Here is a 121,896-nt window from a genome sequence, read left to right on the forward strand (position 1 = left end):
TTATTTAGCACTTTATTTATTTACAGCGTGTCACATGACGACTGTTTGGTAATGTTCGCGTAACTGACCAAGATCGGTTTGAGAAAGAAGCGCGGACGGAAGGTCGATTGTAGAGATGGACCATTTCACATAGCATGCATAGTAGCATGTGAAAAATCATGTGGAAAGCCTTTCATATGTTCAAATTCAAATTCAAAATGTTTTTATTCAATTAGACTTTTACAAGTTCTTTCCAATCGTCAAAAGCATCTACCACTGGTTCGGAATGCCTTTCCTACCGAGAAGAACCAGCAAGAAACTCGGCGGTTGCTCTTTTCTATGTAGAACTATTTTCACAGGCTTACTCATAGTAGCCTGTCAAAATTGCGAAACAACAATGTTTGAAAATTATGACATTGTGAACCCGCTCTAATGTCCCCCGGGCGCACGGTCTTTGACCAGAGCTAAGACGCTAACGAGCGTGCGAACTAGAACATTCGTATCACTGTGTGTAAAAATATCTAGTTATTTATTTGGTACGTTTCACGGAAAGTGTATTTTCACACAAATCACAAGGGCGAAAATTCACTTACTTCCTTGGAAAATTTCCTGTGAAAATATATCAGTGATTTTGCTCTTGATCATAATTCCTACCTTACTAAACCAATGTAGGTACCAAGGCTATAGTAAGTGAAAAAATTGAAGAATCACTTTCTATGAAAAATCGCCTGTGAAAAAAAAATTCACCAAATGAAAATGATTTAAACGTAGCAATAATGCCCATCTCTAGTTGTTTGCCAATAACAAGTTTTTCTGCATTAAGTACCTATTTCATTCAGGTCGATGATATTTATCGAATTTCCGACATGTTTTAAATCTCTGCAATATAATTAAGAGATAATTTTTGATGCTCTCCCCGGCGCAGTGGTGAACGCTGTGGACTTATAAGTCGGAGGTTCCGGATTCGATTCCCGGCGTAGGTAATTTCGGAATTTATACTTAATTTCTAAATTGTCTCTGGTCTGGTTTAGTGGGGCTTCGGCCGTGGCTAGTTAAACCCAGACCAACAAAGTGGTCCCAACAAGCGATTTAGCGTTCCAGTACGATGCCGTAGATGTAGAAACTGATAAGGAGTAAGTATGAGTTTAATAAAAACCGATTCGTACTTGACCGGTTTTATTTAGTAAAGCCATTTCTACAACCTTACACACAGGTTTTGTGACATAGGTGCAGCACGTAGCTGTATTCTGCAACTTTTCGATAACGGGTCTGAATCTACATAAATCGACTGGGTATTAGCCTAGATTTTCTCCAGTAATTCTAAACTTACAATAAAACTAGAGGATACCCGCGACTTCGCCCGCGTGGATTTAGGTTTTTAAAGATCCTGTGGAAACTGTTTGATTTTCCGGGATAAAACGCCTATGCCAATCACAGGGACGCAAGCTACCTTGGTACCAAACATACAAATCGGTTAAGCAGATGGGATTTTAGGAATCCCGTGGGAACTTTTTGATTTTCTGGGATAAAAAGTTGCCTATATTCGTCCCCGGGATATAAGCTAACCCTGTACCAAATTTCGTCAGAATCGGCTAAACTGATGGGCCGTGAAAAGGTAGCAGACAGACAGACAGACAGACAGACAGAGACACTTTCGCGTTTATAATATTAGTATGGTTTGTAACTGGACGATTCCTGTTCATTAAATAAATTTCTTAAAATATAATACTTACTAGCAAAAAAAAATCTTGGAGACCCCCACTTTTTTGGATGTAACCTCCGTCAGGTGAATTTTTTTCGTAAAAAATGTGGACTATGTCGCCTGGACTATAATAACGAATCGGTGGAAACCTCATTCATTAAAATCGGCTCAGTAGTTTAGGCGCTACGGTGAAACACAAATACAAACCTACATATATCATAACCATTCCTTTTGGCTTTGCCGTAGTACCCGACTACGGCAAAAATGACAGCTTCTCTAATTTCATATAGAACATTTATTTAAAAAAATGCTTCAACTTACCTGTACGACCCCATTGACTTTTTTTTAGGGTTCCGTACCTCAAAAGGAAAAACGGAACTCTTATAGGATCACTTTGTTGTCTGTCTGTCCGTCGTATCTGTAACCAATAGGGTACTTCCCGTTGACCTAGAATCATGAAATTTGGTAGGTAGGTAGGTCTTATAGCACAAGTACAGGAATAAATCTGAAAACTGCGAATTTGTGGTGACATCATTTAAAAAAACAAGTTAACTATACCAAGTGGGGTATCATAATACGAAAGGGCTTTACCTGTACATCCTAAAACAGATTTTTATTTATTTTTATGTATAATAGTTTTTGATTTATCGTGCAAAATGTTGGAAAAAATACCCGAGTACGGAACCCTCAGTGCGCGAGTTTGACTCGCACTTGGCCGGTTTTTTGTGTTATCGGGTGGCAGGTTGCATTGCTGCAAGAAAAACAATTGTATACCTACATTATCTATCGCTACCTATCGGCAGTTCGCGGGTTAGTCGGGTTTTAGTGCTGTTTAACTTTGACTTGTTTATATTTCTGGTCAGGCTTTACTGCGTCAAAATAATGAAACAACATAAACGGTGCTTATAGTAGCTATTTTATCTATCACGATACAGATAAAAATAATATAACAAGAGGGAATCACTCGTGGCGCTCCGGCCGCGTACTCTTCGGCAGAATGATGCAAAGCAGGCCGCTCGCTGAAACAAACAGGCTTCTTTTAAAACTAGTGGTAGAATTATGCAAAACAGCTGCTCGATTGCGGTAGAATGACAGCTACAATTTCACAATTGCAATCACCTCTGATTGGTTGATGGTCGCTGACTATTGGCCACAATGCATTGTTGCAACAAGAATAGCATAAAAGCCAATAACACGTATGGCCTAGTTGTGACAACGCATATCAATCGATTGTGATTGCAACAATGACACAAGTCGGTAACCGGATGGGTGACCGACTTCATAGGTCCGAATTTCCTTTTCGTTTCTGTGCCTCGGAGAGCACGTTAAGCCGTCGGTCCTGGTTATCATCACTAACATCTGATAAAAACTGTAAATTAACCTTATAGTCGAAATTTCGTTCTCTTAGTCGAGTTGTATACGGAAGGATCTGGGAACCGACCGTATTATTATACCAAGAAAACTCCTACCATTATAGGATCAATGGAAAGGGGTCCCGACCTTCAGTAATGACGAATACTACTATAGAGAGAGCCAATAACAACTGCAATTGTAATAATGATTGATGCCTTGCGGTAAAATGACAGCTCAGGATAGTGTCGTACGCAGTGGCGTGCATAGGATTTAAAGCCAGGGTAAGCATTAAGGTATAAACTTATTTTCTGGCAGGTCATAATGGAAAAATATAAGCATTGATCTGTTACAACTAGGGTAGGCAGTACGTTTATACCTCTATGAGCTGCACGCCACTGCTCGTACGATATCCAATTGATATATAATACAATCCAATAATACGACGTATAATCCAATTAGATCCATAAGTACTCAATGGATCCATCCGACAAACAAACATGTTTTCAAAAAACATTCGAAATTCAATTCGAAAACATAGTTTCGGTTGTGATTAGCTGGTAAGTCAAAATGGTTAACGTGCCTTTGTCTCTGTCGTGGGATTACGTAACAGAGAGAGCCCAATACTAACTTCTCTCCGTGGTTAGGGTACAGGGATACTTACTTATGAGCAGGGATCCGAACATGTATATAGGGATGATGCAATGCTCGTCCACCAGCGCGCCGAATACCACGTTCCCGACGATGGCGCCGATTCGACCGCTCATCACCGTCACCGCCATAGCTGTTGCCCTGTGGTGGAAAGTTAAACAACTTGAAAAAACGAAAACAGCGTTATCACTTTCTCTACTTTTCACACCTCGCGAGATAGTAAGCCTTTCTGTCACCAGATGAAGCTATTAATCGCGGTGAAATGTCTCGTAAATTTTTTTAGCACTAAGACTCCATAGCCCCAGGGTCTCCACGGCAAACGGAACAAAAATGTAACCCTTAATACTTGCACTCGACCGACTCGAACTTGGCCGGTTTTTTATTTAGTCAATAAAATTATTATTGTTGTATGTATGTCATTAGACAAAGTTTTATATTATAACAGATCACTACCGCATTGTGCTGCACGCTGATTTGATGTTACTAAAAGTAAACGAAGAACGAAGAAGTCTGTACTTACGCAACTTTAGTAGGGAAGATCTCGCATATGACACAGAACAGCACCGCCTCCGTGCAACTGACGATGGCTTCAAAGACGCATGACAGCACCAGATTCTGCAGTGACGACTCCACCAGGTTCAGACCCAACGCTGCTAAGCCGGAGATTATCAACATGCCCACTGCAAAGAGTTTACTGATCAGCAACCAAGAATATATTGATAAACAGGTCAAAAGATCTGATGGTATGATTAGTAATTCCTTGCTTGGTTGGAAAAGATTTTTTAAGTCTACAAGTTTTATAAAAAACAAATAGAATCTACTCTAGTTTAAGATTTTAAGTAGGTATTCCAATTGGATTTAGGTTTCTAGGGGTTTTTTTACCACAAGTTCACAGCATTCGGATTTTTTCCTTTACTTGTGCTATAAGACCTATGTACCTGGCTTTTATGATTCTAGGTCAACGGGAAGTACCCTATAGGTTTTCTTGACAGACACGACCGACGGACAGACAACAAAGTGAGGGTTCTTTTCCTATAAGGATTATTTTTTTCCTTTTGTGGTACTGAACCTAAAAAAACGATAGACGTTGGGGTCCCAAGGTTCTACAACACGACCTCGCTCGGGAAAGTGCAGTGTAGAAAGACCCCTCCACTTTGTAGACAGACGACATCAAACGAGTCACAGGGAGCCGTTGACCGTGGCGTGTGATAGTCCCTACAAGAGACTTATGCAGCAGTGCATGTCTCTCGGTTGATAATGATGATGTGAGGACATGGGACATGGCCCTCAGCAATGAGGAACACGATGCAGAAAAGAGCGAGATGCAATACTCAATCAATCAGCCTGTTTGTGTCCATTGCTGGACATAGGCGACAAGAGCGCACCACCACACACAATCCTCCACCTTATTCTTTCACCCACTTCCCGCTTAAGGTCGTCAGTCCAGCGGGTTGGAGATCATCCCACACTGCGCTTGCTGATACGCGGATTTTTTTATGCAATACTCACCAAGCATAATCTTCTTCCCAATCTTATTGATAGTGAGACCAACCATTAAGGCGGTGGGCACACAGCTCAGCGCTACCACCAGAGTGTGGATAAACACCCTGTCATCGATCACTTGCGGACACTCTTGTTTACCCTGGAACAAAGGGTTTGTTCAATTATTGCAGTCAAAAATCAATAATTTTATTTATTTTAAAATCTTTGTCGCACACAAAAGGAAGGAACAGCATGCATAATAGCGATCTCTCCCAAACAACCTTTGTATTTAAAGACTATTTCATGTAATTTTTTTTGATATTTTAAATTATTAATTATTATTAACAAGTAAGTAATTTGGCAAGAGAGAATAAAATTCTTTGATAAGTCTAACGAATCTACGAAAATTTTCTTTCCTTTCCATAAATGGAAAGGAAAGAAAATTTATTTAATGGCATTTTTTTCTTGGTCGCATTAAATCTTTCCTTGGTCTTCCCTTAAAATTATGCCTGCTCCGAGTACAACAAAAGTCCAAAGTTATCTTACCAACTGAAAGAATACATCGTGATTCTTCACGCCTGCCATGCCGGAAACCGGCATGCCTGAGAATTCTTGATGTTCACAAAGGTGTATAAAGTCTGCCAATCGGCATTCAAGTTGCTTGGTGGACTATGGGCCCTTTTCATTGTGACAGGAGACTTGTGCTCAGTAGCGGACCGGATGGGTCGAGATGGTGCACTTACCAACAGTTCGCTCCTCGTGACGTTGGCAGACACCTCGCAGACGCCTGCTGAGACGCCGGGGAAGAGTGACGAGAACTGACTGAACCGTTCGAAGAGATCCGGGAACCACATCATGAGGGTGTAGTAACTGGAAGCATGAGATCAGAATTATTATTAACAGTAATTTTAAAAGGTGCCATTTAAATGCTAGTTCACTCCCTAGCTGTGACTTATTTCGTCTTCCCACCCCTCTTTTTCCATAAACTGGAATATACTATTCTCTAGGGACCAGGACTGAGATAAACAACTTGTAGGGAGACATGAAGGCAACCCCTGGGAAACTCGGCCAAAGTAAGTACCGGGGGGCTCTTCCGGAGGTCCTGAGGCTACAGGAGGTGGAGAGTTGTCACACTTTAAACATTGAATTTTGTTCTCTTACCTGAACATCAGCCCGAAATCGACGAAGCAGCAAAGCACGAGTAAACCAATGTACGGTGGGGTGACCAGCATTTTCTTTCTGAACCAGAAGGCGTTCCACCGCTGGTTCCAGGTGAGTGGCAACTTGGTCTCATTGCCGTTGTTGTCTGCTGGAACTATTTCTTCTTCTTCGCCGTCTGTCGCGCTGATCATTGATTCTACCTGTAAGTTTCACCAACTATTAGTCTTATCATGTCACGTTTAACAATGTTTCAGCGGAAGTAGATTTTTGGGACAGTAGTAGGGGGAAATCTAAAAGAAAAGGCATAATCTCGGCAAAGTTTCTTTTTGGTCTAGCGTGGATTGGACTTCAAGAGACCACAAAAAATTTCATCTTATTTGGGAATATTTTTCAAATAGCCTGGATCTATGATTATTTTGTAGTACCAATCTGTTTCCTGTACCTCTGCAAAACATTCAGAGCTCATGCATGCAAAAAGTTTCTAGAACTCTCTATTTGGACACTAACAAAAACAGTAGACTGGGGATATTACGGGCTACAGTCAAATGCACAGCATGCAAATGCGCAGCAGCATGCTGCAGCACAGATCACGTATATGGTATTATCTTGTCCTTCTATATTTAAAAAACAACTTACTGGAAAATCTTTCTCAGACAGCCTGGTGTTGACAACGAATATCCTCTGCAGGACATGCAGGGCTTGTTCAGTCTTGTCTGCATGCAGCAAGTATCTCGGACTCTCAGGAAAGGGTAGCAGCAGTAACACCACCAGTAAACTGGGGATTCCGCAGGCGAAGACGAACACCCGCCAGGATGTGTACTGGAAATCCGCGCCTGGGTTTGTGAGATTGAAGCGTGGGTCTTGGATGATGAGCCAAGCGATACCTGAAAGAGACAGGCGGAATAAATTTTGATGCCAGGAAATATAGAAGATAGATTAGCAATAAATTCATGCACTGACTGTAGAAATCTGAAGGTAGTCTGGTGAAATCATTTATTTATTGTATGTTACAGTTGAAACGCTTTTTTGCGGTTTTTGTGCCGACAATGACTTGCAAAATTGCAGCTTGAAACTATCCTATTTCAGTAATAGTACATAGACATCCCTTATTATTCTCGTCTTTTCTCATTTTGAGAGGAGATTCATGCTCAATGCCGGCGATAGGTTGAGAATTTGAAATGATGATGACAAACATAGAGATCGTTAATTTCAGTAAAAAGACTATTAATAGTTAGATATCAAAAAAAAAGTAATTGTAGATTGTAATCGCGTGCATTGTAGGTATATAAGTTATACTGCGTAAATCTATTTAGATTCAAATAGGTAAATTGTACCAGTGAAAAATAATCGGTTCACGTATTTTTTTCAGTGATGACAATGATGCCAAGATTGTAATAGAAAACGACGCTATATCTTAAGATAGAGCTAATTTGGTATACCCAGGATAGCAATTCTGTAACATTTTTTAATAGTAATTTGTTACCTGGTAGTAAAATAGTTCCGAACGTCCAGAACACTTCTAGCCTGCACAGCATGACGTCTCGATGCCGTAAGGAGAGGAAATCACCGAAGTAGGGGAATACGAGACCAGTAGCTCCTATTATACCAAAGCCCGAGAAGAACCTGTAACCAGATTATTAACTAAAATTAATGATATACTCATTACACCCAATATAAAAGAAAGAAAAAGAAAAGTATCAAATGAAACAGACGTTAATATTAGAAAAGCAAACAGAATTCAGTGATCTATAAAGACCGTAAAGTTTAAATAAAATAGAAGAATTATTGAACTTGGAACTTAGATGATTATTAACACTAATATCAGTTACTAGCTTATGCCCACGACTTCATCCGCGTGGACTGCACAAACTAACCCCTATTTTGCCCCCTTAAGGGTTGAATATTCAAAGATCCTTTCTTAGCGCATTTTTTTTTCGTCATAATAGCTATCTGCAAGCCTAGCCTGATGCGTCCAGTAGTTTGAGCTGTGCGTTGGTAGACCAGTCAATGAGTCAGTCAGTCAGCTTTTCCTTTTTACCCGACTGCGGCAAAGCCAAAAGTAAGGGTTATGATTTTATATATATTTAGATTTCAGTAATATTTAACATAAACATGTAGGTAACTTTAAAATGGAAATTTATCTATGCCAGAGCTATTCATTAATTTTCTAGTAGGTTGTAGAGATCAGGTGATAAAACTGCAACCTAGCAAATTAATTTATTGAATACTAGCGACCCGCCCCGGCTTCGCACGGGTGGACATTTATTTTTTCTATTTTCCGGGATAAAATATAGCCTATACGGATTCGGAAGAATCCCTCTAAGTAATGGTAAAAGAAATTTTGAAATCGGTCCAGTAGTTTTTGAGCCTATTCAATACAAACATACAAAAATACAAAGGTTTCCTCTTTATAATATTAGTATAGATAATAAAGAATCAGACCTTGATAAAATAACCGACCTATTTAATGAAGAAGAAATAGAAAAGGAAGCCAGGTTCGCAGAAAAGAAGAAAAAAGGAGCAAATGAAAACAATCCTATAAGCTAGGAACGAGGGCAAAAATAAAAAGAAGTAGAAGATGGTAACAAACCTGCAAGCCAGGAACGCGGGAAAAGATTGCATAAGACTAGACAAAAAGGCGGCAAGAGCGTCCAGCAACAGAGCACCGATGATGGCCTTCCTGCGCCCGCGCGCGTCCGCTAGGTTACCCCAGAAGTACGAGCCCACGCACATTCCTGGAAAATTTAAAAAATAGGTTTATTAGTCAAAGTCAAAGTCAAATAATTTATTCAAAGGAGGTGCAATTATACACTTTTTGATTATCGATTTTTGGATTTGTAAGATTATGTAAAGGTAACAAACTTAAAAGTAAAGCTTCGAGTTTAAGTTTACTTTAAAGTTTTAGATGGTAGATTTTTGGTAAACAACGTAAAAATAAGGTGATGGTAGACGCAAGATCAAGGCAACCTTTGGGTGAGTTAAAGTAGCGGGTTTTGTTATAACAAGTTAATATAATAAAGTTAATAGTAAACTAAGTAATTCAACATAGGTAGCCCTATTTTCACGCCAAAAGTTTTAGGGCGCAAACAAAGAGGTTATGTGCAAGCGATTGTTGATGGTTCCGATACACATTATTATTGTCAAAAAGATAAGCCTCGATAGCTCAACGGTTGAGGAGCGGACTGGATTCCGAATGGTCGGCGGTTCAAACCTCACCCGTTGCACTATTGTCGTACCCACCCTGACACAATCTTTACGCTTATTTGGAGGGGAAAGGGGAAATTAGTCATGATTAGCATGGCTAATATTCTTTTTTTTTAAGATTATATTATGTGTGATTTCCATTGCAGAAAATTTGCCCCAGCTGCTATCGATATACCAATACACGATACGAGAACTTACCAATTCAGATTTCTAACCTCTTTAGTCGATGTGTGTAATTTTGGTTTTTTATAATTTTGGCACACCTAATACGGTTTCCCTTGTTTCAGATTTCAAAGGCAACATATTATGTTAAACAACTTTGAGTTTGTGGGTGGATTGGTTGGAGACGTGATATGAGTAAAAAATATCCTTACCAATAAGTGGGGTAGCAGTAAGCCTTCCCTTATCACTAGAGCTGAGATTGAAGTCGCACTCCGCGGCCGGCAGCACGAAGCTGAGAGTGGTGGTGCTCAGAGCACACACCGCGTACACCGCCCCGCAGGACATGAGCAGCAGCCATTGGAAACACCCATAACCTGGAAAAAATAAAAAATATTCACATTAATAAAATTTTCTGAAGAAGATAGTGGGGAGCGGGTGGATGAGGAAGGCGGAGGACCGTGTTTGGTGGCGCGCTCTTGGCAAGGCCTATGCCCAGCAGCGAACGCTTACAGGCTGATGGAATGGAAAAGGCTCTTGGCAGAGCGGTCGTGGTCATCACGAAGTGACGTTTTTGGAGATAGTTTTCGGGCTGATAGTCTGGTACACTCCAGCGTACTTAATTTGATCGGTCCATTGCGTAGGCGACCTCCCTCGCCTTCTGGTACCCTCCACCTGGCCCTGCACCACAAGACGCTCAATAGAGTCACTCTCACGCTGGGAGACATGTTCAAAGAACTTTAGTATGCGAATCATGCTTATGGACAGGGCACATAGTTCGATAAACCGATAGACGTTGGAGTCCCAAGGTGCGGGGAGGTTTTCCAGCGTTGCGTTTTCCGGTGCAGTCCGACCTCGCATTGGAAGCGTTAGAAGAAACCCCCATCAAACGAGTCGCAGAACGATTCACTTGGCGATTCGAAAGTTAATTTGAATAAAAACCTTTTCTGACAAACGAAAATACTACAAACAAATGATACAGGAGCAATATGTCTGTGGATAATGAATTTGATGTCGAATGAAAGAATACACTACGTAGATTCCCAAAATTATTAGGTAAAAGTGCATATATCAATATGAACCGTTCACCCCCGTTGGTATTTTTAAAAGGCGTAGTCCAGTTCGAACTAGAAAATGTATTTATTCGACCATGTGTAGCAATCAATAGACACCACACAGACGTCACTTCCTATTTTACATTGCCAATATATTATTATGCACATTTATTTGCGAATGATCATGAAACGAACTGAGAGCACTTGATGTTAACGAGGCTCAATGGATGCACTTTGTATGTTCGCGATTACCTTCAGAGTAATGTAGCAAATAAAGTTGTCAATGGAAATTCAAGTGATAAGGTTAGTATCTGTACAGCGACCTTGCGTGATGATAATTGAAATACATTAAACCGAATTTTATCATCATCATCATCAGCCGATAGACGTCCACTGGTGGACATAGGACTCTTGGAGCGACTTCCGCACGCCATGGTCTAGAACCAACTAGGCGCAACCTAGAAACTGAAAACTGTATCATATTTTGGTCTAAATTGTTTTAATTAATTCTAAACTAATGTGTCACAGCCTTGAAATTATGCTGGCATGCAAATTACATACATACAGAAGCACTAATTTTCATGTTTTAAAGAAAATATAAAATAGAGTGATTTTGTGTTATTAGGGTTCCGTACAAGAGTGCCAAAAGGACCCTATTACTAAGACTCCGCTGTCCGTCCGTCCGTCTGTGTTTGTCAGCCGGTTGTGTCTTATGAAGAGTTATAGGTAGAGGATTAAAATTATTACCGACTATATGTATTTCTATTGCCGCTATAGCAACAAATACTAAAAATTTCAAAAAAAATTGGTTGTCTGTAAAGTCGGTTTACTGACGATAGTTGAACGTGACAACAAAGGCCGATTGTGCTTCTTTGTCGCTCGTTCCGCGCTCTCGCTTGCACTTCAAGCCTTACATGGAACGACTCATGCGGCGTTACCTCAGAGCGAGGGAACGCCGCATGAGTCATGTTTTTTCGTGCGTGCAGCCGGCTCTATCGAATTATAAGACGTTGTCACGTCAACAAATTAAAAGCGTTGTTTATACTTACTTGTTTATATTATAGCTATGTTGTATATAGTACGATGGTACGGAACCCTTCGTGTGTGGGTTACACTCGCACTTGACCATTTTTTTAAATAAATTATGCTTTCAGTAGGTAAATGTTAATAAATACATGTTAATTAATTTTTATTAAACTGTAGGTAAATGCTGCACATGAGTAATTTAACATCACGATTAATTAACATTATTTCCAAGTGAGCGCTCATGGAAGGTTTGTCTCGCCATCAACCCGTATCAAGGAGTCAAGGACAACCCCCAAAGCATTTATAAAACTCCATTTTGTGGTGAGGAGGAATTAAATCCAAACTTTTATAAGTCCTAATCCATACTAATAAAATATTATATATATAAAAGTGTGTCTGCCTGTCTGATAGCTTTTCACGGCCCGACAGTTTAATCGATTTAGATAAAATTTGGTATCGAGCTAGCTTACATCCCGGGGATGGACATAGGCTACTTTTTATCCCGGAAAATCAGTGAGTTCCCACGGGATTCTTAAATCCGTTTTACCGATTTATATGAAACTAGATGATGCCCGCGACTTCATCCGCGTGGATTTAGGTTTTTAAAAATCCCATAGGAACTCTTTGTTTTTCCGGGATAAGAAGTTGTCTATGTCAGTTCCTGTGATGCAAGCTACCTCTGTACCAAATTACATATAAATTATGGGTCTTTAAGAATCCCGTGGAAACTTTTGATTTTCCGGGATAAAAAGCTTAGCCTAGCCTAGATAAATAGCCTATGTTCTTCCCCGGGATGTAAGCTAACAACAAAAAGCTAACAAGCTAAAAAAAGCTAACGTGACAATTTTCACCAAAATCGGTTAAACTGTTGGATCGTGAAAAGCTAGCAGACAGACAGACACACTTTCGGACGCATTTATAATATTAGTAGGTATGGATTAAGTATGGATTTGGTACAGCGGTAGCTTGCGTTGCGGAAATCGACATAGGCAACTTTTTATCTCAGAAAATCAAAGAGGGATTTTTCAAAAACCATTTTTCCATGCGGTATCGTCTAGTACTACCATATAAGCGGTGATGGCTTAGTGGTTGAATGTATAGGTTCCTATTCAGATATTTAATTTAATTACGATTTTAAAAACCTCCTGCATACGATAAAAAGTTGTGTACACTCATGTATAAAAAGGTACTTATAATGTATTGCGACCCCCAGGCGCCCAATTAATTGGATCAGACGGTGTCGTCACCAAATCCTGTTAGTTTCAGCTCTAAACCTCTAAACCCTACCTAAAACCAGACCGCTGTGGATTACCCGGGTAACGTTACACCATTAGATACCTAACTTAGTGTTATATTACCCCGTAATCACGTTGTCAGATCATGTTTTAACTTGTTTTCCAATTAATTGTCATTTATTGCCTAGGAAAGGGCGTAAAGGTGACGGATCCTGCGCCTGATCTGTCTCCGGTCGCTTCGCATTTCCGTACCATCAGGCTATGAGAGTGAGGGAATAGAGATTGCACCTGTGTTTGCGCACACACTTGAGGCTAATATCTATGGAGATTGGCCACCATGGCCGAAATTCGGTCGGGAGGACCGTGCTTGTTTATGGTTAAGAACTCCAGGGGTTTCTCTCTTCGCAGATTTCTCAATGGTCAAATAACTTTCATCGAAGGAATTTTGACGTTTTGACAGATTTCCCACAGAAAAAATGTCAAACCTCAAATTTATTCTTCAGATAAAAGCATGACAAAAGTTATTTGACGATTAATCACTTGTATACATAGTCATTGTACCTACACCACGCTGACCGAGTGGGGATTGGCAGACAACAGAAACATCAGTTTTTCAAAATTGACATATTTTTGGTATAACTCAAAAGCTACTTTTTAGGGTTAGCCACTTTTCAGCAAAAATACAAAAAAATCTTCATGTGCTCGGAATGCCAGGCGTCTGGTAATCGTCAGAAAGTAACGGCTATATGTGACTAATGGTAGAAACAAATTGGAGCACGTGATTCTATTGTTTTTTTCCGCCACGGGGCTAAAATTAGCAGCGATGTGCTTTCTGTCAGCTGTCTTTGTATTTACAAACAGCGCGCCTCAACACGTATGATACGTTGTGGTACAAGTCAAAAGCGATTCTGACTCGAAGCGGTCGAGTTAAGCTTCCGATTTTAGGGTTCCGTACCTTTATAGAAAAAACAGAACCCTATAAGTGTTTCGTTGTTGTCACTTTGATGATGTGATCACTTTGTTGCCTGTCTGTCCTTCCGTCTGTCCGTCTATCGTGTCTGTCAAGAAAACCTATGGGTACTTCCCATTGACCTAGAATCATGAAATTTGGCAGGTAGGTAAGTCTTATAGCACGAGTAGGAATAAATTCGATTAATTTCTCTGCTACGTCTACAAATGACAGAGACAAAAATCTCAATGGACATTAACCATTTTGAGACACCAGCCAATCTCAAACGAAACTATGTTTCGAAAGATTTTTGAAAATATTTTCGAATTGCTTTCGATTGTTTATGAAAACATGTTTGTGATGATAACCTAAAAAGTTTAATGCCTGCTGGGATTTACGTCTCTGTAACTTGTATGAGATTATGAGACAGAGAGAGCGCTATACTGACTGACTTCTTTCCGTGGATAGAGTATAGTTAGGGATTTGCTCGCTCCGCTCATGCCTCGCGCCGCACGTTGACGGTTTGCCAAAAATCGGCCGCCATCGTCACAAGCGACCTAGCGCGTACCGCACGAGTCTCCAATGTACGTACCGCGCGACACCTCGCTAGATGAACGATAAATACTCGCTACAAGGTTTCCGTGCTATTTATACGCTGAGTTACACGGACAATGTCCTAAATCGCGACGCTGAAAACATTCTGATGTAAATTTACGCGCGAAAACGCTGAAAATCGTGTTTCGTCATCGATCGATAGACATCTGGACATAAATCTCTTGTAAGGACTTCTAGCTTCCACACGCCACGGTCTTGCGTTGCCTGAAGCCAGCGGCTCCCTGCTATTCGTTTCATATTGTCTGCCCATCTAGTGGAGATCTGCCAACACTGTAAGGTCACTGTCTTAGCACCATGGTCCTTGGTATCCCAACATCATTGGTTCTTCGACCTATGTGACCCGCCCATTGCCATTTCAGCTTCGCAATTAATAAGTATTGGGCTATGTCGATTATTCAGGTCTACGGGTCTCCTGATTTCTAGAGTTTGGACTCTGGACCACCATGTCCTGAATCCGTATCACGGGTAACACGCACTGTTCGAAGACGTTAGTACTGATTAGTTCCAAAGATCTAATCGGTTCTAATAAAATCGATTTTAATGCAAATCATTGGTAAATTCACTTGGGACATACCTACTGGTTTATTTTGTTGATTATATATTTCAGCACGATATAAAGCGGCTAGCGGGAAGTGGCTGGATGAGGAAGGCTGAGGACCGGGTGTGGTGGCGCTCTTTAGGGAAGGCCTATGTCCAACAGTGGACGGCCACCGGCTGATGATGATGATATTTCAGCATTCAGCATAGCAATTTTTGTTAGTTTTTTTTTTTAAGAATGTTAGCCATGCTAATCATGACTACTACTCCACTTTCCCCTCCAATTAAGCGTAAAGCTTGTGCTAGGAGTGGGTACGACAATAGTGCAACGAGTGGAGTTTGAACCGCCGACCATCCGGAATTCAGTCCGCTCCTCAACCCTTGAGCTATCGAGGCTTTAAAAGTACACTTCCGCAAGATATCATATCTATATCTTGTTTATATCTTGCAGATCATTAAAACCAGTTAACAGGGCTCTCTCCGTCACTCGTTTCATACAATCGTAGTTCCAATTTCATTTGAATATTAAGCAACCAAAGTCCATGAAATTTTGCAGACATATTCTAGAAACTAATATCTGTGTCTGTGGTTTTCCAGATTTCTGTTAAAATATTACGTTTCAAAGTTACGCGGTCTTAAAAATTCACATACAAATCTTTGAGCCCCTGTAATTTTAAAACTACATATTTTTAGAAAAATCTAAAAAACCACAGACACAGATATTAGTTTCTAGACTGTGTCTGCAAAGTTTCATGGACTTTGGTTGCTTAATATTCAAATGAAATTGGAACTACGATTGTATGAAACGAGTGACGGAGAGAGCCCTGTTAACGAGCCATTAAAACGTTACTGCCACCATCTGATCTGATGGAGTCATCTTTGACGTTCGGAAGAGGAATATTCCGAAGGGGCAAATAAATATAATATTATGATTTATGAGATTCACATATTTAGGTTGGGATGTGGTATAGTTATGTAAGAGCGGTGAACGCCTTGTGGTTAAGATGCGGGAGGTCGGGGGTTCGATCCCAGGCACGCACCTCTAACTTTTATGTGGTATAATATCACTTGTTTTGCCGGTGAAGGAAAACATTGTGAGGAAACCTGCATGCCTGAGAGTTCTCCATAATATTTTTAAAGGTGTGAAGTATGCCACACCGCACTTGGTGGACCATGGCCTAAACCATTCTCATTTTGGGAGATGACTAAAACCTTGAGGAGTTTAAGTTATACCTAGAGAAAATTTAAACTGTATATTTTATATGTTGATATATGTCCTGACTAGCTGATACCCGCGACTTCGTTCGCGTGGATGTAGGTTTTTTAAAATTCCCGTGGGAACTCTTTGATTTTCCGGGATAAAAAGTAGCCTAGGGTATAATCTATCTCCATTCTAAATGTCAGCCCAATCCGTCCAGTAGTTTTTGCGTGAAGGAGTAACAAACATACACACACACACACACACACACACACACACACACACATACAAACTTTCTCCTTTATAATATTAGTGTGATTATTATGTTGATACTAGCCGATGCCCGCGACTTCGCCCGCGTGGATTTAGGTTTTTTGAAATCCCGTGGGAACTCTCTGATTTTCCGGGATTAAAAGTGGCCTATGTGTTAATCTAGGATATTATCTATCTCCATTCTAAATTTCAGCCAAATCCGTCCAGTAATTTCCTTTTGCGTGAAGGAGTAACAAACATACACACACACACACACACACACACACACACACACACATACATACAAACTTTCGCCTTTATAATATTAGTATGAAGTATGATGATATGTTGATATATGTTCAGATTATGTCCAGCAGTGGAAGTCTATCGGTTGCCAAAATCGAACCCTTGACCACCCGAATAGAAAGCTGACTTTTTAACCGCTAAGCTATCACCGTTTATAGCAATACCTATAAGTTGACGTAACTACATCTTCAACTTGGAACAGGACACCTGACCTTGAAATTCACACGAGCGAAGCTGAAGACAAGCTATTGTAATCCTAAAGCGGTATCATCCCCAAGCTATTACCTCCCATCATTAAACTACACATGCCCTTGGGAGCCAACCTTGTGACGTCACGGCGCCGCCCTTCATTAGCTAAAAGCTGGCATTGACTTTCCCACCGCCCGCCCTAAACTAGGAACTGAATTAGTGTCATGGGGTAACTTGATAAAGGTAATCTATTGTTAGCAGGTAAATACGAAATTACTTAAATTGATGCCCCTGATTTTGGTACACACTTTTATAGCTACACTAGCTGACGCCCGCGACTTCATCCGCGTGGATAAAGGTTTTTCGAAATCCCGTGGGAACTGTTTGGTTTTCCAGGATAAAAAGTAGCCTATGTGCTAATCCAGGATATTATCTATCTCCATTCCGAATTTCAGCCAAATCCGTCCAGTAGTTTTTGCGTGAAGGAGTAACAAACATACACACACACACACAAACACACGCACACACACATACAAACTTAGTGTGATTCAATTTATCGTACGTACATACTTACGTATCCCTTACCTCCATACCTACCATCCGTTTTTAGATTAGGTAATTGGGGAGTATCGAAGGAGCATTATGGAACGAACCTATAAAAACTCAACAAACTACCCCATACCGCTCAACTCCAGTGTGAATTACGATTAGCTGTATTCATTTCTATAAATAAAACCAACAGGGTTTCCATGGTGTATCGGCAGTTAATGGGAAATATAAAGGGGTTGTTATTGAACGATGTGGTTTTCCCTGCAAGGGGAAGTCCCACCATAAGCAGTGTCGTGCATACTTTTCGATATTGGCTGGAAATATTTACACTAACAATAAAAGGAGGTAAAGTTTGTAAGTTTGATGTATGGTATAATCTTCGGAACTACCCATTCGATTTCTAAAATTCTTTCACTAATAGTTAGCTACGTTATCCCGGAATGCTTTAGGTTATTAATTAATTTATCACGCGGACAAAGTCATAGGCAAAAGCCAGTATTTAAAAAACCTGTTTTCTTTCAACTAAGTGAAGATTATAAGGGAAGGAGCACTGTACTACAATAGTGACATAGTTAATAAGACGTACTTTCAAGAACTTTGAACAGACAAGTTTTAGGATTTTTTTTTAATTTAATTAATTATTTAATTAGAACGGACCTTTTAAGTCCAATTAATAATAATAATAAATAATATAGCCTTTATTTACTGAAATTCCATACAATTATTTACTTAAACTTTACATCTTATATATTTAATATTATAATTAAACAGACTTATCCTATTAAATTATTACAATTCAATCCATTCAATTATTACAATTTAATACAATTATTTACTTAACATTTTATATATTTAATATTATAATTAAACAGACTTATCCTATTAGAAATATTTGTTCACATTTATATTTATTTATATATCAGACTTAATATTCTATATCACCACTAGTTTATAATTAATAATTTTCCTTATCTTGTATTTACATAGTATTATTTTTTAGATATAATGTACATGTTACTATCTCACATTACTACTAATTTTCTTATTTTAATAGGTAAGTATATACATTCTCCTTCTACATTTGTTTTCAGTACGCCCTTTGGACGAAGGCCTCCTCCAGTCTTTTCCACATTTCTCTGTCTTGGGTCAATCGTTGCCATGTTGCTCCCATAATTTTCACAAAATCATCACTCCATCTAATTCTTTGTCTCCCTCTTGCTTTTTTTCCATCTCTGGGATACCATTCCGTTACTCTTTTTGCCCACCTATCTTGATTTTGTCTGCAAACATCATGCCCAGCCCATTTCCATTTTAATTTTCTAATTTTTCCTAGTACATCTACTATGTTAGTTTCTTTCCTTAATGTTTTATTTGCTATTCTATCTTTTCTTCTTACATGTAACATACTACGTTCCATTGCACGTTGGCAGATTGCTAGTTTTTGCTCTAGTTTTTGTGTCAGGGCCCAGGTTTGGCTACCATAGGTTAATATAGGCAGTACGCAGCTATCAAATACTTTTTGTTTGCATTTCATCGGCATTTCTTTTGATTTCATTACTTCTTTTAACATCCAGTATCTGTTCCACGCGTTTGATGTTCTTCGTTCTACTTTCTTTTCCATCGAATCTTTCGTTGAGACAATTTCTCCGAGATAAATGTATTCATCGACATATTCTATTTCTATATTGTTTGCTTTAATGCATTTCTTGGTTCCGTTTGTCATTGCTTTTGTCTTTTGTATATTCATGTCAAGGCCAACCTTATTGCTTTCAGTTAACAATTCATTTAGCATTTTCTCTAATGCGACAGGGTTCTCGGCGAATAATACTAGATCATCTGCGAATCTCAAATTATTCAGATACATGCCATCTATTTTTATTCCTTGTTCGTTCCAGTTACAAGTCCAATTACACTAATTAAATTAAATTACACAATCAAAATAAATTCAGAAAAAAATAAATAAAGTCAATAATCAAATATGTCAACTACAAATTCTCACAAAAGTGCAGGATCTGACCTATGAGGTCAGCCCATTTGTCATTTTGGACGCTCTTTGTGATAATAAATGTAAATATACTTTTAACTGTTTATTTTGACCGTCGTGGTCAGCCATAACCCTAGATAAAAGAAAGAAAACCTATCTATGGCTACAACTGAGTCAATATAAGGGTTCGCATTGACTATAGAGAATGTGGAACGCTCAACTCTAAAATCAGAATAATTGATGAGTTCTAAGTAGTAAGATCGAGATTATTTTTATAAAACTGTTAATAATACTTTCCAATTATTAGGTAAGCAGTGCTAATTTGCCTGCATAGACTTCACCCCAGCTGTGAGAAACAAACAAAGAAATTAAATGTTCCGAAACATTTCCCAGGTATGAACACGCTATTTTCCAAAAATAAATAGGTTCAATGGCCGATCCCGATCAACCTACACTGATTACAGTGTCAACATTTTTTTCAATAATTTTTCATGAGAACGAAACTATTAGCCCTAAAACGCACGGGCGTTGCGGTGAAAATACAAAGTGCGCGTTAAAAAAGTGTTTTACGTGTGAACAGATACTTAGGAATGCATTTGTTCTATTTGAAGGCCTTATTCGCACGAGAGCTTTTTTAACGTCCGTTAAAAAGCTCTCGTGCGAATGAGGCCTTATAGCAGAAGCGTTATGTATCACACGGTTCAAAAGAGATAGAGACTTCAATGTCGTGAACTGCGTGAATAGCGTACACTAAAATGGTTTTCAGCGGTCAAGGTGGGGGGGCCATGCCCGCTGATTCATGTTTATATGCTAATTAGCTGATCCTGTAGGAACTCATTGATTTTCCGGGATAAAAAGTAGCCTATGTGTTAATCCAGGGTATAATCTATATCCGTTTCAAATTTCAGCCAAATCCGTCTAGTAGTTTTTGCGTAAAAGAGTTACAAAGATACACACAAACTTTCGCCTGTGTAATATTATTAGTGGGATAGTGTGATGCTACTCGTCACAACTTCAGAGCGAACTAGAAGTTAAAAGTTTGGCGTCACCTGTAACGTGCTACAAAGTAGAACAGACGTCAAGCCCAAAAATAACTTTCTTTAATGCTTTGTTACAATTTTTATTTCGGTCTGTGCTGAAAGTGTTCCTTTGTTTTACGATTTATAAGAACACTGATTGTGCAAGAAAAACTTGTCGGATTTGAAGCACGTTGTACCGCTCATACATCAGTACAGTCAGCAACAAAGCTAGGTTTGCAAGTACAAGCGACCATGAACGGGTGCAAACCTATAGCTTTGTTATTTACTGTATAACTAGCTGAACCATCCCGGAATCACCCAGGTTGAATTTCTGAAACACCTTTCTTTTTGGGATCTACATTGTGGAGAAAATCTACACATGGAATCTCCTGTTTCAGGATCCAGTGTTTTTTTTATTCCATTACAACCCTTGAGTGCTATCTCACCTGGGTGGTAAATCATGATGCAGTCTAAAATAGTAGTGGGCTAACTTGGAAGGGGTATCATCATCATCAGCCTGTGGACGCCCACTTTTAGACATAGGCCTTCCCTAAAGAGCCCCAATACACCCGGTCCTCAGCCTTCCTCGTCCAGCCACTTCTCGCAAGCCTATTTATGTCGTCGGTCCATTGTGCTGGAAAGCATCCCACACTACGCTTGCTTATACGCATCGTTTGGTGGCACGGCTTTGCCGACAGAGTGGTAACCAGCCACGGCCGTAGCCTTCCACCAGACCAGATTAGAGACAATTTAAAAATTATAAAGAAGACTTATCTTCAGGTATTGTGGCATTATGGATGTACATATTGTATCTGAATTCTTAATCTAGATCGACTCATTTTAGTACTTAGACGATTACATTCAGTGTATGAGAAAAATAAATGTAAAACATCTATTTTGGGACTTGAAAAGGGTAAACAATATGCACTGGGTATCGTCTCCCGACTAATTTCAGCGTGTTGTTGATAATAAAAACATTTGCTACTGAAAAACAATTCGCTTTGTTAACGAATGTTGAATTACAATAGTTCGGGTTTCGAAAATCGGGCCTGGCGAATATCTGTAGGTATATAAGCCAGTCAGCCTTTTATACATATACCTATAGTATATAATATGTATAAAAGGCAGTCCGTCAGTCCATCAGTCAGTCAGCTTTTGCTTTTATATATGTATAATATAAGAGATTATTTACTAAAATAAGTGCATAATATGTTTTTAACCCCCGACCCAAAAAGAGGGGTGTTATAAGTTTGACGCGTGTATCTGTGTCTCTGTCTGTGGCATCGTAGCTCCTAAACTAATTAACCGATTTTAATTTAGTTTTTTTTTGTTTGAAAGGTGGCTTGATCGAGTGTTCTTAGCTATAATCCAAGAAAATTGGTTCAGCCGTTTGAAAGTTGTCAGCTATTTTCTAGATACTGTAACCTTCACTTGTCGGGGGTGTTATAAATTTTTAATTTACACTTGTTCTCCTATTTATTTATGTCATCAAGCCAACATGGCCGTCACCGTGGTCCATAAAGATAGCCGTGGTCTGACCACAGGTCTGACCGTGTTCTAATTACAATTTTCCCGCCAAAACAACGTCACAGCGATCAAAAAACGCGAGCTTATTTTTGCACTTGAATTTTTATTGTTTCTTTTGATGCAAAATGAAATGCTGCCATCATTTATTGTTCTAGTAGATTTATAAGATGTTTATAATTCTCATAGGTACGTTAGATCTAAGAGTTTTCGTTTTAGTTTTTGTCTTTGTGGTTTTAGCTAGGAAAGAGTGTTATAAATTATTGTGAACTAGCTGATGCCCGCAGCTTCGCCCGCGTGGATTGGTCAGATCCCCTGCAGCATCAGGATTGAGGAGTTGGACTCCAAATTTTTTATGAAACAATGTCGCAAAGTTCCTCTATCGATTAAAAAAGAAATGACGCAAATCGGTTCAGAAATCTCGGAGATTTCGGTGTACATAGGTAGAAAAACACAACTCCCTTTTTGAAAGTCGGTTAAAAAAGTAGCCTATGTTACTTCCTGGTCAATTCTCTACTTGTCTGTGAAAATCCCGTCAAAATCGGTTCAGCCGTTCCCAAGATTAGCCTTTTCAAACAGACAGACAGACAGACAAAAATTTTAAAAACGTGTGATTCAGTTATAGTATCGTTCAAATAACCATATGACCTTAATATGCGGTAGTTATTTCGAAATTACAGACAGACACTCCAAATTTATTTATTATATATAGTATAGATTAATAGTTGTTGCAATGTTTTTTTGCATCTTTGTAGAACCCACACGTTACTACACACTTTATAATCATCTGTAATAATAATTAATTATTTATTATAGTAAGCTCAAGTTCGGTCATGTGTGGAGTACTGCAGCTATTTATAGGATGGCTCTGCTAAGTTCCAGCTTGGTGCATCGGATTCGATGGATTGTCGTGCTAGAAGACTCATTGATGATGAAATGCTGGTCATTCTATTCTATTCTATTCTACAGGAATTTCGGAGAGTGTGCTTAAGAGCTTTTTGACCTGGTTCCTCCTTCACCTATCTACTATCGAACCGCAAGACATAGTCAAATTCTGCATCTGTACATAGGTAGTCGAAATTCGCGACACGTATTGGAAGCGATTTGCTTTCTCGTTTGTAATTAAAATCGCTAGAATTATGGAGCACTCTTCCGCCATTAGTTTTCCCCTTCACCTCTTACCTAGAGTGGGTATACCATCGGACAGTGAAAAATTGAATATGTTGTATTTTGGTTAATAAATAATAATTTTTCATTTCTCATTTTAGTATTCCATCAAGTTCAGAGTGAATAGGAGTCTTCTAGGTAAGCGCATCTCCATCTTAGACACTGATATTTGTTTCTAGAACCTGTTTATAAAAATTTATTAAGTTTGTTTGGTTAATATTCAAATGAGAAACAAACTACGTTTGTACGGAAAATGCGTTAGAGTTGACTTAGAACTTTCGCGAAAATTAATTTTCATTAGATCCATTTTTAGATGCACTGAAAATTTCATATTATACTATACGTCTCATAACAAAAAAATAATGAAAACAAGTGTAGTAGAAATAATTAACTTTCCTCCCCAATGCCAAAGACATAAAGTCCGCGTTCGATGTCGTAGTCGTTACAAACTTTATGAGCAACAATTAAGTCCTAGGTCATAACTTTGATATAGGTACCAATTCTGTTGTGTATGTTACCGGCAGTGTGTGAAATTCAGTAATTCTATAGGATACCTAGCCATTCCATGAAATACCGGGTTTGTTTTGGCAAAGTATAAAATATTATGTTATCTATCGTTTACCATTTCATTCATTTTCTACGCGTTGTATACAATTCTTAGGCATTCTGATGGTGATAGTTATTAAATATAAAGTTTTTTCAAATGGGCTACGCCGAAAGACGCTTCCGGCTTCACGCTTTACAAAAACACTAGGGGTAAGACCATAGATATGTAGGTAAGACAGGAAGACAGACTGCGTGGAGTCGGGTTGCTCAGAATTCGTTCTGGGTCACATTTGACTTTTACAATTTTTGAAGACCCTAACTTTTTTGGATTTAACATCCGTAGGTCAATTGATTTCGTATAAAATGTAGCCCATATTACCTGGATCATAATTGACACCTTATTCATCAAAATCGAGTTTAGGAGCTACGGTGGAACACACAAAAATACAAACCTATATACATAGACTGCTAAGATCATAACCCTTCCTTTTGGCTTTGTCGTAGTCGCTAAGTTCAAAGGCAACTCACCGGCATGATGCAGCGCGGTCTCGAAGGGCGCCCGCTGCAGCCGCTCCTTGCTCTCTGCCAACAAAACACAAATAGATCAGACCACTGCCAAATACCGGTTCGGTACATCGCAAATATTCAATTCAGACGAGGTGATATACACGCTGATTTGAAGTCGATCAATTCCGATGACGATTACAAAATCTATAAGTACACATATAACATTTATACAAGTCAAATCTTCCCGATTTATTAAACACTAGCTTAGGCCCACGACTTCAAAAATACAAACATATAAAAAAATTTAAACCCCTATTTTACCCCCTTAATTAAGGGTTAAATTTTAACCCCCGACCCAAAAAGAGGCGTGTTATTTTGACGCGTGTATCTGTGTATCTGTCTGTGGCATCGTAGCTCTTAAATGAATGAACCGATTTTAATTTATTATTATTTTTTGTTTGAAAGGTTGCTTGATCGAGAATGTTCTTAGTTATAATCCAAGAAAATCAGTTCAGCCGTTTGAAAGTTATCAGCTCTTTTCTAGTTGCTGTAACCTTCACTTGTCGGAGGTGTTACAAATTTTTAATTTACACTTTATCTAAAATCCTTTCTTTGCGGATGTCTTCGCTATAATATGCCTTTCAGCCCGATCCGTATAGTTTGAGCCACACGAGTAGGAGCTGTGCGTTGACAGATCAGTCAGTCAGTCATCTTTCCTCATCATGATCAACCAATCGCCGGCTCACTACAGAGCACGGGTCTCCTCTCAGAGTGAGAATGGTTTTGGCCCTAGTCTACCACGCTGTCCAAATGCGGATTGGCAGACTTCACACCTTTGAGAACATTATGTAGAACTCTCAGGCATGCAGGTTTCCTCACAATGTTTTTCCTTCCCCATTAAGAGGGGTCTCTCCGTCACTCGCTTCATACAAACGTAGTTCCAATTTCATTTGAATATTAAGCAACCAAATCCATGAAATTTTGCAGACATATTCTAGAAACTAATATCTATGTCTGTGGTTTTCCAGATGATTCTGTTAAAATATTCGGTTTCAAAGTTACGCGGTCTTAAAAATTTACATACAAATCTTTGAGCCTCTGTAATTTCAAAACTACATATTTTTAGAAAAATCTTAAACACCACAGACACAGATATTAGTTTCTAGAATATGTCTGCAAAATTTCATGGACTTTGGTTGCTTAACAGGGCTCTCTCCGTCACTCGTTTCCACTCGTTTCATACAATCGTAGTTCCAATATCATTTGAATATTAAGCAACCAAAGTCTATGAAATTTTGCAGACATATTCTAGAAACTAATATCTGTGTCTGTGGTGTTTTAGATTTTTCTAAAAATATTTAGTTATAAAATTACAGGGGCTCAAAGATTTGTATGAAAATTTTTAAGACCGCGTAACTTTGAAACCGAATATTTTAACAGAAATCTGGAAAACCACAGACATAGATATTAGTTTCTAGAATATGTCTGCAAAATTTCATGGACTTTGGTTGCTTAGTATTCAAATGAAATCGGAACTACGATTGTATGAAATGAGTGGAAACGAGTGACGGAGAGAGCCCTCTTAATATTCAAATGAAATTGGAACTACGATTGTATGAAGCGAGTGACGGAGAGAGCCCTGTTAAAGCAAGTGATATTTGACTAACCAAAAATTATCTATTACTTATTTACTTATACCTACTTATTCAGATAGGTGGAGGTTTTTCATTTCACAATTATTTATTGTTTCATAATTACCATATTTAAAAAAACGTTTACAAAAATAAAATAACAGAAACAAAATAAAAGACATAGGTTATTAATTATTATTTTACTGTGCAATATTATGAAAAAAAAAAACAATTTGAAAAGAAAAAATTCGTAAAACGATTAGCAAGGTGGTGTCACATACCTATTATTATGAATCACCTATCTTCTCCATCTAATTAATACCTTTATGTACATCTGCTGATAAAAGGATTAACTCTAAATAATATCCAAATTCATTAGTAATCCTAATTGTTCTAAGTTAATTAACACGTACTATTTTTACAAAACATTCTATTTTTATCGATGATAGGTTTTGCGTAGTTACTACAATCTTAATTACGGGAAAAGTATGTCAATTTTTTACACATCTGCCCAAAAAATTAGTACCTACAATCTACATGTTGTCAGGGTTCACGTAGATATTTTGTGAATTTCTTTATTTCGCTACAACTTCTAAAGGCCTGAACAGATTTGGATCGTATAAAAATCCTTAGATCATCCCGAGTGACACTGGGAGCGTCTTCATCAATCAGAATGATTGATGAGGAAAATACCTACCACCTGGTAAAATCACAGTTAAGGGTTAGCTCATCGAATCTAAAAAATCAGGCAAGTGCGAGTCAGACTCGCACACGAAAGGTTCTGTGCCTTTGTACAAGAAATAACTCTTGTTTTTTATGGTGGCCATTTTGAATTTTTTATTGTTTGTTCTTATCACGGCAATAGAAATACACATTCTGTGAAAATATCAACTCTCTAGCTATTACGGTTTACGAGATACAAACAAACGGACAGACGGTCAGAAAAATGGACAGCGGAGGCTTAGTAGTAGGGTTCTGTTGACACCCTTCGTGTACGGAACCCTAAAAAGAGGAAAACAGTTTGTAGTTCAGTGAACTGTCGGCAGGTGTACAGATTGAGTCGGACTCATTGACAGAGTCAGAAATAGCTCGCCCTAGAACTAACTTCAGCTGAAGTCGCCTTCGACGCGACCAGCGACGGATGTTTACGTCAGGCTTACGTGAACAATTATTATTCAATTTAGGTCTTTTTAGATCCATAACATGTTATAATAACAGTTATTTACATCCTCAATCTATGACAAAGTCTAAAAATTTCAACTGAAAAGTGATAACAAACTGAACTAAACTACATTAGGTACAAATCCGTAGCCGACTGCAAGCATCAGTATAATATGAAGTTCATATTATATGAAGCTTCAGAATCAATCACACATAGAAATAATGCCAAAGTAGACAGGTATATTGGATATGGGAAGATGGGCAGAGGGCAATTTTTTTAAAAGAGCATCAGCTGCTGAGATTCTTGCTTGTTCTTTTCGATAGGCAGGGATTTCTAAACCAGTGAGTAAGTAACCTTGATAGCTCAAAGGTTGAGGGGCGGACTGAATTCCGACAGGTCAGCGGTTCAAACCCCACCCGTTGCACTATTGTCGTACCCACTCCTGGCACCAGCTTTACGCTTAATTGGAGGGGAAACGGGAGTATTAGTCATGATTAGCATGGATAATATTCTTTTTTGAACACGAATGAAAATCATTTAACATCTATTTCGTGTAGTGTCTTGACACACGACGAAGCGACAGTATGAACGGGGTTCCAATTTTGTCCAATAAAATGTAGGGACCCCTAAAAAATATAATCAGAATATCTGTTTTATAAACACAAGTTGAGTTCCCAAACCTTTTCGTGTATTTCCAAATGCAACAATCCGAAAACTCGGACAAATTTATTCACCGAATGGATTTTTTTATCAAAACATGCGTAGGCGCATCGACGCGTTAATGCGCCAAAAGCTCGCAACGTGTAAACAGATCTAGCGTTTTGCAACAAAACAAAACAAACTGAAAGTCAATTAATTTACGCTTGCAATAAAAGATAGGTGGGTCATGACGTCTGTGTGCGGACTGGAGAGGTAAAACTGAACATATTTATTAGACTAGACTTTTTTCTAACAGTTTTTCACGTGCTATCTCGCTTATAAAATACAGGAAAATTTATTTTTGTGATGTAACCCCAAATTCCCAGTTTTCGGATTTTTCCCTTTACTTATGCTATAAGACCTACCTTTCTGCCAAGTTTCATGATTCTAGGTCAACGGAAAGTACCTACTCTATTTCAGATAGTAGATAGAGGTATAGGTTGACAGACGATCAGACGGACAGACGGACAGACAGACAACAAAGTGATCCTATAAGGATTCCGTTTTTCCTTTTGAGATACGGAACTCTAAGAATATACCTACCTAAAATTATCTAACTCGCTGTAGTAAATGTACAAAATATAGGACGTAGCTAGGTACAAACTTGTTGAAACATGAAATCAATGTCTCACAACACTCGGAACAATGAGGAGTCCATTAGCTGTAGACATAACAATGGCGGTTACCAACATTATTTGCGATACATCTATGTTTGCGATATCTTGCCAATACCTATACGATTATGTAGAGCTACCTCAGTTTTATTAGGAGACTCGGTACTTCGCCTTGTTCCACATCCACTTACCCCTGGTTGTTAAAAGTTGTATTTCATACTAGCCGATGCCCGGGGATGTAGTTTTTTAAAAATCCCGTGGGAACTCTTTGATTTTCCGGGATAAAAAGTAGCCTATGTGCTAATCCAGAGTATAATCTATCTCCATTCTAAATTTCAGCTCAATCCGTCCAGTAGTTTTTGCGTGAAGGAGTAACAAACATACATACATACACACACACACACACACACACACACACACACACACACACACATACAAACTTTCGCCTTTATAATATTAGTGTAGACAAGCTCCCTTTGACGTTTGATAAAAAGTCGCTAATTTGACTAGTAATCATGCTAGTAATCATCATTCCCATTACATACGTCATAGTCCGTTTAGCAACGAAGCCAGCAGCTATCCTGATCAGTAACCATTTTGTGCTCCAAACGTCATCACATCACTGACATTTTGTCTTTAAGAGGGCTCTCTCCGTCACTCGTTTCATACAATCGTAGTTCCAATTTCATTCGAATATTAAGCAACCAAAGTCCATTAAATTTTGCAGACATATTCTAGAAACTATGTCTGTGGTTTTCCAGATTTCTGTTAAAATATTCGGTTTCAAAGTTACGCGGTCTTAAAAATTTTCATACAAATCTTTGAGACCCTGTAATTTTAAAACTACATATTTTTAGAAAAATCTAAAACACCACAGACACAGATATTAGTTTCTAGAATATGTCTGCAAAATTTCATGGACTTTGGTTGCTTAATATTCAAATGAAATTGGAACTACGATTGTATGAAATGCGTGGAAACGAGTGACGGAGAGAGCCCTGTTAAGTACCTATCTTTTACATCAATTAATAAAGACTTCAAGTATCATAAATATTGCCACGAGATGTTTACAACATGCTGGGAAAGTAACCGGCCACATTCAGTTAAATCTGGTTCAAAACCAAAATCATCCGGTAATTACTCTCCCCGATTAGCCGGAGCTTGATGAGTGTTGATTGGTGTTGATGGTCAAAGATTATGGGAGACAGATAATACCACTCACGTCACTAAATTCCAGGACCTTAATTGTTTTGAGTGTGACTGACACCCACACGCAAGCTCTTTTCGAAGCCTTGGGTTAACTGAGCTTAAATGGTTCTAAAATTTACTAAGTTCATTGTTCATATTCACAACTAACAGCATTTCGAATTCCGACCAAGCGGCGGGGTATTTTGACGGTTCAAAAATACTTGTTAAACTTTATTTGAATAAAAATAAATTCTGTTCTATTCTATTCTACTAGCAGAATTAGTTTTGCATTGCAAGCCATACTTGGTAATACACGGCTTCCAATATTATTGTAGCACCGTGTATTTTTTGCAATAAATAAATGAATTATAGTTTTAATTCCAATACTTTGTAACTCTCTAAAGGTATGTTTTCCCGCCGGGTATCCGCCATCACACTTCACACTAATATTATAAAGGCGAAAGTTTGTGTGTATGAGTGTGTGTGTGTGTATGTTTGTTACTCCTTCACGCAAAAACTACTAGACGGATTTGGCTGCAATTTGGAATGGAGATAGATAACATCCTGGATTAGCACATAGGCTACTTTTTATCCCGGAAAATTAAAGAGTTCCTACGGGATTTCGAAAAATCCACGCGGATGAAGTCGCGGGCGTCAGCTAGTAATAATATATCGACAACACAAGCTAGGAGTCTAGGACGAAGACTAATGACATCATAATAAATTTTCTAGGCACCACAGCACAATTTAGGTTAGAGCGTGGTTATGGAAATGCGCCGCCGCACGCCGCCGACGTCACTCTCACCCCCTGGAGAGGCGTCTGGGGAGTAATGGTCTAGTTTATGTCATAAAGTTCCACAATCAATACTGTCTGAATCCTTCATATTATAGCCTCAAATATTCTTCTTTCTTTCTTTCTTCTTTCTGGGCTGGTTTCCGCACTTAAACGTTTCCGTCTGCTGTGCGTGCGTTCCCCTCCTCTCCGAAGAGCCTGTAGCCTGTATACCAGTAGTTCAACAGATTAGAAGGTGCAAGCAGGCTGAAATCTGAAAGGGACAATACTTTGTTCGTCTTAGTTTTTCCGGAGAGCCGTCCCCACGGCGACTTTTTGCAGTGATACAATCGCAGAAAGATTGCGATACAGTAGTGATGTATCGCCCAACACAAATTGACATTACTTTTTATTCTTTTAATTTCTAAGTTTCATTTTCAATAACTAGGCTATAGACATTGCTGCTCCAGGTATCTGGAATGGTGACCTTCCGAAAGCGCCTACGTCGACAGACTCTCCAACTCATTAGGTGGAAAAACGATACCAAAAGAGTCGCAAGGAGACGTTGGATCCAGGTAAATGGCGCAAGACCACGGCGTGAAGTCCTTAAAAGAACCTATGTTCTGCAATGGATGTCTATCGGTTCGGTATGGCCAAAAACTACTCAACACCATGATCAACCCATCGCAAACCCGCTACTGTGCACGGATCTCCTCTCAGAATGAGAAATGTTTAGGCCATGGCCGTAGGCCATAGGTTTGTTTGTTAGAAGCTCGTGATAGCCTAGTGGTTAGATCGTCCGCCTCCTAATCTGAGGTCGGGGGTTCGATCCCGGGCACGCACCGCTAACTTTTCAGTTATGTGCGTTTTAAGCAGTTATATATCTCTTGCTTTAACAATGAAGGAAAATATCGTGAGGAAACCTGCATGCCTGAGAGCTCTCAAAGGTATGTGAAGTCTGCCAATCCGCATTAGGCGAGCGTGGCGGACTATGGCCTAAACCCTTCTCATTCTGAGAGGAGACCTGTACTCAGTAGTGGGGCGGAAATGGGTTGATCAGGTATGGTTCGCCACGTTGAGTCAGAGCGGACTTTCAAACTTCACACAACTTTGAGAACATTTGGAGAACTCTCAAGCATGCAATAATGCAAAAACTAGTGCCAATAGATAACATAATATGGCCTGATTTTTCAGCTGATAACAAAATCAGTACAGTTAATACTCAAGATTATAATAAAATGTAAAAAGCTTCACTACTTACATTATAGACAAGGTCTGTTCGATATAAAGTTAGATAAGGTTAGTAAAACCGGCCAAGTGCGAGTCGAACTCGCAGTGGAAGGGTTTCGTACTATGTACCTATCTACAAGATAGTATAACATTTTGTACCTACCTTTTAACTTGCCTGGAGGCCATTTTGAAATTTTTATTATTTTTTGTCATAGCAGCAATAGAATTAAAAACTCTGTGATAATTTCAACTCTCTACCTATTTAGGGTCCATGTGATACAATAGAAGAGCGATAAAATTATTGTAGGGAGTCAAGAAGGGAAAGAAAATGCCAAGAGAAAGTACCGAATGGGCGCCTATGCGGGTCATATAACTAAGAGCAAGAAACAGTATAAATTATTATGCTATAATCCGCCAACAGTTGGTGTTGGTCTGTTGGCGGATTATAGCAAAATAATTTTAACTGTTTCTTGCTAAACATGAACTTCCGCAAAGTAACGCCTGATTCTATCCAATATATAACTAAGAAGTGGTGGGGCCATAGAACATGGAAGGTTATTCCTGGTTCATGAGATACAGCCCATTGACAGACATACGGATGGACGGACGATCAGCTGAGGCTTAGTAATAGGGTCCCGTTGGCACCCTTGGGTACGGAACCCTAAAAATACTTCTACACCTAATTAACTTATCGATAATCGATGATTCGGCTATTACGTCACTAATCCAAGGTGAATGCCACTGTACGCGAACGATATCAGAGTGGCTATATCTTGTATGAAAGCTTTTATCAATTTAATAAGCAATCCTACTGTCGAATAACATGGAATTTATGGCATGTGCTTCAGTTCAAAGAGGTACCTAGCCTTCTAAACTAAGTAGGTGATATTCCAGTGGTTAGAAATCCAGATAAGGTTGCACCTTAAGGTCTATTCCGTTTTGAGGATTACGTACCTCAAAAGGAAAAAGGAACCCTTATAGGATCACTTTGTTGTCTGTCGTGTCTGTCAACAAAACCAATAGGGTACTTCTCGTTGGCCTAGAATCATGAAAGGCAGGGAGGTAGGTCTTATAGCACAAGTAACGGGAAAAATCTGAAATCCGTGAGTTTGTGGTTAAATCACAAAAAAAATGTGTTCATGAACAAATTATAAATTAGTATTTTCAATTTTCAAAGTAACATTAATATACTAAACAGGGTTTCATAATATGAAAGGGCTTTACTTGTACATTCTAAAGTAGATTAATTATTGTATTTTGCATAGTAGATTTTTATTTGTCGGGTAAAATTTGTCGAAAAAATACGACTTTATTACGGAACCACCCTAAATTAGCAACCCTAGGGTGGATACTCAAAAACGAACTTGAAAAATGTACAATTCTTTTTAGTATTTAATTATTTGTTGACATCAACATAAGAGTTTTTTTTTAATAAAATAAACTTACATCTGCCGAAATTAAAACTAACAAGTGTAAATTAAAAATTTATAACACCCCCGACAAGTGAAGGTTACAGTAACTAGAAAAGAACTGATAACTTTCAAACGGCTGAACCGATTTTCTTGGATTATAGCATAGCTAAGAACACTCTCGATCAAGCCACCTTTCAAAGAAAAAAAATTAAATTAAAATCGGTTCATTAGTTTAGGCGCTACGGTGCCACAGACAGATGCACATATACACAGATACACAGATACACACGTCAAACTTATAACACCCCTCTTTTTGGGTCGGGGGTTAAAAACAAATATTAATAATGAACCTCATCGAGGCCACCGCAGCGAGGCGTTATACCCAAGATGCTGGCAGCATACATACCCCTTTGGATGGCCAAACTAATTCTTTGCCCAAGGTAGCTGCCAGCTCTCGGGTCCGCGGGTTTTCGAAATTTCCTCAAAAAGAGTTCGAGCCCCCGGACCCCACGGCCCCAAGGTCTCCAAAATTATTATACAAAATTTAAATTTTATAATATCTTTGTAAAAGAAACCTCGGGCCGGCACTGGTGATAACCAGATATATCCAGACATGTATCACGCACAAAAGCTTTTATCTACTTAATAAAGCCGCCCCATTGATGGCTCCATGCCGTATATTGAATTTGTACTGCGCTTAGGTTATTTTCGGCTTTATATCTGGATATGACAATCTAATCCACGAATTAATATTTGAAGAGCTCTCTGATAGAGTACCCATATGTAAATTTCCTTTACTTTTCGAGAGAACCACTTCAAATATGCATAAATTGAGTTACCACAGTAAAAGAGGCTTGCAATTAGTTATGAAAAGCCGGTTACCCGCAAAGCCCCCGAGCTAACCCGCTGCGGATGAGTACGGGTAAGGTGCGGGTGTGCGGGGCGTCCCTCCGCCTCATACCCTGATTGCCATCTCAACCTGTCGCATACTATAATAGGAACCAGAATTTTTTTGAAAAAAAATTGAAAAATTGAGTTTTGGTATCGCTGGTGTTGAAGTTGCTAGCTGCCACATTTATCAGAATTAAAAGTTAAAAAGTCCACTTTTTTTAAAGAATATTCGTCATACTCAATCATAACTAATATTCTCCCTCCAACTAAGCGTAAAACTTGTGCTAGGACTAGGTCCGACAACAGTGCAACACGTGGGGTTTGAATCGCCGACCTTACGGAATTCAGTCTGCTCCTCAACAGTTGAGCTATTGAGGCTCTAAAGACGTTTCAAGAACTACCCTGTGTGAGAATAAATATTTAACATTATAATGAAAGTCTGTCCGTATGTCTGCCTACCTATCTGTCTCTTACTGTGAATAAAAATAGCTTGCAACAATACACATCTGAAAATTATCTAAAATATTCCAAAATTTCAACAACAAGGCTGGCCACACTAAATGGAATAAACAAACATACAGTTCCATATTTAAATCATTGCTACAAGCAAATTCCACTAACTAGGTAATTTTTTCACACATCCATATAAGGTGCGGGACGAACTTAGAAGGACAAACTGCATAATATTATAATACCAAAGGTACTAATAAGTATTCTGTGATAATAATTAAATATAATGCGTTAACTTATTTTCAATTACATAATTATAAGTTGTTAAGTAAACTAGTACCTGCTCACCTCAAGAAAAAAACCGGCCAAGTGAGAGTTAGATTCGCGCACCGAGGGTTCCGTTTCGTACTCGCGTATGTTTTCGACATTATGCACGATAAATCAAAAACTATTGTTATACATAAAAATAAATAAAAATCTGTTTTAGAATGTACAGGTAAAGCCCTTTCATACGATACCCCACTTGGTATACTTACTTCAAAAATTGAAAATATTATTTGTTCATGAACACAATATCTTAAATTTTTTTTTGTGATGTAACCACAAATTCACGGTTTTCGGATTTTTTTCCTTTACTTGTGCTATAAGACCTACCTACCTGCCGAATTTCATGATTCTATGTCAACGGGAAGTAGTATATGGGTTTTCTTGACAGATACGACAGACGGACAGACTGACAACAAACTGATCCTTAGATAAGGGTTCCATTTTCCTTTTGTTGTACGGAACCCTAAAAATAAAAAATGACGTTTGGCTCCTTGTATCTGAATCTGAATAAAACTTGTATCTGATTTTTTTTTTTTTGTAAACTACTGGTACCTACGTCCAATATTGAAATATTCTTCGTAATATTGAAGCTGTCACGCTAACACTATCTAGGGCCAGAAATGATTGATTTACAGTTTATCGATAAATGGTGATAAACACAGGCCACTATGTTCCGTTATAAGTGAATCATTAATTGCGTTTTGGTACATTCACCTTTTTATTTCCAAAAACCGCGTGGACGACCGAAAACAAGTCGTCATTTAATTTGAAAAACACTATTGGATTGCCAAAAATTCGAATAAAAAGTAAAAAATTCACATTTTCAAATGGTGTCACACAACCGATTTTTTTTTTTTAATTTATAGTAACTCGGGATGACGTTAAAATTCTAACTAAGTACCTATATCTCATACACGCAAATCTGTTCTGGCATTTAGTAATAAGTACATTTTGGTGACCTCATAGACATACAATTTTCGCTTCGTAAGTCTTTGGGTGACCTATAACCGCAAAAAAATACATGACTACATGGTAGGTAGGAATATAATGTAAAACCCAGAATCTACTTTACTAATCAAGCCATATTTTCCTTGAATTTTCTAGAAATTTCTGGAAAAATTACGAATAGTTTTACAATATAAAATGCAACCTTGACGCAATTTGAAAAATTACAGTTAGTATAATAATAAAAATTTGAGTTTCGGGCCTTTGAGCTTTGATAAACGAATAAAGTTATGTACGTAATTTACTTTTTTAAGGTACTTAATAATTAATCAATAAAATTGGGTCAATCAACTTTCTCAGACGTAAATATGCCATTATCGGTATAGGTATAATTACAATTATGTCAAGTCGAACAGTAATATAAATATTAGGGCCGGCGCACATATTATGGCGGAGCGCAGCGCAAAGCAAGCCCGCGAAGTTACTCGAAGGACTCGCGAAGTTAGTTAGAAGCTAATCGCGTGACACATTACGCGAATTTCTACCAGAGACGCGAATTTCTACGCGAGTATCCGCACGGATGCATAATTGATTTTAGATATTATTTCAATGAGGACAGTGTTGATAATATTTTGACAGTGAAAAATGCTCTGCGCTGCGCTCCGCCATATGTGCGCCGACTCTTATAATGTATTTTGTCCAAACGTTGACTCGCCTTAGGTCACATTCGGGCTTATCGCCAAGAATTGCAGCGAACAAATATTTTTTTCAATGAAAGTTGCTACAACGACGTATACGGCATAACTCCTAAATGTTATCTTTAATTTCTAGAATTTTCGTTATCTTATGTTATACGAAATCCCAAAAATGCCTGACCGACTTAGTCCTACTTAAAAGCCTTTGATTTCCAATCTTATCTTACATCCGCTTTAGGCCTAGGGATGATAGACTTTGAGGATCAAAGTCTATCATCCCTAGGCCTAAAGCGGATGTAAGTTAAGTAAATTTATTTAAGATTTAAGCGTTAAGAAATTTCTCCCTTGTGCTATTATTTTATCATTTTTTTAGCTAATTTTCAAGTTATTTTAAAGTTTTGTACATCATTAGATAGCTGAGAATGTGTAAAAGCTTTGCAAATAATTTGCAGGCCAAAAATTTCTGTAACTTTAAAAAAAAATAGTATTTTTGGCAAAGTAACCCAATAGAAATTATGAAACTGGTACAGTCTTGGATCCCTAACCGGGGAACCTACATAGATTATTTTTATTTTAGTGTTCACAATTATTAATTGAGATATCTAGTACTTAGAAATTAAATAAAAAGTCGGCAATATGCCTTACTTTTTTTTAAAAAGAAACAAATACGTATTTTTCAGAAAACTATCAATAACTCAAAAACGGGCGGTTTTCGCCCATAAGTGTTTAGAGGTCATTTGTAGCATTTGACCTCCTCTACAACTTCTCAAAGAGAAAGTAGCGTTTTTCTGGACTTCGTGTATAAATATCGCACATATGGATAAAAAATACTAAAAATTATTTCCCCGCTTCAAAACGTTTCTGATTTTAAATAATGTATAAAAAACAAGAATTTAAAAAAAAAATCATCAAAATCGGAGCTGTTTCTGAGGACTTCCGACGAAAATGCTTCGTTTACTCGACTAAATGGCTTCTAATCTAATAGATCTATGGTCTAACTACACTACTGCGCTTTCAACTCGCGTTTACTACGCTGACAACTACCCAGACGTATGCCTGTGCGCATATCTTAAATGGACCATTATGGGATAGCCTAATCCGTAGGTATAACTAGTAATGTGTGGCACAGCTTTGAAAAAAAAGAAAAAAAAAAGTTTTTCTGTCTTTCTTTCAAAAAAAATTCTTCATAAAAAAAAAATAGAACGTGAAGCAAGTAGCAACGATGGGTAATTAAAAATGTGTAAAAATGTAGACTACGAGTATATTTTCTCCTAGTCTTTTGGGAGTACCCTTCCGGCTTCCGTTTTTCCCACGTATAATCGAAAAATCTTCAAGTTAAGAGTGAATAGTACATCGTAAAACTGTGCTAGACCTCATCAATACTTTTATTAGACATGATTATCTTCAAACGCAAGCCTATCTTGTAAAAAACATAGGTACTAATTATTTAAAATCGTAGAATTGTCTACAAACCAAATATCAAAATTAAATTTTCAAGAAACCTGAAAGCAACGGCTGAGGTATACTCAAATTAAGTAAAAAATATAGATTAAAAAACAGATTAATTAAAGATAAATAGGGCATGTCTAGATAAGACGGTTAATCCGTGGCACATGGCAGCATGTAATGATGAATGTCGCCTTCAAAGATCCACCAGTTTATCGAAATTCTTTAATAAATTACTAGGTAATAATATACTTCGGACTGTCTATTCAAATCAGCTCTTATCATTTTGGTATTGCCTAATCGTCATAAAATTCAATTGTTTCAAAGATTTGCAATAGGCTCTAATACCTTCTTTTATTATCTATACTTATATTAAAAAGAGGTTTTGTAAGTTTATTTGTTTATTTGTGTATTTAGGAAGTAATCTCTGAAACTACTGAACCGATTTTGAAATTTCTTTCACCAGCAAAAGCTACATTATTCCTGAGTGACATATGCTATATTTTATTTTCAAAAAATTTGATATCCCTACAAAAAATTGTAATATGCAATCCGTGCAAAGCCGGAGCGGGTCGCTAGTACCTTCATATAAGAACACTTGTCATGAGTTCATGACTGACTGACTGGCTGGTCTATCAACATACAGCGTGAACCGCTAGGGTTAAAAACAGACAGGTTGCTTAATATACAAATGAGACAGAAACTACGTTTATATGGAACGAGTGACGGAGACTCCTCTAAATGGATTTATACAACCGCCATAATTGGCCTTAAAAGTTGAACGCACACTTATCTGAGCGTTCACCTTAACACAGATTTATTGAGACAAATCCATGAGACAAGTCCCATGGGAGCGGCGGCACTCCCAGTTCTATTGAAAGTTCATATGTCACAGCTATTAGCGTGGGTCTGTTGGAAGATTGTATGGGTCCTATTAATGGACTAGCCGATGCCCGCGACTTCGCCCGCGTGTATTTAGGTTTTTCGAAATCCCGTGGGAACTCTTTGATTTTCCGGGATATAAAGTAGCCTATGTGCTAATCCAGGATATTATCTATCTTCATTCCAAATTTCAGCCAAATCCGTCCAGTAGTTTTTGCGTGAAGGAGTAACAAACATACACACACACACACACACACACACACACACACACACATACAAACTTTCGCCTTTATAATATTAAGTGTGATTAATAATGGGTAGATTGAAATAAATGCGACCATCTTTCTTTTTTTTTTTTCTTCTCGTCTGGCTTTACATAGATTAGCCCATCTTTCTTAGATAATGGATTATGTAGCCGGTGAGTCGCATATTCCAATAAGAATGTCATGTATTTCATGAAATTGGCGCAAAGTCATTAATTACAACTCGAACAAGAGGATTCATAAATATAACACCGCGAAATAAATTTTACAAGTACCTACTTAGCCATCTATACTAATATTATAAGGAGGTAAAGTTTGTAAGTTTGTTTGTGGGAAAAAATCTCTGGAACTACTGAACTGATTTTGAAAATTCTTTCACATGTAGAAAGCTACATTATTCCTGAGTAACATAGGATTTTTTTTTATTTTCAAAAAAATTACAGACCCCCACGTGAATTGTAATAAGCTACCCGTGCGAACCGAAGATAGCACTAGATAAGAAAGAGACAAAGATATTTTATTTTATGATACAATAGACCTTTGCCTAGTTAAGGAAATGGAAAGAGTATCAAGAGATGTCAGTTTTTATTGTAAACTTTATTGAACATCAATATGCGATATTAATAGCAGCACTACTTACATGGTCGTAAAGACGACTCGCGACTAAGAAATCAATCAAACAGATGTAGGGTTGCCACGTCTGAGAAAACTTAGAAATTGACGTCTGAAAAACGACTTAGGTCAGTTACAGTGCTACAGACTGCATTTGGACTGCAGTTAGCATGCAGTTCTATCTAAGTGCGGGTGTTCAATGTATGTATGTCAATCAGTCAATAGTTACGATGCAGCTGTGTTAACTGAAATGCAACTGCAATTTTGCAGTCGGCTTACAGAACTGAAAAGATAATTTGAGTGACGAATTCATGATTTAATGATTGGCTTCGTGGTTTACGACTGAGTAATTAATGTAAATGGCGGGTGCGTAGATCGATACTTCGACTCAGCTACACGAATCGTGGTCACGACGGGACTGCAGTGCTGCGGCCTGAGATAGGTGAAGTAATAGTTTTTTTTTAAATCTTTTATTTACAGGCTTTTCATTGCCAGTCTTATTGTAACCGAAGTTGTAGTTATCACGGGCAGTATCAATTTACGCGTCTTTTCTCTGGAATTTCTAATGAAATGTTCTAGAATGGCATCCTCGCATTGGAAAATGTAATGCTGGAAGAGCCCCCATTAGCTGGGCATACGAATCGCAGGGAACCGCTGAATTCAGGAGGCGCAAGACCCTACAAATCCTGCGGCTGTAGAAGTCCCTACAAATGCTAAAATACCTGCCTGAGTTTGCTTTGGGCTCTTCTCAGACCTGGGCGCGTTTAAAACCCTCGTAGCTTTAGTGTTAAGTTCACTTAATTAACAATCACCACTATATCATCTTACAAAATTCTAACAAACTACTATCAAAAGGAGTACACTACTATGAATAATTTTTTTGAGTTTTGAGTTTTAAAAGGCCTATGTCCCGCAGTATACGTTTATCGCTGATAATAATGAATGATGATGATGAAGAAAAAATTAATAAAAATCTGTTTTTGAATGTACAGGTTATTCCCTTTAACAATATGATACTTCACTTGGTATAGTTACCTATCTTACTTTGAAAATTGAAAATAAAAAATAAACATGATTGACAACCCTAGCCGCCACATTGTCTTTTATTGGACACACAGCTGCAGCGACCATTACACTGAGTTTGCGATAACTTGCAACTCTAATGATGATTTATTGAAATATAAAACAAGCATTATTTTTATAATTATTGCTTTGTTGCACGAGGATTCTGCGTCTTGATAAATATATATAATATATATTATTAATTATTATTATTGCATATTATACATTATGGTTTTTAGGGTTTCGTACCTTCACTTTGTTGTCTGTCTGTCGTGTCTGTCAAGAAAACCTATAGGATACTTCCCGTTGACCTAGATAGAATCATGAAATTTGACAGGTAGGTTATATAGGTCTTATAAAAAATTCGGAAACCGTGAATTTGTGGTTACATCATTATTAAAGAAAATTAAACTGTGTTCTTGAACAAATTAGCATTTTCAATTTTCAAAGTAAGAAAACTATACCAATTATATCATATGAAAGGCCTTTTAGTTTTTCATTTATCGTGTAAAATGTCGGAAGAAATATTCGAGTACGGAACTCTCGGTGCGCGAGTCGAACTCGCACTTGGCTGGTTTATTTTTTAGATGTAACATCCGTCATATTGATTTTGTTCGTCTAAAATGTAGCCTATTCCAGTCTTTAAAATCGGAAAAAAAAATACTATACAACTTCCGTTAATCCACCCCATCCGAGGATAATACTCTCTGCTCTTTTACTATGGATAAACGCAATAAACCGATTTTTGCCATTTGTAAACCCTAAAATTATGGAAACTCAATAAAAACCTAATATAATAAGCAAAATAATATCAGGGTCAACTTTGATTATTTACCTATTCAACGTAAAAAAACTTTTTCCGTCCAAGGTGTGCAAAAACTATAACTGACTGTACGATAATGAGCTTATTATCGTACAATGTACAGTCAGCCTCAATAGAGGCACGTACCGATCAATAGCGGAAATTTCATCCACGCGTGACTAATGTTCCTGTAGTAGCCTCACTAAAAATTCAGGATTTATGTAAAGTGACCAGTCATTTTTCATTAGAAAAATCTTAAGGATATTTAGCGTTAATTATCCCAAGAAAACTTCTGCCATTATGTGATTAACCGTCTTATACCCGCGTGAAAGCTTATAAATTGAACTCAATATTTTACTCTATTAAGTACATGATAAAGGATCTGAATACCACCGCATTAGTATCCCAAAAAAATTGATGGAAATAATAATTACTATACTATAGACACTTTAATTTTAAGGCCTATGTCCAGCAGTGGAAGCTTACAGGCTGATGGATGGATGGATGATATTTTAATACGGTCTTGAACTGTAGTAATAAAACTGTAGTTTATGGGGCTAGAATTCATTATTAAGTGGAATTCTAAAAAATTTAGATTTATCGAATTTTTTCACATAGTTAATTATTTTCCGGCAAAAATAACTCTATTGTGTAGTACTGGATTTCAAGGAAAATATTTTGCATAAGTACCTACAGTTCGCGACAGGTCAACATGGCAATCGAGGTGGAGACGCTCCGCATACCCGCACGTCTCACCTCATACCTCATACCCCATCGCGAACTAAGCAAGTATAAAATTACAATTTTACAGGAAAACTAATTGAATAATAGCTTATTGACCTACCGCACGGCTTACAAGTTACCACCTAAGTAGTTACGACAAGCACTACACGCGACGAAGACGAAATCCGATAAAATTGCTATCAATCAAACATTATCTACTATCCACTCTCGTTAGAATAAAGTATACAGTTTCAATAAATTCAAACTAAATCGGATGGAAAACTAATAAACACTTTTTAAAAATATAAACATGTAATATTTAACTAGTTTAAAATTCAGACAAACAGACAGACAATAGGTATCTACCTACGCAAAAACCATTATTCATGATATTTCATTTCATTAAAACTTGTCCTAAATCGGATTAAAAACCGGAAATGCTAATTTTATTATTCGCCTGAAAAGATAAAAAGTATTGAACGTAAATACAAATTCAATAAAAAAATGATAAACCATGAAAAAAATAGAAAGATTAAAGAGAAAAAAAATCACTAACAAATGATTTTTTTCCTTGAAAACCCCGGAAATCAGCACCGATTTATTATGTTATCTTAAATGACTTAAATTTACTGGAAAAAACAAAAACAGGGCCGTATAAAACAAAAAAAACTTTCAAAACGAAAATACCGTAGATTTTTATAAATAGATTTTTTTTTATTTGTTTGACACATTGACACATTACATTATGGATGTATTGAACTAATTACTATATGAGATGAGTAGAATGAGATGAAGGTGTTTCAAAAAATATCTCTAATTTTATCGTAAATAGGTTTTTTTTAAATTAAATTAAATGAAATATTTTTGTCAACTAAAGTGGTTTATAAAAACATGAATGCAATGAACCAGATATTATTTAAATCGGCATAATAATTGACAATTATTTATTATTCGGAATTGTAATGAATTTAGGTTACTTACATTATACGTCATACCTACCTACCTTATGCGTCGACTTTTTTAACTTAGTTTTAACTTAGATTCATCAATTACTAGCTTACGTTGCAATGCCTTTTTGCCCAATAAATATATTTTTTACTGATTACAAGTTAGCCCTTGGCTGCGATAGCACGTGATGGTGAGTGATGATGCAATCTAAGATGAAAGCGAGCTTACTTGGCAGGGGTTTGGAAGTTTTTCATTAATCCCATCCCCCTTATCGGCTTCTACACGGCAATGTACCGGAACGCTAAATAACTTTGCTTAGGAATTTGAATGAAATACTTACCTAAGTATATCTAGATAATAATTTAGCAACCGAATGTTTTTTTTCGCAATGACGTCATCCAATACTCAATAAATGTTCCTGAAACAACCTCCCTGAAAACTTTTACTAGGCAACGAAACGGACGGAGAATCGGAGATAAACCTGTTGATATGAGCGGCCGATACGGTATCTATCGCGATATCGCCTGAAGCTTTTCTTATAATACCTACTTAAGTTTAAGTTTTTTTCTCATATAAGTACTTACTTAAATACATATTATCAAAATGCAACTGTTTTCATTAATTTCAAGTTATTAAAATGCAAAAGAGGCATTTAAAAGGCACATTTAAACATATTGAAAATTTACTTTTACGATCTTATCACTTTTAACTTACGAACTTATCGTTTAACTTGAAAATTAATAGCACAATATTTAGGTCGACTTACATCAACTTTTTAAATACAATGTATCAATTTTATTAAGTTAATTTTCGGTCACTGTGTCAACCCTGAAATAAACTTGTCGAAACATGACAAAAATTAAACCAGACTTGCAGATTGTTGCAACATGGTTGCAATCTTAATTCTAAGAAGGTTGGGAATATTTAATGTACTTAAATAAATTATTAAAAAGTGGTACATACCTGCGTGCTCTTCCATAATAATAAATAGTCTACTTCAATTTACACTAAACACAAAAGTCAAAAGCACTAACTTAGACTAACTTACGAGCTAGTATCACACGAGAAATTTAATTTAAATTATTAATTTGATAATCACAATTGAATTCACTTGGGAAATGTCTCACTTTACACAGAAGTTTGTTACTTTTTATCCCATTTGTTGGTAGTTTTCGCTATGAAGTCTTTACTTCAGCTTAACTCGTGTACGGAAGGTAGGCGGCATTGGGCGAACGCGCGAGTCTATCAACGTTCAAACAAGGACTGGGTGCTAGGGACGCGACTCGACTCGAGCGTCGTTATCGATACTAATTATATCGACGGACGGACGGGCGTCGGGCAATTAATTTCGCTACTCGGCTGAGTTTTCAGCGTCTGAACTCTGAAAGAAAATTTTCGTAGCACCGTTTTGGTTTTGTTAACGTAATCTCGATATGAGATAGTGTTTTTTACGATTTGCTGTCCTTGCTTACGCATTCATCATCATCATCATCATCAACATCAACCCATCGCCAGCCCTCTACTGAGCATGTGTCTTCTCTCAGAATGAGAAGGTTTTTGGCCATAGACCACCGCTCTGGCCATATGCGGATTGGCAGACTTCACACTTGAGAACATTATGGAGAACTCTCAAGCATACAAGTTTCTGCACGATGTTTTCCTTCACAGTTAAAGCGAGTGATAGATATATTTTAATTGCTTAAAACGCACATAACTTCGTACCCTCGACTACTAGGCCAACGTCTCAACCACTACAATTTTCCGGGATAAAGAGTGGCCTATGTCACTCTCCAGATCTTTAACTACCTATCCTTGCTTCCTCGCGACATGATTGAAGGACAACAAACAAACAAACTCTTTCGCATTCATAATATGGATAGTGGTGCCATATCCTTCCAACGCAACTGTCTAAATCAACGTAGAGAGCTAGGCTCGGAATATCTCATAATCAAATCAGAAATGAGGAGATCCGTAGAAGAATCAGAGTAACCGACAGATCAACGGATTGCAAAACTAAATGGCAATGGGCGGGGCCTATAGATTCATAAACTTTTCCTTGCACAAAATCTATACTAATAAATAAAATTGGAGTGTCTGTCTGTAATTTCGAAATAACTACCGCATATTAAGGTCATATGGTTATTTGAACGATACTATAACCGAATCACACGTTTTTAAAATTTTTGTCTGTCTGTCTGTCTGTCTGTCTGTCTGTCTGTCTGTCTGTTTGAAAAGGCTAATCTTGGGAACGGCTGAACCGATTTTGATGGGATTTTCACAGACAAGTAGAGAATTGACCAGGGAGTAACATAGGCTACTTTTTTAACCGACTTTCAAAAAGGGAGTTGTGTTTTTCTACCTATGTACACCGAAATCTCCGAGATTTCTGAACCGATTTGCGTCATTTCTTTTTTAATCGATAGAGGAACTTTGCGACATTGTTTCATAAAAAATTTTGATTCCAACTCCTCAATCCTGATGCTGCAGGGGATCTGACCAATCCACGCTGGCGAAGCTGCGGGCATCAGCTATAATATAATATGAACCTCACATAAACTTCTATACTTAGTTTCCAGAGGATGGTTATTTGTGTATATTTAATGTAAATAATTGGATGTTTGTGAACAATAAAGAAAAAAAGTTCAATCCATAATCCCTTACAGAGAACCAACAATTGTTTGAAGAAACTATTTGAATAAGTGACTTTGACTTTGACTTTGATAGACATTGTGGTCCCAAGGCAAATACAGCAGTATTAGCGACCTCGCACCAGAAAGCACAGAGTAGGCAGACCGGTGAATTAAATATCAAGCAAAGATCAACCAAATAATTATTTGGGTGCTATTATTTACCTTTTCAAATAATAGACTAGTTACATAATACATACTTGCCTAATATGTTGACCTTGAATTATCAGATTGGCAGGCCGAATTCTAGCATCTTATATTTCCGTAATTACCAAAGACATTCTATAGCATATAATTTCATGGAAATTTAACGGATAATCAAACGTTGGAATGAAAATTGGTTGTCACGCTTACATTTTGAGATTACGAATGAAAAAAAAAATGTTTAATTAGTTCTTCTTAGATAGGATAGGATAGGAACTAAAGGATAGGATATTTAGGAAGGATTCTGAAATATGTATATTGTATAAATATCAGGGTATTTTCTGGAAGAATAAACCTGCACCTACCTTTTTCTTTGGTTTAACCATGGTTACAGCTGAGGTTTGACAGACTGTTATAAAACTATTTTTGCTATTAGTTTAAAAAAATAGAAAAAGGCACCTAGGTTACATAGTTTTTTTTAAATTATTGTAAATACTATCCCTATAATTATTATTATTTCTTATTTTAATATTATAACACGGCTTATCTATCTGTCTGTCGCTCAACCGATTTTGACGATAGTAAAAGATAGTTTGCATCCTGACAACAAATATAGGATACTTTTTATCCCTAAAGAATCAGAGTTCGGGATTTTCAAAAACTTACAAGAAGTCACGGGCTTTAGCTAGTTAAATATAGTGTTATTTCAGTAAAATCATAATATCAAATTGTACCTATATGTGAAAAACAAAAGTTAAAAACCAGATAACCTAGTTTTTGAATGACAATGGACCTGTTACGTTAATTTATTTTCAAGTTTAAATAGGTACTTATCAATAAACTAATTAGCATTTCGAATTTTACATCGATTTTTTTTTAAATTATCTTGTTGTCTTTTTAAAGTGAAAACTTCTTTAGGCGATTACGCGGTTTTGGGATCTAGTAAAAATATCAAGGTCGCATCACCAACATGCTAATTTTAATAGCTTATTTGTTACTATAAGTACGTGTTGCACGTATGATTGTGCGCGTTCAAGAATATCATATAATAAATATAATATTATGATATTCCCGATGAGAAAAATAGGTATTCTCTTATGAAACGGTTTTTTATTTTTTGATTAATCGTGCAAAATGTCGGAAAAATATCCGAGTACGGAACCCTCGGTGCGCGAGACTGACTCGCACTTGGCTGGTTTTTCTATACTAGATAATGCCCACGAATTCGTGCGCGTGGATTTAGTTTTTGCTAAAATCCCGTGTGAACTGTTTGATGTCCTGGGAGTAAAAGTAGCTAATATCCATCTCAAGGATGTAAGCTATCTCTGAAACAAACAGATAACGTCAGCGATTTCTTCGATGTGAATTAAGGATTTTTTAAATCCCGTGGAAACTCTTTGATTTTCCGGGACAAAAATTAGCCTTCTGTATACTAAATCTCATCAACATTAGTTAACAGATGGCTCGTGAAAAGCTAGCAAACAGACAGATACATACATTTTGCATATTTATTATATTAGTCCTAAGGGATATGGATATAAGGAAAATCACAAAAATAGATAGTATGTTGTATTGATTCTCTTCAAAAACATGTTTTGTATGCATTCAAATTTCAGACACTCGTTTTCAGAAATATTTTCTGTTACCTACATAATGTATGTATGAAGTCGAGCGAGCATAATAAAAGAAACTAGAAATCCAAGTGTGAAGCTCGCCCGACTTCATACATACATTACACGTGTAGAAACAAAAATTGTTGTTTACTTTTTAGTGTTTGTGGTTTTTGAAGTCGGTTTTATTTTTTCTTTTGATTTTTTTTTATTTCCCAATTTTTAGATGCCCATTTAAAACCCTACTGTTTACTAAGCTATTACAGTGATCGCGAGCAATTTACTCTTATCCATTGAGGAGTTCTGTTCTCCATCTCCGAAGATATTCATCAGATCTTCACCAAATTTATTGGAACAAAAAAATCCAAATCGGTCCAGGTGTCAAATATAACATCGATCTTTTAATATTTACATTTCAGACTATGTATTTTAGAACAGTTAAGAGTCATAAGCTGATTATAATCGGGACCAGACTAGATCGATAAAACGCAAGTCTAAATTCGATGCGGGACATAAAATCGGTTACAGATTGGCGTTTTTTCTTTTGCGTGCATATAAGCTCGTCTATTTTCGTAAGCGCATATCTTCTTCTTTGTCTGTTCAATCTTGACAGCAGTCGTGGTCATCACTTCAGTGCTGTGGCTTGCTTAACAATGCGTCTTCATTCTTCACTGACGGCTGCTTTGCTTGTGCATTCATGTAAGTCTGTAAGGGTTCAATTCATGCATACGCACGCCTTTTGTCGTATAAGCACGAGCGGCACAATACGTCAATCCATCTCGCTACTGACTGATCGACCCTAATAATAATATTCGGTATATTGATGCGCGAAAAAGAAAAACGCGCAAATGCCAAAACGAGCGTAAAACGCGTAAAAAACGATAGTCTGTAACCACCCTAAGGCGCCCTACACCTCAACACAATTTAAGGTCGATCGATTTATATTCACTCTTCCCAGTCAAGGTAAACTTACAAGGGCAATTGACATTTCGCAATTCCAGGCAATTTCGTCAATTTTTCGTCATTACCCAGCAATACCTGAAAATTTCAGGAATGTTAAGCGAAACAATTGCTCCAGATTACTCCATTTCTTGCTCAAGGTCGATCCATACCTGTTCAAAAGCAACAATTGCTTAAAAAATTGTCCGTGTAAGCGCACCATAGTAGACTGAGCTGTACATCACTGGATAGAGTGAGTGTATGTGAGTGTATGGGTTACTGCGTACTGATATCGAGCACTTATGAGGCACTTCAATTCAATCACGGTGACAGGGTAGTGACAGGTAATCGTACGATAATGAGGGTAGGTTTATATTTGCATGGGCTCATATCGAGAGCATCAAACTGAAATGTCGGATCTTCAAAAGGTGGTGGGACTCACCACTTAATTTTATTCCAACATTTAGTGGTGGAGTAGGTATGTAAATGATCCTCGAATTGCGGCAGTGGGTCTATACCATGAAGCGGTACCGGGTACACAAAACCGGCAATCGAATTCTATGTACGCTTCTACTACCACGGGATTATTAAAAAACTAATGGACGAAGTCACGGGCACAATCTGCTTAGTCAGTCAGCTAATGACGTTTGGGTCGCGTCAAAAAAGCGCGTGCTCGTATTTACCCCACCTTGCTCGTGTTTACCCCACTTTGCTCGTATATACCCTGCCCACCTGCGACCCATTCTCGTGGCCATACTTATTCAAGGATATAGATAATAGACTATGTCCAAATTATCGAGACACATAGCAACTATTACAATTGACTAGATACTTAATGCTCGCCAGTTAGTTTGCATGGATTTAGGTTTTTAAAAATCTCACGAAAACTCAAAGTAGATTATGTCTCACTTCAGAATCCGTTCTGGCGTGATTGAAGTGTAAACCAACAAACAAAGACACTTTTGCATTTATAATATTAGTTGTGATACTCTGATAGACCATACATATGCCCAATGGTACCTAAGCAGGTGTATCGTAAAGCAAAGGTCAGCTAATGACGTCTGGGTCGTGTCAAAAAAGCGCGTGCTCGTATTTACCCCACCTTGCTCGTGTTTACCCCACTTTGCTCGTATATACCCTGCCCACCTGCGACCCATTCTCGTGGCCATACTTATTCAAGGATATAGATAATAGACTATGTCCAAATTATCGAGACACATAGCAACTATTACAATTGACTAGATACTTAATGCTCGCCAGTTAGTTTGCATGGATTTAGGTTTTTAAAAATCTCACGAAAACTCAAAGTAGATTATGTCTCACTTCAGAATCCGTTCTGGCGTGATTGAAGTGTAAACCAACAAACAAAGACACTTTTGCATTTATAATATTAGTTGTGATACTCTGATAGACCATACATATGCCCAATGGTACCTAAGCAGGTGTATCGTAAAGCAAAGGTCAGCTAATGACGTCTGGGTCGTGTCAAAAAAGCGCGTGCTCGTATTTACCCCACCTTGCTCGTGTTTACCCCACTTTGCTCGTATATACCCTGCCCACCTGCGACCCATTCTCGTGGCCATACTTATTCAAGGATATAGATAATAGACTATGTCCAAATTATCGAGACACATAGCAACTATTACAATTGACTAGATACTTAATGCTCGCCAGTTAGTTTGCATGGATTTAGGTTTTTAAAAATCTCACGAAAACTCAAAGTAGATTATGTCTCACTTCAGAATCCGTTCTGGCGTGATTGAAGTGTAAACCAACAAACAAAGACACTTTTGCATTTATAATATTAGTTGTGATACTCTGATAGACCATACATATGCCCAATGGTACCTAAGCAGGTGTATCGTAAAGCAAAGGTCAGCTAATGACGTCTGGGTCGTGTCAACACGGCGCGTGCTTGTATTTACCCCGCCTTGCCCGTATTTACCCTGCCCACCCGCGACCCATCCCATAGTCGAGCTTGGCCAAGGTCAGGCGTGTGTGTAATTGTTAATTAGGCGAGGATTATTTTGTTGTTAGTAACAATGACCTAACTTCGGAACTGAATGGGTGATTAATGAGTTGACCATAATAGTTCTTTGCCCACATGATGATAATATTGTAAAGGTCAAGCCTCTAATCTAAACTAGACCTAAGCCACTTTAGAAATTAGAAAGTCCCGAATTTCTCCTGCCGGAAATCGAATCGGTTTATAGGACCAGGTCACTACTATGCCAAATAGGTCGTCCTAAGCAGAAGGTATAAAAGAATACTCCTCTAGAAAAATAGAGGATAAATGTTAACTCATAAGGAAGAAGTAATTAAGTATGTAATTCAAAACTTGAGCTGCTCGGATAACAAAGTAGGTAACTTAATAGTGCTTACTTAGACTGTTAGGAAATTTAGCTTTAAGTTTTAAGCAGCTCTAGATATAACCGTTGAACATTTCAGTGAGCTTCGAGTTAAATTATAGAAATTGTTCAGTTTCAATTAGCAATTTAGCTACGGAAACGGATGCGTTTATTAACACTCACACATACAAAAGTAAGTAAATTGCTTATATCTATTTTATCTATAAGGGCTATCTAGGGCTTTTTTAACGTTTTATAACTGAATTTAAAAAAATGTTAGTGAACAAAAACAGAACATAACTTTCACAGAACAAATTAGAAATTGTAGGGATGATGACTACTAGTCAAATCAGTGACATTTTTTCAAACGTCAAAACGCTTGCTTAGTAAAGCTCTGGTTTTCTCCAACAGCGGTGCCGTTTTTAAACGGACGCAATATAATGACCGCTAAAAAACGGCCGTAAACATGTGGAATGTTTGAGACTGCATTGACCGTTTTATGATGGTGAACAGACCACAAAGTATGTGTCAATGGTTGAAAATGGACGAACTTGATTTAGCGTTACTCGTCTATTTGGAAGATGAACAATCATCAGAAGACGAAAATAGTCTAGTCTTTATGTTTTACATTATATAGCACATCATGAACCCGCACAAAATCAATTAAAATTTCATCATCCTCGCTGGTCCAGTTGATGAAACTCATTTTGAACAATAAATATATTAAAATGGCACGCAAATTAATATTACGCTTGAAAATACCTTCACCGCTATGAAAAAAACGTTGACAGACTCTTCGACACCGACAAGACGGCCGTCATGCAAATGGCGGTACCGCTTTTTGACGTTACGGTGTCAATTACCGTTATCTAGGAAACCGCGCCATATTGTTTGCATAGACAACGTTGTAGTGACGTCATTCACCGCTGTATTACGGCCGCTACATGATGGCACCGCTTTTGGAGGAAACCAGAGCTTCAGAAAGGTGGTATGAAATTTACAGAAGTGACGTCATAAAAATAAGACATAATTTGACGTACTTTTTTAGTTAAATCGATAATTTTAAATGGTTAGCAAACTTAAAACTAACAGCGGAGGTGGATTTTACGAATTGTGGAAGACCCTCTATTTAATAATTCCTGAGAAATAATTTATTTTTGACCCCCGACCCAAAAAAAGGGGTGTTATAAGTTTCAAGTAGTAAGTAGTAAGTTTCAAGTAAGTTTGACGTGTGTATTTGTGTATCTGTGTATATGTCTGTGGCATCGTAAGTTTTAAACGAATGAACCGATTTTAATTTAGTTTTTTATTTGAAAGGTGGCTTAATCGAGAGTGTTCTTAGCTATAATCGAAGAAAATCGGTACAGCCGTTTGAAAGTTATCAGCTCTTTTCTAGTTTTCTTATAGAGGTTTTTGTGTCTAGGTTTTTTAAATTTTGAGTTATATTATTGGCATAGCCATCATCCCAATAGAATAAGATTCCTCCGATATTAATGGTAACTAACATTGCGAACACTTTTTTTCCGTAGGTATCGCCTATTTGCCTATAACACTTGAGTATTGAAACTATAACTTTGTAGCTATCAAACAAAACGATTCCATTAACAAAGCAAAGTCCAACAAGTACTTTTCTATTTAAAAATACTCTATCGGACTTTGTATCATCGACATTTATTTACTCGTACACAATTCTGTATGGACCGATCAAAGTCCATGTTGTATTTTAGGGTTGGCAGTTGAAGATAAATACTTGCATTGTATTGATATGAGTGGTTATAGCCCAGTGGTTAAGATGTCGGATTCCTATTTGGGAGGTTTAGGGTTCGATCCCGGGCACGCACCTCTAACTAATCGGATTTATATTCAAATTCAAATTCAAAATATTTTTATTCAATTAGACTTTTACAAGTTCTTTTGAATCGTCAAAAGCATCTACCATATTACCTAACTATCACTAGCTTTAACGGTGAAGGAAAACATCGTGAGGAAACCTGCATTAGGGTCCATAATGATCTCAAAAGTGTTAGGTTCTTAAAAAAACTTCAAGAACCCTTTATTTTTCCGGTATATTAAGTATATCCCACTTGGTATAGTTATCTTACTTTGAAAATTGAAAATACTATTTACTATTTGTTTACGAACACATTTTCTTTTTGTGATGTAATCGTAAATACAGGGATTTCGGTTTTTTTCCTTTACTTGTAATTGACCTACCTACCTGCCAAATTTCATGATTATAGGTCAACGTGTAATAGGTTTTCTTGACTTATAGGTCAATCAACGGGTATTACCCTATAAGTTTTCTTGACAGACACGACAGTCAGACAGACAGACAAGCGAAGTGATCCTATAAAGGTTCCGTTTTTTGAGGTACGGAATCCCAAAAACGTGTTAAAATATCAAATTATGACTGAATCTATTTATTATCATCCAAAACAACATTGCAGTGCCAACCCTGGACAAGAGAGTGAAATCTGTAATGAAGCCCTAGGAATACTGATGAAGTTCTGAAGACAAGACTCACGAGGCTTTCACGTGATCGCTACGCATACCTACACCATCTACATGCCTGTCTACATCACCTACTACGAGCTACGAAGGCTACGTCTGGTCACTTTCGCTACGTGCGCCAGGTACCTATATCGCGTCAAAGTTACTTGCGAGCGGGGTTAACAGGGCTCTCTCCGTCACTCGCTTCATACAATCGTAGTTCCAATTTCATTTGAATATTAAGCAACCAAAGTCCATGAAATTTTGCAGACATATTCTAGAAACTGATATCTGTGTCTGTGGTGTTTTAAATTTTTCTAAAAATATGTAGTTTTAAAATTACAGGGGCTCAAAGATTTGTATGTAAATTTTTCAGACCACGTAACTTTGAAATTGAATATTTTAACAGAAATCTGGAAACCACAAACATAGATATTAGTTTCTAGAATATATCTGCAAAATTTAATGGACTTTGGTTGCTTAATATTCAAACGAAATTGTAACTACGTTTGTATGAAGCGAGTGACGGAGAGACCCCTCTTAAGGTTTAAAACAATGTTAAACACTTGTTTCAAACATATAAACATACTGTTTAATTTTAATGTTTAGGTAAACGTATGTTAAATAAAAAAAATTGGTTTTCTCTATAACATACACGCCATTGAGAAAAGAGTTTCCAAAATTCCACTCGAGCAAAGTCAGGTTTCATAAGGTGTCATTGTGATCACGCTTGTGTTTATAATGAACTAGAGGATGCCTGCGACTTCGTCCGCGTGGATTTAGGTCTTTAAAGATCCCGTGGAAACTGTTTGATTTTCCGGGATAAAAAGTAGCCTAATATTATGTCCGTCCCGGTATATAAGCTAACCCCGTACCAAATTTCGTCAGAATCGGTAAAACTGTTGAGCCTTGAAAAGGTAGCAGACAGACAGACAGACACACTTTCGCATTTATAATATTAGTATGGAAGTATGGATTAAACAAAATCAATGTCGCGTGCCTATACGCAAAAATGCCGATTATATTATTACCGATTATCATGGTGCCCCCGACACAGAGGTGTTTACTGCTCAATTAATTAATTAATAATATCAATTAATTGCATGACAATGCGTGCGTGTTCGGGAGCGTCGTTCGGCGCGCAACAAAGGCACAAGGTCACATTACATTCGCTGGGCAATGCTCTGCTATCTAAGAACAACAGATGTACCGTAAATTCGTTGCAATGTTATGCAGTTTTCAATTGTTACAATAGTTTTATAACTTTATTCTTGTCAGTACGATCAAACAGAGCAGATTGATTAACAAAGTCAAAGTCAAAGCCATTCAAAACAGGTAGATATACAACCATGTTTGACTGTCAATATGAATTTGTAAGATTAGTGTTATGGTGCCAATGAGGTGCCAATATGGAGTCAGTAAAAAATATGAATGAAGTAGACTGTTCGTGTGACTGATTGGCACCGGCTCCGAAAAGTATTAACCTATTTAATTCTCGTGTAATTTATATAACCGTAAATTGTAAATACCGTTAGATTATAATCCAACATAATCAATCTCGTGAGATTGTAAACTGTCAAATATTGTGAACCTCTCTATTTGTGAGATCTACTTATATGTCGCAGCGAAATACATAGCATAAACTGGGCATAATGCATAGTTTATGAAATGCTACGACAGACCGAACTGAGCGACTTTCTCCTTCACGAAAGAAGAAGGGCGCCAAAATGTAAAGTTTGGTTAGGTTAGGTTCTTAATTCGACAGCTAGCATGGATGTACGAAGTAATAATTTTTTGTCAAGTTTGTAGTCGTAAATTCTAGTAGTGAGTTATAGATACGATTTGAATGTCACAGCGAGAGGCGGCCGTGGTCAACACACCGCTATCTGAGAATAACACAAGTCACGCGTTCACGGCCTACGAGCTCAGCGTGTTATGCAGTCTCGAAATATATAATAGACGCAGCTTCGCCCGCGTGGATTGGTCAGATCCCCTGCAGCATCAGGATTGAGGAGTTGGACCCCAAATTTTTTATGAAACAATGTCGCAAAGTTCCTCTATCGATTAAAAAAGAAATGACGCAAATCGGTTCAGAAATCTCGGAGATTTCGGTGTACATAGGTAGAAAAACACAACTCCCTTTTTGAAAGTCGGATAAAAGAGTAACCTATGTTACTCCCTGGTCAACTCTCTACTTGTCTGTGAAAATCCCGTCAAAATCGGTTCAGCCGTTCCCAAGATTAGCCTTTTCAAACAGTCAGACAGACAGACAGACAGACAGACAGACCGACAGACAGACAAAAAATTTAAAAACGTGTGATTCAGTTATAGTATCGTTCAAATAACCAATGACCTTAATATGCGGTAGTTATTTCGAAATTACAGACAGACACTCCAATTTTATTTATTAGTATAGATAGATTTTTATAAGAGTAGGTATGGTAGATAAGAGCAATTCAGAGCCTCGATAGCTCAATGGTTGAGGAGCGGACTCAATTCCGAAGGTCGGCGGTTCAAACCCCACCCGTTGCACTATGGTCGTACCTACTCCTGGCACAAGCTTTACGCTTAATTGGAGGGAAAAGCGGAGTATTAGTCATGATCAGCATGGCTAATATTCTTTATAAAAAAAAATTGCACAGATTGGTTGCCACAACCATCGACATATTGATGGTTAGTTCACAAATGCACTATACTATACTATACTCTATTTGTTTATCTTTTTTTTTAGATACAGTAGCACTGTTATCAATTTTATTATTATTAGTAAGTACCTATGTTCCTATTTGATCCTGCCTAGCTTTAGTTTTAGGTTTACGTAATTAATTGTTATCACCACTATATCAACTTACAAATCTAACAACATTACCTACCTACCTATTTTGAGTATTTTGAATACCTAAATGATTTGAATTTTTATCCGTTATCATAAATGTGCATGATGTAAAAATAGCAAGATGTTATGCAAGTATTAATATGATATATCGTATTTGTGTTTGTTCATCTAATAAGATCACGCACAGTAAATAAATAAGCATTGCTTGTTTCCTTACTTTTGCTATAATAGGGTGTCTGTCTACATTATTGTTATATTCCGGATTTCAGTATGATAACGTTCCAAGTGTACTAGTACTTTTATTAATAAACTATGAATTAAAGCTGTAATAATTAGGAGTCATGTAGACCAGAAGTGGAATTAAGTTGTAGCTAAACTCTTTCAGTCTTACTTATAGATATCTCAGCTAATGGTGAGAATCAGAATACTTAGTTAATAACTAGCCGAAGCTAAAGCCTCTTCCAACAAAATTTTATAGCTAACATATTTTTTTATACTAATTCACTACCCATTATTATAAATGCGAAAGTGCGTTTGTTACCCGACTGCGGCAAAGTCAAAAGGAAGGGTTATGTGATTTTAACAATCTATGTATTATGTATGTATGTATGTATGTGTGTATGTATGTTTGTATCCAGATTCTGTGTGTTTCACCGTAGCGCCTAAACTACCGGGGCCGATTTTGATGAATGAGGTGTCAATCGATTTGTCATAAAAGTCCGGATGACATAGGCTATATTTTTAGGCTCAGGGGATTTTCAAAACAGAAATCCACGCGGATGACGTCATGGGCAGTACCAATATTATGTACGATTTCTGTGAATATTGTCTTGTCTTCCAATAACCATTTTGACGTTGGTCCATATTTACCGTAGATATCAGGTGTGGAAAACTGAACACAATATACTGTTTACATTACATACAACACAGATCCCAAAGCAAACATGGCAGATTGTCTTGTACATTCTATATAACATGGTATCAAAACTATTACCTCATTCCGACTACTGATTGTAAGAATGCCAGTGGTTTATATAATCCAAAGGATTTGCCACATGGACGTTCGGTACAAAATTTTGAGTTTTTTGAAAATTTTCGAAAGTTAAATTATTTAAAATGGTCGTGTCCAAGACTGATGTAGAAGCTCAGAAGCCGAGTGAAGAAATTCCTCACGATCACTTATACAAAGTCACTGGCTTGTCTTCGACGAATTTGGAGAAGTTAGCTCAAGGTATGAATTTAATTGATTTTCTGCGATATTTCATACTTACCTTTATTTAGTTTTTGGAAATATTTGAAAAATGTTTTTACAGATAAATTAATAATTTAACTTCAGCAATAGAGTTCGATGCCCTTTTGAATTGGTTCGAACAAATGTTTTAGTATCCAAGCGTAAAGAGCATTATGTTTCTGAAATCAACCAATAAGATCGCTTCATTTCCTTCAATAAGATTTGAAAAGAGCAACCGCTGAGTTTCTTGCTGGTTCTTCTTGGTAGGAAGACGATTGCAAACCAATGGTAGTTTTAAGTGACGAGTCAAAAGCACTTGCAAAAATTATTTGAATAAAAAATCTTTCTGTTCTATGGAGAGGGATGTTTTCAAGGCTTCAACGCCATAGCTTTTGGATGCCTACATTTTCTCTGGATGGATCGCTATTTACTATTTTCAATCGTATCTTTAGCATTAAAGTATCTTTAAAAATAAAGCAAGCAATCCTGTTGTTGAATTTCACATACATTTCACGCACCATCAGGTGAAATGGCAGCCTAAGAAAAGTTACCTGTTCATCTTCAATGAATTCACTGAAATCAGCTCAAGGCAGGGACTTTATTAATAACTTTGAGGTAGTCTAATAATAATATTTAAGATGCATTTCGGATGAAGGTGAAATTCTTACCTCCAATGTCATCGGTGATCGATTTTATAATGAAAATCGCGAGAATTTCAATATTAAGACACTTACTTTGATTAATTAGTTAATTTTGCCAATGAATTAATATTATGATAGAAAAATAGGTAATATTTTGGTCCACCGTTTGAACGAACAGTTTTTTACTCACTATTATTATAATAAGTAGCTGTTTTAGTTCCTTGAGTATAGGTTTAATTTTTTTCACTATAAACAAATCTCGATTAGGCTAAGGAATTAGAAGGGTTATATTTTATAGTCCAGTCAAATTAAGAACATTTTAAGGGAAATAATTCGTGTAGTTTTAACCTTAACTCACTTGAATGTGGATGTATTTCGTTCCAACAATTCTAAAGTTTCTGAAGTTTCTGAAGTTCAGTGTCTAAACTCCAAATTCAATTGCAGAACTTCAAACTGTGATTCCATAGAGTGGACTTAGATAGATTTACTTTAGACAGCTATGAAAATTAACCAATATCTCCACTACACGGGAGCTTTGTCTTTTGGACAACATAATAAAGACCGGATATTTATAGTATACCTATTCAGAATGCCCACTATTGAATTAATTATGCACTAACATGAAACAAAGCAAAAACGTTTCAATCTGCGCCAACGCATCGAAATCATTCCAATAATAACATTATTGGGCGATCAAAACAAAATACGTCTCAAGTCAGTCTGGTTTTATCCGAAAGTCTGGATTCCAGCCAAGTAACGCCGCGGTCCTCGCGTCAGGCAGTGTCACTGAAGAGTTTATGGATCGTAACCCGCGAGTATTTGTGGAATATCACCTTCGCGGATTCAAGATTTAGAGCCTTGATAGCTCAACGGTTGAGGAGCGGACTGAATTCCGAAAGGTCGGCGGTTCAAACCCCACCCGTTGCACTATTGTCGTACCCACTCCTGGCACCAGCTTTACGCTTAATTGGAGGGGAAAGGGGAGTATTAGTCATGATTAGCATGGCTAATATTCTTTTTTTTAAAAAACCTAGACGTTTGGTTAAAGCACTATTACGATGCTTTTTTGAGGAGAATTTAGCATTTTACGACGTTTTGCGCACAGTTTGTTCTCTTAAGCCATAATCTGAACAAATTACCGGTCTACTACTGAGAACGAGTCTCCAAATGGCAGATTGGCTTTTGAGAACATTATGGAGGACATTCAGGTATGCAGGTTTCCTCACGAGGTTTTTAAAACCCCTGTTTTACACCTTTAGGGTATGAATTTTCAAAAAGCCTTTCATAGCGAATATCTGCGTCATAATCGGTATCTGCATGCCAAATTTCAGCCCGATCAGTCCAGTAGTTTGAGCTGTGCGTTGAAAGACCACTCAGTCGTCAGTCAGTCAGTCAGTCGGTCAGTCAGCTTTTTCTATTATATAAATGGCAAAAACCTTTCCTTCATCATTCTTATACGTTACAAGTTGCAAGATAATAATTTCCAGCTTAGAATATTTCCAGCTATTTTGCTTTTTTCTAGAGCCAGGGTCCGATTTCGAAGCGGCGATTGCCGCGACGGGCTATGGCTGGTTCAACGTCATCCTAATGCTTTGCTCGCTACCCGCTTTCTGGAGTTCTGTGTCTGTGACCAGTGCACCATCGTTCATCTTCACAAGAGCTCAGTGCGACTTGAAACTACGGCTTTTGGATATGGGAACTGTCAACGCCATTACTTATATGGGTAAGTCTATAGTTTCCTTTCAACGGGTTGCGAAGGTGAAGTGGCTGAAATAGGCACATAGTCCGAAAAACCGGCCAAGTGCGAGTTAGACACGCGAACCAAGGGTTTCTTACTCAGGTATTTTTTCCGATATTTTGCACGATAAATTAAAAACTATTATGCATAAAAATAAATAAAAATCTGTTTTAGAATGTACAGGTAAAGCCCTTTCATATGATACCCCAATTGGTATAGTTAATCTTACTTTGAAAATTGAGACACATTTTAATTTTTTTTTTAATGATGTAACCACAAATTCACGGTTTTCGGATTTATTTCTTTACTTGTGCTATAATACCTACCTACCTGCCAAATTTCATGATTCTAGGTCTACGGGAAGTACCCTATAAGTTCTTGACAGACACGACGGACGGACGGACAGACAGACAGACAGACAACAAAGTGAGCCTATAAGGGTTCCGTTTTTCCTTTTGAGGTACAGAACCCTAAAAGTGTACCATACCTATCCAATTTTTGCCGGTAGAGGTCGGGGTCCCAAGATATGTATTTCATAACTGTCCGTCAAACCAAAGCATTCGTGTTCATATTTTTGCTGAAGGTTTATTCAACCGCCTTTGGAATTAAATGGTCATTAGATAGAGGAAAAGATAATTAGAAAATCTATTACAGCATAATTACGCAGTAAAAATACAAATATTTAAGTTAGACGCGAGTTTGTATGGTGTAACAACACAAACACTGTGATACGCTAACAATCAGGCAAATCGGAGACTCTTTGTTTTGTTAAACCAACTTACAGCAAATTATACCAGATATAGAATAATATACCTACAGTATCACCAGATTATATTATGTTCAGGTGACATCGTCGCTAGTGGAGATTTTTTTTTTAAATCTTTTTTTTTGGGACTTTTCACGGACACGCCACGCCAGCCCCATCGTAGCCTAAATTACATTATTGTAACTTTACACAATCTAAATAACATATTGGAATGCAACAGATACAAGTGGAGAGATATAACTGCAGGAGAATTTTATATTGCCTAGAAAAAATTGAATTAAAATTCTTTCAACATACCGAAGATTCATATAGCTAATTATATTGCAATATTATTTAGCAGATACCTGGGATTTCTTCCGCGTGTATTCTGAAGTGGCGGCTGGCGCAGCTCTCGTTCCAATTTTGCCTATCTGAACAGATATGTTGGTGGCACTGTACTTCTTTCTCCTACCTTGTCTTGACGTTTTCCTAAGTTTTTTCTACTAAGTATGTTATAATTCTAATGATCATTTATTATGACTAAGCTTTTGTACCCATTGGATTTTATTTTTCTTGCATTCTGTCCAGAGTTACTTCCTATAATTCCTCCTAACTCCTTTACCGGTTGAGCCTCAATAGCTCAACCGGTAAAGGAGTGGACTGAAAGCCGAAAAGGTCGACGGTTCAAACCCCGCCCGTTGCACTATTGTCGTACCTACTCCTAGCACAAGCCTGACGCTTAGTTGGAGAGGAAAGAGGAATATTAGTCATTTAACATGGTTAATATTCTTAAAAAAAAGTGTTATCTTTTTAGGATTACGTCCCTTATATGATCACTTTGTTGTCTGTCCGTCTGTCTATCCAAATCTGTCCGTCCGTCCGTCGTGTCTGTCAAGAAAACCTATAGGGTACTTCCCGTTGACCTAAAATCATGAAAGGCAGGTAGGTAGATCTTATAGCACAAGTAAAGCAATAATACATCATTAAAAAAATTAAAATGTGTTTCAATTTTCAAAGTAAGATAACTATACCAAGTGGGCTATCATATGAAATAGGAGTTTACACCTGTACATTCTAATACAGATTTATTTTTATTTATATTCATAATAGTTTTTGAAATATCGTGCAAAATGTCGGAAAAATTACCCGGGTACGGAATCCTCGGTGCGCGAGTCTGACTCGCACTTGGCTGGTTTTTTTTTTTTTGTTGAAAAAGAAAATTTTCCTTAAAAAGCCTGCCTTATAAATATCGCTTGATTACAGGTATGATAACATCAGCAATGATTTGGGGGTTTCTGTCCGACACCCTGGGTCGGAAGTGCATTCTTGTGTGGGGGTTCTTCTGCGCCGGGCTGGTGGAGGTCGCTGCCGCTTTCAGCCAGAACTATACTATGCTGCTCATCACACGCTTCTGTAGTGGTTTCTTGTAAGTTTTAGGGTTGATTTCTTCTCACGCTCATCGTCCGCTGGAAAATGACTGGCCAGCGATGTCGAGTAACAGCGCTTAGCTATGACCGGCTGTAGGCACTATGAATACCTTTCCTCAATAATGCTGGTCAGCACTGAGAAGTTAAATGCTGGATCTCCAGCATAAACGATCAGCTTGAGAAGAAATTCTTTTCTCGGAAGAGATTTTTGTTTTAAAATATGTCGGGTCCCAGAATTTGATCCAAGAATCAGATGATGCAAGAGCTGGCGTCTACTGCCTGCCGGGCAATCTAGCGAGGCAATAGCGCCAAAGTGTCTTAGGCACCATGAAAAACTTTTGACTATCATTGGAAGGGGTGTGATGACGTGACGCGAGAGCTCAGTGATTCGTCAACTTGGACAACTATCACCCTCCCGCACCGCTCCACTACCACAGGAGCCTATTCAATTATGCCCTATACCTATAGTTTCAGCATACATAATAGCAGGTACTAACAGAAATAAGCAATTCTAACTTTCCAGATTCAACGGTCCCTTCGCAGTGCTAATCTCGTACCTAGCAGAAATGCACCGAACTGATTTGCGCGCACGTGTTCTGCTGTTAACGTGTCTGTTCTACACCTTCGCAAACACCACGCTGCCACTCCTCGCCTGGGCTATCATCACGAAGGATTTGGACTTTCAATTCTTCGACAATAGTATTGGTAAGAGATGAATGTGGTGAGGTCTTGATATAGAAGACGTTAGGAAATGTCCGTAACATCCGGCAAGAACCGATGTGTAGTTGATGTGAACTGTTTAGAGTTATAATCTTTCTATAATTTTCTACATATTTCCTTTCTGGGTTTCTATTTTTTTTCTTTTTTCAAGAGGTATAAAGGCACCTTAGAGGAAATTATGCACTTCTGACTTCTGCCTTGCTTCTTTTAATTTTCTTTTATATTGCTTAATTTTTTTATATATTTCCAGTTATCCACAGCTGGAATGTTTTCCTCCTGACCACAGCAATGGTGCCTCTCTTGACTGGCGTGGCATTCCTCTTCCTGCCAGAGAGCCCCAAGTTTCTCATGTCCAGAGGACGCAACGACGAAGCTCTGTTGGTCTTCCGATGGATTTACTCTCTAAATACCGGGAAACCACCTGAAAGTTACTCAGTAAGTTTAATATAGCTTTAAAGAATGGGTTTAAACCCATTCTTTAAATCCGATTTAAATCGGAAACCTCAAACATGAACAAACCAATACAAGCTGTTTATCAGCAAATCTTGGACTTCTGACTTTTGTACAAGACTTTTAAAAAATTATCAAAAAACTAATGAATAGGTGGGTGACCCGATATTAAGAGATTGCCTACTGCCATCCAAGAACATTTGCAGCACCAGAGGCCGCTGACCGTAGCCACATTTTGAGGTTTTTTATCCCTTGAATAATTATATATGTATTGTAGTTTTGAGAGACTACACAATTTTCAAGTGCTTGACAAATATACTTGAGTAAGAGATGGCTGAAAGCCGGATATTCAAGGAGGAAAACGTTTGATTTCTTCGACATAACGTGCAATCATATAACAGAAAATATTATACCAGTTCAAATAGCTGCCAGAAAAAAATACTCCTCACTGTAGATGATGTAGAGTCATCATTTCTTCATAATAATTTCTGTTTATTAATAATTCTGTGCAGGTAACAAAATTAGAAGAAGAAAAGACCAAACAACGCGGTCGTGGCTTGGAAGCGTTACGAGGTGGAAGAGCGCAGATGGCGCCACTATTCAAACCACCATACCTAGCTTGGCTGGTGCTCATTTGCCTCACCCATATGGGATGCATGTTTGGGTAAGATCTTGCCTAAGATCACTTCTTCCTCACGGCGAATCATTTCCCTATTCCCTTTACAATATTCCCTTTTGGCAGTTGCCTTTTTGGTCAGTCTGGAGCTCCAGATCGTGCCAATAAAAGTTATTAGGTTTCAGAAATTCTCAGTAGAAGTACAGGAAGTTGGCCAATTGCAGCAGAAACACTCCCGTGCCTCGAAACTTGATCTTACACGTGATTACACGGGCATAGAAAGTGCGCTTGCAGTGCACTAATAGTTCCTGCGTACTTGGTTGGCTGACCGCTGTGGTTGAAATTCAGTTAGGACTCAGGAAAACATTATTATTCCCTTTGGGTGAAGAGATCTCTTTTGATGATATAATTATGACGTATTTCCTTTGTACATTAAAGTTAAATAAGTTAAGGTAATCCATATAGAAACAAAATCGAATACACGTGGTTCCCATCAACGACTACAGATAGGATATCTATTACCTACCTACTCACCTTAGTTAGATTTGTGGTAATCCTTCATTCCAGGTCAAACACCATCCGCCTCTGGTACCCTCAACTCGCAGCCATGATGGGCCCCGAAGGCAACGAGACCCTGTGTTCAGCCATCGCCCCTGGCCCGGTGCCAGTTGAGGAGGTAGCCTGCACACCCATACAGACGGACATGCTGACTTACCTGCAGAGCGCTTTTGTGGGCGCGGGATCGGTGCTTTCTTATGGGATTGGAGGCGCTTTGATAAATAAGTAGGTATCTTATCACCCTCTGCGCATAGTAATTTTCATTGCTGAGGGTCATGAACCCATTCCATTAATCACATAATGTAATCTATCTTTATTTTGGGATAATAAAGTGAGCGACCAGATTCTTATGCATACGTTCGACTCAAAAAAAAGTCTGAGACTTTGATTCTTCCTCTTATGGGTTCAAATTCAGACCTTCAAAGTCGGTCACCTATCCAGTTACCGATCTGGAGCTTTTTGCTACACCAAGTAGACAACTCCAGGAACTTTGTTTCTACGAGTATGATCATTCTGATGATGCAACAGGAAGGTGGAAGGTTATAGGATAGGATGTCAGGGTTATCAAAAAGGTGGCATACTTTGTCTAAGGTTTTTACATTACGAGGCTGTACCTAAGTTAGCAGGAGACGCAAAACCTCGCCAACTTGTAAGTACCTACACAGATTATTATTTGTTCTGTGAGTACCTATCTATACTATTTGAATAATTATACAGGATAAAAACTGTTCTATTCCTTAGATGTGGGAAGAGGATTGTGGCGGGCGTGTGTGGTGTCTTCAGTGCTGCTTTCATCATGGTTCTACCATTCACGGGCACCAAAGCTTTGACACTAGTGGCAATCTTCACCACCGGTCTCGCGCTAACTTCACTCTGTTCCGCCGCGCTGTCCAGCATTGCGGTCGACCTGTTCCCCACTTCACTCCGGTAACTATATGGCTACTATGTATGAATTGGCAGGTAAGGTTTTGACTCTTGTATCTTTATAGCTTTTTCTTTCTTTTTCCCGTACTCGGTAGTGGGCCGGTTATGAGTTGATCAAAAAGCTAAGTTGAAGCACGTAGTTTTGTTACGCTTGATCAAGCAGGTTAATGCGCCCGTCAGGCAGCTTGAACCAACAAACGACACTTTCTTTATTTCTGGAACACTGAAATATAAAATCGCATTGCAATCACCCGCCAAGCACGTATATGCTTGACTCAAACATCAAGCAAACGTTGTAAACGGTCAAAATGCTTGACTCAAGCAAAAATCTACGTGCTTGACCGTCTCGCAAGCTTTAAGTAATTTTCTTATTTGTTTAATCCCCTACTTCATAGGGTAATGGCGTTGGCTACATTCCTGATGAACGGGCGACTGGGCACCATCATGGGAACTGTCATCTTCCCCGCGCTCATGGACTTCGGATGCCTGCCACCTTTTATAACAATTGCAGTAGTTTTAATTAGTAAGTTACTAACATCATAGCTTGTGAGGTCCAATGCTAAACATAGGCTTTCCCAAAGTGCGCCACCACACCCGGCCTTCACTCCTGTATCGTCCTTCCATCTTGCTAGAGGGCACCCCACACCTCTCTTACCCGTGGCCTGACCACTACTATTTTAACTTGTTGATAGTTTGGACTCTTTGGGCTGTTAGTAACCTTGGTTCTGTGGATCTGTACATTTCAAACCTTATCCTTCAGAGAAACCTAGCATTGATTGCACCCTTTGTCATGGTTAATGTTTCAACGCTATAGCACAGTATTGTATAGTATAGGATGGACGTATAAAACTTCTATACAACTTATGTTTTTTCCGTAAATTAATTTTTATTCCAAATTGTTTTTAACTTTTGGTATGAAACTAAAAGAGCGCCATCTATTAGAGTCATAGTAAACTTCTACGTAAACGTACAATTGGATTGCCGTTTTGAAAAATTATTGTTTTGTGAATTACATTCTTTTTTTTGCAAATTACTACGCCCATTTTGTGCTAGATGGCGTCAGATGATGAGCGGGTCTTCTCCGTTTGGTCGGAATGGCCAAGCGGGGGTACGGGCCTCGAGGCATGGCCTCCTTACCCGGGTGAGGCGCAGGGCAACTTTGTACCCTGGTGTCGAACTTTTAGCCGGGATTTCACCGGCTAGGGCCCGCCATCTTGGCTTATGGCCCTAGTGGACTTTTTTTGTATATCCGATGTTAGTCAGTCCGGGGCTGGTCTCCGCACGACGGCGTTGAGTTCGCTGTCGAGCGCGGAGACGGAGTCATGTCCGGTGGATCTCGCGTCGTCGTTATCGTCGTCGCTTGGGTCGGCTGCGTGCCGCGCCGGGGATGGCGATCGCAGGAGCTCACGAGGTAGTTGACGCCCGGTCGGCGGTCGAGGGATGAGTGGAGCGATGCCGTGGAGGTGTTCGTACGGTCCGTTGTCCGCGCGCGCAAACATGCGCCGCGCGAGTGTGCGGACGTACTCCTCCACGGTGGGCGTCTTGAGGTCGCGATGGATGACGTCATTCCTCACGTACCTCGGAGCTTCCACGATTAGGCGCAGGCACTTGTTTTGCTGGACCTGTAGGCGGCGTCTCTGGTACTCCGAACAGAGTGAGTACCAGGCTGGGGCCGCGTACGTCAACCTTGAGCGGACATAGGCTCCGTAGATGCGGAGCTTGGTCTTCAGTGAGAGGCTTGAGGCGAGGACCTGGCGCAGCATCGACGTAGCTGCACATGCCTGGTTGACGGCGTGGTTCACCATGGGAACCATGTGCAGGTTGGCGTCGATGTGACAACCCAAGTAGCGCACCGAAGTCTGCCACTCTATGTCCTGCCCTCGAAGACGGAGTTGACGGTAGGGTTGCCGAGCACCGAACAGGATGGCGGCCGTCTTCCCCACGTTGACGGCCATTCTCCATTTATCCAGCCACTCCGGCAGCAGGTCCAACAAACGTTGGAGTCGGTTGATAGCGACGATCTGGTGGTACGACGACGCAAGATACGCGCTGTCGTCAGCGTAAAGTGATAACAACACGTCTTCCTCCCCCTCGCGCAGATGTTCGGCGAGGGTAGGGATGTCATCCGTGTACACCGCGTATAGACACGGGGACAGGCAGCTGCCCTGCGGTACTCCTGCCCGTATCGGACGCGGCTGGGAGTCCGCGCCTTCCACGGATACTCGGAAGGACCTGCCCTCCAGGAACGATGCTACCAGCCGCACGATCGCGGGTGGTAGGTTGGTCGAGAGGAGCTTCGCCAGGAGGCCGGCATGCCACACGCGGTCGAAGGCCTTCTCGATGTCGAGGAAGACTCCGACGGTGCAGTGTCCTCTGTTCTTCTCACTGGCGATGAAGTTTAGTCCTCTCGCTAGCTGGAGCGTCGTGGAGTGGTTACTGCGAAAGCCGAACTGTTCGGCCCGCGGGCGTAAGTGCGGGGCGAGCCTCCGCAGTAATAGACGCTCAAACAGCTTAGCGATGTGCGGCAGGAGGGTGATTGGTCGATAGCTTCCTGGAAGTCGCCGGTCCTTTCCTGGTTTGGGGATGGTGATCACCTTCCCCAGCTTCCATGAGTCCGGGAAGTGGGCGGTACGGAGTATACCGTTGAAGAGTCTTGTCAGCGCGACAAGGCCTCTCCTAGGCAGCTGCTGTATTGCGGCGATCGGGATCCCGTCGTAGCCTGGCGCCTTCCGTTTGGGGAGTCGGAAGACGGCCTTCCTCAGCTCTAACGGTGAGATAAAATCATCTCCCCGGAGCGGAGGAGTCTGGGCCGACAAGAAGCCCTCTATTTGGTGTTGGATCGCCGCGTGGTGTCTATAGACAGTGTCGTCGTTGGCCGGTGGGTTGGGGGTAAATTGGCCCTCCATATACTCCGCCATGATCTCTGCGCGGTCTTTGGCGGAGTATCTTCGCCTACCCTGACTGTCTAGTAGAGGGTAGACGGGTGAGTCAGATCCGGTTAGTGTCTTGCACAGGTGGTACAACGTGGTTTCAGACTCGGCTGCCGCATCGATGGTCTTCTCCCAGTCGTCATCTTCGCGGGCGCCGAGTGCTTGTGACACTTCCTGTGCAAGGCGGTTGAGGTCACGCTTAACTCTCGGACAGCGAGTGCGCGCCCAAAGCTTGCGAAGGGCGCGCTTCTTCTCGAGCTTATCCCGGAGCGAGCTCGGTAGCAGGTCCCGTCTTCGAGCGTGAGGCCTTATAGTGGTAGCCTCGCTCTTGGCCTTTTGTATGGCTGATATGATAGCAAATGCGGCCCGGTCGACCTCAGCTGGGGTTGAGATGGGTCCCGCGAGCTCCAGCTCCGACAGCGCGATTGCGTACTTCTCCCAGTTCGTTTTTGTACTGGGAGGCCGCGGGATAGTGAAGTCGCGCTGGAGGTTTAGCGTGACCAGTATGGGCAGGTGTTCAGTGTTGAGGTCGTACAGAGGCTCAACACTGATAGGATGGTCAAGTCGGTGATGCAGTACGATGTCCAACACATCTGGCTGGTAGAGGTGGCTTGTCGGTATATTGGTCGGCGCGCCCGGCCCCAATACACCGTAATTGTGGCACTCGCTGTCCTCGAGTAGCATCCTTCCGGCCGCGGAGTTGACACGCGAGCCCCAGGCTTGGTGCTTCGCGTTTAAGTCCCCCACGACTAGTGTAGGAACCTGCGACTCGAGGAGGGTGTGGACATCCGTACTGCAGAAAGTCTCGTTCGGTGGTCGGTAGGCGGCATAGATCTTGAGCTCCTTTTCGCCAGCTTGAACACGCACTCCCTGTGTGCGCAGAGATCTGTAAGGTGCGTGTTCTAGTTCTTCGTGTACTAGGTCCCTCCGCACCAGAGCTGCAGTTCCTCTGTATGCGAAACCCCGGGGAGAGATCTCGTCGCGCCGGTACACGAAGAAATTCGGTATTCGGAGCTCCACATTATCCGCGAGTTTCGTTTCGCCCAGGAGGATAACGTGTACATCCTGCGACTGGGCGAGTGTTGTAAGCTCGCGAATGTGCCCTCTGATGCCGCCTGGGTTCCAATATAAAATCCTTAATAGGAATGGAGTCGAGCGAGTACAGCCATTCCTGCTGTTATTGCCGGAATGACGCCTTGCCCCTGCAGATAGGCTGTTAGCCCGGTCATGAGCGCCTCCACTACAACCCGGACTATGGCCAGGAAGTCCGGGTTGGTCTGCACTTCCCCCTGGTTTCGTTGCGCAGCAGAGGGGGTATCAAACGGAGCTTGAGCGGGCTGACGTGCCGAGTGCTTGGCGGTGGTTGGTTGAGTAGCTAACTGTGTGTGTCCTGGAGCAGTGCATTGAGCATGTATTTGCTCCAAAATTTCCACAGGTCTCTCGTCCCGGGCATAGGCTGGAGTTGATGCTTTAGCAGGCTCTCGCGTTGTGACCTGGGTAGGCATTTGGGGAGCTTCTTGCGTAGGCTGGCGGACAGCAGCTGCGTCTTGCCTTGTTTGCCTCGGTTGAGGTGTTGAAGCTGCCGCTGGTGAGGCGCGACGCGGGCGAGGTGCACGATTTCTTCGCCTCTTTTTACCGCGCAGGGGTTTACCACGTTCAGTTGGTGGGTTTGCAGTTGCCGCTAGGGTGGGCGCGGCGTTGGCAGCTGACGCCGCGACGTAGACTGGTGGTGCAGTGGTAGTTGGCGGTGCGACAGCAGGTGCGGCGGTAGGTGCTGGGGCTGTTGTGGTCCTCTGCTGTTGTTGGTGGCGCTTAATGGGAGCGCGCGGTGGGGCGGGAGGAACGATGATGCCTCTTCTCCTTGCCTCCCTCTTAAAGAACGCGCACCGGCGGTCATTCGCAGCGTGATTTTGGCTACAGTTTGCACAAGTGGGCGCTTCCTCCCGGGACCTGTGGCAGTCCCGGACGGGGTGTTCACCCGCACATCGAACGCAACGGAAGGGTCTGTGGCAGTTTGCTGAATTGTGGCCAAAGACTTGGCAACGGTGGCATTGTGGTGGCTTGCTCCCACCTCGCCAGGCTTCCACCGTCACTTGAGGCATATATAGGAGCTCCGTGATGGCGTAAAGATCTCGGAGCTCATCCTGCGTCATATGTGCTAGCCGCACGTAATACGTGCAGCCGTGTTTGCCACGCGGAGGTGGGATGGCTCGCGCGGCTTCGGCTGGAAAGCCTAATGCGCGAAGTGCCGCGACAACCTCGTCGGTGGGTGTTTCCAGTGGAAGTCCTCGAATAGCCACCTTTGATGGTATTTCTGTGGCCGGGCTGTAGCAGTACCAAGAAATGCTACTGTCTTGGTTAGTTATCAGGGTTAGGTAGCGCTGTACTGTTCGGAACTCTTCGGCGGATTTCGGTAAAAACCGCACACCACGTCCTAGCGGTTTTGCATTAGGTGCATGTCCTAGCATCTCGCCCAGGGCCTTGAAGTGCTTTGTCCAGTTTGGAAGGCATTCAACAACCAAGGGCGGGTAGGCGGACCGCGGCGTTGGTTGCGTTGGCTCGGTGGCGGCGGCTGGTTCAGCGGGCGGTGGCGAATGGTGCGGTGCGGCCGGTGGCGGCGAGTGGCGCGGTGCGGCTGGGGCCGCGGCGGCCGCAGCATATGACGTACTGGGCTGAGGAGATGTCGGCTCGGACACTTCCATATGGGTGTGGCTAGTCGGTGTTGCGAGTGCCATGTAGCTAGTCGAATCTTTCGGCCAGCTAGCAGACTCTAGATGGGCCATCGACTGAGCAGAGTGCGAACGGGACATCTGCGCTATCGTTTCCTCAGAATGCGCGCGGGCCGGTTCTGGGTATGAAGTACGATGCGTGGAGGTATAGGCATCCGCCTCGTGTCCCGCGTGAAGGCTCGCCTCCAGCGGTGGGCCACTTGCAGGGTGAGGCGGTGAGGGGCATCTCACTGGGTTTGGTGACCCATTAGGTGCGTCATCTTCGGGTGGTGGCGGGAGCGGTAGGCAGGCGAAAGCATGGCTCAGTTTAACTCGTTTGTCCTCCTGTTCGTCGGATGCACTGGAGGACGAGGTATCTGGCCTGGGACGCTTAACCAACTCAGCGCCAGATGTAGGTATTACGACATCGCGTTCTTCATTAGAACGTTCTGGCGATGACGATGACGAAGAAGCAATGCGTTCAGTTATTCTTTTGGGTGCTGCAGCGTACGTTTTTAGCTGCTGTGAAGATGATGGTAGCAAGGACAATGGGTGTGTATCATCTTGGGCGGAGGTCGCAGGCTTGGAGCGCTTGGCAGCTTCTGCGCCTAATGTAGGCTCAGCTACATTGGCTGCGAAGGCAACTACGATTTCCGTGCTGACCTCTTTAGGTTCTTCAGCTTGTACTGTGCTACAGAGAGGAGAATCTGTAGGTAGCAGTGTGACGGCCTGCTGGTCAGCGATGTTACGTTGACTGATCGCCCGTGGGATACCAGTGCGGGCTATCCTCCTCTTGCTCCGTCGGTCTTGCGGTGGGGAATTCCCACGCTCAGACATGCTGTAGCACACAGGAGGTTTGATCGTCGGTCAGGTGTATTGTAATGGGCGTGTAGTAAAAAGTGCTACCCTGGGTGTAGGTGCGGTATGCTACTCTCTCGGCGCGTGCAACCCTAGCCAGGTGGGACCCAGGTGGGAGGCCTAGCACGAGGCGCCCGCGAGCGAGAGTAACAAAAGAAAGAAACCGCACCCACAGGTAATGGTAGGGCAAAGGCAACTTTTAATATGATTCTGCAAAGTTTTTATAATTAAAAACGTGCAGAAATTCCGCGCGTCACGTTGCTGGCAGGTAGGTTTGCTCACACGCAAAGCGCCCGGGCGCTTCCTCAAGCCGCGGCGGTCGCGCCGAGCGAGTACAACAAACAACGGGCGAGGCGCGGGGAGCGGGGGGAACGTAAACCGGCACAGAGACGCGATATCGACTCGACACGTCCGCTCGGGTGTGCGGCCGCGGAGTTATTGGCGTCAGTAATTTCTAGCATATTAATACACTAATATTCCGATAGATGGCACTGCTATCAAAAACAAAGGTTATTTTAAGGATTTAAAAAAAAGGTTATTTTAAATCTTACTTTTAAACACAACTTTTTTTCTTTTTCAGTATGCGGGCTGGCCTGCTTCTTTTTACCAAATACTACACTGAAAAAATTGGAGTGAATCCATAACTAAAGCTGCCTGTCAACTGACCGACACTAAAAGCTGATACTTACCCAATTTATATTTTATTTTCTTAAGTTTCTAAGTCTGTATTGTAGGGACCAAGCAAAATTATAACCTTAAGTTTAAAATGCGTTAAAGTAAGTTTTTTAATAAGGGGTTTTTTAGGGTTTTTAGTCAGAGGACTTGATCGGTGTTGGCGTTTGCTGGCACGCGTGTTCTTCCTTTTTGGGAGTGTTTTTTGTTAAAAGTGGTGAGTTTTGTGTTTTACTGGTGTTTTGGGGGTGGAACTGACTGGGAAGCGCTCTAAAGGGGCGCCACACGACTACAGACGAAGTCCATACTTATAGTTTCCCTAACTTGTAAATAACTACAAACTTGACACTGGCTAATCTTTGTAAAGCCAGACGAGAGAGGAAAAAAAAGGAGTCAAAGAAAACAAGTGAATTAAAAATATTCTTTTTCTTTATTATAATTTATCATACCCTAATCTCATTCATCTCAGTCAGACTCACAACTTAACAATAAATCGGCGAAACGTGGACTATGGTTGCTATTTACAGTAATTTTACGTTTAACTCTGAGACACATTTTAACAACGTACTTTTTTATTTATAAAACATGCCAATTTTAAGGATAGCCCCCATAACATTATTATCAAAAATTGTCTGTTAGAAAAAATTCTGACGAGCGCTAGAATGCAGTCACTACCTTTACGCTTCGATGGTTTTCTGACAGACAGTTCCCGATAATGTGGCCAACATATTGGAAAACTGGAAAAAAAGAATCCAACTATATCAACATTACCTTTATGAAAAATTAATTTGCGTTTTGCACACTGAAGTAAAGAACTTACATTATTGCTTTTGGTTATTGTTTTTAATTTCTAGATGTTCAGTTATTTCCAAAACAAGTGTAATGTTTTCGTACGTTATTAAAACGGGCCGCAGTTTTTAATTAAGGCGCTACGTCAGTCTAATGTGATGACTAAACAGCGATTTGCGTTGCGATAAATAAATTATATGTACTTTTGTGTTACCTACTTAATTAATTAACATATTCTGTGACGGATCATGCTCGGTTAGGCACTTGTGCTTCGTAAATAGAAATTCCAAATTATGTGAATTTTTTAGACATTCTTCACTGGTTAGGCATTGAACTGGTTTTTTTTGAATAGACTAAATATCTGCCGACGTTTGATAAAAAAACTCAAGTGCAAAAACTAATATTTTGAGTTATCACCAAAAAACGTCGATTTTTTCAAAAAGTAATGTTTCCAATGAGGTCGGTGAAAAAATTCTACATAGGAGTTAGGACCAAATCATAAAAAAAAACTGACTAAAAACTTTGGTCCTAGGTAGCATTCTTATTAAAAACATTAGTTTTTGAAAATCCCACGTTTTTGGGCGATAACGCCAAAAGTATTTTTGCACTTAACGGTTTTTAGTTAAGGATCGCAAAAATTAATTAGACGACAAAGATGTTGAGAAAAAATTAGAAGTCAAATTATCCTCATATTTGGAAATTTCTATTTGACTCTATAATATGTACACAACCTGTGATTATTCCAATCACAGTTTACAGCTTGCATTTTACTATACATTATCGAAAAAAAATTATTTCATTTATAATTTTCAATATTTTTTGATGAAATAACAGTAACAAATTAAAAAGTATGATTCAGTATTTGCAAATTAAAAATTAAACAATATATAATTTATACAATATCGTTATACAATAAACTCACAGACTGGCCTTATTCACCAAAACACCCAAAGACAAAGCAAGATTGATTTAGAGACTAGATTGAAATATCTTATTGTCAACTCTCGCTACTTTGTCAAAGCTATACACTCTTAAATTCGAGCTTTAATAATAAAAACATAATTTGTATAATATAATAATTATTATTGTATATTCCTTACTCGTATAATTCAGTGAAATTGACTGATATACCCTATTTTGGATTATATTCATAATATTATATTATTTGAATACAACGCAAGGCACAAAGTTTTACGTGTTTTATACAGGTGACCGAAAAAACATGGATCAAACGAAAAAAAAATTAAGGGCATTTTAATTCATTTGAATTTTATCAATATTATCCAAACATTAGATGAATGTCCAACCTACGCTTTACATTATTTTCTAGGACTTTCTAGTTATAACATCAAAATCAATCATTAGCTGTCGATTTTTTTAACAGACATCAGCTATGGCAACCTTAAAAAAATTATTTGACATTTTCTACATAATCTAGATATCTACATTTTGTAAAAAATGCCAAATAATTGCAAAGTCTAGATAAGTCTGCAGTTTGCAAAAAACGCCAAATATTTTTTTTTCGTTGCCATGATAGATGTCTGTTAGAAAAATTCGTACAACTACATAATAATATCAAATAAATCGCAATCGATTTTGATGTTACAACATTTTTCACCAGGACTTACAATCCTTATCAAATTTAATCATTTGATCCATATACCCGGTCACCCAGTAGATTTACGCTATTATCATAATCTTTAACTCGATTGCACTATTTTTCATACGCATCCAATAAATTGCAGATCTTTATAAACACACACTAGGTAATCTATCTACATATCTCGGTGTTGCTCCCATCGAATTTGAGATTTAAATCGTCACCACCTCTAAATGAAACCGGTTAAAATGCTTATCGCACAGCCTTAAACGCGTCAATGAAACCACTCGATACGATTTGCGTACAACTATACTTCGTCCAATTATACTTTAGCAAGTATAATACTACTTAATTCGTACAATTATACTTTAGTAAGTATAATAATACTTAGTAGTATTTGACAGATTGGTTAACAGCCGAATATTCAAACGTCACTAATTAAAAGAGTCTTAAATATTAAGTTGAGGGTTTTTTGACCTTTTTCCTACAAAGTCAAAAAACGGTTACTTAATATTTAAAAAGCTTTTAAGCAGCTCTCAGTATTTGACCAGTAGTGTACTTTGGCTCGCATCATAAAAGTTTCACACAAGTACTACACTTTTCTCTCCAGAAATATGGATCTTGATAAGCGTGCAAACGACAAATGAAAAAATCTAGTACAATGAACGAAGCATATTTTTCGTACAAGAAAAAACTAAAACTTAACTTAGTCTTAAATAAATTATGTGCTAAGGTAAGGCATATTTTATAATTATAAATTAATTACAAATATCTATAGTACATATAAACTTTTATATACTTACACAGTCTCGCGTTCTATACATGTTTTTTTTTACATTTAAAACTGTACACTTTAATTGTAATGGTACATCCTGGGAGGATGAAACACATATTTTCTACTCAACAAAACTTAATGATCAAGCAAACAGTAAGTTCAACTCATTTTTTGAATTTCATCTTCATGAAATCCAAAAATTGAATTTCATCAATTTCAAGAAGATGAAATTTAAATATTTTACGAAATTTATGGAATTGTAATTTAGTTTTTAACTGTTCTTTAATTCATATAAAAAAAAATATGAAGTAGAAAATGCGTTTCATCTTAGTGCTTAAAAAAATTTACATTGAAACATAGGGCGACAATTTGGACGTTTTATTTCATTGTAAATCTTTTCTAAGCGAATGAAATTATTCATGAAAATATTATTATTGGAGAATCAGTACTCCACATCAAAATTGGCTGTTCCAATCTGAGCGAGCATTTGAAAAATAAATCAGCAATAATTAAGTTTTTCTTTTCTAGAAGATTAGCTTGAACAAATCTTATTTTAATTCTCCAATCACTTTAGCTAAAACCACGATCATAAACACTTGATTTCAATATACATAAATAAATTTCCAATTTATAATATTTACAACAACAATTTTTTATATTATTAAATAAATATAACCGATTATACAGGTTTGGTCTTATGATTTGATAACAATTAGTCATTATTATTATACCATGTTCTGTCACCGCTGTGGATTTTAGATTTAAATAACTAAATACTTAATTATTAAAAAAAAAAAAAGCTATTTCATTTTTGTGTAATCTAGTTTTTTATCTAAATCAATATTCAAATGAAACTCAATGTCCCTTAGTAGGGTATTTATAATTTTTTAAGTGCTAAATATTATTTTTCCACCTATTTCAACAATGTTTTTGAATTGCAATATTTCACGAAATTTAGAAAAATAAGAAAATTCAATTCTCCGAAAAAATATTACTCAACATAAGGTACCGAAAGTTTACCCTTGTATCTCCAAATAAAGTATTTAATTATTTAAAAATCGAAGAACCACAGATGTGACATACAATTTATTCACGAGATTATTAACAAAAAGTCATAGAATAAAAACAACCACCACAGACAACTGTGGTTACTATACAGTCCGCTACAGTTAGTGACATGAAAAACATGATCATCACCATAAAATGCCAACGAAAAAAATTCTATAAAGGTTTGCCTGCACTGCAAAACATTGCCGCGCGATTTTTTTGCATCCTTATTGAAAAACCGTCCGGGCGTATTAAGAAATGAAAAAAAAAATTATTTTTTTTTCCCTTTTGAAAAATCGCACGAAAGTATTTCGCTTTGCGTTCAAACCTTTTTAACACATTTCTCCTGTCACTATTTGTGTAAAACAACGTCCAATAACATAAGTAGAATCGAGGTCCATTTACATAAAAAAGTTTGTTCCAAAATCACTTTGGTCCGTTTCCACCATTTTATTTTTATTTTTCCACTATCACAAGCCCGCACTGTTTTTTTTTTAAATCAAAATAATAGTCTTAGCGTCAGCTTGGAGGTGCTAGAAGGACTTCGAGCCAACAGGGGCAGGCTGTAACGTCCCGCCTCGAGTACTTAGGGCCCCAGCCCTTCGCGAACGATATCCTCACAGACCGAGGGTCCACTGGCCCCACGTGGGGCAACGACACAGCTGGAGGAGGAGACGAAGGGTCGAAGATGCACAGACAGTGGCCCGGAGCGACCCTCCACACTAGAAGGGCCTTCGCTGCAGCCGCGTCCAACGCCGGCGAGCTGACGAACACTGGTTCTTGGCTTCTGTTGTAAAGCCAGACTCCGTCAGATTCAAGGGACAGGGTGACACCTAGGCCGATTTTCGCTCGAGTTTTTCGCACCTGGAACGATAGAGACAAATTGGTTAATGATAAACACTACAATTACTACGAAGTACCAAGTAAACCTACTAGACTAGCACCGGAGATTAGATCTCACACCCCTTTTTGTAATGTTTACAGTATCTTTAAGACGTTGGAGCCTTCTTTTAGGAGTAGGTGAACTACTTCTGTTTCAGAAGACACCGCTCTTCCATAGCAATATTAAATATATGAAAGGATAAACTGACTGACTGACTGATCTATCAACGCACAGCTCAAACTACTGGACGGATCGGGATGAAAGGCATGCAGATAGCTATTATGACGTAGACATCCTCTAAGAAAGGATTTTTGAATAAACAACCTCTAAGGGGGTAAAATAGAGATATTAAAGTAGACGAAGTCGCGGGCTCAAGCTAGTAGATATACTTATAGGCAGTTTATTAGTAAATGATTAGCCTATAGCTCGTGTAGGTATGTAGCTATCTAAAGTTATCGGCGGGGTTATCTGTATGCCGATTGCCGCATGCGAGCCGCTAAATCAATTTACATACGATGCAACGCACTATGTTCCTACTGCTCGATTCGAAGCGGTTCATTTATTTTGGACTATACATTCAATACTATAATATCCAATACTATAATCCAATATATAATAATATATTGGATTGAGCGTTCAACTCTCCAGTTCGATTAAATCGTTGGTACTGAGGTAGAGACGTCTTGAAAGCTTGGAAATAATTTCATTTTACCATAATATTTCGTTTCTCCGAGATGCTCTCTTTGTTAGAATTTAGAATATCTGGCAATACAATTACTTATGGCAATTGGCACAATTGCTTGAAGATTTGAAAAGAGTAAGCGCCGAGTTTCTTGCTGGTTTCTACCTACCATACCAAACCAGAGGTAGATTCATTTGACGAAAGAAATTATTCCGAACCAGTGGTAGATTCATTTGACGATTCGAAAGAAATTAATATACATACTCTTTCCATTCTATGTAAGTCCGCAAAGTAGGTAATCATATCTCAACTCTCGACAATTAGTGCAGAACCTCTGATATGCAAGAACACCGTTCAAAGTTATATGAACCGGCCGATTGATAATGTAGATTGTACTTTGTGCAAATATCGCCGTCATGTTGGTACTCACGTAGGCCAGCGGAGGTTGGTTGATGCGATTCGAAGCACGTACAGCGAATTTACGAATTTGGCACCAAGGATGGCGCTTCGCTAACGGCCATCTTTCGGTGAATAGCGGTTCAATATTGATGCTTCGAATTACTATAGTATTTTTAAACCAACTCAGTTTATTTCATGACTTCTCATCCCTTACCCTTCTCTGGCCCAATACTGAGTAAAGGTCTTCTCTAAGAATAAGAAGAGTTTGAACATAGTCTACCAGGCTCAATAGCTCAGGTATCAATAGCTCAACCGGTAAAGGAGTGGACTGAAAACCGAAAGGTCGACGGTTCAAACCCCGCCCGTTGCACTATTGTCGTACCTACTCCTAGCACAAGCCTGACGCTTAGTTGGAGAGGAAAAGGGAATATTAGTCATTTAACATGGCTAATATTCTTTTTTTTTTTTAAATAAAAGGCTGACCAAGTGTGAATTGGTAGACCTCATACTTTTGAGAACATTATGAAAAAACTCTCAGGTATGTATAGTCCATGATAGTTTGAGATGGCAATCGGGGTATGAGGCGGTGGGACGCCCCGCAAACCTGTACGTCACCCGCGCTCACCCGTATCGGGTTAGCGCCCCTCCCTGATTGCGCCTGTCCCCGATTTCAACCTGTCGTGTACTGTAGGTTTCCTCACGATTGTTCCCTGTGGACTTCTGCAAAGGAACACCTGCTTCTACCCAACATCTCCCGTGTAGTTGGCCAGTTTCCGTTGAGAATGGCTGCTGCGGCTGGTTTCTGAAGAACATGAATGCTTCTCACCTGTTCAACTTGCGGTTCCTTGGTGTCGAGCGCATCGAGGCATAGACCGTGCCTCCCGGCGCCCGTGCCACCCCCGCCCCCGAAGACGTCCACCGCCCTCACGCGGACACTGAACTGGCGACCCACGCGTTGCGTCAGCTCCCAGTACGCTAGCCTGCACCACTCCGTCTCCCAGCTCTGTCGCTCTGTAACAAGGAAAGATCGCTACAGCCATTGTGCATACATTCGGCAAGGTAAGCTTAGCTGAAGTGGCAATGGGCAGGGCACATAGACCGATATACGTTGGGGTCATGGCAACCTTGCTCCGGAAAGCGCAGCATTGGAAGACTCCCTACTGGGTGGACAGATGACTGCTGGAGCCGCTGGATTCAGGCGGCGCAAGACCGTGGTGTGTGGAATTCCCTACAAAAAACCTATGTCCAGCAGTGGACGTTTATCGGTTGGTAATGATGGTTATGAAGAAAAACTTTCCATCGATGAATATTGTCGAGAACTATATATTATATCGTTGGAAAACTTTCCGTCGATGAGTGTTGTCGAGAACTTTATATTATATCGTCGGAAAGCTTTCTATCGATGAACTTTGCTTCGTTGACTCCGGAGGTCTATAATGGAACAGTTTGTTGAGATCTAGGTATTTCGGCCTTGTTACATCATGTCACTGTTCCAGAGAGTAAACTTGGCGCACGGCGACGCGCCACTGACGGATTGTCATCAACGCCGGCCAAATTTTAACATTTCTCGGAAAATTTTATAGGGGACCTTTTTCATTAGGTATTTATCATTAGTGACCGCCCGCAGCTCCGCTACCGTGGGAATTTTGAAAAATTCAGCCTTGATCCTTGTCTATATTATATAGGGAACCTCTATGCAAAATTTCACGTTTCTAGGAGCTGGGTGTTAATGAGTCAGTCGGTCGGGACTTATCTTTTACTTATTTGAATCATACACTTTGATTAGGTTTACGAAATAATAATGAAATCACTCAAAAACGTTACCCTCCGAATCATCATAACTACAGAACTAGCCTTATCATAGACAAATTTTTACTTAATAAGTGTAGGTTATGTAGATTTTTCGGACTTCCAGAGTTAAAATAAATAATGATTTACAGAGTTCGTCTATTTTCTTTTTCATAATAGAATCTTCATTCGCGACTTCGTTTGCGTGAATATAGATTTAAAACTCCCGTGGAAATTCTGATTTTCCGGAATAAAAAGTATCCTAATTAATGTCATACTCCTGGTTTTTAACTGTATCCATTCAAAAATCACGTCAATCCGTTGCCCCATTGCGCATATATTGAAGGGAAAACCAACAAACAACACTTTTGGATTTAATAATAATAACTTGATTCTCGAATCGATTACGGACCTAGTTCGACGATGCATAATAATAAAAAATATTCAATACAAATATGATGTAAAAGCCGCTTAACAACCTTAACGACAGCTTTTTGATTGCCATTAAATATGAATTAAGTAGGTATACGAGTCTTGAAATTGTGGTGATCTCATCTCTGAACTCTACTAAATCCATCCTATAATAATATAGGTGATATTATAAATGCGAAAGTGTTTGTCCGTCTGGTAGCTACTTTTTATAATATATCAATGAACTTTGTTTTTGTCAAGGATAGGTTGTACGACATAGACTACTTTTATCCTGGAAAATAAAAGGATGTGAAAATTACACAAATTCTTCGCAGACGCGAGCGGGTAAAGATGCAAATCGCAAGCAACCACAAGCTAAGTTCAATTTTTTTTAACATCGATGGAAAATTCTAATATAGATATGTAAGTGCCTGCTTTTATTTAATTCCAGTCAATATAGTTTTTTGTTTGATAACCAAGCATAGTTCTAGAAAAATACCTCCAGACAGAGAGTTACCATATTACAATACTAGAGGCAGTGATGTCGCGAAAACGCCCCCAATCATACTTCAGTCTTTTCACTGTGTGTTAATAATATTGTTATTACAAGACGACACAAACATAATGCAATTCATAATAGTGTAACAAGAGTAACAAAAAATATGTAAGTATTAGGTATGGGGTGGGACCACGAGCACAAGGTGGTAACCCATAATCCCACCAGTAAAACCACGAGCATATGGTAATATACCATATGCTCATGGTTTTGGAATATACCATAGACCCATCAGTGGGACTACGGGTACATGGTGGTCTAACGACCAGTGGGTCAAAGCGGTGGAAATACGGACCCGGCACCAAATTAGGGGCTACATTTAAAGGAATATTTTAAACAAAAATCGTATCCTAGTTTGTAACGTTGTAACTTGTTTCCTTTAAAACCTAAAATAACATTATCACGGAACCCGCTAGCTCCTTTCGCGCCGGTCGGGTTTTTCATGCTCTGAACTGCAGTGTGCGTGCGGTGGAAAAGATAAGATAAGTAAAGGCTGGATCGACCCACACCCGGGACTTTTTTTTTCTACCCATTCCTGTGACGGCCTACCCCGTCACAAGTTGTAAATCTTACTACTTATGACACTGGACATCAAAATAAAAGCAGTTGTGGACGACGAGTTGCATTACAGTCCGCAATATTTTTTTGTTCGGAACGACCCGTCTAGTACGTAGTAATACACAGAGGTCGTTGGTTCATCACACTTCACATTATCACACTATCACACAGAAAGTTTGTGTGTGTGTATGTTACTCTTTCATGCAATAACTCCTGGACGGATTTGGCTGAAATTTAGTATGGAGATAGATTATACCTTGAATTGACACATAGGCTACTTTTTAGTCCGGAAAATTAAAGAGTTCCTACGGGATTTAAAAAAAACTTGTATCCACGCGAACGAATGCTCTGCTACTTTATAATATTTATTGGCTCCAGGAAATGGTAGCGTCTTTTTGGCGGCTACTGTGTGACATCTGCATCTCTACGGTCTCTAACTCAATGGCACCAGGTGTCTGCCAAGCCCCATGAAAAATGGTAGGTCGGTAGTAATACCGCAACTGGCGCCAGGCGGGCGCGGGTAGGCGATCGATCGCCAAGGTTATACCACTACATGCCACCAGCACGTGGTACCGTGAACACAAACTGATGGTACCTACCACCTCATGGTAGAACATCTTGACTTGACATGCCTATCCAGGATACCTCTTTTAAACATAGGGAGATACTAGCTGACTGACATCAACATAGTACGTAAGCTCAAACCACTGGGTTGGGTCTAGATTAGTGGTGTCAAAAAATAATTTATCTATAATACATATTCAATATAAAAAAATATTCAGGATATTAGATATTCCTTAAACCCCATATTTAATATAAATTTTTTAAAGCAATACATTTTCTATTAGTAATTGCTTTTAAATTTGACGAGGCGTTTGCCAAAGATAGACCTACGATCTACGTCACACGATATCAGTAGCGAATATCATACGCGATAAAATATTATATTCTATCGCTACGCGTTGGTTTTTAAATCGTTTGGAATATCGCCCCTCGGTAGTTTCATTTATCAAATAGATTCTTTCGATTTTGCTATTCAATCAGGACAGTAGTTTTATTTATTTGTGAACTTGGTTGTGGGTGAATACTGAATGTAAATAATATCATATTTCGATATTCGGAGTTGATATTATCACAGATTAGGTTAGTTACTTGATTTTGTAGATTTGTGACGCGCATATTTGTTATTATAGGTTAGGTACGTAAATTGTATTGGTCTTTTTGGAAATGTGTGTGTTTGTGTGGTCTCATGATGGAACCGGGTGGGCATAGTGGATTATATCCAGGGTCTCATGATGGAACTGGGAGGTAGCCATAGGAACCGAGTGTCTGTTATAGCTCCGGCGTGCTTGGAGCTTGGGTTGTTCGATTTTTGTATTAGTTTTAGCCGTGATGAAGGCTAAAATAAAAACTCGTTATTAAAACGATTTTTAAATAGGTAACTGGGTAAACTTATCTACTTTTTGTACCTTCTTGACATTTCTTTATCATTCCAATTGTTTTTAATTTTGCATAAATACGTAGGTAGGTATAGGTACCTAGGTATTTAGAGTAAAATTATTACCATATACTATACGTCTTTCGGGATTTCTTTATTGTCATGCTTTTTAGGGTTCCGTATCTGAACCTGAAGGGTGCTAACAAGGAATACAGAATCTATTATTTATTTTTGTGAAGCTTGTAGGTACTTATTGAAGTAAAGGTTTACAAGTGCCTTTGAAATTTGTTGGTACTAGTATATCGTGTTAGGTACTATTTTTATTACTTGAGTGTTATTGAAATGGAGACCCGTGCTCAGTAGTGCGCCGGCGATAAGTTCTCACTTCTTTTTGATGATTCTTATAAAAAAAAAAATGAAAAGAAATAATTTAAGTATAAAAATACAAAATAAAAATTATTTGTTTTTTTAAAGTGATATAATATATTTCTACAGAACCTCCTCCGACACCTCCCAGACGTCGCTTTTAAGGTGGTAATCTGTATAATGGTTCGCTAGGGGTGAAAGCAACAGAAAAACAGGTGCAAGCGATTCTCGACCTTATTGACGGTAACGAGAAAGTTGTTATTTTGTCATATTCTTGCTCAGTATCATTCATAGATTGCTAATATGTGGTTTTCTGAAATATGTCAATAAGGTTGAAAATCGTTTGCATGCAAGTTTCTGCTTGCGGCTTTTTTTTTTGATAGTTAATATATTTTAACGTAAAAAATATTCAATATTTTTCTGTAACAAACATTAATATTATGATATAGGAATCTAACCATATTTGACACCTCTAGTCTAGATGTTTGTTTATACATACATTTTCTAACGTATTTCGTAGATCCTAATAAATTATTTTCAGAAACACCAAAGAGAACCAGAGTCCAGGGACAATTGTGATTTCAAAAGGAAAACTTAACATCCTTATCTATACGAATCCAGCATCTAAGTAACCTACCAAAAACACAATTTTTCCAATGGATTATTTATAGGCAATGATATTTTTAGCAAAAGGAAAGAGATTTATATTGATAAAAATCGATAAGATGAAGTTTTTTACGATCCTTTTATCTTGTCAATGATAAAATTGCTGTTCAATTGAAATTCCAATACATTCATATCGAAACATGGACCTGAAACTGCAAAGTAGCACCCTGAAGAAGAAGACAGCCCCTCTGGTGCAGTGATAAGCGCTGTCTTATTAGTGTGAGGTCCGCGGTTTGCTTCCCGGCAGGGGTTTGGAATTTTATAATTTCTGTTCTGGTCTGGTGGGAGGCTTCGGCCGTAGCTAGTTATCACCCTAACGGCAAAGCCGTGCCGCCAAGCGATTAAGCTTTCCAGTACGATGCCGTATAGAAACCAAAGAAATATGAGTTCAATAAAAACCGCCTTCTAAGTTAGCCCTCTTCTATATTAAACTGCATCATCACTAACCACCAGGTGAGATTGCAGTCAAGGACTGTATCTGACAGACTCGCGCGCCGAGGGTTCCCGTACTTGGGTATTTTTTCCGACATTTTGCTCGATAAATCAAAAACTATTATGCATAAATTAAATAAAAATCTGTTTTAGAATGTTCAAGTAAAGCTCTTTCATATGATACCCACTTGGCAAAGTTATCTTACATTGAAAATTGGTGATACTAATTTATTTGTTTCTGAATACATTTTAATTTCTTTTTTTTTGTGATTTAAGCACAAATTCACGGTTTTCGGTTTTTTCTTTACTTGCGCTATAAGACCTACCTACCTGCCAAACATAATTCTAGGTCAACGGGAAGTACCCTGGTAGTATAGGTTTTCTTGACAGACACGACAGACGGACAGACAGAGACAGACAGACAGAGAACAAAGTAATCCTATAAGGGTTCCGTTTTTCCTTTTGAGGTACGAAACCCAAAAAAAGAAGAACTAACCTTCGCCATCAGTAGCGAGGGAGCCCGTAGCAAGCCGCTCATGATCCGTCCTCCTCGCGTCTTGTGTATTCTCGCCGTGTTCTGGAACAGACAAACACACTGTCAGTACATTATCTATAATAAATAAATAATCAATCAACGACAGGTCAGTTTATTAGGTGCTAATAGACAAAACTGGCGGTTTAAATGAGCTTGAAAAGTCTATTATTTGTCTCTTTTCAGACAGACGTCTTATAGAAACTTCCACACGCCGGGATCTTATGCTGCCTGGCTCCAACAGCTTTCTGACAACCTCATTTGAAATAGGATAGCTTGATTTCAAAAAATCGCGGACTCAAGCGCGAAGGGATCCGTACCATCGTAGGACAAGAAATAACCCTTTTTTAATTTTCATGGTGGCCATTTTGCTATAGTGGCATACAAATTCTCTGATAATTTCAACCCTCTATAGTGAAAATCAATGAAACCTTTCCATCGGAAGTCCTCAGAAACAACTCCGATTTTGGAGTTTTTTTTTTAATTTTCGTTTTTTTTTTTAAATATTACAGACAGACAGGCGGACCACGAAGGCTTAGTAACACGCTCCCGTTGGCACCCATCGTATACGGAACCCTAACAATATGTCCCAAGTGCAAAAATATGAAACGTCGAGACAACGTGACAAGACGGAGCGAGTTTATGAATTGGCTCGGAAAAAAATTAGGTTATAAATTATAAAGTATCTGTAACCAGTATTTCTAGTCAGCGATGACATCACTCTGGACACCTGCAGAGGTGAGGCTGTGTATGGGAGATGAAACTCGAGACCCCCTCGGGTTGCCGATTTTTCTCGACCGCTAATGAATTTTTACTTGGGTATCTATACCTACTCGCAATATACAGAAATCGAAAAAGGTTATAACTAATGGAAATTGGAATACGTATTTTAATTTTTAATTCGATGCCTAGGTAACGTCTTTTTTTTTGTCTAGCGCTAAAGGTTCGAGTTCGCGGTGCCAAACTGGTCGATGGAAATAGATATCGATAATTTAATAAAAAAAATTGTTTCCTAATATAAAATGTATTTTGCGAATAAAACATTTCATACAAAAATTGATAATAAAGCCTTAAAAATGTTTGTGAAACATTTCAAGACACACGGTCAGTGTGTCCAAGCAAAGTTCTAATAAGACTTTTCTAGTTAGAACGGCGACAACGCACTAGTAGTGTTGTATATTTACATGAACCATTGTAGCTAATTTCGACCCTCTGCACACTTTTATTTACTCATGTGAGTAAACACTAGGCAATAGACATTAAAAAAAAAAATATTTTTTTGACCCATGAAAATAAATCCATATCAATAATAAATATTTACCAAACAATTTATAATAATCTTGTTTTAAGTTTGATTTTTTTTTTGTAAAATATTTAATAAGTACAAAAATGTTTTTAGCTAAAAAGTAAAAATATTTTTTTTGGTTGATAATTTTTTTTTTTTGAAATATTAAAACTGAAGGAACAAAACTTTGCATCAAATCGGCTTGTACACCTGCTGATTTTGGAAATATAATTCCAACAGTGGAACATTAGTGCACAATTACTATACATTTTATGTAAGCCTTTTGAGGTTTACACATAAGTACACAAAGTACACCGTTGTAGGCGTGTCTTGTATGTCCGCATAATGAGATATATATTAGCATATTAGAGATCTTAATCAAGGCCTCCCGACTGCGTACACATATTAATATATTTAATTACATACAGATGTCATACGGTGTAAGACACTGGGAGGAAAATTCTTGAGGTATTTTTTTCTCGATTGCGCATACCTTTACCATGTTAGTAAATATACACAGCCATTTATGTGTTTAATTGCGTTTTGCTGAGAGGAGAGTACCAATTTTGTATTGAAATATTTTAACGAAACCTGCGGTTTTTTACAGATTCATTGAAATTTAAATTTTAAAGAATTTTAAAGCTTCTCTAGCGCTTTTTCTTTTCTCTTCAATTTCTCTACACCCAGGGTTGCCCGTACAACACTACAAACATAGTTACGTTCCGATTTCAATATTAACCAATCACACTCAATAAAATTTTGTAAACACTTTTTAGAAACAAATACATTTCTGTAAATTTAGTATTCAGTTTAAAGATTTACACACAAATCTTGTTACCGCTGTAACATTAAAACTACATAAGCATATATTTTTACAGAAATCTGGCAAGTCATAAATACAGATATTTGATTCTAAAACGTGTCTTATTTCATTGAGTTTGAATGGAGTTTCATGGATTTATGTGTAAGGTCTACAAATAAATGGGTCCATACATTACTAGCTACAGGTTATAGTCTAATCATTCTAAACCCTTCTCATTCTGAGAGAATAAATACATGTGTCCCTACTTGTGTGGGCCAGTGATGGGTTGAGATTTGAGATCATGAAGATAAACTAAATTAATAGCACAAGCTCAGTTTCCACAATATTTTCATTTGCCTAGATATAACTACGCACGCAAATCTACAAGTAAAAGCTATTTTGAATAATACCGGTCAAGCAAACACGTATCTAAGTACATAAATTGTTTTTACAAGAAAGTTAAAACAAGGATTCCACGTGTAAGATGTTTATATTTGTGTGCGCGTTTCCTTCAACATTATTATTACTAGACTACTCTTGTATTTATTTTATGTATAATATGTAATTTCAATTGTATTTCATATTGTTTTAGTCAAATTGTATGGCTCAGTGTATTCACAACAATGATTATTGAATATTTATGTTAGAACTAGTAAAAATATTGGCACTAAAAATTAAAGTGTATATTTTTTGGTTATTACCTACCACTATCCACGGAAACAAGTTAATACGGAAAACATGGCTCGTTTGTCGCTCAAAATGGTTAACGCCTACTGACTGTTTTTTTTTGTCATTTGTATGTGATTACGTAACGAAGGGAGCCCTATATTAACTTCTCTCCGTGGAGAAAGTATAGTATATGCCTAAAGGAACAACTGTTCGTAATATTGAACGTATTAGAGCAGAATATAATATTAATAAGTAAGTATTCTGTAAGTACTCCTGCGGCGTCTAATAGAAGATACTAACTAATAAGAAGACTTCATACTCTATTAGGTACTCACAGTGAAATCATTAATAAATGAATTGTGAAGGATGCATATAGAATTGTGATCGATTAACTATAATTTGAATCGATCCTCCAGCAAAACTTCGAAAATTGTAGAGAATGCGCCAGAATATGCAGCGGTCCCGCGGAACGTCGAATAATTAGCAGCTCAATGACACCGACTCTTTACAGCCAACGACAGATAAACGACTAGACAACGATAAAAACGAACAACACTAGCAAAGGCAAAGTAACTTTATGCGCAGTTTACAAATAAAATTAACAATTGAAGACAAATCCCAGCACAGAGTCAATTCCTTCAAAAAATAACTTTTCTATCTCTACCATTTTTTTTTTTTTGCTAAAACTGTTTTTATAGTAATAGTAGAAAGTTTGACCTGATTGGAAAGGATTTGTAATACTGGCTTACTATCTGCTAGAATATGATATGCTGTTCCGACTTCTGTTTTTCCCTCCAATATTATATTGGTATCTTCAGATGGGGAGTGAATATACACCTTCCACCATCATCTGCAATTTGGTGTAATTATAATAAAGCGTAGGTTTGTAAGTTTGAGTTGAAAAAATAGCTGCCCTAAGTTTAGCGATAAGTAGGAGGCTAGTTCGCTCAGTTTGGTATTGAACAATTTATAAAAATGCATAATACTAACAAACATTTGAAAATTACATTGTAATAAACGATACGACTGAGGAACTGACCTGTCTGCCTAGACGAATCGATAATCCTAGAACTAGACTCAGTAGGACATGCTTTAAAAAAAGTAAAACGTTGCATGACGACGACGTTATATCAACATACGAAAAATGTTACGATACGTACTTTTTAGATAATTAGTTCAAGTATAATTACAATATGTGACCCATCTAGGGTAAGAATTAATAAATTAACTGATTATATCATCATCACCCAGTCAAGTAAATAAATGTGACTCTTTAGTATTATTTTCATCCCATAGAGTCACACGTCACACACAGAGTAGTAATGTGACTCGTTGGGAATTCTAATGGATAAAAAGGTTGTAACTAGTAACAGTGTAACTTGATGGGGAAAAAATCCCAATCGATGAATTCCCAAATGTGACACGATTGAGTGTGACTCGTTGGGAACCATGGTGTTGTCTTATCTAGTCCTCTAGCATGAAGATCTACGATCTTATTAAAGAAGTTAGAGGAAAAAACAGTTGATAGGTACTTAACAGAACCGTGGACATTCCCCTTCCTTAAAAGTCCCTTGAAGTACTCCATGCATGTCTAAACTCGAGCTTTTTACAAATCGATGAGCAAAATATGAGTTCATCCGTGAAGCACCACTTAATAATCACTTAGTAGTTAGCAGAGTACACTACATTGTCTCATGGATGCTATCAACATAATATTCATTCGAGGGGAGTTTTTGAAAGTCGGTAGGGGTGGAATAAATCTTGAAATACTTTTTTTTATTTTTAACTGACAGCTTTAATAACAATTTTAATCGGTGTAACTTGTAAAATGAGAGACTTTTATTCAAACTTTCTGTCTATATTTCCCTTGGCCACAATTTTCAAAAATTGTGATATGTATTTTTAATCGAAAGCTCAAATACTTATTTTTATGGACACAACTTGAAATTGACGCACTTTTATACAAACTCCCCTATTAAACTATTTTAGGGATGGAATTTTCAAAAATCCTTTCTTAGTGAGTGCATGCGTCATAAAAGAAATTTATTATCAAAATCCCAAGATTCTAACCCCAGCAGTTTAGGCTGTGCCTTGATAGATCAGTCAGTCAGGAATCAGGACATGTGTTTCAAATGTATAGATAGTGAGTAGTACACATTTCTACCGCCCAAACGACAGCATAAACAACGATTGCACGTACGACATCCAGTTGTCGAAAATGCAATAAAAAATACCTTAACGGAATTCGAAATTCTCAAGCTGTAAACATAACCGCAGCGGTCTGACATACTAACGAAGCATTTTATTCACCGAGGCTTGTTTACAAACCGAACGCGTTCCGTTTCAGAATCGTTAGCGAACACAAATAAACATCTATAACCGATGTGTCCGAAATAACACCAGGAGGCAGGGACCACTCCACCACACACATCTACATAACTCACATAACACTTTTCCCAGTGGTTAACCAGGATCTATATCAATGTACGACGCCCTACTCTATGCCCCAGATCAGATACTCTTACAAGTAACAACGCATATACTGACGTTAAGAATGAACCAAAACAAGAGTTGAAGATGATCTTAAGTTAGAACTTATTGAATTAACAACCTGAATTGACAACCTAAAATGTTTCTTGGGAGTTGAGACGCGAAGAATATTGACCTCATTGAACCGCAATCAGTTTAGCGATCCGTTTAGCGACCAGTCGATCAATCCAATCGTTTAATTATAAGCTGCACCAATACCACCAAGACCATCATGAACACATTGCCACACCCACACACGCGAAGATACCAAAACGTGGAAAATTTCAAACAGAACTTTTTTCGTCCTGCAATAAAATATTAACTATTTCAACGGCCATGAATGGCAGAATGGACCTCAAAACAGCAAATAAAACACGAAACCAGAAACATTAGTCACACGGGCAGGCTGATAATAATTATGGCATAACAATAAAATCGTTTATGCATATAAAACCGTCATAAATCAAGCGATGACGTATCAAATAGAGGGCACACCTCCGTAATAAACATGCCATGGGGTTATCGGGTGTCTTGCGCTTGTTAGAACTTCGAAAGCACTTTAAAAATTCATCCTTAGTCGATAAACCAGATGGATGCATTACCGGTCCCATAAGCGCTATCTTGACGCTTCTATCGAGTAATGTTCTGCTTTGACCGCAGCGGCTTACAGATTAAAATTGAATGCGATAACAACGGTGAAGGTGAACGATCGAGAGAAGCGGTTATGAACTGACTAAGTACCGAATTATACGAAAATTACTGACGCTTAGTGTTCAGTGGGTGTCTATGTTGATGATATAATAGTTGCTTATTGAATCTACATTGGCGCCTTCGATTCAATAAGGACTTGAACCAAATCGAGGAATTTGTTACACTATGTTCGATAGAGAATGTTAAGGACAATAATTCTAAAGTGCTCTGAATAGGAACGATGAAGGTAACTAAAGAGTTTTTTATGTTTCTAGGCCATCTGGAATAAGTCATTGGTAATTGGTATGTACTTTGATCAGATTTTTATAAGTGCGTCAAGTTGGGAGAAGGTCACTCGATCGAGAAACTTTCGCTGGGTTTAGTGTCCACAAGACAATACTTGTATTGTGGATATTTTTAAATTACTAATTCTGCTGCTCTTAAGTCTTAACTAAAGGGTAATGAATAGATACCAACGTCCAACGAGAGCGACGAAAAGCAAACCCTGACCAGTTATATTTGTGTCAGGCAAGCGGCGCCGGCGCCACGATAACGTGACGATAACGTTAATGGATACCGTCGTTATCGCGACACTCAGCCGATACCCGCAAGAAGGGACCGAATCACTTAAAACAAGAAAACGGCCGGCGCTATAAAAAGATCCCCTAACCTTCACGCCTAAGGTCGAATCTCCAACCACCCTACGACATTTATTAGTCGTTGTGCGTCCGAAGCGGTGCAAATGGAATGAATGGATTCGGGGAAGCACGTGAGAAAGACCGTAATGGACCCAATCGGAATGTCAATGTCAACCGTATCAGAAAAAAGGAAGGGTCTAAATTGTGCCGATCCATTCACTAAGCGCAATGTTGAAAGCGATGACAGAGCCTGGCTCGATTCAGAATAACATTAAGATATAGTCGGGTCATTTCATGAAATAGGTATCGTTCCGGACGCCAATATTTCAAAACATTTAGGTACCGACCAAATTCGACAGTCATACCCTGGCCCCGAATTTTAATTAACTCAGTTCAAAGGGGGTTTTACCGCAATAATGCGCAGACAGACGCCAACTTAGCTGAAAAACGTAGGGGAGGAATTTGTCTGCAATCCCGGAAAACCCTATCATGAAGGCTGAAAGGGAATCCCGTAGCAATAAAGGAGCAACTTTTGCACCCCCGTGTGGTAACATTGATTGTGGCAAACGGAAATTCCTGTGACGTGTGGAATGATAAATTGTATTTTAAAAGTTTTTTTGCACGTTTCTTTTCATCAAAATGAACAATACACAAACACTTTTTGTTTCAGAACTCGATTTAAAAGAATGTTATAGAATATAAGTAGAAGATTAGGCCGTCAGTTATAAAACACAAAGAACAACAAAGGTACGGTTTGGTATGTCCGCACATAACAGCTTTGTAAGACGAGATTCTTGATTCGTTACGGCGTAAAAATAGAAGACCGACGAAGACCATCTAAAACCTAAATCACAAAACGATGTGATAAATGATCAAGCACTAAAGGCGGTCGTAAACTATAATGGCGAATGTAATAAACACGAAGAATGATAAACAGTTGAGGAGGCTCAGTTAAATTCAATGGTTGAATCAATTGTCCATTAAAAAGCCGCAAGAAGCGTCATTTCGGAAAGCCAATCTCTTAATTGTCAACCAAATTGATGTCAATACGAAAATATTAAGAAAGATCTTTATTAAAAACAAATATATCCTCCCCGCAGAGTTGCGTCGTTCAAAGGGAAGAGAAAAAAGTCGCTGTGATGTTTGCCGTGCCGTAAGCATTAATAATGTAGTTTAAAGATGGCGGCCGCTGTTGGAATGCGCGCAAGCTGAGGGACCAGCTCTCTAGGGCTGCGCCGGAGTCGGTAAATAATCGACTGCCATTTATTTAATACAGTTTTTCCTATATTTACAGATTGTGCGCTTCTTTATCGAGGCGAACGGATTTATTGACAGTATTTCGATACATTAACAACGCGTGATTTTGATTTCTCTACTATTGTTATTTAATTTACATGCATTTTTCTCATCTATCGCTTTGATGACATTTTAAAAGATTCGTATACATTTGGAATTGTATATTATTATCTTGATTACTTGGATAGTATGCGTTGATTTTACATCGAGTAGAAACTAGCATAGTAATAATATTTTAAATTCTTTAGCGACCTATAAGGGAATATTGATTGAGATAGTAGTATTGTCGATATTCATCGCGATGTTCGACTGTCGACGAACATGCTTTTGCATATTTATCAGAACCAGTAAGGATGCTTAGTCACAGCTCGCATGCCGGGCCTGTCGCTATTTGATTAGCAGATAGCTCTGTTTGCGAAAAAAATAGCACGGTTATCACTATAATAATTTAATGGCGAAAGATAATTTTCGTACGCGTAATAGTATTTTTCACACAAAAACAACGATAAACGATATTAATAAAATAATTATTACTCGTATGTTAAAATAATAACATTATATTGCGAGACTACATTTAGTAGATTACGAACGAAAAACACTTTCAAATGTTTTGAACGTAAGAAAGTCGTTGAAGTCCTAGTTCAAAGACCCGATAATTAGATGATTAATTATACCACATTTATAAATAGCTACCTACTTAAATATCCACAAGTATTAATTAATGTACCTATATTACGTATCATTTGCTTGAATATCACAAAAATATTATTTAAGTTATTAAGTACTTACTTGAAGGAACGAAATATTCAAGATTTTAGCATCTATTAAATAGGTAAGTAAGTACTTTTTATTTTTTATTTTCATAAAATTTTACTATACAAGACCACAAGCATAACATAAGAGTTAAAAAATTTAAGCGTTATAATTATCTAACATAACATTGAGTTAGTTAGTCAGTTTGTATGTCCCCTAAATCTTCGGAACTAGGTATATCTATACATTTTATTTTATTTATTTATTATTATTGACATTAAAAAATATACAGAGAGTTTTTGTTACATTCAGCGCCACAAAAACCACATAACACATTTAATATAATCTAATCCTGAATTTTTTTTCGCTAATAGATACCTATTAAGCTACATTATCCCCCCGAGCGTTATAGGTAAGTATATAAATTATTATGTATAGCGGAAGAAGTCGCGGGCAAAATTCTAGTCGGCTTTACTCGTGACTAATTACTCGTATTTCGTATTAAAATTTAGTTAAATACGACTCGATATATTTTAAATTATTCTATAATATATCGATGAAGTTGGCAAGTATGGGGCACATCACTCGATATCCCTAATTTCCAGGAAGCGGCGCGGGCGCCGGCTTCGGTCGGATTCCTCAATCTCCCGTTTTTCCACGACGACTACGATCTCACAGACTGCTCCCAGGCTGAGGCCTTTTAAAATGCTTTAAACTTCCACTTCAGAAGAGCTCTATATCTACTTAAATATACTTACATAATATATTTAGTGGCGGATCTTCATCATCATCATCATTATCAAATATCAACCCATCGGCGGCTCACTACAGAGCACGTATCTTCTCTGAGAGTGAAAAAGGTTTTGGCCAAGTCTACCACGCTGGCCAAGTACGGATTGACAGACTTCACACGCTTTTGAGAACTGGAGAACTCTCAGGCATGCAAGTTTCCTCACGATTTTTTCCTTCACCGTTAAAGCTAGTGAGTGACATTTAATTACTTACTTAAAACGTCATTTATCAGAATGGTTCGAACCCCCGACCTCCGTTTTCTTAGGTGGACGTCCTAGCCACTAGGCTATCACAGCTTCGCGGCTTAGTGGTAGCAGGTAGAGCCATATTAAATCAAGACACACGCTAGTGTGGTAGCCAAGTTTTTATTTCTCTGTCTGTTTAAGTCTCTGGAGGTGCTGGGGGGGTGCGCACATAGGCGCCAAGAGGCTCCCTCGGGCTTTTTAGTTATAGTTTTAGTTATAGAATTAGTTGTTAAGCTACTTACTACTTACTACTAACATAGTTTAAGTTATTTGTCATACTAACACAATTATGGGTCTATAATGGCCTGAAATAAAAGTTTATTTATTTATTTATTTATTTTAATTTAGAATTCTTTATTGCCCACACAAACGTATATATACAGAAAACACAGAAGAAACTATACACGAGAGTGAAAAGGCGGCTCTTACAAACCTTTGGTGCAAGGATTAAATGATCAGAGTGCGGAATGGTGCACAATCAAACTTCAAAAAAGCAATAGTTCGAAAAACCTTTAGACGTTGGGGTCCCAAGGTGTTAGAGTGGCGACCTCACATCGGAAAGCGCAGCGTTGGAAGACTTCTCCCTAGGACCTACTGGTTTGACATTGGCGTGGCGTGTGGAAGTCCCTACATGACCTATGTCCAGCAGTGGACCTCTATCAATTGATAATGTTGATGAAGAAAAACTAAAGTTATAGGTACTAACCTTTCGGTTTTACATCGTCCATTGCGATCCGACTGTATGGAGGCGGAGGGGTTTCTGAAACAAAGAAAACAACCGTTATTGAAAACTCTACTATTATCTCATTCACAAATTATTGGTTGTTTGTAAGTTTTAAGCAACTAAAATATCACTTGCTTTAACTTGGCGGAAAATACATAAATATCATCATATTCACCAACCCCTAGCTAGCTCACTGCTTATAGCATTAGGTCACCTCTCACAATGTGAAGGGTTTAAACATAGTAGGTATCTATGTATTTATGGAATCCTATAAAAGTAGGTGCCTGTCCCTAAGAGCAGGCACTAAAATAAATTCCAAACGGACACGCCTTCAACCATATAACTATATATTATTTTAATTATAATGCGTCCATAAACTTAGGTCCCAAGTTAGTTTTCTGAGAACTCATAACCGTCCGCGGTACCTACAGCCTCTCAGGTCCAAAAACAAAAAAGCACTAAACAAACACACGACCAGATCAGGTAGGGCAATTATGTCGACCGGGGGATCGAAGCGAAACCTATATTTTGACCCCATAACAAATTCCATAAAAATCTCTTTATGTTTGTTAATTTTATGTCATTTCGTTTTGAGGAAGTCCGTGTAATTTTTGATCGTTAAATACAAGAGATACAAATTTGTAATGCAGATAATAGAAAGTGCAAAAAAGTTTCTTAGTGCAAAGAAATTTTTACGAGACATTTCACCGCGTTTAATAGCCTCATCGGGTGACAGAAGGGCTGGCTCATTTTTTGCGCAACGGATCAGCCTGGCTGTCCAACGCGGAAATGCAGCCAGTATTCTTGGCACCATTCCACGCGGGCATGATTTGTATAGTAATTAGATAAGGCTAGCTTTAAGTTTTATTGTAATATTTTCGATAATAGAATAATGTGGTGAGTATTCGAATTTTGGACATATTATAGGCCATAAGCTCGATGTAGAGCACCTTGATAGCTTGAAGAATTCATTTAAAAAAAACATTTTTTATAGACAAGCGCTTGGCTGCAATTAGACCTACTGGCGAGTGAAGATGCAGCCTAGATGGAACGCGCTTACCTGGAAGACGCCTATTCAATCCTGACTTAGATCAACCGGTGTTTACGGCAGAAATTGATTATAAAAAATTGCCAGCGGAGATTATGAGTAGTTAGCTTATTTATTTTATTTTTTTAATAAAAATAGCGAGCAACGAGCAGGCGGGTCACCTGATGTTAAGTGATTACCGCCGCCCATGATAATTTGCAGTACCAGAGGAACCGCCAATGCGTTGCGGGTCTTTCAGGAATTTGTTGGTCCGCCCCTTGAATTACCCCATGTTGTAATGTAATGGAATCAGCGCAGAATGGAATAGATCTTAATTACATATACATAAATCTACCAGTTCAAATGAAGTGATTTCGAAACACACCGCCATCTATGCTATTTGCAAAACAAACCGGTATGTCGCCGCACGCGCTATCGTCTGTTCCAAATTTCGGGCGCCATTAATATTTTCGAATTCCGAACGCGCGTCGTGAAATTGTCAATAATGTCATTTGCAATTCGGCGCCGGCGGCGGCGGACGTGTGAAGTGTGAATATTTTCGACTCCCGCAACAATAATCGAATACAAATCACCCAGGCACAATGAGATTTTAGAACGGACGCTAGCCGCTTCTAAGAAGTTTTTAACGGCGCATGCGCGAGAAATTTCTAAACAATACCAAGTGTATGCACCTGCATAATGCATATTGAATTATTGTTTTCAATTGACATTACAACAATATCAAGATATTCAATGTTGAATCAAGATTCCTTAGCGAGAGTAAGTATTATTAAAAGATTATTTTGCAAAAGTTATACCTATACTTACTAGCCTAGAAAGTAGAAAATAAACTTTTCAAATCTTATCTATACATATAATAAAATTGTAGAAAAGTGGTGTCTGTACAATGGAAATATATAAAAAAAAAGTAGCAGGGATTGTTATTATATCGATGCCGAACTCGAAATTGTAATTATTATTTTTTTGTCTGTTTGTCTGTGTGTTTGTGCACGCTAATATCAAAAACGGCTTATTCGATTTAGATACGGTTTTCACTAATATATTGTAGTGAGCTTCACTTTACATTTAGTGTTTATTTCATGTCAATCGGTTCATAAATAAAAAAGTTATGTCAATTTAAAGAATCACGGCGAACATTTTTTACGTACAGAGTACGTACTACACGCCTCGCGCCTGAGCGTCCGTGGCTATATAAAGCGCGCTAATTCCACGCGAAAGAAGTCGCGGGCACAGCTAGTTTCACATAAGCTTATAACTGACTCAAGATAAGCTTATGTTCAGTCTTCAGAACTAAAACTCCCTGGCCTTGATTTTTTGAAACTGGAAATCTCATGAACTCAGCGCGTGGTTAAACAAAGTTTAACCACAAACAGAATTGTGTTAACAACACACGATCTTTACAAGTACCCGTCATCTTAATTACAGCGCCAGAATGACAAACCGCAATAACAAGACATCCCTCGACGGGTATTGCCTATTAAAAGAAATTTAAACGCTAACCAGTTACAGGCCTTAAATACTTTCCATGACTCACAATAAGATTCCTTCGCCCAGGAGCAGGCTGAAAAACGACCAAGCAAAAGTAAATGACCCTAAACGACTAGCGTACGAAGAAGATATAAATAATATCAGTTGTTGACTTTTAGATCCGCATGTCACATCTACACTAAACGCAATCGCAAACAATGCAAATTTTATCCTTAAACCCTAGGAAATAGACTTTATAACGCTCCTACCCACGATAGACACATAAAACATTTTGCAACGGGAAAGTTTCATATGTGGAGTGGCGTGACTGAAATTTCTTTTGATAGTGTTACGTCATATGTGCCCCCCGAACATTAAAGGAAAAAAGACTCTCCTCCAACAATCATAAAGTACATTCAATTAGAAATTGATTTCAAATTTGTCAGAACTTAAACTGTGCAAGTCGCGACCTGAAATGTGTTATATAACAACAGTGTCATGGTTTAAATTTCAATACACCGATATAATATATCGTGTTTCAATTATTGGGTTAAATGTAGCTTTGAAAATTGAACCGTATTACAATTGGCATGTGGTTTCAATTTGTTTAGACTGACGATGGAATGCCAACTTATGATACGAGCGCAGCTTTATTATAAACAAGAATGGAATAGTAGCGGTAATAAGTTTAACAATCTGATACAATCTTCTATCACAATGTAAATAAGACACAGAATTTAGCAGTAATCGTAAAACACAATACTTCGATAAATAACTCTATTACGATGGCTGTAAAAGACACTATTGAATAATCGATTTGATGAATTCTTACAGCATTCCGTAACACTCAATTGAGTTCTAATAGAGAAATCATCAGTAATCTATACCTACTAAGTACATGCTTTTCATTTCAAGTTTGCCAATTACAGAATCCAAAATACCTAGCTGCATTAGGTCTTACGCTACGTCCTTCAATAACTATGTTAGGAAACCAGTCATAGCAGTACGAACTACATTTATATTGATTATGGCGGATAAAGCGAAATTAGGTTATGTTTAAAGAGTTTATTCTCAAAAACTTGATCTTTTTTAATTATTAAATAAGGTTTTAGGTTCTTTACGCACTGCATCCGATCAGAATCCGACAGTTCTCGATCCGAAGTAGCCGTTTAGTACTATTTATATGGGCATTTGCGCACTAGAACCGAATGTCGTCTTCCGAAAGCGTGAAACGAAATTCAGATCGAATGCGCCAGCGCAACCTTTTAATACGGCACATCATACTACGGCTACATCGGATTGAGAATTCTCGCATTCGGATCGAATTCGTATCGAATGCACAGCATAAAGTCTTATTCAGAGCGCCACCCATACCCATCACAAATTCAAACGAAATCTCAAGCTGTTGAGAATGAATTGATAAACAACTCCAAAATAGCGCAATAGCCGTTATCGAGATCATAAGCCATAGACACAGAAATCCTAATCAGTGTATTTTTCCTGATTCTGTGGCCTTAGAAGACATAGTGATCTATGAATGGAGGCGTTATTTTTTCAGCTGAAGCAGTTTTTAAATCTTAAGGAGGGAAAGAAGTAGATGAAGGGACAAAAGTGTTGTGCTGTGTTTTAGGCTGCGAGGCGGGCACACAGCCAACAAGGAGACAGCAGGGGTTTTAGCCGGTAAGAGTCCGGCACTAGCCAGTGGGTGTCCATGAGGATTTCCCTTGCTGTATAAGAAAAAAAAAAAAAAAAAGTTTTTAAATCTGAATAAAAAGATTTTCAACCTTCACTCTTTCCTCATTAGGACGTAATTACATTTAAGTACAGACAGGCCTGTAACCTTTTCAAACGACTTCCGAAAAGGAGGAGGTTCTCAATGAATTGAGTTTTTTGTATATGTATCGATCTCTGTGATTTTTGGACTTATTTGCAAACGATGCCAAAGCATAGAAAAACTGGCATCCTAAAGACAGACATAGGATACCTACTTTTTACCCCTGGTACAAGTTTTCACAGGATTTTAACGAAAAAAAAACAACGTACAGTAAAAAACGTTTCTTTTTTTAATGTCCGCCTTGTCTGACCGCGTACAGCCAGGATAGTACTGCCCACATTATTTTGTGAAATATCTGATGAAGATTTTCAAAGACTGAGCCATCCAATCATAAACGAAACCATGTTTTTGAATTGAATTTTGAATACTTTATAAAAACATTCTCGAAATGAATTGCGAATGTTTTTAGAAATGATTGTGAATGGTTGGTCATTTCAAATGGTTAACGTCTACTGAGTTTTTGTCTTTGTTATTTGTATGGGATTACGTAACAGAGAGAGCCATATACTAACAAGTCTCTCCGTAGATAAAGTATAGTTTAGTGTGCGCAAAACAAGTAGTCCATTATAGACGTGTGGTTAGTGGTATCTTTTTCTAGTAACTTTGCCGACGATAAAGGAGAAAATTATACAAACATTTTAACAGCCATAGTAAAGGTTTTTGACTTCTGCTCGACGAACGTTCGTTCTTTTGGAGCCAAATGTTTGTGACTTCTGGTTGAAGAATAATTATTGAGAACCTCGTTCTTTTATAGGCAAGCGCTTGACCACAATCACACCTGATGGAAAGTGATGATGTGGCCTAAGATGGGACGCGTTTACCGAGAAGATGCCGATTCAATGTTGTTTTAAAGAGCTTTTTGGAGCTGGTTAAAAAACGTAATACGCACGGAGCGTTGCGCGCGTGTGAATCGCCCGAAATAGCCCGCCCGAATTATAACATGTCGGATGGCGCCGGCGTCGGCGCCGGGCGGCCGCGGCCCACGCGCCTGCGCCTGCGCCGCCGACGTTCCCCTCGCTCCAACCACTGTTCCGTGACAAGTTTCCTATGCCACGCCAGAAGGACTCCCTTTGACAGCTTGACAGACACCCCCCCCCCCCCTCCCCCCACGCTCCCGCCCGCCAGTTCGAGGGCACTGTTGAATTCAGGAAGCGCAAGAAGGTGGCGTGGACCGCATCAGATAACTAACATTTTACCTAATTACCTGGGTACCTGGTGCACATCGACCGCCCGTTGTGCCAGATCCTATTTTCATGCAAACTGTGGAATCAACTCTTATCGGCGATGTTCCCACTAGATTACAACATGGGGTTATTCAAGGGGCGGACCAACAAACTCCTGAAAGGCCGGCAACGCATCAGCGGTACCTCTGGTGCTGCAAATGTTCATGGGCGGCGGTAATCACTTAACATCAAGTGACCTGCCTGCTTGTTTGCTCGCTATTTTTTATGAAAAAAATCTTGAAATACCTATTCAAGTGTTCCAACATCGTGACCTGATGAATAGATGACTAGTCGTCAAAACTGTGATGTTCATTCAAGGTTAAACACACACTAATATTATATCGCAAAATGAAATGCTTTCGTATGCTTGTTATGCCAACTTTTCGTAACGCAGTCTTATCTCTGCTATCTAAAGAGGCGTTTATTTAATTCCGCTTGACTTAAAACTGATATGAGATTACTAGATTTAATAAAAACATTTACGTCATCGACAGAAGCATTGAATTCGCCTTGTTTTACTATTTTTTTTTCTGATGACATTTCGGTCAACCAAGCAAAAAGTTAGAACGCAGTAAATCTTATAAACAATTCGAATATTATAATTCTGATTGGATGTCAAGAGGTTAACAATAAATAAAGACTTGAATCTGAATAACATCTTCGAAAACAAGGAAATAAATGGCTAAAGAATGCTGGTAGGCGCCACGGCTGACGTCACAAAGCTTGAAGCAGGAGGAGTGGCCAATATAAGGTCTGCGCAAACGTCGTATTAAATCCACTGCAAGCTAAGCAAAGCTAGAACTTAGCTCGCATCACAAGTTGTTCAGACTCCGTGCAATAGCAACACTCGGCTTGTAATTTAATATACGCTTATGGTGCAACTATGCTTGAAAGACTTTTTGCAATGCGAGCATTTAATGATAGCATAGCGTCGCTCGCTGTAGATTTCGCGTGGTTATTGACAACAGATGACATATATTGGCCACTCCTCTACTTATTCTAGCCATTGTTGCTATAGGGCTTTTACAAACTATAACTAAGTATTCCGTTGGTGATGATGATTCTTCATTGCCACTTGTCAGTTCTTTGGCCGTTTATATCGCTTAGCATCGCCAGCGGTGGTTATTGCGCGTGAATTCGCATTCTTAGCTCATCAAGCTATATTTAATGTAGGCGGAGATTAAGTCGTCAATGGACACACCTCATTCGTTGTCGACTTGTCGCATTAATACACATAAGTGTCGCGTGTTTTATTCAAGGTGATCGTCTAATGCTGTGCTTATGCAAGTTGCAACCGTGTCTGTAACATCCCTGCAAACTCAAATTGTTCTTTATTCATATATTTTGCATGCTCTTTGGATCGTCTTTGTCTGGTAGATTGACTCCTACCTATCTTCTAATTCTTTCATCAGATTGATTAATTTGGTCAATCCAGTAATTTTTAGAACCCACTAAACATATTTTGAAGATTTCAACACCGAAACAATATGGCAAAGTATTAAGTATACGAACTTAATTCAGACAAGTCAAAATATCTGTGCCACACTTCGTAAAGTAAACTATCTAGATACTTTTATACCTGGTTGAGTTTGTTGTGGGTTCTCAGACCTGGGCGCGTTTAGAACCTTCGTAGCTATAGTTATTAAATATCACCACTATATCCATCTTACAAATCTACCATCACAAGGAGTAGGTACAATACAACCTACTCTGAATAAATGATTTGAGTTTGAGTTCTGATGAGAAGTAGGTATTACTTATTAGCCATAAGTAGACACTAAAGTCAGCGAAAACCTTATAGGAAGAGTTTCGCGATGGAGTGACCTTCTCCCAACTCTTGACACACTCATACAAATCTGATTATACTCCATACCAATGACTGATTCCAGATGGACTAGAACTTAAAAAAAGGTTATTTGAAGTTCAAACACGTAAAATAGCTAGTAACTCGTTTTGAAGCTATGTCTGGCGCCGAGCTTCTGGACTCACTAACACGTACCTATCGTTTAATTAATTTTCGTCGCGTTTCATTCACGGCCATTTCGACACGCTATTTGCCAAAGGTGAAATAAAAATCAACGATAACCTCTACCAAAATTTAAATGTGGTAAGATCAGGCAAAATCTCGAATAACTACCCGCAAAATCAGCACAACACTTGAAGGTTACAGCATAGCAAACAGTTTAACAAGGACTCTATAAAACTAAGATAAGGAAACAATATTAAGTGATGGAAAGGCTAGTTAAATACACCAATGGATAGTTCCGATAGCTTTGAAGAAATGAAAAAGTAAAGTAAGAAATCATTTAGAAGTCATAACAGTGGAGAATAACGTATCTTGGTAGCAAAGACCAAAGCCAACTTCAGGCCGATCACACCAAGCACGTACACGTGACACGTGCGTGACGCGCGTGAATCCGTAGACATAACTGCACGCATTACGTATACGCGAACGTTCACGCCACGCAAGCGGTATGCCATGTCTCATACAGTTCCATACATTACAATTTACAACGCAATGGTACGTGCTAGGTCTACGCTTACGCAACGCTTACGCAGCCTGTGTGAACGAGCTGTTCAGGCCGATGAGCCACATGCCATGGATGTTGTAACTTGCAGTGTCAAATCTATTCGCACCGGAAGACGATATGACGTATCAACTATAGAGCATACGAAAGAAATTGATGTACCTACTGTCCCGAACGTTGATTGAGAAGTATGCGAAACGTGGAAGCAATTTGTGACGTGGAAATACGTTTGGCAGGTGTTATTTATGAAGATGACGATATTGTGGATCAGAAATATGACCTAGATGACAATCTACTTCATAAAATTCTAACATTGATAGTGACGGACAACGCACAGCTTAAATAGCGGGTCTAGAAGTGTGAAATTTAGCACAGGAGTTCTTTAATATAGGCGTAGGTGAGCCTTAGCCTTAAAAGGATTTATCAATTAAGGGTTTTAGTAAATAAATAAGTAAATAGAGATGAAAGTGTTTAGGTTAACTTATAAATACATATCTACTTTTAATGCGTGATTTTCTTAAATCTGATGGATAAGAATATAAATTAAAGCATAGTGTGAAAAGCCACGAAGGTGAACACTAAAATATTCAAAGTAAAATGGCAAAATGGTAAATATGAAACTGTGAAAAGTAAGGAACGTTAAAAATGTAGGGTGTAGAGAAATTATTCAGTCTCAAAAATGTATGACAGGAAAGGACCGTTGTAACATAGCTATAAATTCTAATTACAATAACTCTAGGCAACTATGACAAGTAGTTATTTCTGAAATACGACAAGGATTTTGCATAAAATTATTACTGCACCAGTAAGTAATATAAATCGCTCAATTAATATTAAATGTTGCGAACAACATTCCGACATGGCATTTAATAATAAAATGATAATAAAATTATACGTTTCATATGAACGCATCATCGTCGAATATTATCCAATTTCCAATAACTACAAGTTTCAAACCTATATAGATATTCAGCTGTACACAAGATAACTTGTTACATTGATATAGCTACCACATATTATTAACTACATTTTGCCTTTTGAACAGAATAAATTCCAAGTGCCTAGTATCTTGCCGGCCCTCAGTAGAATTTGCTTTTCAAACCGAGGGTAGAGTCTTGACTTATCATAAGAACCATAAGTTTGCTTTCAAATAATTTGGATTTGACTAGACTCTCTAGGAGACTGCTGGGTTAGGAACTGTTTAATTTTACAGCATAAAAAGTATCCTTCTCATTGTCCAATGCCGAAAATCAGGTATATCCGTTGATTCCGTTGCGGCGTGATTCAAGGACAACTTAACAAACCAGACTTGACCAGCATGGTAGACTATAGTACATATATTACCCTTCTCATTCTGAGAGGAGATCAGTGCTCAGTAGTGAGCCAGCGTAAATCATGATGATGTACGGTCGCCCTCAGAATTCGAGTAGCAATTCCGCGAAACTATTGCATCAAAAACCTGTCGCACTTATAACCTATTTCTATAAATACGCCTCACACACCTAACGCATGTGCATAACCGTGCCACGCGAATATGATCATTAAGGTGCTAAACGACTTACGGCCTTTGACTGTACATAGTTAATTAATGCGGCAGATCAAAAGTGGGATTACATGAGAGAATCTATTTAAATTGTATAATATACTGCCTTAACGCGAAGATTACGTGCCCGAATACTCTAGTATACTGCTCAATGGCTAATTATACCCAATTATATCGTTTGAGGCTCATTGAAATGACCGACATCTGGGTTTATAGTTTACATAACGAGCCGCTGGCTTGGAAGAATACATTACATCTCATTAGAAGCTTGGAAGGAAGTTGATGGCTAGTATTGCCAATCGTTACCGGTTTTGCGGGACATTCTGGTTTTTGGATAACCGTCGTCTCCATGTCGTCTCAAGTAATAGTCATCTACTAGACGTTATTATCATCAACATCAAATCAAATCAAATCAAATCAAATTATTTTATTTGCTTAAATGCGGGTTAAATAGGTCTTACAAATTCATATTGGTATCACCACATTTGCCATGGAATGGCGTGCAAATTTCGTGCATGAAACATCAATGGTTAAAATCACTCAAAGTCCATATCTATCTATTTTATGTCAAAAAATTCTTTAAGTTCATAAAAATTGTGCATGTTAAGCCATTTAAATAGCTCAGTCCTAAATCTATTCAAAGGCAACAATTTGATGTTATTAGGGATCTTGTTGAATATTTCAATACTCAACATGACACAATTTTTTACAAAATACTTAGTCGTAGGTATATAGTTTAAAACTAAACGATCAAGATTCCTACCTACTACTACGGACATGATCATAATATGTATTGCTTGCAATTGTAAATAATGACTTGTGTTTTTTAACAAAGCAACAGATTTCAAATATGTATAAACAAGGAAACGGTAGTAATTTTAATTTTTTAAATAATGGTCTGCAACTGATCATCATCGTTAATCGATAGACGTCCACAGCTGGACATAGGTATCTTGTAGTTGTAGAGCGACGGTCTTGCGCCGCCTGGATCCAGCGACTCCATGCGACTCGTTTGATGTCATCAGACTATAGGTTTTAGATAAAAAATGAACGAAATCGGTGTTGCAACATTAGAATATCGTATGATTTTGTGAAACCGCAACATCGGTTTGTCTACGCGATAAAGTCAAGTCTTCGACAACAAAATTTGTCTCTCGTGTCGACCATGTTAGTGTAAACGAGAAAACAGTCGACATCGACAATATGTCTCTCTCTCGTCGCGAGATATCTCGTCGGCCGTATGTTAGCCCAACTGGACTCTATAATTTCGGCCCTTGTAATAAGTGCTACAGTTCAGAGCCTAGCAGCTGCACTATGGTGCTAATGGTTCAATTACATATCAAAATTTAATTTTTCCAATAGTCTTACACGAACAATTGTAAGTGAATTAAAAATTTATAACACCCCCGATAAGTTAAGGTTACAGTAACTAGAAAAGAGCTGATAGCTTTCAAACGGCTGAACCGATTTTCTGGGATTATAGCTAAGAACACTCGATCAAGCCACCTTTCAAACAAAAAAACTAAATTAAAATCGGTTCATTAGTTTAGGAGATACGATGCCACAGACAGATACACAGATACACACGTCAAACTTATAACACCCCTCTTTTTGGGTCGGGGCTTAATAAAACGACTATTGATTGATTACCCTGATTCCCGCAGATTTTTTTTTAGTCTTTCTGTAAATTTATTATTTACAAGTCTTTCTATTAATTTAGTATAACACCTCAAACTTGAGTGTTCTTAATCAACTATCTTGATAAGTAAGTAGGTAACTTTAAGCGAAAATTAGACCACATTAAAAAATATTTTGGTCCTGACTTGGATTATTTTATTTTACTTGCATTTTCCATTTCACTTCCATTTAACTAACATGAATCAGAAAGCTAAAACTGATGAAATAAGCGATCACTCAAGCGATCGGGCGTAGTCTTATTAGAACGTTCAAATTAAAATATGAACTAATCGACCTGTCTTTGTTTTGTGCTCTTTAGAAAACACGTTTTATATTATGAATGATATTAAATTTGATTTAATTTAATAGCTTGACGTAGGACCTTTTTGTCTGGCCGGCTATCCTCACGAGGCCTCTTTACTGGTATTGATTAAGCCGTTTACAGATGAACGAAGAAATAGTCTATCACACTAATATTATAAAGGAGAAAGTTTGTATGTATGTGTGTGTGTGTGTGTGTGTGTGTGTGTGTGTGTGTGTGTGTGTGTGTGTGTGTGTGTGTGTGTGTGTGTGTGTATGTTTGTTACTCCTTACCGCAAAAACTACAGGACGGATTGGGCTGAAATTTAGAATGGAGATAGATTATACCCCGGATTAGCACATAGGCTACTTTTTATCCCGGAAAATCAAAGAGTTCCCACGGGAATTTTGAAAACGTACATCCACGCGAACGAAGTCGCCGGTATCAGCTAGTCATCTATATATCTATCTAGTATCTATAGGTACCTAGGTAGTAGGTAGGTACCTACAACGGTTCTCCTAAGTCCAGTCATTAAGTATCGAATTCTACATAATATCAGTAGATTATGAATGAAAGAATAGAATAGAATAGAATAGAATAGATTTTTATTCAAATAAACTTTTACAAGTGCTTTTGAATCGTCAAATAATTTACCACTGGTTCGGAATGCCGTTCCTATCGAGAAGAACCAGCAAGAAACTCGGCGGTTGCTCTTTTCAATTGTGCAATTTACAATAATATTCTATACTATACAAGCAATTGCAGACCCGCGCATTGCTGGAGCGAGTCAAATCCATGCTTTTTTATCATTTACATAATCTTCGATTGTGTAATATGCTTTTGCCAGGAGCATACTTTTAATGGATTTTTTAAACTTTGGTAAAGGCAAGTCTAATATTGACTGTGGAATTTTATTATAAAATATTACACTCATTCCCACAAATGACTTTCCCACTTTTCTGAGGCGGAGCGTAGGAGTTGCGAGCTTATTACGGTTTCTAGTTGGCCTGTCATGGAAATCACCGATTTTTTTGTAGCTGAGGATGTTTTGTCGTACAAAAATTATATTATTGTAAATGTATTGAGAAGCTACTGTAAGAATACCTATTTCCTTAAATTTCTCTCGTAGGGAATCGCGCGGTTTTAAATTATAAATTGCGCGTATTGCCCTTTTTTGTAAAACGAAAATTTTTCCAATATCTGCCGCTTTACCCCATAGCAAGATTCCGTAAGACATAATACTGTGAAAATAGGCAAAATATACAATTTTTGCAGTTTCCACGTCAGTTATCTGTCGAATCTTTCTAACAGCGTAAGCAGCAGAGCTGAGTTTGCCAGCAAGTGTTGATATATGGGCGTTCCATTGAAGCTTTGCATCTAAAGTTATCCCCAGGAACACGGTGGTCTCCTCTACTTTCAACATATCATTATTTATCATTAATTTTATGTTATTTGTCGTCTTGGTATTGGGCAGTGCGAATTCGACACACTTGGTTTTCTTTGCATTTAAAAGCAAATTGTTAACAGTAAACCAGTGAGTGACCTGCGATATGGCTCTATTTACATCGTCATAATTATTCTCATTTCTATCTAATTTAAAAATCAAAGACGTATCATCAGCAAATAGTACAATATCGCAAGTATTTTGGACAAAATATGGTAGATCGTTTATATATACCAAGAACATGAAGGGACCTAGGATAGAGCCTTGAGGAACACCCATTAATGAGGCTGATCCGGATGACTTCACATCATTTACACATACTGTTTGTATACGATCACTGAGATAAGACGCAATAAGACTAAGCGCAGTGTCTTTGACTCCATAATAGCTCAATTTAGCTAAGAGAGTCTCGTGCTCAACGCAGTCGAATGCTTTAGACAAATCACAGAAAATTCCAACGGCATTCTGTGAGTTCTCCCACGCATCGAATATATGCTTTAAAAGCATTGCGCCCGCATCGATTGTTGATCGTCCTTTAGTAAAACCATACTGCTCCGAGTGAAGTAATTTATTCAAGTTAAAGTGCAAGAGCAGTTGGTTGAGCATAATTTTTTCAAATATCTTGCTAAAAGTCGGCAAAATCGAAATTGGCCTGTAATTATTTGGGTCACTTTTACTGCCCGATTTGAAAAGAGGAATCAATTTACTGTATTTCATAAGATCTGGAAAGGATCCTGACTCTACGGACTTATTAAAAATTAGAGCAAGATATGGAGCAACAATATCAATAATATTGCTGATTACTTTTACTGATATCCCCCATAAGTCTCCTGTTTTTTTGTACTGTAAAGATTTGAATACCTTAATAATATCATGTGGGGTAATTTGTTCAAACTTAAATAGTACACTGCACTCAGAAACATTGCCCCTAAGAAGATTATAGGCTTCTGTTGGCGACGAGTTAAGGGAACTAGTAGTGGTAACTGGGATGTTTCGGAAAAAGTCCTCAAATGTCTTTGCAATTTCTATGTCAGAGTCAGTAATGTGATTGTTAATTTTAAGTTCCAATTTATTATTATTTTCCATTTTATGTTTCCCAGTTTCATCTGTGATGATTTCCCAAGCTGCTTTTATTTTATTATCTGAATTAATAATTTTTCGTTTTATGTGAATTGACTTAGCTTGTATGCAAACATTTCTAAATAATTTTGAATAATTTCTTACATATTGAACAAAGGCTGGAGTAAAATTATATTGCTTTTCTGCATACAAGTCAAACAGCTTATTCCTACTTTTATAAATGCCAACAGTAGCCCATTCACTAAATTTAAGATTTTTAAACAATCTTTTTTCTATGATTTTAAAAATAGAATTAAATTGGGAATTTATTAAGTTAAAAAAAGCATTATACAGTTCATCCGGACCACCCTGTGTAAGGTCAAGTGAAGGTAAGGTGAATAAAATATTATGTTTGAATTGCTTTACTTTTTTAGTAGTAAAGGAAACCTTTTGGGTCGCGTGGTCATTTCAATCTCAATTAATATTCTTATTTTTTATTGTTGTTTATTGTATTTAATAGTCTAACTATATATTTTGCACACCATACACAAATGGCAAAATGTGAAGGACCAAGGATCTGTCAATATACCATCATTATTACTCACATTTCGCAAAATAAAGAATCATTTCATTTCATTTAATCAAGGAAGCTATACTTAATCCTGATTCATCGATAGTAACATTTCCAAGAAACTGATAGGCACACATTTCATATCGGATAAGTAAGTGAACCTATGTGTCTATCAACTCATAGCGCTCAGAGTTTACAAAACATTTATACAAGACCGTGCAGACTGCAATTTCTACCACCAAAGGATCCGAATATTTTGGCCACATTGCCAGAAGGGAGGAAGACTATCATGAAAAATGCCAAAGTGGATGTGAAGAGACCAGCTCTGTCTCGAGATCCTAAAACCTTAGACCGATGCGTTTTGGTCCAAACGAATTTCTCACCTATCTCGATGCTATAATGTCGACACTGTGGCTGTTAAGAGATATTATACATTTTGTAGCTATCGTCATTAGCTTGTGGACGTCCACTGTTGGACATAGGCTAAAGAGCGCCACCACACCCGGTTCTCAGCCTTACTCATCCAGCCACTTCCCGCCACCCTCTTTATATCGTCGGTCCATCGTGCTGGAAAGCGTCCCACACTACGCTTGCTTTATACGCGGTCTCCAATCAAGAACTTTCTGGCGACAACGGCCATCGCTTCTACGACAGGCTTGGCCTGCCCACGGCCTATTGTAGCTATGGGGCTAACTAATATATTAAAAACTCTTGCCTTCGTTATAATATAATAACTAACTAATATATTAAAAACTGACACGTGTAAATGAAAATGAAACGTCAAACGACATTTTCAGAGATCACGTTCCGACCTGGCACGCCACGGTTATGTGTAAACAGGTACCTACTTAGGTAGTAGTTGATAAGTGCTCGACGCGAGAATCGTGGCGCCATTAATGAAGAGACAATAGACGAACAACTAAACTGCGGGAGCCGACCGGCGAGCGATAAACGGTCCGCAAACAAAACTTTTTTTTTTAACAGATACAAGTTACCCCTTGACTGCAATCTCACCTGATGGTAAGTGATGATGCAATCTAAGATGAAAGCGGGCTAGCCTGGAAGGGGTACCGGAACGTTAAATTGCTTGGCGGTACAGTTTTGCTAGTACGGTGGTAACTAGCCACAGCCCAAGCCTCCCACCAGACCAGATCAGAAATTATAAAATTCCAAACCCTGCCGAGAATCGAACCCGGGACCTACCACTAATAAGACCACAGTGCCAGGGGGGCCGTCAACAACGGGCATTCTCAAATTTGTAAAGAGTAAAGACATTACATCCAAGATCGAGAAATGAGCGATCGTCGACGCGTCGGGTCGCCGCCGACTGGAGAGTAGATAATAAAGAGAATTTTACCAGTTTCGCAAGAGCCGGGGGGACCGGTTCCGCCACAGGTGCCGAGTCAATGGGCCGCTGCGCCGAGCGGTGACACACGACCGATAGAAGCTAGTAAACACCCGCCGGAGCTGAGATCATCGATATTTCGATAGCGGACAAGAGCGAAACGGAAGAAAGTTATCGAGGATTTCCGACGTCGACGGCCAAACCCGACGCCCACGGCTAACGACAAAAACTCATAACACCAATTCGTAAGCGACACAAAGAAACGTTCCCACAAAAGCATTCACCGATACAATACAAAACTTTTGTCGAACCGAAATACAGTTAATAATAAGCGCCGGCGCGGCGGACGTAATAAGATAACCATTCACAAATTCTACAAAGCAACCCAAAAACATGACCAGACTACAATAAAACGAGAAAAAAACCGATCACGAAAATCGAGTTGAGCTTACGCAGTGCGGCGAGCGTACCTGCGCCGGCGCACCCGCCCTCCCCCCTCCCCGCCGCGCCCGCGGCCCCGCACGGCGCGACATGGCGCCGGCGCCAGGCAGCCGACAAGCAATTATGGCTAAATAAATATCGGCCACGCCGCCGCCTCCGACGCAACGCTACAGCAGATGGATTCTGCTATATCTAGACTACATCGTTAAATTCTGTACTCGCCTCGTAAATACGGGGAAATGTTAAATGTCTCGCAAGCCTGGACGGTACTTACACTAGTTAGAGCCCAGTAACGTGTGGATACATCCTTCATGTGTTTTAATCGGGGGGTCGACATCCGTGACGAGCGTAACGGTAATGGCGCGGAGGTCGGGGCTTATGCTCCGTGGTGATCTTTAATCCTGTTCGTCTCCGGCGTCGCGTCGCCGCCCGCACTCGATAAGATAAGGATCCCCCTTCCCTCGAGAGCGTTCGGAAAGCGTCGACTTGGATAAAAACATTCACAAATAAAGGCCGTCGGCTCGGCGTTATTGGCGCCGATCCGCAAACACGCTTCGGGCACGCACCACGATCCGAGATTGATGTGCATGGGTTACTTTACATTCACTTTTAAGTGCATGCCGAATAACTTTTCCTTTATGAGTCACATGTCCGAAAATGCCAAATACACACACAACATGCCCAAGAAATTTTTTATCCAAAAGTAGGCTTGGTAAAAAGCTACTGCTCTCATAAATCTCCCTAATTTATTGTCATATAGAAGACACAAATAGAAGACTCTCGAATCCATTATTTTCACGACCGCCTTAGAATTAAATGCGTGGATAATTAATTACCCTAAACAATAAATATCATTTGGCAACAATAAAGACATATAAATTAAGTGAACCAGGTGTGCCAAAATAAATTTCCATCGATGATTAAGTTTACGACATTTTTTACGATGGCAAAGACTGTAAAGCCTCTACCAAACGTAAGGAGCATTAGGTTTCACGTGGAAAATTCGCAACACTAAAAGTTAATACAAACAAGAGAATTTGTACGGAAGTTGTGAGTCTTTTATAGTACGTGATCTCTGATTAATGTAGACTAGACACTGAAAACAACTTAGTAATATCCGAAAGTAATCAAGCAACTACTAAACTAATACATTAAAGTAGAAAACTAAATAAAATCGACAGATTCATCTTTGACCAAAATTCACAGAACGTAGTTACTACCACAAATTGCCAAGACGAAGAAAGTAAATATAAAAATTAGATAGACAGAAAACTTTACTGCACACAAAACATGAAATAACCAGGGCAAAACAAAGAAACTAAAAACAATTGTATGCAAAGGCGATACAAAATAAAGGCAATATAAAAATTAGTAGAAGAAGCATCTAACCTAGACTAAGTAGTTAGAGATTCTTAGTGATACTAGATAAAATGATAACGTTGAAACTTGAAAGTATGACTCAAAAGAATGCCTTGCGAGCCGCCGGCGCGGGCGCTCTGTGGCAAGTGGGAACAAGTCGCGAAAGTTGACAAAAAACAGTGGCGACGAGTAATCGGCGAGACGTCGGCAAAAAAACCAAACAGGTGAGGTCCACCATTACAGACACCGGAGGCCATGACGCCATGTAAATAGCAAGCTATACGATTCCACGAAAATTTATATTCAACATCAATTTATACATGGAGATATTCTGAATTTCTTATTTTCTTTCGCGAGGACCTACGACCAGTTTCCAAAGATACGTGTAGATGTATTCCCCAATTGGGTTACACTAATTACCATATACTTTTGTACGTAATTGCCATCGAGTTTGGAGATGTATTTAATAAAGTTAGGAGCTGGAATGGCAATAAAAACCTGAATCGACAATACATCCACTAATGGGCTGGAATCATAAATTCAGTTGGACTCGTGATTGCCACAAAAAATAACAGAACGCTTCAGGTTTTTGTGATGGATTCGACAATGACATGCAGATGCAGTTTAAAGAAACAAAAACATTTCCACAGGCACAGTTAATTATCTGATAAGTACCTAATAACTACTTTCAATTTTCTTATACTTCTTTAGAAAATTACACTTTATTTAAGTATTCCCGCTACATCTATAATATGGGTACCTTCAAGTCAAGAGTGAAGAGGCACTTCTAGGTAAGCGCGCTCCATCTTAGGCTGCATCATCACTTGCTAGCAGGTCTGATTGCAGCCAAGCGCTAGTCTATATAATTTGAAGAAAAAAAAACTGCTGAGAAATTCAAAGATTGAGGAAGTAAAATATGAATTGATCTATGCAAAAGCTAGTTAAAAGAAATATGGATAGGAATAATAAGCTGATTAAAAACAGGTCACTTAAGAAGGTCGAAGAAGCCAACATCGGTAAAGAAAAAATGGTATGAATGCCCGTGGAATTATCAACCTGACGAAAGTGAAAGTAATTCGTAATAGAGAGACGTATTATACCAGGATCTACACGAACATTGATGTCAAGTGAGCAAAGCCGAAGATTTTAAGGTATTTCCTGCTATACGAAGAAAGCAAAAGACGGAAATCGTCAAATAACTAGGCTCGTCAAATAACTGAGCTAAGTAAATACCGGTTTACGAAATATTTTTTCTTCAAAATAATATGATGATGTTTAATAACTGTACATTTTTATGGTTGGTAATAACTTGTTTAGGGATAAGAATTAAGATTGACTTATTTATATAAATGATTTTAAATTTTACAGCGCCTCAATATTTAAGTACCTATCTAAAGATGGATCCAAACACATATAATTTATATGTAAACTTATGTATCGTATAGTGCAATGAGAATAGTGTGGGTAGTACATATATGAATTCGGAATGAAAACTGAATGAAAGACTAAAACAGGAACAAAAAGTTCTTTCAGTATAAAAAATATATTGAGTCAGGAAAAGTGAAGACATTCTATTGTATACTTGAAGAATGAATTGAAATTTGCAGTCCAGTTGGAACTTTGCGAGTTGCGAGGTGAAAAATTTTTCAGGAGGAGCAAAAAACTGAATGAAAAACGCTGAAATTGTACCATTTTGATCGAGCTCACAAACTTTGGATTCAATTTCAATACAGTTTTAGATACAGTTTTCTTGTTTCGAACAAAAGTAAAAAAATATTTTGAATAGAAGTGTAACTACACCGTATTATGGTCGATAAATTATTCTTACATTGTAGTTTTATGACTTGATCATTCAAATGCTAGAAATTTCAATGAACCATATGAATCAATATTGTAGGCTTCAAGTGTGTAATGAGAAAAATATTGTACATTCAGTTGGCAAACATGGAAATGTTAATTATCGTAGGTTAGGCGGCAGGCGCCAGGCGTATCGAATCGATATGGCTTTAACGAGCCAATGCACCGAAAAGATAACTTCTACTTCCTGTTCGCAATTCCAGTATTATGCATTATCGTTTAACAGGGCTCTCTCCGTCACTTACTCCATACCATCGTAGCTTCAATTTCATTTGAATATTAAGCAACCAAAGTCCATGAAATTTTGCAGACATATTCTAGAAACTAATATCTATGCCTGTGGTGTTTTAGATTTTTCTAAAAATATGTAGTTTTAAAATAACAGGGGCTCAAAGATTTTTATGTGAATTTTTAAGACCGCGTAACTTTGAAACCGAATATTTTAACGGAAATCTGGAAAACCACAGGCACAGATATTAGGTAGTTCCCAGAACGTTTCTACAAAATTCCGTTGAGTTCCATTGGTTAGTATTCCAATGAGAGACGAACTACTTTTGTATGGAGCGAGTGACGAAGAGACCCCTTTTAAGTCTATATTTTATCTGGTCACAACTAACAAACATACGTTTTTGGTCCTTCGAGCACGGAAGCGATTAATGGGTATTTACTTGAACATAAAAATTCCGACTTGTTTTCAATCTATAACAACATCTAAGAATAAAAATACTTGAGTAATCTTTTTTTCTAACCTGTGTTTGTCTTTTACTTATCGTCATTGCAAATTCTTTAAAAAAAAACATAAATTATTTTCGCAGATATTTGAAAAGCAATTACAAATACCGATTTTTTAAGCTTTCGAACCATAAAATTGAAATTCTTTTATACAAAACATTTTACATTTCTTTATGATCCCAATGAATGGGTGCTCGACCCAAATATTTTTGCTAAATATTTTAATCCTTTAACTAAAGTAGCATAATATCTTCAATGGTTGGAAGGTATAACATATTTTCATAAGGAATTGTAATTTAAACAAGCGTAAAACATTGAGATCAAGGGAAAATCAGTGGTCGAATAGTAGGAATAAAAAAGTTTTTTTTACAAATAAACTGAGCATTTCAAAGTACGAATCTTAACCACCAAGTAAGGCCTCATAAGGGAGAGCTTTTTTAACGTCCGTTAAAAAAGCGTTCAAATAGAACAAATGTATTCCCGAGTATCTGTTCACACGTCAACGCTTTTTTAACGAGCACTTTGTATTATCAGCGCAACGCCGGGTTTTAACGCAACGCTTTTTTAACGCTCGTGCGAATTAGGGCTTACTCAGTGGTTGTTATATTAAAATTCAATGTTAGTTAATTTACTACTAAAGTTCATTTGAATTCTTCTTGTTTTGATAGTGCAGACTCCAGAAAAGGTTTTAATCCATACTAATATTATAAATGCGAAAGTGTGTCTGTCTGTCTGTCTGCTACGTTTTCACGGCCCAACCGCTGAACCGATTTGAATGAAATTTGGTACAGACATGGGATACATCCCGGGGAAGGACATAGGCTACTTTTTATCCCGGAAAATCAAATAGTTCCCACGGGATTTTAAAAAACCGAAATCCACGCGGGCGAAGCCGCGGGCATCCTTTAGTAATGCTATATGGGCTATATACGATGGTGATTTTAAACAACTTTTGAAAAAAAATATGAATGAATTACACAGTTCGTAATCAAGTCAATTACAATGTGATGAGTGGGGAATGGTCCGTAGTTAAAGTTAATATTAGCTGGCTTTCTTCTTAATTAATATGCCGCCACCTACGCGGTGTTGTGTTTGTAGTGCTGGCACGTGGGAGGCAGTAGGCGCCGCGAGCCTGTGTCACGGACATCTTACGTAGTTCTTACCAAATTTTTACATTCTGTTTGTTTAAGTACTTTCAAGTTTCAACCGTCTTTGGCATGAACAATTATTCAGTAATTCCCTCGTAAAGTTCTTCTTTATGCTGAGTGTGAGACCCAATGATTGTGCAGTGTAGGCTAGTCGCACGTCGATCGTGCGGAATGGATCTTAACTCTAAACGGACTAAAACTGCTTGCAACTCTTGAATATACTCGCAAAAGTGTTGTATGGTCTATGCTCCTATGCTCTTCTGGTACTACAGCTGGTGTCATGTTAAAAGGTCTCCGACCTTGAACTTGCGCAGTGGGTGATATCGGTCTACATATTTGGCGTCTTATACAGATATAATAGGCCTTATACAGAAAATCTAATCAACAATTTTCCGTTTCCTTACTTAATGAAGGAAAACAATTTATTGACATTGCCATACGTAATGAACGTGTTTAATCTCAATCTAAATTCAGGAAGGTTCAACGCAAAGGTCGGTAGCGAGGAAACTGCGTATGCGCATTGTTTTAAACCATCTATAGATGTGCTGACTTGTCGGCTGCCGACACAGTCTCGCTAGAGGATCGATTTTATAGATTTCTTTAATCAGAAACTACAGGCGTTAAATAGTGGATAAAATTTTTGTAATGAATTTGAGTTTGAATATTGGAATAAGAGGCTGACAAAGCACAGTACTGAAGTCTTGAGATACAACCATGAACTAGATGACACATGAGCTAGAGATGTGGGAAAAAGATTTCGACGGATCATGAGAGACAATCAAAAGAGACAGATTTATGCCAGTGGTATAACGCTGTCTCGTTTTAACAGTGTTTGAAGTCTGAGCAAAGTCAAAGTGGGCTGTATAGATCTCAGCTTAACAGGGCTCTCTCCGTCACTCGTTTCCACTCGTTTCATACAATCGTAGTTCCAATTTCATTTGAATATTAAGCAACCAAAGTCCATGAAATTTTGCAGACATATTCTAGAAACTAATATCTGTGTCTGTGGTGTTTTAGATTTTTCTAAAAATATGTAGTTTTAAAATTACAGGGGCTCCAAGATTTGTATAAAAATTTTAAGACCGCGTAACTTTGAAACCGAATATTTTAACAGAAATCTGGAAAACCACAGACATAGATATTAGTTTCTAGAATATGTCTGCAAAATTTCATGGACTTAGGTTGCTTAGTATTCAAATGAAATTGGAACTACGATTGTATGAAACGAGTGGAAACGAGTGACGGAGAGAGCCCTCTTAAGTTGGCTCGTCTGCAGAGGCTAACAAAGCTGACGCTAGCGCTCGACAAATTAAAAAGTTAACGGGCAGCGCGCGCCGGGCGTCGCGGCGTGGCGGCGCCGGCGCCGTGACCTTGGCTGCTTATCGCGGCCGGCTGACCCTCGCAGATTAGTGCTTGTACATGTTCCGCCGTCCGCGCTGCACGCCCCAGTGTTGCCAGAGGGGTATGAAATGTGAGCAAATTGCTACTTTTTGGGTCCTCGTATCTTCGGTCTTATTTTCATATCTTTTCCAAAGACGAAAAGATACGGAGGAATTAGGACGGTTTTGTCTATTCCTCAAAAAATTCACAAGGCAAATCCTAACTAAATATACACGGCTCCAAATCAGCAATTAAATGCTTTTTGATTTTTTTTTACGTCTTTTAGGATTCGGTACCCAAAGGCTCCGCTGTCCGTCCGCCCATCCGTCTGTCTCGTGAACCAATCACAAAAAAAAATCACAGAATTTGTATTGCCGATATAACAAAAAATAATAAAAATTTCGAAATGAACGTCATGAAAAACAAAAAAATTAAAAAGTTATTTCTTGTACGATGGCACGAACACTTGGCTGGTTTTTTTACATAATTTAAACGGCGCAGGAGCGTCGTACCTTTTACAGCTTTTGGTATCTTTACGGGGTCTCTTTCATAGGATTTTCCGCACATCGTCTGGCAATGCTGCTGTACAATGTACGCGTTCCGCCTGACGCGTCGCCGCGGCCTCCGCCCCGCCTCGGCGCCTGGCGCCACGTAAAAGTGATAAATTCTTACGGCCACGCATTCCAATACCAATAATGAGCCCACACGCCATCGCTAACTTGCCAAATGAATTCCGAAGTGTACTATTCAATTTGTCGCGATAGCCTAGTGGTTAACACCTCCACCTATTCGGGGGTTCGACCCCGGGGCATGCACCTCTAACTTTTTCGAGCTGCAAGCGTTTTAGGGCTGATTTTTTAATCGTCAAACAACTTTTATCTGAGGAGTAAATTCGAGGTTTTGACATTTTTTCTGCAGGAAATCTGTGAAAACGTGAAAATTCCTCAGATGAAGGTTATTTGACGATCGAAAAGCAATTAAAATATCACTTGCTTTTAACGGCGAAGGAAAACATCGTGAGGAAACCTGCACTCCATTATATTCTCAAAGGTGTGTGAAGTCTGCCAATCAGCAATTGGTTAGCGTGGCAGACTATGGCTAAAACCCTTCTCATTCTGAGAGGAGACCCCTATTAAGTAGGAGGATGCAATGGCCTCTTGATGATGAGTTGCCTTGCCAGTTGAGTGTATTGGGGATTTGTGTGTGACCTATTGAAATTACGGTAAGTGGTAAACCTGGTCTTACATTCTCAAGTTGGAAGCGAACTTGAAGAACTGTCCAGTAAACTTGACGGTGTATGGCTATCCGGGTAAGATCTACAGACCTTTGCTTAGACTTAAGACTTGAAACGAGACAGATGTACTATAATGTTTCTCACATATAGGTATGTATGTCTCGTTTGAACGTCTGAGCATGATAGTCGAAGAGCGTCACCTTGTCATACACCGTCACTGGACGCCGCGTCAAGTCCAATGCAAGTTTGACGGTAAACTTGATCGTGTATGGCCGGCGTATGGACACCTTAGACAGACTCGACCATCGACTCTCGTCTCGATCTAAGACGACCGCTGATGTCAGATTCTATAAATAGCTTGCCGAACCACCAATGTTTACACTTTACTCTTTACAATCAACTCGAGGGATGGAAATTATTATGACTGTGAGGCAAAATGTTATGATCAACTATCAACCCCATCGCTGGCTCACTACAGAGCACGCAGATCTTCTGTTAGAATAAGGAGAGTTTTGGCCAAAGTCTACCACGCAGCCCAAGTGCGGATTGGCAGACTTTACACACTTTTAAAAACATAGAGAACTCTCAGCCATGCAAGTTTCCTCATGTGTTTTCTTTCATAAAACAAGTGATATTTAAATGGCTTAAAACGCATATAATTCCGAAATGTTATTGAATATGGATGGGCGATATCTGGCACCGAAGATGACGCCACAATCAACGTAACGGCCTGATACAGAAGCAAACAGTGGCGATAACACTGATATGAGATAACGCGCTGCACTGATACCGGTGCATTTTCACGTGGAAACTCAAAGAACTTCTTGCTTTATTCAAAGAAATAGGCAAACTGACGGCCTATAATATACTAAGTAATACTAATGAGCTCGGTAGAATCTTAAGTAACGACTTCGAGATAAACACAAATAGGTTAGTTAGGTCGTGATAAGAGTTCGTCGTGTGATGAACTGTTGTTAAGTTGCGCTTTTCTACTTTCTACGGACGAATACGGATTATTTTCGGAGCGAAAACTCGACGCTAGTGTACTGGTTCATTCATACATCACTGTCAATACGGAGACAGTTAACATAGTAGGAATAGTTTGTCGGTGACAGGGCGCAGGGCGCAGCGCCACGTCTTCGATATCAAGCTCACATTACGGCAGATCGAATTCCATACCCGTACACCGTATCGGCGATCGCTAACCGCGTCGCGACACATGTTTACATCACTTGTTGCGCGGGTCAACGGCCGGGGAGTGACGTACCGGGCTCGCAGAGGCGACTGTAGTGGTAGGGGTTGCAGCACTGGGGGTCCTCGCAGTGCGGCAGGCGGCGCAGCTCGGCCGGCTCCCGCAGCTCGGGGAAGCGCAGCGCGCGCAGCACGGCCAGGCGCGCGGGCCCCGCGGGCACGCAGGCCGCGCCCGTGGGGCCCGCGTCCAGCGCGCGCGCCAGCCGCCGCAGCTGCTCGTCGGGCACCGGCGGCGCGCCGCCCGCCGCCAGCCGCCGCCGCAGCGCGCGTCTCCGGAACATCACATGCCGCCGTCACGACTCACTCCACCACGCGCGGTGCAGCGCCCGGCGCGACATCGCGACCCGAGTGCGGTGTACAGACTGGCGCGCCGAGCGAGCGCCGACCGCGCCGAGCCGCCGGAGCGACACCTGCACCGCATGCATTACCCCACCAACAACTCGGACGACAATTTTTTTTTGTTTTTTTTTTTTTTTTTTATGCATCTGCCCTTGTCGGCGCCTTGTTCAATCAATAAATAGCAAACATAACACACGTGCCCCGATGGTGTCTAGTTATTGCTTGCTCGGCAGACACCCTTATTTTATGACGTCGTTTAAGTTAGGAGAGTACCTACAATTTACATAATTACGTATTTAAAGTGCATACATTTTGAGAACGCACTTGCCATATTTGCGCTATGTGTCAACTTACAACTATCATCTCAAAAGTACGATTTTAGTCCTTCGTTTAATAGA

At 38.8% G+C, this 121,896-nt stretch overlaps 4 protein-coding genes across 7 annotated transcripts in view; 1 reads left to right on the plus strand and 3 right to left on the minus strand.

Annotated features, from left to right (window-relative positions):
* LOC123868704 (synaptic vesicle 2-related protein-like) overlaps positions 1-123 on the minus strand; it is a 19,081-nt gene extending 18,958 nt beyond the window's left edge. For all 3 annotated transcript variants that reach the window (XM_045911264.1, XM_045911263.1, XM_045911262.1), the window contains exon 1: positions 1-123. This exon is cut by the window's left edge. The gene's annotated coding sequence lies outside the window, so the exon portion shown is untranslated.
* A 2,453-nt stretch (positions 124-2,576) lies between these two features.
* LOC123868703 (synaptic vesicle glycoprotein 2C-like) lies at positions 2,577-44,431 on the minus strand. The gene is made up of 12 exons (XM_045911261.1): positions 44,064-44,431; positions 24,368-24,421; positions 9,904-10,065; positions 8,916-9,060; positions 7,809-7,948; positions 6,962-7,209; positions 6,326-6,525; positions 5,908-6,034; positions 5,192-5,324; positions 4,203-4,362; positions 3,696-3,823; positions 2,577-2,700 (listed from the first exon to the last, which is right to left on the minus strand). The coding sequence occupies exons 1-12, from the start codon at positions 44,077-44,079 to the stop codon at positions 2,642-2,644; spliced, it is 1,572 nt and encodes a 523-aa protein (XP_045767217.1). The 5' UTR covers positions 44,080-44,431; the 3' UTR covers positions 2,577-2,641.
* A 12,706-nt stretch (positions 44,432-57,137) lies between these two features.
* Positions 57,138-72,565, plus strand: LOC123868633 (synaptic vesicle glycoprotein 2B-like). The gene is made up of 10 exons (XM_045911164.1): positions 57,138-57,385; positions 59,549-59,749; positions 61,773-61,935; positions 62,460-62,641; positions 62,907-63,091; positions 63,619-63,770; positions 64,290-64,505; positions 65,022-65,207; positions 65,600-65,727; positions 72,281-72,565. The coding sequence occupies exons 1-10, from the start codon at positions 57,271-57,273 to the stop codon at positions 72,334-72,336; spliced, it is 1,584 nt and encodes a 527-aa protein (XP_045767120.1). The 5' UTR covers positions 57,138-57,270; the 3' UTR covers positions 72,337-72,565.
* Positions 72,566-72,783: 218 nt separating this feature from the next.
* On the minus strand, positions 72,784-121,520 carry LOC123868634 (mothers against decapentaplegic homolog 6). 2 transcript variants are annotated; one of them, XR_006796692.1, is made up of 6 exons: positions 121,176-121,520; positions 95,700-95,753; positions 85,259-85,339; positions 79,374-79,558; positions 75,358-77,447; positions 72,784-75,294 (listed from the first exon to the last, which is right to left on the minus strand). XR_006796692.1 is itself a non-coding variant. In XM_045911165.1 (5 exons), exons 1-5 carry the CDS (start codon positions 121,438-121,440, stop codon positions 77,103-77,105), a joined length of 930 nt encoding a protein of 309 aa, XP_045767121.1. In that variant the 5' UTR covers positions 121,441-121,520; the 3' UTR covers positions 72,784-77,102. The 2 variants fall into 2 exon arrangements, 1 of the variants encoding a protein (XP_045767121.1); XM_045911165.1 differs by having other exon boundaries at positions 72,784-77,447.
* Positions 121,521-121,896: the final 376 nt, after the last annotated feature.

Source organism: Maniola jurtina, chromosome 10, assembly GCF_905333055.1.
Source record: "Maniola jurtina chromosome 10, ilManJurt1.1, whole genome shotgun sequence".
In the NCBI taxonomy this organism is placed as follows: domain Eukaryota; kingdom Metazoa; phylum Arthropoda; class Insecta; order Lepidoptera; family Nymphalidae; genus Maniola; species Maniola jurtina.

Bases quoted from the DNA above. Each gene is read 5' to 3' on its own strand.
- LOC123868633 (XM_045911164.1), top strand. From the start codon at position 57,271: ATGGTCGTGTCCAAGACTGATGTAGAAGCTCAGAAGCCGAGTGAAGAA. The intron at 61,936-62,459 runs GTAAGTTTTAGG...CTAACTTTCCAG, and splicing joins CGCTTCTGTAGTGGTTTCTT to ATTCAACGGTCCCTTCGCAG. The intron at 65,208-65,599 runs GTAACTATATGG...CCTACTTCATAG, and splicing joins CTGTTCCCCACTTCACTCCG to GGTAATGGCGTTGGCTACAT.
- LOC123868634 (XM_045911165.1), bottom strand. From the start codon at position 121,440: ATGTTCCGGAGACGCGCGCTGCGGCGGCGGCTGGCGGCGGGCGGCGCG. The intron at 95,754-121,175 runs GTACGTCACTCC...TCTTTGTTTCAG, and splicing joins CAGTCGCCTCTGCGAGCCCG to AAACCCCTCCGCCTCCATAC. The intron at 77,448-79,373 runs GTGAGAAGCATT...CTATCGTTCCAG, and splicing joins AGGAACCGCAAGTTGAACAG to GTGCGAAAAACTCGAGCGAA.
- LOC123868703 (XM_045911261.1), bottom strand. The intron at 3,824-4,202 runs GTAAGTACAGAC...TTTCCACCACAG, and splicing joins ATCTTCCCTACTAAAGTTGC to GGCAACAGCTATGGCGGTGA. The intron at 2,701-3,695 runs GTAAGTATCCCT...TGTTTGTTTCAG, and splicing joins GTTCGGATCCCTGCTCATAA to CGAGCGGCCTGCTTTGCATC.